The 144,179-nt window shown below is 38.2% G+C and overlaps 1 protein-coding gene across 5 annotated transcripts; it reads right to left on the bottom strand.

The window, feature by feature from the left end:
- Nucleotides 1-47,595: 47,595 nt before the first annotated feature.
- Nucleotides 47,596-116,147, bottom strand: LOC124277761 (paired box protein Pax-6-like). 5 transcript variants are annotated; one of them, XM_046713487.1, is made up of 12 exons: nt 116,088-116,147; nt 108,354-108,407; nt 91,582-91,746; nt 88,159-88,248; nt 75,304-75,650; nt 62,502-62,727; nt 57,088-57,231; nt 55,886-55,968; nt 55,324-55,490; nt 51,812-51,915; nt 50,733-50,852; nt 47,596-50,255 (listed from the first exon to the last, which is right to left on the bottom strand). In XM_046713487.1, the coding sequence occupies exons 3-12, from the start codon at nt 91,592-91,594 to the stop codon at nt 50,140-50,142; spliced, it is 1,410 nt and encodes a 469-aa protein (XP_046569443.1). In that variant the 5' UTR covers nt 91,595-91,746; nt 108,354-108,407; nt 116,088-116,147; the 3' UTR covers nt 47,596-50,139. The 5 variants fall into 5 exon arrangements, with proteins under 5 accessions (XP_046569443.1, XP_046569445.1, XP_046569440.1 ...); XM_046713489.1 differs by lacking the exons at nt 108,354-108,407; nt 116,088-116,147 and adding an exon at nt 101,544-101,620; XM_046713484.1 differs by lacking the exons at nt 108,354-108,407; nt 116,088-116,147 and adding an exon at nt 97,504-97,914.
- Between the last annotated feature and the right edge of the window lie 28,032 nt (nt 116,148-144,179).

The raw sequence follows: 144,179 nt of genomic DNA, 5'->3' as shown, positions 1-144,179 counted from the left end.
CATACTTAATGTCAGCTGGCTGTCTTTTTTAGGGCAGATAAAGTTTACCGAATAAAAAACAATTATCGTTATAAATGGAAGTGTATACGGCGCATGACATTTATGAACAATATTTCCATAGTGTGGAGCATATAACGTGACGTCATGTAGTGATCTGTAACAGGACACTGACATACTATCCCTGGTGAAAAAACACAGGGGTAAACGATCTAAAGCAATATCATTCTGGTGATCATTGCTTCCTCAAGTAGTGGAAGAGTCTTAATTGAAACTTTGAAGTACCTAGTGTTTCATGCGGGGAATTGAAGTCAGGGCGTGGTGTATTCCAGAAAACCAAGTTAACCATCGTTTGCTAGCACAAACACACACGAAGTTGAGGTAGATGATGTTGTTGTTTAACATTTTACCCCAGCCACAACGATCATTTTTTTGTGTTTAACAGACAGACAGACAGACAGACAGACAGACAGACAGACAGAAAAATAGTTTATTAAAGTGTCACAAGTTAAGAATACAATATAGAATCATGATTATAGCATAAGTAAAACATTCTCAACAACCAGCAATTTTTTGGCTTATGAGACACTATCATAAAATCAAAGAGATAATTGACGTCTAAAATACATGGTTCTAATTACAGTGCAAATACATTTAATATTTTTGGGGTTATTTTCAGTTAACAATTTGATAAAAAGATCCGACAATATAACATCCGACCCCAGCCACACGCCAATGGCCTTTACCACAGCTTTCATTGTAGTCGTTTTTTTTAGATATTTTACTTCTTGAGTTAATGAAAAGTCTGCTTGTCTACAGGTTAGAGACGATGAAGGGCACGTTTCGATAGCTTGCTACTTTCTCAATTGTTACTTTTGATAAGTTATCATAACTGACGAATAAATACAGATCCGACCGTAATGGTTGTGGTGGTGGAACCGACCAGAAATAAACCCACTCAGCTGTGCAGTGTCAGGAAGATGGACATTGTTTACCCTCTTTATGATGTTGTTCTCAGTGTCAACTTTCAAACAGATGAAAAATAAACGTTACATCATTGTCTCGATTAACCAATATACCCTAATTTAGAAGTTGTATTCTTGCACAGTGATCGTGAACTTTGGCTCGTGGGTTTAAACCTGAGATTATCCGTAAAGACTATGTCGGCACATCAAAGAGAGGTTATAGCCGAAATCCGCTACAATAACAAGACTAAGAGGATCTCACAAAGTGCCCGAGTAAAGGGTTGGTAACGCTAAAGACTGAAACATGCCAGTACATTAAGATTTTCCACATACACAGTTCCTGCAAGATTCTTTGAGTAATAATAAAACAAACATGTTATAATTCTCAATATTACATTTACCTACTAGTGGTGTATACTGAAATACTCGTATCACCCTGACCAATTTGCCGCGTCTATTGTTTGAAGATGCTGTTACAGAGACAGCGTGTGTGTTAGGTATTACCGTTTTAATTCAGTTCCCATCTGTCTTCTTTGGGTCTTGTTATATTTACACGGGCTTGCTTGTACATTAATTCTTGTATATTACATTTCATGAGGTGTTACATTCCCACCTGTACCTATTTATAGTGGACTATGTAATTCGATAAACATCTAATTCACTGATCAAAGTCTGCATTTACCTGTTATCATTATATGATCAGGTGTGGAAAATATGATATCAATATTTATGTACAAATTGATTCCTTCTCAAGATCAGAATAAAATTTAAATCGTGGAACTAAAATACTTAGTCATAGATGCTAAACATATCTATATACACATACATATTTGTATAGGAAGTGAATACTTAAATAAAGCTAAAGCGGTACAATAGACATTTGAATAAACAAACTGTCGGAAGTGTTTAAATCTCGCTAAGAAATTAATGAACTATTTAATCGAGAAGAGGTATACACTGTACGCTGAAATCCCGCTGTACTAATGGTTTAACCACACATAAAAACACTCTCGTGGACCGTAATGTGTTTGAATGGGGCATTACAGGAAGAAACAAGTGGAATTGTTAGCTTAAAGGTAAACTGTTGTGTCTTTGTGTCCCAGGTAAATATTGATCAACAGGTTAAATGGCTTTTATTTGCTCAATTAAATATTGAGTTAAGACTGCCATTGCTGAAGTTTACTGAATACTGTGACGGGGATGATTAGGCATCAGACTAACACAATGCCATCTGTCGTGTGTACATGTCCGGTCTTGTACTCTCTGACATCAACACATCGGCGAGTTCATGTCAAGTTTCAGGACTGAACTGCATTTACACACCCGAGTTGAATCTAACGGCATATGCACATTTGACATGTTGGAAGATATCATGACATTACTAGGGGTTGAGTGAGTGAGTGAGTGAATGAGAGTATTTCTTTTTGTACACATGTGGGGAATCGAACCCGGGCTTTCGGCGTAACTAGAGAACGCTTTAACCACTAGGCTACCCCATTGCCCCGAATGGTGTACAAGGCAAACTGTAAAGAATCTCGTTTTGTTCCTGGAAATTCCGGGTTTGCTGGTCAGGCTTCCCGACTTGGTTGTCAAGATGTCATCGTAACCCGACGGTGTAGATCGGTGCTCACAATGTTGACCACTGGACTGTTCCAAACTCAGTGCGGCATAAAATAAAACAAGTACATTCCGTTGCACATCTGATAATGAATTTGAATTTGAAAAACTGCGATAGAATTTGCTTGTAATGAATGGCACCCCATTATTCGGAAACCGGTCAATCCGGAAAGTATTTACACCGCGCCTACATATAGTCGAGGGTAGAGGATGGGGTGGCTACTGCACTTCATGCTCACTGTTTGAAAAGAGTTCTAAATCAGGATGGCCCGGCTGATGTTTCTAGGTTTGTAAGTATCCATGGACCTGTGAAGATCTGCCTTAGAATTCAGCAACCCTTGTAAGAGGCGACTAACGGGATCAGGTTGTCAGGCTCGCTGACTTGGTTGACATATGTCATCGTATCCCAATTGTGCAGATCGATGCTCATGCTGTTGATCACTGTATTATCTGGTCCAGACTCGATTATTTACAGAGAGCCGCCATATAGCTGGAATATTGCTGAGTGTTAAACAACAATCAAACCAAACCGTGTCATGGTTAATGCCCAAGACGTGCAGCTATTTTGGTTTTCTGGGGACACGCTGTCACATACTTGAAATACTGTTCACAACAGTTTAATCTAAAATAGGTTTGATTTGGAAACACAAACAAACTATTACTCAACATGTAGAGAAATGTCGATCAAAAGATATATTGATTTCAAAACCATAAAAATCACATAAATATGTTCACATGATATACAAGTACTGATGGGTATCTTAGACATCAGAATTTTTAAAATGAATAAATTTACTTTTCCCTACAAATTTACATTTCAAACGTGGCAGGGGTTATTATGCAATTCATTTCCTACCCAAATACTCATTAAACCAACGTAATTTATGAAAGAAATGTCCAGCTAGAGAATACATTTTACAAACCGTTGCTGGAATGAGTGATGGTTAAAGAGACATATTCAAATTTAGCAACAGTTTCAATTTTCAATTACATCATAAACTGGCTCGGTGTATACAACAGGTGTATTTTCTGTTTGCCGTCAGTTTAGCTTGTAGATGAATATGTTTGTTTACAAGTAAGAACCAAATGTAGGACAGCGGTTCATGTACTGTGACTATTCACAGTAAAGCATTTTGTAGGCAATATTTGGCATGTATATAGTTATGTATGCATTCTCAAGACAGCATTGTAGCACACAGCTTTGGGCAACACCGTTCCTTACATTCCATTCAGTCAAGTATTTGCCTTCAACACATCGCTATCCCCCCTGCATCGTCATATAATAATATGTCAGTAACTATTGGGTTTAGCATTCATGTAACCCTCCGCCAGGTTAATGCTATAACTGTCATGTAATGCGAAATAACGAGTAATGAATGAAATTATATAGCAATGATATACGATATGAGTGCGTTGTGCTGTTTTATTGTTCTGCTGTAGAGATCCATCACCGAGTAATTAAACATGAAATTATTTGACAATTATATGTTATTATGGATGCTACGTATTGCCATATTTTGTATATTCCATTAATAAGTAACGAAGAAATATGAAATAATGGGGGAATAACAGGTCTGATGCCTTTACGTCGAATTCTAAGATAAGAGATATTCTATAACGATGATGAAATATGATTATATAAGACGATGATAGGATTACAAAGTGTTGTTTTGTGAACTGTCTATATATATATACTACCGTGTCACGAAGTTCTGTGTTGGCATTCAAAGATTTTCGGTATTTTTCTACTGACTTGAATCGACGCAATCAATTAAATTTGAAACACTACTCACCATTCTATAAACATGAAAATACGGTCATTTGGCTCTCAACGTGTCATGAAATAAACGTTAAAGGAAAAACCTTTTGTTGTCATGATAATGTTACTAATATGTTTTTGAACATCGAAGAACCTATTATGTATAAATATCTATAATATAAATAATTTTAATAATAACAAATAGTTTGACAGAACTTTTTGTTTTGATTAATGTAGTAAATCACATGTGATATATAAACTGGAGTAGCTGTTTTCATTGTCACAAGTATTACCAAACAATACTTACAATAAATAAAGAAATGATATTTCTTCATGGTATCAAGGTTTACAGTTGAAATAGAATTGTTCATCCAGTTAACAAAGACTGAATAAAAGAACGGTAAACAAACTTGTTCTCAGATTTACTGTTATTTTACAGTCTGCAAGGTGACCGGACTGTCACTCTCAAATTGTACCAATAATACTAAACGCGTTCATAAACATAGTCATCACGGCCACGGAATAATTGTGCAAGTCTAATCCGGGACTTTTACAATCCCAAGAAGTAATAAATGTCGGCAGGGAAATAGTACATCTCTAAGCCAATGATGATGAGAATGACCTAAAGGTCCGTATTGTGCGCATGCTCAATCAAAACATCTTTTTATGGTTGTTGCTGCGATTCACGACCATTCTGTTCCTCTGCATAAGGGCCCGAGAGTAGAGGGACAGCAACATGGACGTTGAGATTTACAAAGATAACGCAACATTTGTTTAAAGTTGAACGGGGGTCAATATTCACCTGGTTTAACCTTGTATTAATTTTAATTCAAATAAACACTGAAATCATCCCTTTGTTGTAAGAAACGTGTAAATGAAATACGATCTGTGCTCGCATGCATATTTCATTCATAATTTACACATTTGAATTAGCCCGAATGATATGTACCTTCACAGTATATTTTCATTTTCCCCGTTATATTTCATGCATCACAGTTATCGTGTTAGTTTCTGAATTTGTTCAGATGTTCGGAAGGTTAATTCTAAAAGTGGCGTACAAAAGAAAGGTACACCTCGTGCTTTGGCATTACTTTCCCACAAACAACCAACATATATGTAACGTAAATATTTAAAAATATGGGATTTACATGTCACAAATAGTGTGTACGTATTGTACATATGATTGACAATGTTGTGTCCTGTAAGTCGCAATCAAAACACATTTCAAAATATTTACGTTGATTTGTTTTTAAAAATCATCCCAAAGTACTAGGTGTGTACTGTTGTACGTCAGTGTATAAATACCCGTGACGATCCAGGTTAAAACACACTTTCCTTTAGCAACACTTGCTTGACGAAAGAGTGATTCATGTCATCGTATCCTAACTGCATAGAGCGATGCTCATGACATCAGTCACTGGAAGACCTGGTCTATATTTGATCTATAGAATGATGTCATGTAGCGGACATGTTCCTGAATGCGGCGTAAAACTACAAACACAAAGGTCCACTGCAGAATAATGTATATTTCAGTACAATGACAGATTGGGTATTGTAGACAATGTCGATAAAGCAGCTGGTAAATAGCTGCCATTATTTATATAAGTCACATGGAAAACTTTACAATCGTTCGAAATCATATTTATTGTATTACTGTTAAGAATATTTGAAAAAGATTATATGTGCAGTTTCCTATTTTCAATATTGTTTCCACGCAATCCTCAGATGTAGAATGTGCAATGAAATTATTTTGTTTCCCAAAAATACTGTACACAATGACGAGCTTACCTATCATCATCTCATTTTTGCAGCGTCTTTCCTAAAATACGACGAACCCCGCAGCAGTAGATTAGAAGCAGTCATGTAGAAAATAGCTCAAATCAAAAGACAGGTCCCCGAGATCAACTTTTGATCAGATAATTATTGATCACTGACTGAAGGCACGGATCTGCTTTGCTGTTTTTCATCTTCTATAATCGAGCCAATTTTCATCGTTTTGTATGTGGTCGTCTCGAGTAAGATTGACCATCTTTTAACCTAGATATTCACCTTCTTACTGGAAAATATCCAAACTAAATGCATATAATTGGTGTAAGTCAAAGACTGGTCAGGGATGGCTCGGTGTATGTAGAATTACCCATGGCTGACAAACCTGTGTAATGGGTTAAGGCGATTCTACAATATTTCTTAATGACTGTTTGATTTCACACAAATGCATTTCTTTGTGAGGCCACTATCAGACAGTGAACTTCAGCGTGGATTTCATCACATGAAAATACCTTCCAAATGACAGAAATGACAGAATACGTTGCCCTTAGCTGCACGAATATCCTTTGAAGTAAATTATATGATTACACGCTCATCATTTATATAAATTTCATAGATTCAATCAGCTTCCATATAGACTAAATTGTTTTGTAAATAAGGCAAAGGAGGAATTTATTTTTTTCCCTGAGATTCAATCATTTTTTAAAACGTTGAGTAGCCCCCTCAGCGCGAGGACATGTCACCTGCTGACTGCACGAGGCTAAATAGGCTGAAAAAGACACAGATGTCTTCCTCAGCTTCAAATCAGCTGACCATACTTCTTGTCACGGGTTAGGAGGTTAATGTACCAAATAAAAGATAACGGTATATTTTCACTCGGTACGACGAGTGTTTTAAAATGGTATTGTGTATAGGAAATTATTGTATATCTATACAGACGTGGGTATGAGTTCGCGTTGCTTGGCCCATTTACTGAAAATACCCAAAGGCCAAGGTCGTATTAGTCACTGATTTAATCTGGGACTGAGGTAGGATATATACCCCGTATCGGAGTCCCGAGGCCTCGCCCACAACATAACAATCGCCATGAGGCCAGATTAGATTTGTCCGGCAGGAAGAGCTAACACGCTAAACCCTTTGCGATTAACATAACGCAGTTAAAAGAAGAAGCTTCATTCGTATCCTGCGTTAGCATTTAAATGGTTTCATCAAATGTTGGTATGAACTGATCTCATTTGGGACATTGGATGCAAATATTTCTGTTTCAATTGAATTTGAGCCTGAATATTCATCTCGAAAACGTTTTTATTTTATCTGACGGCGAATATTGGCACAAAGTAAAATGTTAAGCTGATCATCTGTCATGTGTAGGGATGTACAATGCGAAACGCTATGATATTTGGAAAACGATAGGGTTGTTTTTCATTTGAGGTGTGTTTTGGTGTGTTATGGTGTGGTTTACAGTGTGGTGTGGTGTGTGGTGTGTTGTTGTGTCGTGTGGTGTAGCAGGGGCGGATACAGCTTTTTGAGAAAAGCGGGATGCACACTACTGAGAAAAGGAGGGGTGCACATTTTATTTTCACCCAAGTTTCAATGGTCATCTAATAAACTCTGGATCAGCCTATGGATGTTGTGTTGTTTTTGGTGTGGTATGGTATGGTTTACAGTGTGGTGCACGACTCGTAGTGTGGTGTATCCTATTGTGGTGTGGTGTGGTGTAGTGTGGTGTTGTGGTGCACGACTCGTAGTGTAGTGTATCCTATTGTGGTGTGGTGTGGTGTTGTGGTGCACAACTCGTAGTGTGGTGTATCCTGTTGTGTTGTGTTGTGGTGTGGTGTTGTGGTGCACGACTCGTAGTGTGGTGTATCCTATTGTGGTGTGGTGTGATGTGGTGTATCCTATTGTGGTGTGGTGTGGTGTGATGTGGTGTGGTGTTGTGGTGCACGACTCGTAGTGTGGTGTATCCTATTGTGGTGTGGTGTGGTGTATCCTATTGTGGTGTGGTGTGGTGTGATGTGGTGTGGTGTTGTGGTGCACGACTCGTGGTGTGGTGTATCCAACTGTGGTGTGGTGTATCCTATTGTGGTGTGGTGTATCCTACTGTGGTGTGGTGTGGTGTATCCTATTGTGGTGTGGTGTGGTGTGGTGTATCCTATTGTGGTGTGGTGTGGTGTATCCTATTGTGGTGTGGTGTGGTGTATCCTATTGTGGGATGGTGTAGTGTGGTGTTGTGGTGCACGACCCGTAGTGTGGTGTGGTGTATCCTATTGTGGTGTGGTGTGGTGTGTGGTGTGGTGTATCCTATTGTGGTGTGGTGTGGTGTATCCTATTGTGGTGTGGTGTGGTGTATCCTATTGTAGTGTGGTGTGGTGTGGTGTGGTGTTGTGGTAAACGACTCGTAGTGTGGTGTGGTGTGGTGTGGTGTATCCTATTGTGGTGTGGTGTGGAGTGGTGTGGTGTGGTGTATCCTATTGTGTTGTGGCGTGGTGTTGCGTGGCGTGGTGTGGTGTGGTGTATCCTATTGTGGTGTGGTGTGGTGTTGCCTGGTGTATCCTATTGTGGTGTGGTGTGGTGTATCCTATTATGGTGTGGTGTGGTGTAGTGTGGTGTTGTGGTGCACGACTCGTAGTGTGGTGTTGTGTATCCTATTGTGGTGTGGTGTGGTGTCGTGTATCCTATTGTGGTGTTGTGTGGTGTGGTGTGTGGTGTGGTGTGTGGTGTGGTGTATCCTATTGTGGTGTGGTGTGGTGTGGTGTGTGCATCCCATTGTGGTGTGGTGTGGTGTATCCTGTTGTAGTGTGGTGTGGTGTGGTGTTGTGGTAAACGACTCGTAGTGTGGTGTGGTGTATCCCATTGTGATGTGGTGTGGTGTGGTGTGTGATGGTGTGTGTTGTGTGTGTGTTGTGATAGATGGTGTGTGTTGTGTTTGTGTGTATTGATGGTGTGTGATGGTGTGTGTGATGTTGTGATGTAGATGTGTGTTGTGTTTGTTGTGATGTAGATGGTGTGTGTTGTGTTTGTTGTGATGTTGATGATGTGGTGTGTTGTGATGTGTGTGTTGTGTTGTGATGTGATGTAGATGGTGTGTGTGTGTGTTTGTTGTGATGATGGATGGTGTGTGTGTTGTGATGTAGTGGTGTTGTGTTTGTTGTGATGTAGATGGTGTGTGTTGTGTGTGTGTTGTGTGTTGTGATGTAGATGGTGTGTGTGTGTAGATGGTGTGTGTTGATGTAGATGGTGTGTGTTGTGTGTTGGTTGTGATGTAGATGTGTGTGTTGTGATGATGGTGTGTGTGTGATGTAGATGGTGTGTGTTGTTGTGTAGATGGTGTGTGTTTGTGTGATGTGGTGTGTTGTGTGGTGTGTGTTGTGTTTGTTGTGATGTAGATGGTGTGTGTGTGTGTTGTGATGTAGATGGTGTGTGTGATGTGTGTGTGTGTGTGGTGTGTGTTGTGATGTAGATGGTGTGTGTTTGTGTTTGTTGTTGTGGTGTTGTTGTGTAGATGGTGTGTGTTGTGATGTAGATGATGGTGTGTGTTTGTGTTGTTGTGATGTAGATGATGGTGTGTGTGTTGTGTAGATGTGTGTGTGTTGATGTATGGTGTGTGTGTGATGTTGTGTGTTGTGTGTTGTGATGTAGATGGTGAGTGTGTTGTGTGATGTTGTGATGTAGATGGTGTGTGTTGTGATGTAGATGGTGTGTGTTGTGATGTAGATGGTGTGTGTTTGTGTTGTGATGTAGATGGTGTAGATGGTGTGTTAGATGATATTGTTGGTGATGTATGATGGTGTGTGTTGTGATGTAGATGATGGTGTGTGTTGTGATGTAGATGGTGTGTGTTGTTGTGTGATAGATGGTGTTTGTGTTGTGATTGTGTTTGTGATGTAGATGGTGTGTGTGTTGTGTTTGTTGTGATGTAGATGGTGTGTGTTGTGATGTAGATGGTGTGTGTTGTGTTTGTTGTGATGTAGATGGTGTGTGTTGTGTTTGTTGTGATGTAGATGGTGTGTGTTGTGTGTGATGTGTGATGGTGTTTGTTGTGATGTAGATGGTGTGTGTTGTGATGTAGATGATGTATGTTGTGTGTTGTAGATGTAGATGTGTGTGTTGTGTTTGTTGTGATATAGATGGTGTGTGTGTAGATTGTGTGTGTAGATGGTGTGTGTGTTGTGATGTAGATGGTGTGTGTTGTGTTTGTTGTGATGTAGATGGTGTGTGTTGTGATGTGATAGATGTAGATGTGTGTTGTGATGTAGATGGTGTGTGTGTTTGTTGTGATGTAGATGGTGTGTGTTGTGTGTGTAGATGGTGTGTGTTGTGATGTAGATGGTGTGTGTGTTGTGATTGTTGATGGATGTGTGTTTGGTGTTTGTTGTGATGTAGATGGTGTGTGTTGTGTGATGTAGATGGTGTGTGTTGTGTTTGTGATGTGTGTTGTGTTGTGTGATGTAGATGGTGTGTGTTGTGTGTTTGTTTTATGTAGTCTCCATTCACCCAGTTCCTGCATAGAATATTTGCAATCGACACAGGTTCACCCTTTGCATCTACCCGTCAAAAACTGACGCCATGAGTACTGAATGACGGGCCATCTTTCGTGTCACGTGACCTCTCTCAGTACTCACCCGCTTTATCGTCCACAATTAAGGTCTCCAGTCAGCTCAGTGAATCCTTCTGAACATTATAAATATCTCGCTGAACAGTATATGCATATACACATTTACGTATGTGCATATACATTTATGTGCATATACACATGTACAGTATGTGCATATACACATTACGTACAGCATGTGCATATGCATGTACATTATGCATATATGCACTCTCACAGTATGGATATATACATGTCACGCTGTACAGTATGTGCATATACACGTGTACAGTATGGATATATGTCACTGTACAGTATGTGCATATACACGTGTACATATGTGCATATACATGTACAGTATGTATACATGTCTTCGTACACGAGTATGTGCATATACATGTACAATGTACAGTATGCATGCATATACACATGTACAGTATGGACACATATCTCATAATACAGTATATGCATATACAGTACAGTATGTATATACACATGTACAGTATGTGCATATACATATACGTGTACAGTATGTGCATATACACGTGTACAGTATGTATACATACATGTATACACGTGTACAGTATGTGCATATACACGTGTACAGTATGTGCATACACGTATATGTGCATGTACAGTATGGATGCATATACACAGCGTACATATATGTATGTATAGTCATGTATGTAGTATGTGCATATACACATGTACAGTATGTGCATATACATGCGTACAGTATGTACAGTACATGTATGACATATACACCTGTACACATGTATGGATACATGTATACATGTACAGGTATGTGCATATACAGTATGTGCATATACACGTGTACAGTATGTGCATATACACGTGTACAGTATGGATACATGTCTTGCTGTACAGTATGTGCATATACACGTGTACAGTATGTGCATATACACGTGTACAGTATGTGCATATACACATGTACAGTATGATACATGTCGCGCTGTACAGCATATGCATATACACGTGTGCAGTATGGATACATGTCTTGCTGTACAGTATGTGCATATACACGTGTACAGTATGTGCATATACACATGTACAGTATGTGGATATACACGTGTACAGTATGTGCATATGTACATGTACAGTATGGATACATGTCTCGCTGTACAGTATGTGCATATACACATGTACAGTATGGATACATGTCTCGCTGTACAGCATGTGCATATACACATGTACAGTATGGATACATGTCTCGCTGTACAGTATTTCTACGCGTGTCAGTGCACGGTATTAATACTTGAAAGCCTTTCCCGAGACACCTACCGATAAAAGAAAAGATGGTGGTATCTCCCGCATTGAACGTGAGTCTCCGAGCGTTAAGCGAGGTTCCAGGTAACTGCGCCAAAACACCAGCTGTCATGGTGCGAGAAGGGTGCGAGCCCGCCAGTGTAGAAGGTGTGGGCAAACCAGTGCGTGTCACACTACAAGATACACCTGATGGCGGCAAGGGCACGACTGACGGAGGGCACAGGAGGGGGTGGTGAATATAATGAAGGGTAGGGGTGAGATGTAGTACTACAGTCTTCACCTAGGCGCGTATACGACCGTCTAGCGTTACACTGATGACACGCTTCCTGTATGCGCACGGCTGCTTAGGTGCGGAAAACCCACCCACCCGCCCATCTGTATATTGGGTTTCACTGCGTGTCATCCACACCTACAGGTGAACCATTGTAGGGCGGATCTGGGTTAATTATTCTCTTAAGGCCTCAAAGAGTTAACATTACTTAGTTATTTATTACGGTTGTTATTTGCATGGAACATTTCTTTCAACTGATATTTGTATACTGAGATGTTACAGACTTATCTGAACTGCTGTACAATGATCCTTCACAGCTCAGTTTGATATTAAAGTGAGTGAGTATGGTTTTACGCCACTTTTAGCAATATTCCAGCAATATCACGGCGGGGGACACCAGAAATGAGCTTCACACATTGTACCCATGTCGGGAATCGATCCCGGGTCTTCGACGTGACGAGCGAACGCTTTAACCACTAAGCTATCCCACCGCCCCTGATATTAAAGAGAGCAGTATATTTGGGGCTGTGTAGTGAGTGTGTTGGATAGAACGCTGATTTGAAGAGAATTTCAGTTGCATCACGTCATGTTGAGTTGATGTTGGAAAGATAGAAGTCAAGTCGGCCATAGCCGTCAGAAGGTCTGATACTAGATAATCAGCCCCTTCTTATCTGCAAGATCTTATCTTCGGTCGATCCTGGATTCAAAGCAACGTTCAACAGATCGAGGTATATACAAGGGACGCAACTCTGCTCAGAGAACTTTGCTGCCTTGTACAAACGGGTATCGTACCCGTCCAAAAATGAGTCAATGAGTACTGGGTGACGGGCCATCTTTCGTGTCACGTGACCTTTCTCGGTACCCACCAGCTTTATCGTCCGCAATAAAGGTCTCAGCCGGCTCAATGAATCCCTTTAAACACCATGCTCTTTTCAGCAACCATACCTACACATTAACGAACGCTCTGTTGAATGTTAAAGGGTTAATGACTATATCACTGCCGTTTCATCTGTATCCAGCTGTACCGACCCTGTTGAGAGCTCAGCTCGAGCATGTACTGAACGACTCTGAGTGAGTAGCGGGTGGCAGGGAAAAGCAAAGCACCACGTGAACTCCGCACAGTGGTAATCTCCCATCGTAAATAGTAGGGCTTCTCTCAGCCGGCGGTGAAATCTACCCCTCTCCATAGCATATATGTCCCTGTTCTCTCCTTGTATACCCGCTAATCATCTCCCAATCCTTTAATAACCTGTTCAGCTTTCAACCGCTCTTGGAATAGACTGGTAATGCGATGGCTGTTTCATCGAGGCGAAAAATTATCCCTTTCACATTAGACTGAGCAGGATGATATACCAGCTTCTCCGGTAGAATTCCGCGTGTCCCACGGGAGCTGGAGAAGGGGCCAGAGAGGCCCTTTGGGCGATTCTCTTTAACAAATTTGTCCTACCGACGGTGGGTGAATATTATACGCGCAAAATTTGATAATGAGCAATTTGGTGGCCTGGTGGAGACGAGGCAAAATATTGCTTGGAGGAACGTGTTAAGAATTGCAGGCGCCATTAACTTCATGATCCAGAGTTATCTGCCCTTTGTTGCCTATCGAATCTTGGTGTGATTAACTTGGTAAATGAAATTGAATCGGGCCAATCATTTAGGCTTTGTCATTGTAAGTATGATTTTATCATGTCACGAGAATGCGTTGCGATTTCTTGTTTTCTTTTGCGGTATTAGTGGCCGTGCCGGTAGTTGATGTATTTCCTGTAATTGATTAGGCTGCTGTTTTCTTGTCTTCTCCAGATTTGGTTTGATCCCCACGCATTTAGAACTCTTGTATCGCGCTGGTTATTGAATGTGTTTACAATGTTGTACTTTAATATGTTTATCTTTGTGTCAAATGTTCAGTGATAGGTTTATTCAGTGTTTGAAAAGACTCTAGTTTCATGATATACATGTATTACGTTTTATATGAACATGCTACAGATAAAACTAGTCACTAACTTGTATTGTTCCGTCAAATTACACCCTAAAAAGGGTGTATTTGCATTCTGCTCCCTGTTTGAAAGAATTCATTAAATAAATATTTATAGAAAACGTAATATTAGTAAAGTAATATTTTCTGTGTGGCATTTTACGGATCAAGTTACATTTTAATCAGATTTGGATGATTAGAGCCATGTTTTAGCAAAGCAGTGGTTAGTTCTTAGAGTGAAAGTAATGTCACTTTCTTATCTTTCGTTTTTACATTTTCTTATTTCATTTACTTTGAACACTGAACATTGCGCTTATAAAACAATTTATATTTTCTTTTGTTTCGAAACCGCATTTTACAAATATTCTGCAAGAAAAGACGTAAGTGATGTCTGAAACACTCACTGATGTCTGAGGTTTATAGGATTCTGTAAGAAGTTTGATGTTAATAATAATTTGCGCGACAATGGTTTAATTACTACTAGACTGCTGCGCCATTGGAAATATTGTCCATTATTGTCCATTATTCACGGGGTTCAACCTGCTTTTCCTGCACTAAATAAAGAAAGAAAAAACCAACAACATGAAATAGAAGAGGTGATAAAATTTCATAATGCTCAGATGTTTGAACCAACATGTGGGTTATGCGCCCAAGCCTATTAACTCCACTGCAGACATTTATCAACAATACGCACGAATTCCTATTATTTGCCTATGCAAGGCAAACAGAAAGTATCAAACAGTTGTCGGAAAGTGGGCGTATCTGAGTATTCTCGAGAAGAATTCGGGCGTTTTACGACATATTTAAACTCCGTCGTTGTCATGACAACCAAACATAAACATCTATAGTGAACCGGTGAATATGTCATTTTTGTCGCCTATCTATTGATCTTTATTATGCAATGATTGATAAATGGAAAATAAATGTAAATTTTGATCAATGTGATATATGTCCTCATATAGTCTCTAGCTCTCCGGCCTGGCCAATACTGGCGAGACAGGGACCTGGTGGAGGAAACGGTAGAAACGATGGCTTAAGTGAAAACAATGTAAAAAGTTGATATATTCGAAAAAACTTGTTTGTTCTTGAACTACAAGCTGAAGCTGGTGTCAGTGAGTGGCAAATGCTTAGATTGTTGGAAAGACAGAGGGATAAACGAACACCCATATCGCACTATAGTGACGCAGGCGCGACGGTAAATGTTTGAACACTGATGGTAATGGTCTTAAAACTACTATGTATTATTACAATGTTATAAAGGTGGAAATTTATTGATATCAACATCTGTAATGTGAAGAACGCGCCGTTTCGGGGTGTATTCTTACTCCTTTATCAGTTGATGCATATACTCCGAAACGTCGTACTCCTCATATTACACAAGTTGACATTCATAAATTTTCCCCTTTATGTGTATCACTAAATGCCATTCAGAGATTTGAACAGTGTAATAAAAATAACAATTAATATTAAACAATACAAAAAATACATTGACAATGTTAAGTATTTACCATTGTATATACCGACACAGACACCTACATGACAATGTTAAGTATTTACCATTGTATATACCGACACAGACACCTACATGACAATGTTAAGTATTTACCATTGTATATACCGACACAGACACCTACATGACAATGTTAAGTATTTACCATTGTATATACCAACACAGACACCTACATGACAATGTTAAGTATTTACCATTGTATATACCGACACAGACACCTACATGACAATGTTAAGTATTTACCATTGTATATACCGACACAGACACCTACATGACAATGTTAAGTATTTACCATTGTATATACCAACACAGACACCTACATGACAATGTTAAGTATTTACCATTGTATATACCGATCCAGACACCTACATGACAATGTATTGTGTATGTTTTATGATGTGTACCTATAGAGCAATATCATGACATACGAAAAAATAGAATATGCATATGAGCATATTCATGTAATATCTGAAAAGTTAAACACATATCCACGCAGAGTTTATGAACAGAATCGCTAGTGGGGACTTTCAACGTTCAGTTTGAAACACAGATATTTTCGGGATTGAGAAATCAAGGTAGTATTCCTTATACGATAACCTGTTTAACATGTTTTTGCTACTTTTACGCGATTGAGGGTATTTTGTGTCACATGTAAAAATAACGTTACAGATTTTGGATTATAGGTAATAATAGCCTCAAGATAACCATTGATTTAATTTTTGAAATATCTATGAAATAATTTAAATACAATGAATAAACAAGTAACTAAAATGATATAAACGAAAAGAATTTTATTACTTCCAGAATTCTTCTACAAAATGTTACAACAACTTTAGAGAAACAACAAGTCAATATCTAGTACAACCAATGATACAACAAGTCAATATCTAGTACAACCAATGATACAACAAGTCAATATCTAGTACAACCAATGATACAACAAGTCAATATCTAGTACAACCAATGATACAACAAGTCAATAGTACAACCAATGAAACAACAAGTCAATATCTAGTACAACCAATGATACAACAAGTCAATATCTAGTACAACCAATGATACAACAAGTCAATATCTAGTACAACCAATGATACAACAAGTCAATAGTACAACCAATGATACAACAAGTCAATATCTAGTACAACCAATGATACAACAAGTCAATATCTAGTACAACCAATGATACAACAAGTCAATATCTAGTACAACCAATGATACAACAAGTCAATATCTAGTACAACCAATGATACAACAAGTCAATATCTAGTACAACCAATGATACAACAAGTCAATATCTAGTCAATGATACACGGAGATCGTTGATTCATGCTACCACACCAAAATATGACAAGTTCAACCGCTGTACATCAGTCCAGGTCACATTCTGAAGTCGACTCGGAGGGTGTTTTCTTTTTTCTACAATAACCATAACCTTAAATTTATTGTTTGTGGCCAGGTGTCTGTAACAAGGGACCACACCTAACTGTTTACAACAACGTTCGGTGATTTGAAAAACAACACCCCTTGTTTTTGAACACGGCATTAGATTGCATCGCTTGTCCATGCGTGTGGATTTCAGGTAGCTTGTACACAGAGCCTTGCCTAGCGTGAGAAACCTCTCTTAAATCAGAGCCGATTCTCCACCAAAGTCGTAAATTTCTTGGATAGAAAAGGAGGCAGGGATTGTTGTGATTACAGCCACTGAGTTACGATAGATTTTGTAATAGTTACGAAATGTTGATATGCATTTAAACCCGTACTCTCTTGTTTAAGACATAAACGGATGACATTTATCTGCGTATCAAATTGCCTATCGATGTCTTCTCTTGGTCTGGCACGTGCAATTGACCCCTGACATCCAGCTTAGGATATCGCGTGTAACCGACCTTGTGTAGCTATATATGGAACACACAGGACGAACCGTCTTTTGGACTTTAAAACATATTTTAAAATGGTTTCTAAAATGTTTTTATGAAAATAAAATGTCAATTACTTTTCAACAAGACTTGTATTTACTGGTGATTTATAACGCATTTGTTTACAGATAAACAAGTAATGAAATACCGAAGACGTAATAACTGAGAGGCAGCCAAACTGAAGGATTTCCATAAGTGAAAGAATCAGCTTTTTTCTTCACGAATACAGCAAAATAATATCAGGTGTGTCTTATACTTTAAAATATTCGATCGTTTTCATGGTCTGAAAGTAGTTATGTTTCTGATACGACAAAGTTTGTCCGAACTGAAAAATCATATATGAATAATAGCGACAGACATCTGCGAACGTGACAGTTTCGCGTCTTACGAATACATCTATTTCAATACACACGTTTATTATAGAAAAAACTAACAGCAGCGAGTCGAGCATTTTCCTGTGTCCTGACAAAATTTGTAAAAACTTCAACTTTTCTCTCGTTCATATTCTGACAACAAGTAGCCTACAGCGGTTCGGTTGAAATCCGACATTACACATAGACAAATAAGATGACAAATAAAATACAGTATATTTCACACTCGCTTGTGTTTGTGCATTCTCCTCGTTTGATCTCAAATTGATAAGATAATTCTTATCATGACTCCAAGGTAAACACCTGCATCTTCAACGTTTCCAGAAGGGGCAAGGAATTTGGGTTATGCTTTTTTCGGAATACGTGTTTACTTTCCATTGTGTCAGGTAATATACACCTGTAAAATAACATGCAAACAAAATTGCGAAATGAAACAAATAAAAGATATACAGTAAGCATAAACATCACCAATTAGCCGATATTTTGTAAGTGTGTACAACTCTTTTTGTGTACAAGCAATAGAAACTGAACAACAATGTATATCCAGACGCGGTTTTAGACCAGTATACATAAAACACACACAGGCGCGCGCACACGCGCCACATACTGTATTATAGACCCAAAACATACATACACTTATCATCGTACCCACAAAATGCAATCATTCAAAGTCATACGATCAACAAGCAATTCACGCAAGCTTAAAAAGTAACATTCAAATGTTGAGTAAATAGAGAGGCGATAAGTCAAGGAGATTACATACAACCATTGATATAGATGTACCAAATGTATATGCACGTGTTCCTAGAGTCCTGCGAATAACATCAAACATGTACTCACAAACACAGAGACGTAATTTAATCGGAAGCAGCAGACACATGTAAAAATGTAGTCACAAAATTAATAAAACTTAAGAAAACCTTCTTCTGAAAAATCAAATACACATGATTATTCAACATTCCCTGTTCTGAACGCAGGAAACACATCCGCGAGGAACAAAGATGATAATGAAGAGTAGCAGTTGTTGAAAGTAATGTGTTCAGACATACGTTAATATGGGATGTACGTCTAAAACTGTACTCTTAATTTACCGGGTCTGTGAGGAATCTGCTTGGGTTATCCGTGTGCCGTGCCCCCGGGGTCAGAGATGCATCCGCCGCAGGGGTAGCGCGAACCCACTCCATGTGCATCTGCACACAGCTACAGATGGTGAGGCGCTTGTCAGCGGACGCGGACATAAAATCGTTTTAGCCAATACCGTGAAGTCATTGCTTGACGCAAAACATAAGCAGCATTGCATCCAGTGTTAACACAGCAAATGTACTCATCTTTTGGCCAATTACATATTGTCAATACTTACGACAAGGATCCATGTCATACGTATATACATTATTGTGCTGTAATGCAAGCAATTCTTGTCATATTTGGGGTTTGATTGGGATTATTATGTGGGAGCCATTTATTTGGGGTTTGTATATTTAGGGCTTGTTTGTTTGGGTTAAGTTTATTTGAGAATTGTTTACAACTGTTCCTCAACGTCCTAAAAGTCCATTTTCGCTTTATGTCGGGCAACATTCCAGCCGCTCCAGCCACTGGTGTCCACATTTCGCATCATTTGATGCACAGTCGGGTATGTTCTTTCAGTGAAGTCTTCAGAAAGCGTCATACTACTCTTCCTCAAAGTTGCTTCATCAAGGTTTCAACACTGAAATTTTTTAACAGCAAAGCTCTGAGAAGTTTTGTGATAAATGTGTGGAGGATAATTTCAAATTTGACGTATGACAGTAATGGTGGAATGCTGTCTGATATAATTCCTTGTTTCAAATTGTACCATATCTTTCCGTTTCTGTTTCAGGTGAACAACTGACTTGCCTTTGCGTGTGTTTTTGACGGGTGCCATCGGTTGTACAGGACAAGTTCACAATAGTCGGAATAGTACAGCTGACCTTACTACTTGTTTTGTACTGTTTTCGTTGCTTTTATAGCATGATTATGGAAAATGGACGCTCGTATGTGCGGTAAACTAAAGATGTTTGAGATATATATAATGGTAAATATGAACAGCGTGTGATCACTTTGACCGCTGTGTACGAGCGGTCAGATGAGGATCATACTTTCGCTTCACAGCCAAGGGCCATTGCATGCACTGTGATACGTATAAAATATAGATCAATAACTATACACGTGATCATTATTATTCAGGAAATCACGATAGTATCATAACATTGCTGTTGTCAGTACCCTAACTCAACTTGTTTGTTTTACGTTTTTCAACAATCAGGTAATTGACAGTTTTTGACATCACCTATTTCACGTTTAAGTATACAAGTACTTATATGGAATATGTGGAATTACGTTAAAAATGCATAGAAATATCTACTTCCATAATCGCAAAATAAAACAAATTATTTTAGAAGATAATAGAAGGAGAAATTCCGACTCTGGCTTTTCTTTAAATGCTGTTGTGACAGTGGCAAATTAGCATGTGGGAGATTGTATTACTTGTACATGTTTAGGTTAATGAAATGGCAAACAGTATTGCTGCTACAAGATCATTAACAGTTGGCACACATCTTAAAAGCCAAGCTGAAGAAAAGAAGAAAACCACGATTGAAAACATGGTTGAAAGAAAAACCTACAGTGGAAAATACAAGAGATTGTTGTGGCTATTTCATAGGGATCTTTGAAGCAGAATAATGACTTGGGATAATACCGCCTTCCTTTGTCATGGATGGGATTTTGCAAGACATTTTTGAAAAAAAGTGTACGGTCCGGTTGGTGCAGGATTAAAAGTCAAATGAGTTTTCCATTCTAATTCCTGACATCTGGGGCGCAAAGCAGAAAGCTTTTTGCTTGTCCCCCAACTATGACGCTAGTGGTTCCCCACCACATCTCTTGGTTCAGAAAATGGATTGCTAAAAAATCCGAACGGCTTTCCATTTCATATTTTGTTGTCATGGTTATGACAAGAGATTATCTTCTCCAACAAAGAGTTCCTTTACAAGGGAGACAACAAGCAGTCCTAAGGACCGAACGCCGTTACCCGGATTTTGCTGAGTCATTTATACATCAAAGAGTCTGGATAATTGGGTTTCGTATGTACTCCGTATTACCAAAGTGATATAGAAGAAAATGTAAAATTCAGGTCCTATTGCCCCAGAAATGATTGTTAGTTACACAGTGGTATGTTAGACGAAGAATGGTGTATGGTGAATAATAACCAGTTTTTATTATGCTGCAAGCAGATTAATTTATTACGGTGTTTAGTTTTCTTTATCACAAATCGTAATGTGAACAACATGACGCTCCGTATTTTGTGGCATTCGTCTATTGCCGATCTCTCTGTCAAAGATCAACATAATTTTGTCTGCTCTTACGTTGTGGGATCCACACAATGCAAGGTAACAACCTTCTCCTGCCTATAGAGACTCGCTGATCTTCGTGTTCTGAGGCATGGCAGACTGTTTCGGCAGAGGACAAAACAGACGGAAAGTAAGATTTCAAACTGAACGAACACGGGTTTCGTCCTGAGATCGGAATTTCTTTGATCTCCCATTCGCACGAGACATGCGCGAGCTCATTTGAATGAGATTGATTTCCGCTGGTACTACAAGCTCCGATGTCGAATATATCGGCCATGTTCCAATCTTGCGGATCAAACAGGCCGCCTCAGACGGACCTTTCAAAGCTGTGAAGAGTTGTGGGCCGGCGAGCGATTCACAGTTTCCGATTGATATACGACAGGCCGATGATCGAATGATTGACACGCCATGCTGGATGGAGTCACGTGGTTGATGGTCAATGTCAGACGCCATAGGGAGATGAGGTGAGACGTAGGATGCAAGATGAGGTGTACGGAGAAAAACAATGACAGGGATCTGAACGAGTCGAGCAGAGACGTCGTATTGATGAAATATACTTTCATTATTATGTCGGTATTATGCGACAAATAACAAACGCGCAGACCTTCGTATAACCATTTTAATAGTTTAAACGCATTTGTTTTAATGCCTCCACCACACCCCATACAAAAACAACTAATTGCTAAGGTTTGATATGCTGTCATTAAGATGTGAAATAACAAAAACTAAACTTACTTGATGGCGTTTCTATAGTAGGAATCGTGCAATGGCGCTTTCAGTATGTTTCTTATGAATATGAAAATTGATTTCGGTATAATATACTGGACAAATATATATGTACATTTTGAAATTATGAATAATGATCTATTTATTCATTGACACACTGATAAAATATCAATCATAAAAATACCAATATGCCTAACTTATTTTGTCCAGTATACGATGTGGGACCCTGAGAAAGGTCTTCAAAAATGTTCCCGTGTTGGGAATCGCACACCCGTTCTTCAGCCCGACAATCATCGGATCTTTGGACTACATTGTATTTACAAAAAGGAAGAGATTTGTGAACATGTTCCAAAACATTTGGAACAAAACTCTGTTGAAGTCATGGAGAAACTATTCCAAATTGTAGATTACGGTTGGGCAGTAGAAGCCGATGGTGTGTAGCTTTTACTGCCAAAACAACCACAGCAGTCATGCTGTATGGACCATTGATCGAATAGTTTTTGTGATTTACTTTTGAATATGCTCGGAAGAACCTGTTCAAAGGAAACAGCTGTCATCATCAGTAACAACTCTGCCTGCATCCCCATCCTCAGAGTGACAATACAACCACGTGACACCCCTATGTACATAGAATATCCCTTGTCTGAAGACCAGAGGGTCAACCATCATCATAATCATTAAATTACCCCCATCAAAATAGGAATATACGGAAGTACTGACTATAACAGTGTAAGGATTAACTTTCATCACACATTCTTATTTTAATATTTTATTGATGACCCCTGCATGATAAGAACGGTCAGTTCAAACAGAGGTACATGCTTGCAATAGACACAGTGGTTACCGTGTGGTCAACGTGGTCAAGACCAACACTGCACTGGACGAACTCGACCACACTCAATGGAGAAACGTGCCCTCATTCAGCAGTTCGGCATATTAACACCGTCCGTTTACGGAAATGAATAAACGGACCTCAGAATGTATAGAAAACTCACAGGGAACGGAATGTGTCAAAATATGACAATGTCTTTGCATTATGAATGAAACGAACGTGGCTGTAATACCCTCATGTATTGTTAAACAAAGTATCTCAGTGCGCGTGTATGGGCAGAGGGTCAATAAAACACGCGGTGAAACCATCTTAAGTGTCCTAATGCCATTTGTGGTATGTTCAATGTTTTAAGCATACACATGGGTATTCGGACAAATCTGTAGATCTACCAAAACAAATGTGAGCAGGTTTGTTTTGTATAATTATAAAACGATCAGATATTGCTACTCCGTTTGTCTCGAGCTACAACCAGATGAGCCTAAGGAATACGAGCTACTGAAGTATTAGTGTTACAAATTTCAGAAACACATTTAATCTAATTCATTGTTAAATAAATATTACGAACGTATCTCGGCCATTTTGGAAGCTGTTGAAGATGGAACCCTTACGTCAGTCCTGATATTTAGTGCTTCACTTAAACATTCAGCACTATTTTGCCTATAACGCCAAGTGGAATTTGTCGTACGATTATGGAGACTGGTTTGTTTCATACGGTGACGTTTTATCATTTGGAAGTACATGTATTGGAACATCGATGACAGAACATGTCTTTCCAGCTATTTGTAAGTTTAAAAATTGTAGCCATAACTTAGGAACAAACCGGGTATTGGATGGCCATTTTGGTTTCAGTACGTTGTACTTTCAGCTGAATAACTAAGCTGCCTTTGCATGTACTTGTGACGTGTGTTTGGGGCAGGATACGCTAATCTCCTCATGAATTGCAAAACACATGCCTGTGGCAGAGTCGGCACCGTATAGGTGATTCTTATGATTTTAGCATAGGTCTTATATATATTATATATTTGAATACCTTAACCTGGGTAGACCAACCAAATTCCTTGCCTGTTCGCACAAGCGTGTATTGGTATCGCATAGGTTATCAGTCAGCGCTGTTGGGGTACAGTTACAGATCAAGGTAATACAGATGAAGAAAATGTTATAATCAAGGCACACTTCAAACAACAAGTCTCTTCTCTGTCATAAACAGGTCAACGGTTTGTTGTTAAACGCCGTACTCACCCATATGCCAGATATATGAATCACCAAATGCCAGATATATGTCTGTAAATATTCGAGACAGGACCAGATGAGCTACAGATGGATATTAAGAGCAGCGACCCTCAAACACGTCACGGACCAAACGATCCATGACGTCGCACTTCACGTCAAGCCTTTGGCACCAATTCCAAACTTAGCATTCCGAGATTGCTTGTCATTGTACCCAATTAGTGAGGAACGTTTTCCATAATATCTTTCACTAGTTTTTCCGGTGCAGACTGGGCTATTTACATTCCGCAGTCAACCAACCAACCAACCACCTAAGCAAACAAACAAACACACAGACTCAACATACTAACCACTACACAAGTCTGTAGAAAACAGATGATATACGAAGAAAGAAGACTGACCTGACATCACCACGAACATTCGTCATACAACACGTTAATACAGCCTTGGTGTGAACCTCAAATGGTGTGCAATCTAACATCATTAGGAGTCAGTGAAAATACAAACAATAAAATACCTCTTGCAAATTAAATTTCTTTCTTTGTCTGGTACAGATCACAATGACATACGATGAAACACTCTATAAACCAAGCACATCATTTAATTGACTTGAGAGCAGAATGACAAGTTTCACATAATTATATTTTCAATGATATTATTGTTCCGGATTAGACCCATTCCTGTTATGGTATATAATGTTATCAACGATGAAGGCGCTGAAAAAGGCAGACATGACTTTGTATGATATCCACTAATGGCAACCATGGGTGATTAACAATGGCACCACGTGTTGCATATATTTTAACACAGTATTTTACTCACCTTGCATAATTAAACCTGGGCTATTGTGTATGCAATACGATACGGTAACATTCTGATATTTTGCTGTTTTGACGATTGTTGTGCGCGGATGGCCGTACAAAAGCCTTCGTCGACAAAATGCTTACAAAAGCCAGATATTACAATAGAAAATATTGCAACGCAGGGTCTACAAATAAACTCAACATGTGAAATACATATAGAATATTCAATGAGTCACTGGTATCGTCAATGATTTATTGTTCCGTTATTAAAATATAAAAATGTGAAAAATGTAACAATACAATATAGTTATACAACATCGGAGCTCGCGATATCAGGACATCTACGACGATCGAGGGATGTTGTAGTCGCTGTCTCTTATTAATCATAATTCAAAACAGGCGAAATTGTTTCCATCATTTTTTTATTTTTATGTATTGGCTGATTTATCTGTATGAACAAATTGGTTTCTCGCCAACACTGGTGAGAACCTGATCATCTTATCGAGTTACGTTTTGTATACAAATGGGGAAATATTTTACTCTTATCACTAATTCCACTGGAACATCAGACTTTTGGATTTTGAATCTAAAATTGCAATCGTTCATTTATCTTATAAACATGTAGTAACTTTCCTATTTCTTTTGTTTAAATATGAATTGGGAGACGCCGATGTTCTTCCCGCTTCTCCAATGTTGATATCAGCAAGTACATTAGCAGCAAATATTGTTCCCTGCTCAATAATTTAATCCTTTCACAACCGAAATCTTCTTTAAGATAATGTCAGTTGATCTGTTCGTTAGGACCTATAAGTCGTGGGTTCGGTTCTGATGATCTACCCAGCAGCTGGCTGGCGCATGTGGCCGTTAAACAAGCCTACAGGGAGGGCTTTTTTTAACGTTAGATCGCACAACACGTGATCTCTTTCCATGATATACATCCTATGTCGTTAATGACATACGTGCATCAATCAAGCGTAAAATCTGTTTTTATATTTCTGTACTGGACCGTCTCATAGACAGAATTAGGTTTTTTATAATTGTACAATTATTTCTAACTTGGACATCGATTTTACAGGGGACTAAAGAAGACGTACATTTTCCACGGTTCTCGAGAATCGGTGAGATTCAGTCAAATGTCTTTATAATGAGCCTCTCTCATAAAAATGCTGAAAATCAATATACTTTTAAGATCATCCCTAAATAGTAGACACCAGGAATAGGACCGCAACAGGACACGTGTCTGAAACAAGTCATGTGCGATAACAGCCGCACAGACATAGGGGTGAGGCAGGGTTGTGAACTCTCTCCCTGTCTATTTAAGAAAGTAATTCACAACGTGTGAATGTTGGTCAGATCTGTGTGAAATTGATAATTAGCATCTACCTGTGAGCGTATACTTAAGCAGATGATGCGAAAGGGAGTAAGGACAGGTGCATGCGTGGCACGTATTGTTCACAGGGAGAATCGCCTATCTACATTCTTATAGTCCTTGGTCAAAGTTCATAGAAGGCCAGGAAAACGCTGATGGAAACGGTTTTCAAATTGTGTGCGTTCCATGCAAACAAAAAACGGACAAACGAATTGAGAATGCGAAAACAAAATGAAAATTGCTACGGAGAATCTGGTCGGACATTGATTGGACCATATACCACATGGTCACATTTGTATTATATTGATAAACATTTCCAGTACATTGTTGTACATAGCCCTACACTTGCTAACAAGTTCTATGCATTTGCTGTACATTTCCGATACATTGCTTTGTATCTGCCATTCATTTACACGATTTTCTCCTATGATTTCTTGTATATTTGCTGCACCTTGCCAACACCTGGTGTCATAGTGATTTCATAGTGATTCATAAACACATGCTCTGTCATCGTATCTCGTGGTTTGTCTGGTCCAGAATCTATTTGTTTACAACATCGTTCAGCAGTAATACTGCTGACACAAACATAGACTCATGATATAGAACAACCAAAAATTGACTCTGCTTTTAGCAGAGATTTCTTAATATGGATGTGGAAAGAGTTTTGTCGTTTTGTCTAGTTGCATTTGCTATAAACTGCTGTACAATTGGTTTATATTTGATATAAGAATGTTGCAAAATATTTGTGGTGGATGTGCTGAAATATTCTTTACATTGCTGTATATCCGCATAACATGGCTGATACATAAGCTCTACATTTGCTACCCTTTACAACACACTCGCCATCCATGCTGTACATTCACTACACATTTGTATTACATTTGCTCAACACGTATCAGTTAGCTCGACACATCTGTAAGCATGTACGTTTTATGTACATCAATAAACTGGTGTCCTCCCATTACGCAGACAGCCAGTTCGCAGACACCTTAAAACAACAACATTTACAGTTCAGTGAACAGATTATCTACTACCTGTTACCTACATGTTGTAATGGAATAGTCCAAATAAAAGCACAGGAACAAACTGAAGCTATATTGCATATTTTGAAAGATGGATGAAAAGACAGTAATTTGAATTTTTATTGCTGCAATATAAAAACTGTTTATTTTCATAAACATTTCGGTTTAACCTTCTAGTCTAACGGGAGTCGGCTTCATCATATTGAATAAACTGGTTAGTGTCATAGGTCAACCAGTGATCACCCTCAACAAACACTGGAGAGTTGGATCTAAACATTTACTTCGTTCAGAAAATTCACAGGCAAGTGATGGTGAACCTCAAAACCCAAGGCAAAAAATGGAAATCACGCGTGTTGATGGTATGAAACCGTATTTAAGATGGAAGCGATATTGCAGTGTCGTCAGTTAGATCAACGCTGGTGAAAATTGACATAAAAGAGAGAAAGGCACCGATTTACATGAATATATGTATATTCATACCACGACACATATCAGGGCAAAAGCAACACGCAGTAAACCAATGATACACGCGGGAAGGAGATGTTTTTATTCAAATTATTTTATTACAGAAAATGATAACACAATCTACTATCTGATACTGCGATCATCAGAAAGTTCATTGAATGTTCTGCTCGATGTCGTCCTGATAAACTGCTGTCACTCTGTAAAATGAAAATGTCCCATTTGACTCGCAATATACTTTTCCATATGAATGGCAGGTCCCCTATTAGCATCAGTATCTGACTGTCGTGGTGGATAGTCTAATCGTAAAATCTAATATCCTGTAGAACAAAAGAAAATGAAAGTCAGGTGACACCAGATGGCGCTGGGTACCTTCAACTGGGCGCCAAAGCGTAACTAAAGCATTTAATGGAGCTCCTGCTGAAGCCTCGAATTCAATTCACTATATGAAAGCGAAATTAATGATACTTACTTACACGTACTTTGACAGATTACATACTCTCTACCTCTTGTCATTCTTAAGATGATGACATCATATTGACAACATGCTGCTATCAATCTTCAGGCTTTCCCGTTATGACACACTTAATAGTTCCCTAAAAACTTCAAAAAAACAGCTATCAATACTTTGTGCGTCAGCCCCTGGTTCTGGGCAGTGGAAGATACATAAGGTTCTAACACTGGTATGCATCTCGTGCATATGTGATATATCAGCAACAGAAATTATGTCTGATGAAATTCCGTATGTTGACTTTTCTCATGTATTTTCCCGTGATCTTCAGGGGAAATACTGACTTGCCTTTCCATGTGTTTGTAACGGGTGGTATGGGTCAAGCAGGATACGCTTACAAGTTTTCGAACAACTGGTATCATCATAAGTTAATAGATTCACGTTCATGATGTATCAAATGCTTGTGATTGTGGAACTGTATTTTTTGTATTATTATGTAATAAGCCTCTTCTGTGCCCCGTTTTGATGTCCCTGAAATATAAAGCAATGTGAGGTGGCGACAAATCTTTAGCCTCCACATTCTGATCAGTCTTGCTGTAGCTGTATTACTATGACCACCAAAATCTGCAGTCGAATCTAGTGTGTTAGTGCTGACATCTATAAAGGGAAATAACCCCCATCTCCTGTAGCTTCTATCAGTAGACACAACTAAATAGTTTCACCAACGGAACATACATAAAGGACGTAACATGACAGCCTGTAAATTTGAATGAGTCTGGCTGAGGCAAACCAGCTGATTACTGCAGGAGAAACGAGGAACAACATCTTGTGAGCAAAGCGTGAAATGGGGAACTGGATGTTTCCAATGGCTTTTGGTTGATTATCTTATAAAACAGCCATAACAACCAAACTCCCATTTTGACATTTTGTCAGGCGTGAGTTGGATGCTTTACCTTTCTGTCAATAGTTTTTTCGGGTTGTTTGCTGAAAATGCACTGTTAATCTTAACTGCTTTAACGTGTATATATGCTGCATGTGAGGTAAACGTTTTAAAAGCGGAACAAGCCCTAAAAATCGCTCATGTAAAATAGAAAAGCTCATGCATCTCTGCCACTTGTAAAGAATCGAGTGACAAGATAACTAAATGCCAGTACTTACGAATTACTGTTATGCCAGTACCACCAGGTGTTCATAGGGGGATTGAGTGTGACCTGTCTGGCCGGTAGGACCTGTCACGTGTGGACACCTGGGTCACCATCGGGATGTCAACAAGCGGTATTCTACGGCTTTCAGTGATATGACGTATTTCTTACATGCTGACAAGAGGAGGAAGAAATCCCTTATACCTGAAGCCCCTCTTGACAGCACCCTTGGGCTGTACATGGGCCTGTGTGGTCTTCTTGTTTACAGCCACATTGAGCAATACTGTGGACGAACTGTGGACCAGACAAACCAGTGACTGATATTATGAACAACGGCCCATTGTCGGGATACGATTACATGGTCACATCAATCACCCAGTCGGGGTACAAATCGCCTAGTAAGTTGAACAACTTTAACCATTTTGCTAACATGTATCGTCAGAAGAAATATAATTGATCTCCCAGCAGTCAAGATTCCGGGTTCGAACTGGCTCACAGCAACCAGCGCTACTGGCAACAGACAACTGATTGTATGTAATCGTCATAGTTCCAATCAGTGGAATGTCTGGTGCCAAATCCAGTTTGTTTTATTATACATTATTATTAGAATTATTATCAAGCTGGAATATTGTTAGATGCGGCGATACGTAAGAAACAAACAGAAACAGGGAAGTTACACATTCAACTTATTGGTAATATGGACAAAATAACGCTTGTTGATGTCATGTAAATGATGATCACGTAGCCATCAATCCATCAATGTGGCGACTGCATTGTTTGTGGTGCATGCTAACATTTAAGAAAACCCTTCAACTGAACGAGATAGGCAGGTTTAAAAATTATCTTAAACCACAATAGCCAAATCCTTGATAAATGTTCCACTGTTTTACATCTAGTTGCACAACACACCGGTCTGAATATTCTTTACCATATAATTGGCAGTTAAGGATTCAGTTGTTTAAACATTTAACAAAATTCACTAAACTCGTCTGGCATGTCAACGGTGGAATGATGGATCTCGCGAGGCAGAACGTGATCCACATACTCTCAAACTTAAACTTAGAAATAAAAATCAAAGTTAGACCAGAATCAATGTGCATCCTACACAGCGGAGGCGCTGTAACCAGACAAGGCTAGTTTCATGAACGTGACTAGCGTCACTGCTGCTTTAAGAGTTTCATGTTGGTGAAAAGGATGCTTCTTGATTAATGCCACAGTGTCCACTTTTGTGTGTCCTCGTAAGTGCTATGACCGCCTCCGTGGTGTAGTGGTTAGAGCGTCCGCCCGGAGAGCGGAAGGTCGCGGGTTCGATCCCCGGCCGCGTCATACCAAAAGACGTTAAAATATGGTACTTGTTGGTCCCTGCCTGGCGCTCAGCATTAATGGGTACAACAAGGACTGGTCGGCTCGGAGTCAGTATAATGTGTCTGAGTGGGGTATTCATGCTTAACTGCGGTATGGTATCTCAGTGAGCTAGCACTATAAAACCAGCCTCAGTCTGGGCTAGTACAAGCAGCCGCACATACACATACACGTGCATGCACGTCGTCATATGAGCGAAATATTCTCAAGTACGACGTTAAACCCAATTTCACCTCACCTCACCTCTTAAGTGCTATAATTGATCAGTGGTTATTAAATCGAATAACTGCATGTCGAGATCTTTATCGGTCACTTTGATTGGGTGAACAGCAGTTTGGTTGGAGCAGTATTTGTTTCTTGTATATTCCTTGAGTGGAAGAAAAAAACCCAGGAACTGCAGACCTATCATTCCCATGATGAAACTGCAAGAATTAGCTCTGAAACGTCGTGTAATGAATAAAAAGAAATTGTTACCCATAAAAAACGTGTCATGTATTCAGACCCAAGACGTTTACCACTTTATAGAAACCCAGGAGCAGAGGTATGGTACTCACAAACCTAGAGTTTCATTATGTTGGATCTGGGATTCGAACCTAGGTTGAACGATATCAAGCACTCATATCGGGAGCAAGTCTGCGCAGTACAGTTGTACCAGACACTACTGGTTTACTTATCCTCCTCGTCGATGACATGCAAAGACCCTTTGAAACATCGCCATCAGAAACACGAAGCTGCTTCATGCCACGTCGATGAAACTTTATCTAAGGCTAGGACAAATGCAGTCCGTTAAGGGATTACTGATACGAGGAGATGTGATACGAGAAGATGTAGTAGTAACTAATACCTAATCTAGACTACTTGAACGTATCGTAAAAATGACTTGGAGAATTAACGCTCCCGAGTTGAAAGGGGTGGGGACGTTTATTGAACCAGGATAGATAACCGTCAACTCTAATGTTAACTAGCCTACCTAAGTAAGTAAAAGTAGTGAGTATTGTTTTACGCCGCTTTTAGAATAAATTCAGCAATGTCGAGTCTGTGGACACCTGAAATGGGTTTAAGCTTCATATATTGTACCGTGGTAGGAAATCCAATCTGTAACTTCACCAGATGCTAGCCCACCGCCCCACAAATTATGGTAAAACTCGAACCATTAGTTTCTGCTTCCTGTTACCAGCACGTAAGCAGGTGATATATACTTGTACGTGTACAGTGCTTTAATGCGAGTTGAATAAACAAACATGTTTGGTAGCATCGACATTGTTTATAAATCTTCTGAGGGATGACGTTATCCCGTGTCGTGTGACTTAATTCCCTTTTCACATATGTGATGCACGCTTCTGGTGCAATTAGGCAAAACAAGTCAAACACTGTCACTTGTGTATATAGGCACTTTCACGGTAGCCGTGGTCTTGTTTTGGTGGACGGTGAAGATTTAATGGTTAAAGGGCCAAATAGATACCAGGTGAGCAGTGTGGCTTACATGTTTGTAATATCAGTACTCTCATTTTGTTTGTTTGGAATGCTGGGCTGTGATGACACGGGTCAGCGTGACTTGGGTCGCGTCGATTCTAGTTCATAATTGTCGGTCACTTCACTACAAAACTACTAATGGACAATCAGAGTTATGGTTTGAAATGTTTAAACATCTTTCACTGAGACCTAAACATGATGATATGTCGTACATACCCTGGGGCTTACATTTCATCAATTTACTTAAAAGTGACCAATGGTTTCTGCATAAAGTATTAATCTGGCTGCTTACATTTTGGTTTTGTGCTCGAAACATATATTAAATGAATAATAAAAACGTTTGTGTTGAAGCGAAACCATTACTGGTCTCTGTGAGAGACGCCAGAAGCAAACAGAATTGAACAACATTCCTTCAAATACAAATAGGAATTCCTCTCAAGTAACTATATTGGTATAGAATCTACACACGTTACGGTCAAAGAAACATTGTATGCATATGTTTAAAACTTTTATCTCAGATTTAACTCAATTATCTCTCAGCTGTTTCATATTTCGTCAGACTGAAACATAATAATTGCAAAAAGTAACCAACGTAAACATAATTGCTGACACGTAAAGGGATTGCATCAATTATTGATAGAACTGTTTATTACAATGAAAGGTTGTCGACTGTTGTATTTAATACAATGCTTTAATTAGGTATATATCAATTAGACTAGTATACAACTGGATGCGCAGGTTGGATGATATTTGATGAATTGACCAACTTGTTTTATGGGCCATAAGCAAACCTATGTATAGGAATCTGACCATACAGCGAGAACTTGTTTATTAAGTCTCAGTTTCCACTTAAACCTCATGGGGACTAGCTTCTGTATAGTATAGATTAACCAAAACTGCATGCAACTAACATATACAGAAAACCTCCATTAAAACCAAGGAGAACAGGCATACACTACCTGAACATTAAGACAATGCGAAGTAAACCTATAAGAATGTTAACATACTGTTGAACGTGTTTTCCGTCATATCAAGTCGGAATACTTATAGTTATAATATTTAAACAATACGATTTTTGATGTTTCTCTTCAATCCCATAGTGTCTTTGTCAAATATGCAATAATGTAAAAGCTTTCGTGTATACACTTACTATTTAAGTTGCACGTGTTATCCTCTCGAAGAAGAATCTGACGAACGATCATGTTAATATAACGTTTGCGCCTTCCCTCTCTACGAAATATGGTCATAATTAGACATCTATATTAACAAATGTCATCGTATGTTGTAAAATCTTATCATCCAGGGAAACGAGAAAAACTAGTTCACATATAATTATGGATTGTTCAGTTTATGGTTTTGTATTTACTTGTTTCTGAATATAGGATGTTATAGTTCAAAGCCTGCATTTTCAATATAATATTTCACTTTGATGATGCTTAAGATGATGCTGAACTGTTAAAGTTTCTAAGTTAGATTAATAATTTAATGATTTAATGCATGCCTTTCCCACACATGTTCAATAGCTAATTGTATGCACGATCAGGTAAGGTGTGCATTTTGACTGATCCATCATGACAATCCAGTAATATAATTGTAATTAATGCGCGTTTGCCTTATAATGGTAAATCGGTCAATGTTTCAATATGCTTACAAAATAATCAAACAATTTACATCAAACATATGTTTCCATCCCCAGTATTGATAATGTATAGACGTGTGGTTCTCCCTTTGCCGCTAAACGTTTGAAAAAACATTTAAATTTCTACCTCGCATGTTTCCATCGACAGGTTTTGTCTCTTTATTTTATTCAGCAATCGATAATTAATCGAATAGTTAAAGTATGTCTTCATAACAGCATTTGCTATGATTTATGTCCTCTGAAGATATATTTTAAAGGATGAAACTGTGTTTACAAAAGCAGATTCCTATCGTCTATTCGAGATATAACTTAAGAACTGAACGTATTCTGTACAAAAGTACTTTTGCATTTTATTGCATTTTTGTTTTATCAACAAAAAATAATCTGATTATTTTTTAAATCTGTAACATATGTTTGTATTTCCCGATTAAACAGTATCTATAAAAACTATCTTTCCTTGTCAAAATGTATGTTTCTCTCATCTAAATACTTAATCTATTGGCTAAAATAACGTATCTATAACATATGTTTTCTGTCTCGTTTTCCAGACTCAAAAACGTTAATATGAATCAGTTGAACTTATTGAACACAACGTTTGCTCGTTTCCTCCCAGCGGGACTGCATGTATTCTTCTATTTCTGTATTGCTTTGATCACATATTTATCCTGATCCTCCAGGTGTAAGTTTGTAGTGCTTTTACTATGTTTCAACTGATGAAGAAAGATATATACAACCACGTTGTAGACATACCTACACACACACACACTCAATTTGCATCTGTGTGGATAGTGGATTCGGTCTTACATGGATGCTTAATTTTATTTTCATTAATCATTAATAGAGTTTCATGTTCACAAGGGTTGAATCTGCTCTTTTATTGATGTGAGTTCCAACGAGATGTATTATCCCCATGCACTCAAAAACAGTTCTATTTAATGCCCTCTTGATGAGTACACTTTTAATCAATGAAGGATTCAGCCCCCCTTTTCAGATCGGAACAAAACTGCTAAAGAAAACAACAACAATGTTGAACAAAATTGAACCAAAAAACCCCAACAATGTCAACAGTTTGTATTCAAAGTTCACAGTGGATTTCAATTGTAATTCAATTTCATTACTATTTGTCAATGCGAACAAAACCCATTAGCTAGTGCAATTGTGAAGACGATTATTGGGATGATTTGACATCAATTAAAACATCTGCGAAATATTGTATAATTGTGATAAAATACACGAATATGGAACTGAAAATACACATTGCTGGTAAGTATTTATGCTTTCTATTTGGTAAACGCTTATGAGATTTATTGTTTTCGGATTACATTAATGTTAGCACTGAGAAATCCTGATCGTTTCTTATACTTGCAAACCTCCTCTTGTTGTCAATATGCAACATGTATTGTCTCTCATGTAGCAGTGAAACAACTGATACAGATACGTCAAAAAACTAAATTAATTGTTTCGAATTGTTATGTGTATGACATTCTACTCATGATGATAATATCACATTTTCAGGTTTCAGAAATGTTAGTTTCATGCCTTGTCACAATAGTTATTAAATATCAACAAACACCTAAACGTCATTCCGGCACTTATACGTAAACTTAAAAGGTAAAGATTTCAGCGTATGAAAGTACCCTTACTAAATGGATTAACACATGCTCACGTATAATGAAAGATCATATTTCTATTGAAATATATAATTAAACCAATATTCCCCGTTTCACAGTGAAAGTAGCCCGGATAATGGCTTTTTATTAATTTTTGGTAATACAAAAAGTTGCTAAAAAATGAAACGGAACATGTAGATTGCTTCAAAGAGAAAACGATTTACTAATGAATGTTCTTCTATATTTTATTGTAAAATCGAACAATTTAAAAACTTATTTTAAAAATCTTGGGTCGAGTAATGTGTGACTAAAATACTGTAGGCGAACACGAATAAGAAATTTGAATTGCTCCGCGTTTATGGTTTTAGTTTTGTATTATTCAAGGAAGAAATACATTCCCTAAAGGAAAAAAATATACGACAATTCAATTGCATTCACAACAAAAGAGTTGAACACTGATACTAACTAAATGCTTTCCTACGTCTCCTGTACTACACAGGAAGGATATGAATAGACGTTATTATCGCCACTTCAGTGTACGTATTTTGACTGTTGCATTTAGTGTCGTATCAATAGTTTTCATTCAATCAAATTTACATAAATTAGATTTATTTTAGAAATCTCTCAAAAGTGCACAGTTTATTATTCTGCAAGTACTGACTGCGCACTGTGCACAAGACAATTTAAAGCAAACCTCAAACCACGTGCAATAAACAGGAAGTATTTAAAAGTGTATATGAATCGTTGTGGGGATGTGTGTATGAGTGAGTGTGTGTGTGTGTGTGTGTGTGTGTGTGTGTGTGTGTGTGTGTGTGAGAGTGAGTATGTGAGTATGTATGTGTGTGTGTGTGTGAGAGAGAGAGTGTGTGTGTGAGTGTGTGTGAGTGTGAAAGCAGGTAACACATAGACACATTCGTCTGGTTTGAAACAAATGTTTTTAGTAATACGAAATATAATTTATGTTGGATTAAATCATATTGCTGTCATTGGTTTACACCTGCTTGTTCATGGAATGTGTTCAGAATATATAATGCCCTTACTGTACCGTCAACACATACTTATAAAACTGATACATTTTACACATCGTCGCTATAATGTACTTATCATATGTGAATAATGAACAGCATGAAGGATATACATGTATACAGATTACAAACCTTTGTCGCATACTCTCGTTAAAGTATACTTACCCGATTAAACTAATCAGTACTTTTTGAAATTATTCTGTTGGAATAAGATAGATGCATAAAATAGTTTTAAGGGGAGCGCAAGATGTTATGACATTATGTTTTGACATATTCGATTACGTCCAACATATTTCAGTAATTGTTAACAAAACACATCGAGTTCTCTGATTACTAAAAATAACCAATGATTAGTTTTGCAATGAACAAACCTGCGCATTCTGAATATACATCAGACTGTAATTTCCATCCAATTAATTCTTCGTAGAGTGGCAGTTTTATGACAATATTAAAGTATTCAACCACCTTTGGTCATGATATCGCTGACCCCCCGTGTCGCTGCTGCCCAAACAAGGTCTTCAATACTTGAAATGTTAACCAACGTTTTGAAGTCGCAAGAAAAACATTTGCGCATGCGCTTACATCACTTTGAATACTTCATGTATGACAAATTATGATATTCTTTCGTATTTTAATGGGAACTTTTGATGTTTTGGAAAGTTGAAATAGGAAAATTGAACGGTGACCTCACATCCATTCTTTGATTGATTACAACGAGCATGAGCGTAGGGACGGACCGAAGTACACAATACCCGAGAAGAAATGAGTTTATTCAAGCTGAAAGTATAGAAAGATTTATGACAGAATATGCTAGGTTGTGTAATTTGATTGGCTTGTATGTGCCGCCCAGCTCCCCCATTCTGGCACATCCCTCCAGCGGGGCACACGGTGCGCTGTTCCTAAGACCTGCCTTTTACATACACACATACCACTTTAGTTCCGCAAGGGGAAATTTATTATACGTACATACGCCCCCAGCTACCTGATCTCTCTTCAACTATTGACAAACCGAAGGCTAGATCTCTTAATCACACAGCTACGCTGATCGCATGTTGAGAGAAGTGCCCACCATTGTAGTCTGTTCGCCAATAGAGGATTTAAAACTAAGCTAAGAATACCTCACTTGTGTGTAACAGACTTGATGGCCGTACCTATTATTTCACAAGGTGGATTAAGGAAAGGGGTGGTGTCGATTGCGCATGCCTACTTGTATGTTGCCGAATTAATGCCCGTGACCATTATTTATCAGGGATGAAGTACAAGAAGATTGGTGTCAATCACACATGTCTACTTGTTAGTTGTTGCATTGGCATTCACCCTTATTCAATAAGATCCAAATATGTTGTTTGATGTGAAAGACTAAGGGTAAATGTTGATGAGGGCTACCGCTGTGTTAACGAATGTGAAGGAGGTCTTCAGTGCGCATGTACATGTGAGTTATGAATGCCACATCCGGTCCAAGACAGAGTATCAGTAAGATATGATCACGTGTCATGCGTTTAACTGTATAGGAACATTCTTTCAACCCGAGAAATAATTGTACCGCGATATACACGATGTATGAAAATAAAATCGACATTAATATTTCCATAATAATGAAACATACCTACTAAAAACAGATACCCATGTATGATTCGAACAAATTATAGACATGTACATACACCAATTACGTGCTATTTTGTAGTCCTCTTAAATATGGTTGTAAGACTTGGTAAAAAAACACACACATAAAAAACAACAACAACACATGTCTTCGCCGATTACTCGTGGCAATCAATAAATATAATGTTTTAACATCATGTTTGGAGGCAACAGATTGTAATGTTTACCAGTCGTAATCGGCCCATTTCACGTGTTTGCAAGTTTAACCCTTCCCACTTTCTTTGCACCTTACAACGTAAACACGTTTCCCAGTTATTACCTGGAGAAAATTAATATTCATTCCATAGCTGATAAATGACATAATAATAGCGGAACTCGGGAGAAGTAGGTATCTTGTCGATTGCCTCAAAAGAATTGTGAACCATTCTTTTATTAATGTGATGTTTTCGATATGATAAATATCCATTGGAGGGGAAGATGCACCGGACAAAATGCCATGTCATATTACACAAGTGAACTCTGCAGCACTGTTATTCAGATTGTCAATGTCACACGTGGATGGTTTTGCTGAATAGTTATGCAACAGCTTTTACGAATGAAGACTTCTTATTGTTTCCTTGTGGAATATTCAACACGTGTGGGCATATGTTAAATATGAAACAAATTACCACCTATTTAGGATATATATGATCCATAGTATCCTGGTGAACGAATTTCATAATTACATTTGACCGGTTTTTTGTAGTGTACATGTGTGGATTATTTAACATTTTGCCACCCTGGCAACGGGTTTGGTGGCAGTCGAGTGTTTCTGTAATGTAATACGCTAAGCATATCTCTTCTGTAATCATGTATAGATTTATTCCATGAAACTTTCAGTTCCAGTTCTTTACTGATTATAGATCACAAGCGTGAATAAACATGACAAAATGTTACAACCTGTTTCACCGAAACTTATTTCATGGAAACTTTCAAGAAATACACAGTCACACGAATGGCTTGAATGACCATGGCACGTTACAGTTCAATATGTAAAGATGTCCTCTCCTCTCAGGACATTTCACCATCCAGAAAGTATTTCAGTGTAATATATCATCAGTACTCGGAATTATATCCTCAGATATATCTGAAAAAGGCATGATGGTGACCTTGGCTTCTCAGAGACCTATGTGGGTTCCGTTAGTTAACCCTGGTTACGCCAGTCAACCCACGCCAGTCAACCCACGGACCTTTCAGTCCATTTCCATCCACCGCGTGTACGTGAATGAAAACCTTCATCCTGTATTCCTGTTGCTCACAGCTATACATTGTGCCAAGGGATATAGAAGCAGTTGTTAAAACAGACAAATCCAAGGCTTCTTGCTGGACGATGAACTGATTTCTGTGTAAAAATAAGGATTGAGAGAGAAAACAGGATTGTGAAACTGAAGACACGTGATCACTCAGTAGTAACGTGCTCTGTTGTTGCTCGATAAGCCGCCCTCTTGAAAACAGTTTCAAAATATCACATTATAACTTTTGGTTTTGGTCTTGTGTGCCATTTGGAACATAAAATCAGTATCGGATAAAAAGCGACCCGGGAATTTCATATTTTACGACAATAACTATGACTTATCAGCAAGGTATCTTTGAAGCTTCAAATTGCTTTATGATAACGTAGTCTAGGTCTCTATCCAGGTGAACACAAGCCAACAATGTCTCTCTATACATTATACGCCGAATATCAAAGGCAGGTAGCTCGGCAAAAACGGGCCCCCTGGTGATCTGGGCATAGAAGAGGTTGAATCAGAAGATAGCTTAGTTCACACATTGTCGCCTGAGCAAGGTATGGAATCCACACTAGTGTTTTATGTGGCTTTTAGCAGATAGATATTCCTTACTGATGGTCCATAAAAGCATTTCAGGATTGTAATGGAAAAACATTCAAATTTATTACAACTTTTGGCAGCCCTTTGCTCGGTACACATTTGAGAGTTCGGTCCGCTTCAGTTTTCTCGTTTTATCAAAACGCAGGTCAAATGTCAAAGCTTATTTTCGATACATTGAAACTCTGAAATTGTACGGCACTACTGCTGTAAATAATAGGGTAACTTTAAAGGATTAAATGGAGATAGGGTCCATTGCTTCCCATACGTGACGAGATTATGAATTCAATTTGCAAGTCAACAAAAGTTCAAAGAAAACCGGATCCCTGATTGTATTTGATTTAATGTTATGCCGTCGTGGTGAGGAGGTGTTATATGGACAGCTAACTGGATGCATTCTGGATTAACTGGTTGTGTAGAAAGTAGTATTTAGTCAACCTTAACAGTAACGGCTGCAGGACGCAGGCGCTCAACCCTTTTAAAGTCTAAAATGAATGGTCACAGATTGAGAATTTGTTTCGCATGTATATTTTCTTAGATGAAAATGTCACTAAGGACAACATTCAAATTGAACCTTTTGTTTCATTTTTTAAAATTAGCTTTCAGTTCCATACATATTTGGATATTACCATAGAATAATATTAATGTTAATAGCCTAATTCAGTTTAGTTGCCGTTTCAGTACAACATATGTCACCGAGCACCATTTCCCATCACCTAATTGATTCTTCCTCTAAGGTATGAAAACAGAAGAAATGGGTGATTCAGTACCTGTTTTCTAACATTTTCAACTGATATATGCAAAAATGCCTTATCACTATTAGAATTATTAACATAACATCGCGATAACCTGGGATGAAGCAAAGTGCTCTCGTTTCTATGATATGTTTTAACTGGGGACTTAAAGTTAATACGAACTGCACCTTTCTTCTGTAGTCAAAATATACGTTAATAAAAACTATCTCCGTATGCTTCACTGTGTTTGAGACCTTGGGTGTCACATCGTACACACAGCCTCATTATATACGGCAATGATCTCTCTACCTAAGCTGTGAACTTTACAGTAACTTTAAAACGTTATATGTGTAGAACACAGCAGGAAAAGAGTGGAATTATCATTTGCCGTACTTAATATCTTCAGCCCTATTTTGCTTTTCAGTGTCGTTAACGATTACTGGTCTCTTTGAAGATGACTCTGCTCCATTTCATATGTACAACGCCATAGAGAAATATGAATCCATAACGATACTCTAATGCGGCATTAGTCTGATATGTACCATCCATCTATTCAGTATATACAGATATCAAATGAAAAGTTTAAAAGACTTCAGAACAGTCAACATAAATACATGAGTTGTGGTTAGCATTCTGGAAGTCCAGCCCACTACTTAATGATCCTTGTAGTCTTGTGATGTTTGTCGCTGTTGCCAACATAATCCCTCCGAAAGCTATTGCAGCATATGTGCGCCTTTCGATCCTGACAAAAGTTTGTATTGACAGAAGCTTTAATATAATTTTATCACTAATCAGTAGAGAGAAAGACACGATGGACTAAAAATCCCTTTTGCAATCTTTGGCTAATTGTTATAAATGTATTATCAACACCTCTTAATTTTCGCTTTTCATCACTGGACACATTTCTAAAGATGAAAGGCTCCCGTTTGGTCACACCTCTTTCTCGGGAACAGAACGAGAAGTGTAAAAATACTACTCTTAGCTTTTTTGTAGATTGAATTTAATGCATCACAGGACATGGATCTTTCCAGCACAATAGGACGCAAACGGACACAATTTCATTTTGTAATTAAGAAAGGAAGTCATTTTGCAATGGTCTTTCAATTATGACGTGTTTAATGAGGCTGATCGCCCATATTGGTCCAGTGCAATCTATCCGACGGAAGCAAGCTGTGTTGCTGGGAAGGTCTGCTTGTCTATGTCACCCACGTGTTACTGATGTGTTTACTTAAAGCACAGATATATTTGGATTGTAGAAAAAGCAGCAAATAGTTTAAAAGATTTTCCCGGCGAAAAGGCAATATTAGATGCACACGGGTTCGAAGCAATGTAGAAAGGCGTTGAACCGTCTCGGACAATATTGTAGAAAAAGATCCAAATGATTTATTTAAGTCCTTAGCGTGACAGATTATTTGAGTCTTCTGTGCCAATAATTATATAAGACCAGAGTGCAGTTTCAAATAATGTTTAACATGAATTGGGTCCTGATGTTGTGATTCCCTTAAAAAACTCCTCGTTTTTCAATAACCTCTGGACTTTAAACTTGCAACTGCCGTTTCAGGCTACTGAAGTTTGCCTTAATATGGCAGTCTTTGTTATACGAAATCAAATTTACATTCCATGAACATAGTGCCGGTAGTTTCACATGATCACAACACACCGGTCAGGATAAGTAGGCGTTTGTAACAGAAAAACAAACCCTGTAGACGTTTCTTTTAGATTTAAGGGGATATCTTTTCGCGAACCTCTGATATCATCACAGATTTTGAGTGATTCATTCACGCCATGTTCACCACTATTTCGCCTTGTACACCCAGTGGCATCTCTATCGGCAGCAAATCAAAATGGTTTATCATCGCTTTGACATTCCTAGCAGAATGATCTTATCTACCGATGCTTACATGTGTTTATAAAACGAATCTGTTTTTATGACTATGTGATTTTTGTTTTGTTTTGACCGCTCCCTTTCATCTTTTGTTTAGGACGTGCTACTGCAAAGATGCCAGGAACTAGAAGACACGCAATAGATCATGACAAGTTGTATTTGCGCCTGCCTCCAAACATCGATCCACTCGTCACACATACATATATATCTGTACATATGTACATACGGTACATGTAGGAAGCAAGACGATTCCCTGAATGTTACACGAGCGAATGAACGAGAATCTCCTGCAAGGTATTATGTCGTCAGAATTCTGTACAACATCTGCTGCGGTCAACCCACATCAGTCTTGGTGCCATACGTCTTTCTGCCTGATGACCACTATCTTCCTACCACTTTCCCGATCTCTCCAGAACAGGAGTTTCAAAGTCCTACTGCAGAAATAGAATGTCTCTTCCACAGGATTATTGATTTCCTACACAGGAATAATGACTACAGGCCACAGGTTCAGATATGCTGAAATATTCTTGAGGAGGGCTATTGGCGTCCTACCACAGGACAATTATGTCTCTTCCACCCTATATTTGAGCCCTAAACAGGAATCAAATGTCTCTACCACAGGACTATTGACGTCCTATTGCAGGAATATCATGTCTCTACCAAAGGACAGGGCTATTGCCTTCCTCTACAGGAGTATCACGGTTCTACCACAGGACTATTAACGTCCTATTGCAGGAATAACATGCCTCAACCATAGGACAGGACTATTACCTTCCTCCACGGGAATATCACGGTTCTACCACAGGACTATTGACGTCCTATTGCAGGAATAGTATGTCTCTACCATAGGACAGGGCTATTGCCTTCCTCTACAGGAATATCACGGTTCTACCACAGGATTATTGACGTCCTATTGCAGGAATGACATGTCTCTACAATAGGACAAGGCTATTGCCTTCCTCCACCACCACAGGAATATCATGGTTCTACCACAGGACTATTGACGTCCTATTGCAGGAATAACATGCCTCAACCATAGGACAGGACTATTACCTTCCTCCACAGGAATATCACGGTTCTACCACAGGACTATTAACGTCCTATTGCAGGAATAACATGCCTCAACCATAGGACAGGACTATTACCTTCCTCCACGGGAATATCACGGTTCTACCACAAGTCTATTGACGTCCTATTGCAGGAATATCATGTCTCTACCATAGGACAGGGCTATTGCCTTCGTCCACCACCACAGGAGTATCACGGTTCTACCACAGGACTATTGACGTCCTGTACAGGAAAAACGACTACTGGCCCCAGGATCACATATCTTGAGACTCTTTTGGGGAGGTTATTGGCTACCTACCACAGGAAACGTTTGTCTCTTTCACCTTTATATTCAACTACAGGAATATAATATCTCTTCCACTGGACTATTGATTTCTGACTGATTTCTGATTTCAGGAATAATGACTACAGACCACTGGATCACATATGTGACATCCCTCGAGGCTCCGGTCTAGGGCCTCTACTCTTTACCCTTTACACTAAGCTTTTGGAAAACCTACTCACTGATCACAAAATTGACTACCACTCCTATGCAGACGATTCCCAGCTGATGAAAGGATTTGCTTTGGGCATAGCAAGTCAAGAAGAGGCACGTCTTATGGAATCATGTATTGCTTGTATCAAGTCTTGGATGACGGATAAAATGCTCAAATGTAATGCAGATAAAGCTGAAGCAACAGTAATTTCTACGCCTCCAAAGACTACAAAAATGTTGCATCAGCAGTCTCACGTTTGATCAGGAATCCGTTTCAATCTCATAGTCCTTTAAAGATCTTGCTGTCAACCTTGACTCGTCTTTAACCATGGAAGACCACATTAGTTGTCCCTGCAGAACGTGTCACTTCCACTTCAGGAACATTGGTCATATTCGGCATCTTCTCACTAGAAATGCCACTGCAACACTCATGCGCTCACTTATTCTTTCCCGCCTGGACTACTGCAACAGCCTCTTCTACATGGCATTTCTAAGGATCGGTGTCACAGACTGCAAAGAGTGCAGAATACAGCCGCAAAGCCGGTTACTAAGATTAAGCCTAGAGAACACACAAAACCTGCACTCAAATCACTCCATTGGCTACAAGTCCAGGAAGGAATACAATTTAAAGTCTGATGTCTTGCCCACCAATCAGTCTACAAGACCTCCCCTCCATATCTTCAAACTCTTACTGCAGTGTATCAACCTTCCAGAAACCTTCGTTCGGATGATAAATTCCAGCTTTCTGTGCCTCCCTACACGTTGAATACACTTGGTACCAGATCCTTCAAACACTCTGGTGCTGTGCTATGGAACTATCTTCCCCATCACCCCATTACGTTCACCTTATGATCGCTTTGTGGGAAGAGACCCTGAAGACCGTTAGCGCCTGTACATTTTTTCATTGGGACAGCCTGGGACTTTCTTTTTTCTATATCCCTTGTATATGACTTCCACAGTTTGTCATATCCACCCTCCACGTATCATGGTAACCCTCTACGTAGCAACTTTCTCCACTGACTGCCAGAACCACAGACTTTAACTAGCCCTAGAAGACAATTGCTGCATTCATTCACTAGCTGTAGCACATTTCTCCTAAGGACTAAACGCGGATCCGGAAACCTGTTGTGTTCCTGCTGCAGCACGTGTCTACTTTAAGGATCCCACGACTGCTAGATTTCTGCCACAAAAACACCGTCCCTTTCATAGAATAACTTCGATTTATATTTTTCCTTAGTTCAAACCTGGCGGTTACAGTTATAACGAAAGCATAATTCATTTGTTGTATAAAGATAGAATATCATTTCCGAGAGACGCCATATGTCTCACCACTGTGTGAGCGTCACAGAAAAGTACTAATACTTATAAAAGCCGATAAACATACTGAGTATTTAGGACACGAAAGTTTCATATTTCAGAATGAAATTAAAAAATTCCAAAGTTATTGTTTGCTAAACTAACTAAACTATGTTCTAAATATTAATTGCGAAGTTTGAGAGGTACCCAGACAAACAAGGCCTGAACAATCGAGCAGCTGCTGTGTATCGATGTCTTGTCAGTGGATATACATAGTTATGCTCATGAGGTTTTGAACACGTGCTGTTGTTTTGCTTGTGTCGCTCATAAATACGTTATCTAACAAACTTGAACTGGCATTTTCCGGGAATACATCGCTTGATTTAGATCCATCCTTGATGCATAGGGTAATGGTAACGTTTATTAAACTCAGTAACAAACGTGAACACATTGGTGTATAGACACCGGATGTCAACATGTAATTATATTTTCATCATGCATTTGACATACCCAGCACATTCATATTCACATGTTCCACAATGATTTCCACATACTTTACCAAAGCAAGATAAATAACACAGTCTGTTCAGTCCGAGAGTAGGTCCGGTATACCTGTGGTCAGAATTGGAAATAGGCTTTTGCCAGGACAATGTCACAAAACAAAAAAGAGACACTTTGCTGGGGATGACAATAAGAGAGACCATGGTACTGTGTCCTTAAGTCGAAACAACAGATCTTGTGGAATGGTGTATCAAGCTTATGTATGTCATTATGGTGCAGGGTTATATCAATGACATGAGAGGTGTTTACTCATGTTCAGAATTCCATATAAAGGTAGTTTTTACTATTTCCCCATCTATTTGAAGAGTTTAACTAAACTCATTTACCGGATTCTCCACCTGTACATATTCTGTATGTTGTGACATATAGTTTCTTTAAAACTGTTTAAAGACATTTTAACGGATTTCTTTAAAAGTATGAAATATCTGACGTTGCTTCTTAAACTTTTAGCACTAAAAGTGGATTGATAGTATTATCGAACAAAACAGATATAAAAGTCAAAATTGAGGTGAACATTTGATAACATAATGCATCCTTAAAATGTTAACAATGGATAATTTGTGCCCAGAATCCAAATGTGCACATATCGTTGACAGAAGCGTTAGGTACCGAAATATACCTTTACTGACATCTTCACGTTAACCATTCCTACGTTCATCACAATGAACACTGTGACAATAACAGTTTTTGTGAATTTAAACGTCCCTCTTTCGAATTATTTCAGGTACTCCAACAATGAACAAAAATATGCCGATATCAAGGACGTTAAAATCTATATATTAATGTACATCTGTTTCCATCATTCACTGACCATTAAATGAGAAACCTTGGTTACAGAATATTTGCATCCCAAAGGTAGTTGAAAAAATAATGTGTGGATGTTCCCGCAGATTCATATGAATGTGATGTACACTGTACAATGTCTCTGTTGTATATAATGTACACATACGTGTAATTTGGGCAATGATCAAATGTGCTGTAGTAATCTTTTTATATGCAAGACGTTCATTACGACAAGCATCGCAAGAGAAAACTGCTGTTACACTTGAATGTATTGATTCAGTTGATGCTTTCAATGACATCAGCCTACAACCAAGTGTCGTTGAAAGCCAGAAAATACCTACGCTATGTTTCAAGGGCCATTTTCAGACAGCAGTAAAGCAATGAAACGTCTCCACATTGAATGTCGAATATTCACTTTTATGTACATAGATCAAACCGCTTTACAACTGATCTTTCACGACACACAAAATGCACGTATGCTGATAGGATCAATTCATCGTATACAAGGACAATGAAGCTTTCTATAGGTAGTGCAGTAAACCTTTCAATACAAAATCAAACTGCTGTTACATTATGTACATCCTACGAGGACAATATATATATATGTACCCACGCGAAATGTCATTGTTTGCCAAAATGTATAGTCCGAGTTTTATGGTTCCGACAGTTCTACAGATCATGTATCGTTCCACCTGATTACATTCACAGATACTTTGATGTACGCAGGTGATGTTTAATCTTGTCCTTGGCTGTATAAGAAAGTAGCTACAATGTGTATTCATATACAAAATAAACTCATTGTTACACATTAAATCATTTTATTCAAGAAAAAAATGATGGCAGCAGCTGTTGGACAGCCACACGTAAGTCGTGGTATTATTACTGGTAGGGTACATGCTTCGTACAGGCAATGTTAAAAATATAGAAAAGACAGGGGAGACAATTACACCGAGTTTCTTTGCTACACAAGGGGTCGAGTGAGACTATACTAGTCGATAAAACATCAGACCTAGCGCATACATCGGCCTAAAATCGATACCTAATATGTTTGTTTTGCTTCGATATCTTAAATTGATTTGGGTTCTTCAGCGAGATTCTAAATGACTGAGTCCCATATAAATAACAGAACAACGATGCATTCCACACAACGTTCGTTATCTTTCGATGCTATATCCACTTATATATAATGTAGAGAGGAAGGATGGGGCAAACTGATTTATATAGGAATACGAGAATCAGTTTCATGTTTCTAATCATTGGCCGATGTATGTAAAGTTTCTTTTCATTGAAATTTACAATAACTTAGTGCATATGGTGAGAAATATTCATGAAATTAAAGGATGTGTTGATTATATGAAATATCTTATCCGGCCAGGTAAACTATCGTGACTAACGATAATACTACGTGGTATATCAAACAAATATTTGTTACATAACAATAATTAAAAGTCTACTTCATTGCACGTATAGACGGTCCGGTGCACATACACATCGTACATTAACATTAGTTACATTTAGTCATTGTTTCATCATTTTGATTGTAGCTGTGTAATTGTCGTACAAAATCCAACTACATATTTGAGAAATAAATAAATCTATCTTAGAACTTTTGTCAATGCAACGAAAATATGTTTTAAGTGACCGTCGATTGGATGAATGAGTATTTTGAAAAGAATCTTCGAAAATGGTCACATAACTAAATGACTAATTTGATGAACATCCTCAGTATTGCACATATTGGGTGCTACTAAAGATGTCAATCACATTTTTGGATCCCAAATACTGTAGCACTTGATACTGATAATTGTCTTTGCAAATAACGACTTATGAATTGTCTGAGTTGTTATGTAAACTTAAAGTTAACCTTATCTAAACTGGGACTACTGTAAGGATTGAGGGACGTTCTGGTTAATACTTGCCTTCACTGTTAGTTCTGAGTACATATCCATTGTTGATAATAATTAACATGGATTAAATTTCCTTTCGTTGCTAAAATCAGTCGGTATATTAATTTAGATATAACACAATTCATAACAAAATTCGTTTTCATTTGTAGTAACGGTATCAAAATACTGTTTGTCTCACTGAGTGAGCTGAAGGCGCAACATATAGTCCAACTTTGACGTGCCACGAGTTGTTTAGCTAGGCCGATAGTTTACATATTTTGACTTCTTTTTTACCATATTATAACAGATGAAAACTTGAAACAATAAAAATTCACATTATGACATAACGGCGTTATATAAATATGGATACATTTGAACTAATTTGGAATTGACATCGTGAGAGAGTGGGTAATACATAACCATGCGCTGAGCGCCACTGAGATATCTGCCCATGGTGGGCCATGCTGGGTGAGGTATAAACAGGGGGATTGGATCAATCTATATGCTACGGGGCCACTGTTTTGAGAACACGCTCGTAAGTCCACACAAATCTCACACAAACTCTCTCCGTGTGTGTACACACTCAGTCTGCAACACAATACAACACTAGTTGGAAGTATGACGTCATCAGTTCAATGACGTAATTACGATGTCACATGACTTCTGTTCTGAGCAATGTCCTGCCCATCTGGATGAGTCTATACACTGTCTCTATGGATAGGTAATGCAGTGAACACACGGATACACGATAAACTACGTTAATCTCATTCGTAAACGTGAGATTCTACAGTCATTTTGATCAATGTCAAAAGCCCTGAGACCTTTTTTTCTTACACATAAGAAATATTTTGCTTTAGCGACCACTCACGATATAAGCGTTAGCACTTTCACAACGAAACTGGCCGTGTCATATGTGGCAATGTCTGTGTGTTGTAAAACACCATCACACACTCACAGTCAATACGGAAGTTATAAATAGAACTACCGACACCTCAATGGTTCCTCTCTTGGCCGTCCTTCATAACGCACTGGTAGCCGGCATTGTAACATACATTATGCAAATACATGTAATATATTGTCATATGCATGACTTTCGTCATGACAGTCTTTGAGCATCGTGCGCATGTGCAGTACTGGCAGTAGCCGAGGCTGTATTATGCTATTGAATCCATTTCTTGCAGAATGGTAATGCTATGGCGGAAAGTGATGGGGGAAATGCTTCACGAGTTCGATACCTTCCGTTCACGTTTGGTTTAGCTGCTCCACGTGGATCATCCGGAAGTGATACCTGTCCTTGACCTTGGGTCAAAGCATTTTAATCCAATATTATGCTTCCGTATTCAGTCTGCTAGCCACATAACAGCAGAACTCATATGATTCTTGCAATAGTGGAAGAGCACGTGACCGCCTCACGTGCCATCACATCAAGTTATTTTGAAACAGTTTGAGGTCAAGCTGGTCATTGGATCCTTGGCCAGTATTGTGACGTCATTGAGGACATGTGATGCGCGCCCATGTCTTGATGATTCCCTCCCGGAACCTGGATAGGAACTGACACTCCAGGCGAGATGAGACCTGCAAATCAATAGAACAGCCATTAGTGGTTAGATGGGGAATCTTTTAAAATAACTTGCCATATCTTTATAAGCTCACCTTCGAAATTTCTATTTTGTAGGTTGAATTTGCATTGTTTAACACATTTAGCCCAATTTGGCGAAACCATGTAACCATATAATGTGAGTTTGTAATTTGAAAACAATAAAAACGTATAGACATTAAATAGAAAAACAGATAGCAGCGGGGTTATATGGAAAAAGAACGCTGACAAAGTAATATAATCACAGACGTATTGCCATAACACAAAAAGAAAATGAGATTGAAATACACCAGTGATGCTTGATTTTCCTTCAACTTGTATAGTCGTAAGAAAATCCCCGGAAAATATAACTGAAATGCATTAATTATGGTTGAATATACATGTGCTTCAGTGTAAAGTGCTTGAATTGGCTGAATAAGAAGAAGGTTATTTTAAGAAAGAAGACCATTCCGTACCTGTTGAGGCGCCATTGTGGGCGCTGTGGTTCATATGGGACTGCATGGAGGAACCTGGGTTACATGTCTGGCGGGAGTAGTTGGTTAACGCCAGGGGGTCGTAACTTCGGGGGGTGTAATCTAAACATGAAAAACGAAACACGTTAAAACCATACACCTTCAGACAAACATGGCAGTTACCGTCAAGTCATTATTACTGAAGTGGATACGTTGTCGTCAGTGGCTTGTGTTGTATTCTGTGTGGACGTTACATGAGTGTGTATAATATTACGTTTATATGCTCAGAAATATATCATTTAGCTAGCAAACAGCACGAAACACTAACTTATATGTACTTGTATATCACATATTTATAGATTCAGTCTCCTTTGATTACATATACATTAATTTTGTATATATGTGTGGAATGAGTAAGACTTCTTTTAAAGGCCAACGAATGATTTAAGTTATAGACAGATAACAGTGCAACCCTTTCTGTACATCAAAGTGCTTTATATAAGTTGGTATTTCATGATAATGTAAAAAATGGGTTAAACGCTACATATTGAATTAAAGAGAAAATAGTGTCATAAAACCATCTCTGAATATATATTTACTATTTCTGACAATGTTAACGTACAATCGATGTTTTTGACATTCTCCTCGTGGAGTTTAAATCAATTGTCACAGGTTTATGAAAAAACTAATGTATTGATCTTCACGCGTATGACCCTTACGATAGTACGATGGGCCATTGAGTGCATTTGCAAGCAGTTACCACACGGCACATGAAATGCATAGCCATAGTTGGGGTACAAGTAAAACATATCCTCAAGATAAATTCATAGCTGTGAGAAAATAGTCCAAATGCGCTCAGTTTAAAGATGTTGTACACATGAAACTTGAAAATATGACTTGACTGAAAATCATGCAAATAAATATAATGGTTGTTGTTTGGGGTATTCGTTTTTCTATGACAAGGACAGTAATAGAGGCCTAATAATAACCACAAATCAATATATGGTATATTATGTGTAATAGTTTGTATAACAATACAACACTACAACACAGCACAGCAGCTGGGATGAGATTTAACTCACCTGGTATCATACATGAATAGGAGGAGGAGCTGGATGACTGGAGACAGGCTGGGTTCGTCGGGAGGTTGTTCGACAGAGAATAACTCGGCACAGAGGGGATAGAACTGCAATCATAATAAACAACATTGTCAAATATAATACATCACCAAAACAACTATGATAATGATATTGACTGAATAATAATTTTGTAAAATATAGTACACCACCAAAACAACTATAATAATGAAAATAATACATATTGACTGAATAATAATCGGCTATTTACTTAATATTATTGATTTGATTGGTTATGTTCATTTAAAATGTCAATAACATCTCAAAGAGTATAATTGCTTTTAACTTCATGACGACAAACAATCATTAGAGTATTCTTGATTGCTCAGTAATCAAAAACTGTACCATGAAAAACATTAATGATTAAGAGTGTTTACTTCTCAACCTGTTTCTATTGTTTTGACATAAAATAACTAACCCAAGCGATAACGGGAATTACAAAGTGTTGCTCACAGGGATGTTTCAAGTGTTGATTTAAGTCACAATATCTGTGCAGTATCATGTGTTGCTTTAACACATGTATGAGCCGAAGTAAAACGCAAAGAAATCTAACTAATCATTTCGAAATTAGAGGCTGTCTCACGAGTTTATTTTCAAGTTATGTTGCTTTTACGTGCATATTAATGGCGCACTATATGCATATGAAAGAGATCCACGGAATTTATTTTTCAATTATCCCTTGTATAAACAGATTTTCCAATGGAGACCAGACATTTCCCATTTGCATTAATGAATTTCCCCCTTAAGAGCCAAAGACTAAAGTCTGCATGAAACAACCGTGACATCCTTCTCTATGGTCAATCAACACAGCGTGTGTCCATCACACAAACGTCCAAGCGATATCAATCACTAAGGACATTAACAAAAACACTCCACTCATACAATCACTCCGGTGATGATGCCATTAACATGTGATCGGCCCTTTCGCTAAAAAGCTCAGCTTTTTTTCTGTTTATGTCCCTATTGATTCGGAGGTGGCGCGGCCAGGGAGCAAACGAGTCGAAGCCTGCAGAGTTATGGAAGTCCAGCTGAGACAAAATGCGACATTGTCTGTGAAGGATACCATTACTTAAAGACAAAGCACGACCTAGCGGACAACCTTGCAGTACTCCAGTGTTAGTCTAGGTCTCAAGGGTACACTTCAGAGGCTCTTATTGGTGCTACAACCAACGGGATGTCCTCACCAACTATAGTACAACTCATGATCTTTAGCTAAACAAGCTACTTCAAGGCCCACAGATAATGTGGATATCATTTCAGGATGAAACATTTACTTAACTAATGAATACATTACCCGTGCCTGTTGCAACACCGATTTCCATTACGAACATGTGTATCTGGTTTGGACATTACAATGAACATACGTCCGTTGCATATTTTTAGTTTAGCTGCGATGAATTGCGTTCTAAACCTGCTACAGTAGTTTATATACATAAATTATGTACCTTTTGAGAAGGTAGCCTATTCGTGGGCATGGTCAGAATTTATCAATGGAATAGTTCCAAAGCGTGCTCCTATAGTAAATATGTCAAACATTTACAATTTATCACACGCATGCGTGCAGAAATGCTCTGGCTATCTGACCTGTGACTGACTCCCTGAGACAATAATCCACTGTAGAAATAGATTCCCGTTTTGTTTTCATGTATACGTTTCTATACCAATAGCGTGTCAATTACAAACTACTATTGACAACCGTGTTATATACACCCGTGTTGGAGACAATATGTACTGGGTAATATAGGCGTTTGTGAATTACGTCACGTGATATGACAACGGGATGACACTTCCCACACCTAGTAAAATCACCGTAGCTCACTCCTAACCCCTATTATAGTTCCTCTTTCAACCTGCTTCACATCTTGTTAGATTGATTAATGACAGTACATATCATTTTGTCATCGATACTTGTCGATAAGATCAGTCATATCTGTGATTGGCAGAAACAGATACGGATCCATGCATCGTTAATAGTGGGTAACGTTAGAGACGTACGAAGGTACGTAGCGTATGTTCCATGACGTAACTTGGGAGATGATGTTTCTTAAATGGATCTGAACAGGCTTTCCGTCATCTGATTTGTATGGATGTGTTATGTGGGTAATGTCAATGATATAATTATCCGTTCAAATATTACCACATGAGTGATTTCAGTGATGACACGAAATAGAAACTACAAACAGGCCTGGACTTGTTCAACACCTACACCTAATAGACAACAGCGAAACCTTACTGAGGCTTGAAACCTCTTCGGTACAAGAACAGATCGATATCCACGTGTATATATGCGAGTGAGACTGTATGGATTTCGGCCGCTTTTAGCTAAATTCCAGCTTTATCAAGACAGGGACACCAGAAATTGGCTTCGCAAAATGTGCCAATGTAGGGAATCGAACCCGGAACATCGACGTACGGGTAAATGCTTTAACCCATGGGCTACCCAACTGCTCTGAAGTATATGTAAACAAGTAGTCTGCTACTTATAAATAACACTATGACAAATTATTTTGGGTGGGGTTTTAAACCATCACAGTCAACTTCATCAATCAATCATCAATCAGAGTCAACCTTTTCCTAAACACCTGCTAAGTGGCACTCTGAATACACGAAGAAATCAAACCCGCATATTTAAATACAATTCACACCGTATCGAGATAAATTACAGTCAATTGGAATGCACTCCGTATGTTTACAGATTCAAAATATCGACCAAAACATGCGCATATCCATTGAGAATGCTATAAATCATTTGTAACATGCATTCATTGTGCCAACAAAGATCAATACAGTCACAATAGATTATTTAACGCTGCACCATTGACACTGTATTGGTAGCGATTACAGTCCTGTGTCGCATATATCACCGATGTATTGAAATACACAAAAGTACATCACCAAAGGAGATCAGTTGAGGTAATGTACAACCTTTAAATTGCACTTGGTGAACCTGGCGCTAATTATGAGCCAACGTTGTTCGACTTTAATTTCGGAGTGGGTCGAGTTTTTAAGGGAATGGCCACCAGTCAAAGGAAATGTATTACCGACGACAAAAAGTCAGGCGGGATGAAAGACAACATTAGTCTGACGTTGAAATTGAAGACTGTTTGATGTTTATAAGGCGATGTAAATAGATGTGGTGTTTTATGACACTTGGAGGTATTGCAATCATAAAAACAAATGCACTGATTGCAAAGAAAGGGTTAAGCAGAATTAAACGCGCTCCCAATTTCCACACAGAGAACCGCATACCAGACATTGTTATTTGATAAAAAAGGAAGCGTCATAAAAAACATGTTTTTTTAAAGATTTTCAGACTATCTAACAGCTGTGAGACAGCGGTAGTTGCAGTGATAGCTGTCGGGGACGCCGGAGACAGGCTCGATCTGACGGAAACCATGTCCATGAAGGGATCAATCAATCGGAGTGTGTCTTTAAACCATTAGCAGAGAAAGCCTTACCTATAATTATCTGTCATGGAGGCGATGGGTTGGTGTATAGAGGGATACATGCTGTTGGTGAAACTACTGTTGATGGGGAGACGTGTGGCGCCGTTGGCGACCTCGCGACGTTGGTTACGGAGTTTCTCCTCGCGACGCCATTTTGCCCGACGATTTGAGAACCACACCTAATAAAAAAACACATTTGCATTTCAGAGAAGGTTTAACGCTACAAACGCATGTTTGAAAATACCTACGAACAACCACGTTGTACAATGGAATCTGAATGTTGAATGCTCAAGGGTATGATGACTGATTTCAATATTTGTCAATAAATAATTGCATTTGATTTTCAGGAGAGATATATAAACTGGAATAATATACAAATATAATATAATAAGTATTATCGAGACAGAACCATAGAAACAGAATTCATGAACTCTCCATTTATTTGTTTATTTGTAGAATTAAGAATGTATGAGGGATCTTAACTCAAGTATGCACACACACACACACACACACACACGCGCGCGCGCGCACACACAAACGTATCTGAAGATAGAAAGACGCATGAGGCACAAACCTGTATACGTGCTTCGGGAAGATCGATTTTCTGTGCTAAACGCTCTCGTGCAAACACATCAGGATAATGCGTTCTTTCAAATTCTGAAACAATAAGATTTCATAAAATATAAATATTGTAAGAACGATTTGTCAAATGGGTTTACTTCCTTTAATATTGTATATGCAACTTGTAAGTCCGATGAGAAGCTGGTACGGTATTCGTAATTAGAACCTACGGAGGCGGTAGTGATGAACGTTTGTGGGAATGATACGAAATATCCCATTTATATCAAACACCACAATGCCTGAGAGAGAAATATGACAATTTGTGAAAATAAAATCAAAGACAGAAAAATCGAAAACTGTCAAGTTGAATTTTAGCATTTACGTTGTTACTCCAGTATCAATCGAATCTAAATAATTGTGCTCCGGTAAATTCGATTTGGCCGATATAAGATGGATTTTTAGCGAATATCCGAAACACGGGATGACCCCAAGATTTGACATACAGACGTGTTCAAGCGATTAGTGAGATCAAAGCGAATTACAAGTTGGAAATCGATGAGATTTGTACTCAGATTAATTACCGTCAGGCAAAAATGAGCAATTACGTAAGCAGGAATGTACTGCAGTTGCGAGGATCATTGATTGTACATTGGCCGTATTGGTGAAATATTGGCTTCCATGGACTCTCAAACTGCTCAGATCTAACGAAGTAAAACGTGCTTAGTGATACTGAAATTATTGAACTGGCCATAGGAGTGGATAAAAATTACACGTTAAAGCTTATGGTTGGCGGGAAGTTTTGTACAATTATGGAAGTCCTATGACGCGAGACTTTACATATCTATTGTGTGACCCCTGAAAAGAGTAATGCATGAGTGTGTTATCATTTTGACGCCAACTGAGATTTGAAAGAATCGGAATAACATGAAGAGAACATAACCATACATATTTGTATGATATATGAAATGCAAAAGTACTAAGTATAAATTCCCGCTCCCTCGACATAAAAGGATGCCAGTGGATTCCAATAGCATTTTTATTTAACAAACAAGGTTGAATTCATTTAGGTGATTTGTAAAAAGTATATATTGTGCAGTGGTATCCTTGAACTCAACATCAGCTCTGTTCACTTCAAATGGTTCTAGCATTGTACATTCAGCCTCTGTAGTATCAATATTGTCACGTGTTTAATCTTTATGATCATTATGGGATTACCTTTCTCAAGTGATTCAATCTGAGCAGCAGTAAATGAAGTTCTATTTCGCTGTAGCTTTCTCTTCAATCTCATCCGCATCTGTTCATCATTCTCGCCGGTCTGACCATCACTGGGACTACCCGTGGAACCAGCGCTGCTGTCGTCTGAAAAAATACAGGTTTCACGTGACAACGGTATCTTCAACTGATCCTTGCTGAGAAAAATGATAGGGGGAGTCTTTCACTCAACGCGTCACAATACACTGTAATTCTTACTTTTCTCTCTAACTCCCCATTGCAAGTGTGACACAATACACCCTAAGCTTTAGCACTGGTTTGCTCTCCTGGACCCAAATGGTAGGAGTTCTGGCGGAAACCGTTCAACATATCACATTACAACGTTAGGGACGCGGTTCGATTTTTCCAAAGAAAAGGGGTGCATTTTGACCTTCTGTGTCGTAAATCTGCCTCGCGATCATGGCTACGGCTTTACGGAGCGCTATATTTCATAGCAAGGGAATCACGGGAGCTCAGCTACTTCACAGAGACGGGTATTAATCTTCAGTTTTGCAATGGCATGCACAAAATAATTGATGCCACTGGATGGCTTTCAAGGTCACACTGCATCAAAGGTCAAGACGTGTAATCATTGACGTAACGTCTACAAACGGCGTAATTTCCACAGCTAATGATTAGTTACTTCTGCGCATGAGCGCTCCTTCCTGTTTCACGTGGCTCGTCCTGACCTGTCTACAGGTCAAGGAAGTGCATTTGTAAGTGAGATGACGACGAATGAGCGACACCGCTAAGACAATATCACGCCGGACGCAAGCGACAGTCGTAGCGCGTTCTGCCAACATAATTTTCTCTAATGCATGCCAGCACGTGCAAGAAATACGTCATCAAAGACCTTTACCACGTGACCTCCTTGCAGGTCGCTGCAAAGAGTGCCGTCTTTATATTTGTATATGATCAGCGAAGTGTTCTTTTCTGACACACTATGGTCATGTCAAAGAATTATTAAAATAATAACTGCTTTCATTATGTTGCATTAGTCTTTCAAACTAACAGGCCTTAGCCTCGTCCCCTCAAGGCTTTGATCATGCGCAGTCGGCAGTAATCTTGTAGCTGTACACAGTGCACGAGCTACACGACCAAACACAATCACGCGCTAAAAGGGACTGTCGAATCAATTAGCTTTGTCAAAGTTTTCTGACATTGTTGCCGTAAAGGACAGGCTGTGAGAAGGGAAGTGCTATTACCATGATCTAAAGTCAACTTTTCTCAGAGATATTACTGCAGTCTTTGTCATAATCAAATCTACTTTCAGACTCCATAGACTTGTCATAATCTGTGAGCGCCTCGTATTCGTCATACTTCCAGTACCAAGTCACAAGCAATACATCTCTTTCTGTTTGTATAATACTCGCCGGCACAAGCTGTAGGCTTCGTTGTGTTTACAATGAAATGATTGACTTGGATCAATGCGCATTTCAATGAGTTTTCTGAGGAAAGTTGACTCTAATTTGTATTAAGTGGACGGGACATTGCTAGTTCTCGTGGCCAATTTCAATCATGACAGAAAACGACGAAAAATCTAAATAAAGAGGATTAAGCCAAATGATTGGCAGCATTCGTGTCCATATCATTTGTGAAATCTACAAATCATTTTGCTCGGCATCGCGCAATTATCAATCATTGTTTTAGTAAATAACAGTTTTGCGGTTTCCTACCAGCGCCCCGCAGAGAAATACACAAGAATTATCACTAGATCTGTCTCTTTACAGAACATCAAGGGCCCCACAGGACGCGTGGGGGAAGCATCACAAAATCAAATGAATGTATTGCATATGAATAGTTCATGTATTTTGGAAAGTATCCTATTTTGATCTTTAATGTAGCAGTGGATGACTTGCATTAGTACAAAATATACATGCAGTCATTTCAAGAAAGAAATAAATGAAATAAAATCTATTCAACTGTTCATGAATATATTTTTCACTATTCGCGTCCACATTACAAATAATTAGAGAAATGGTCTTTCTATAAATCCTGAAAAGCGGTGGTCTTCAACGGGGCAAGTATTGATTCCGAGACAGAAGTTATTTGGCAAGAGGATAAAACAAATTAACGTATTTCATTTCTCGCTTTTATATCTTTACCCTTCCGTATATAAACATACTTAATCTTACAATGAATTATCAATCAAGCAAACAGCGTCCTTGCTAAAGGATTTGTGGCTATCGATAGCTGGCCTGATCGAAAATGGAACAAATCATGTATTTTTGATACTGATTGATGCACTTGAAGTATATTTCCCTCCACCAGTTTGGCTGAGGGTGTTGCGAGCTGGACACAGGGGACTTAGGTGTAGAACCCGGACTAGCCTCACCTATAACCACCACTAACAGTATTTACAGCCTTGTAGCGTCGGACGTGATGGAACACTAAAACTACTTAAGGTCATTTTCCGAGACTCCTTAATTGAAAAGAAAGAAATTGAAACTGCTAGCTTTCTGTCGGGGTCCGAAAGGCTGTTTTCACGTTTTCATGGCTCATTTGGTCAGCTCTGCAGATCTTGCTAGACCATTAGTCTAGGTGACACAACATATCTCATGTAGCGCGTTGGCCAAGTTGTGATATAAACGGCTCTTCGCCCGTCTCCCCGATTTAAGCAAGCCTGCGTCTGGTCTTTAGAAGGCATCTCCGAGGCTCGCATACTCTCAACCCCGACTCAAAGATTCCGGATACTAACTGGCGTTGAGTCGCAACACTGTAGCGTATTAGACGTGCAACCAGCGCATGTATTTCTTGATAAATAGCTGGTATTGTGGCCTTCGGCGACTTGCTGCATTCACACAGAACGATTAAGTGCTCAAAAGTACTAAACATATTTATACGCGGCAACAAAAGAAGTCCCCCTATCGAGGGAAAGCAAAGAGATGAATTGAATGGCGGAGGCCTTCTCAGTCCAAGGGATTTAATCGTTTCTATTCTCCTCTTATTTACCTGCGCAGGGATTAAGAGGAACGTGTGAATAGCGAGCCAGACATGTCGACGACATTGAACAATGGCCAGAGGGTTTCATCCCTGGTAAAAGTCATTGGTTTCAATAACAAAAATACGCGATTGTTGCGTCGATGAATGCATCGATGTCGGACCCTTAGCCGTAATCGTTATGGACTCGCTATCGGAGACTGGTCATTTATCAATACGTGTTGTTACATGCTTTTGATTAATTTCTACAATTTTTAACAGCAAATTCCTCCAAGCTACGCCTTCTGCAAACACGTGGTGAGGGGTGCTGTCTGACATGCGCAGATGGTTACTTCCGGTCCCATGGCTGGCCCCCGGCTAAGCGGATATAGGCCATGATTGGACTGAGATGCGTCCCAAAAGGTCGATTAACTCTTAATATAACTCAATTAAAGTTACATAAGTACATAAATGAGGAGAATAAAGTGATAGAAAGGGGAGACAATAACTCCCGACTCAGCCTGTGGCTATTATTGGAATGCTGTAATCTGTGATAGCGCGTAGTGGCTATTACGCAAAGAAGTACGGGGGTAGGTGTAACAGTTCTTTCAACTATGCTGGGGACAAGGATTTGAGAGAAGACCCCACGGGAGGCTGTGAGGGGATTACTACCAATTGGGGAGGCTTTTTTGTAGCCAGGCGTAAATGTTGCGTGAAACTGACCAGACTGTCACGAACGGTCATCGCCTGCTATTGGACATTGATTCGCGTATTGATGGGTTAATCTGGATGTAATACACCCCTTACCCCCTGCGTCTATTCCCTACCCATGTTATGTATGCCCTGTCCCTCGTGACATTGCTCCCCGCCCCTCGCTATCCCCATCTCACACATAATAATGCCACACACGTTAAGACAAGTTTAGATAAGTCTAAAGTTCCCATCAGTAGTAAAAGTGGCACTTTGATTGTCATTGATGTCTGAATAAAAAAGCCATTGTTTGGCACCTCATTGTTCTGGCATATGTACATTACGACATTAACGCAGTGCTGTACCAGAAGCGGGACCGACATAATAAAATTTACACTTGTGGGGAGTTGTATTTATCGCCCCCAATAGAGCGATACATGCCTTCCATTAATTTCAAACAATTTTTTCAGACGGACATAAAATAAATGACATGTTATACAAAGAGTTGTCCTCTATGATCAACACCAACAGTGTTGTAGGGGTGATAGATGGGTGTTCTGTGCCCAATACACTGCATTATGTTGGATACAACTAAGATGAAGAATGCATTGTAAGCATTTAAGAAGCAATATCCATCAAAACCTACTGATTGGCTAACTTACCCTGTTGAGCGGGCCTACATTATGGGGGTTACAAGTACCATTTAGCGTTCTATGAGAAGATGGTATTAACCATGCTTGAATAGAAGTTATGACGACCTTTCATGTCTGTGAAAAGGTTACATAGAATTGACATACAGATTAAAAGATGTCACGTCATTCATATGTTCCTTTCAAGTATTAATGCACGCATCCCTGTTAATCTCAACAGTGAATTCCACCGTTAATGTCCAACTAAGGCTGTTCAGTTTTATAAAACGTTTGTTTACATGCATTGGTACACTAAAAGTAAATTCTTTCTTCTTATTACCAAAACACCAGATAAACAGTTTAAGTGCAGAAACAACAACAAAAAATGTTTGAAATAGGATAATTGTCTGTGAACGCTGCTAATTAACATAAAATATTGAGCAGTACAGCTCAAGTAACAGTTTCAACAGTTTTGTCTTTCATTTCAGTAACAGTCTACAAGTTATACTGAGATACAAGTTATACTGAGATACAAGTTATTCTGAGATACGTTGCATAAGAAATGCAACATATGTGCTCTATAAAGAGGTGTACCAATGATACATTTTTATGTTGAAAAATAACAAAGAAAATACAGATATGTGTTATATCTGCTGCATTCGTTTCCTATCTTGTCCATTGATAGGTAAGTAATAATGCTTCCAATCAACATCACCTTTAGGATGCACAAAGACATGACTTGTGGTGTTTACACGGAATGCCGCTCTACACGGAGCTTAATAATCACTCGTAACGCCTACTTGACTGTTAGAAAATGCAATATTTGTATATTTAATCACTACACAGTATTTACACCCATGTTGTATCTCCTGGGCACAATATCTTTGCCTATTACACGAGCTGTTTTACCTGTCTTTAAAATACCTTTCATATAAGCCATGCGGCTTTGTGCCATGACCTGTGGAACGCATAATATTCATTTTCAACCTCATACAGTAAAACATTACCACATCCTTCGCAAACCCACAATCAACCAACAGCGTTCATTTCATGCAATATTGCTGGAACCATAATGTCTTTGTTACAAAAAACTCAATTCCTTCAATCAAGAAATTCATAAAGACAAAAGTTCATACTTACACTTATTTTTCTTCTCAGATGCCATTGGGGAAGTTGTTTGAGGAGGGGGGTAGGCAGAAGGAGCTCCGAGGCCCCCGTGCATGGAAACTGTGGGTGTATACCAAGGGTTTGGCCGAGGCCAGCCCTGCCCGTTCAGTAGACCAAGTTTATCATACATGGAACTCTGGCCCATAACTTTCTGGTTTTCACTGGCCAGTGTCCGAAGGACACGATTGATTGAAGATACCTGAAATCAGAACATAAATCAAAATTATTTGGAACTAAACTTTGTTGTGTTCTGTAATTTACTTACGAATTCTACAGACCTATGTTAATTTCTAGACTGTTAAGCGTCATAGTGCGTGGCACCAATACTTACATCTCGTGAAAGACAAGAAGGAAAGGTTTACAATTCTGCATCCCCACTCAAGTATTTCTGTTTCTGTCTATGAATAGTAATTGTTGAAATAAAGCCTGTTTATGTGATATAAAATCCTGGTTCTTTTGCATGGAGGCGTTTGAACATGCCGTGGATTATTTTTATTATTACATTTAACATGAACAACATAAAGACATTGGAATACACTGATGTTAATATTGAACTAAAATTAAACTTATGTTTTAAAAGTATTACACATGAAGAACAGTACAAAGCCTATTTGCATTTATTCCGTTCATTACCTGTCTCTGTTTCGATCGCTCAAAACTTCGATCGCTCTAAAATCATGTAGTTATTAAATTAAAATATTGAAAGGCATGTTACCATTTTTGTTTGAAAATAATGAAATAGCACATTCTTAACATCAAGAAAAAGAACGCCATGATTGACACGATTCATATTTGTGTTGCTTTACTTTCGTATTAAAGTTCACGTAAATAAAATACCCGTAGAGACGAATGTATGTTTAGACCAACATGAACATTATAATCTATGATAATCCCTTTTATGGCTTATTTCAAAGAAATATTTCATGCTTAAATAATTACAATATGAAAAACAAGTATTGAAATTTAATACATTTAATTAAATCACTTTACACAGTTGAAATGAAAAAATGAAGTCATAAATGGAAACTGCTATGTGTTTTTTATTTCAAATGATATTAACATTTTTGTTCAGGTGAAACCGCTGTTTCATATAGACTTGTAGATCATATATTGAATTGATATCTGTACATGAAAAAACCCACAGAATTGATACGCGTAGAATGCACTGTTCTACCGATGATTCAGATGGCACTATTTAGCGTGCATCTGTTCACTTCCACGTGTCAGTTAATGGATCAAATACAGTAAATTTAATTTAATACTTTATTAAAATCATATAGTCTTCCAAGGTTGCCAAGCAGGTGTAATGTTGTACACGTGCATGGTTCCAAACAAAGGTATCATATGAAGAACGTCATGTTATTATCAGTAATCAGATTCAACTAAAATAGCAATCGGTTTTTTTGTGACAAAACTGAAATGTACAATATAGCATTATCGTGTAGCAGAATTTGCTAATCTTAACTGGGTTAAGGTTAAAAATACATCTTGATACAACCCACAATCTCTAATATTAGCATGAGAAAAACTGAATTCACATTCGTCACCATCAATTACATGCATCTGAGTCACTCTGGTATTAGATGATTGCTGACACATATTTATTGAAAATTGAAAATTTTAGATGACAGAAATCTTATCGATGTGTTTCACATTTGCAGAAAAATTAAAGAACACATGTTAAATACTGATTCAGTATTTGATGGCAAAGGTCTACGTAAATATACACCGACTATATACAGCATGATCCGTTTATAAAACATTAAGTTAAGTTTATACGGAGGGATTGGTAATGCATATTGTAGGATAAGAAGTTCTTATTTCTTTATTACATTAAATACTAAGATGATAAATGCAACAACAATATTAACAATGGCACCATTCGGGAGTATCTATAAAAAACGACAGTGAGAATACATAATCTTGAGTGCATAACAATTGTCAATCAAGATGATTCACAAAATGACAAAACCGCGTGAAAGTTCGTTATCCATTTGAGACAAGCCTTGTGACAAGATACACATCCAGCCCGTCAGTTGTCAGGCCATACAGATATCATTAGTCCCTGTTTATGTCTACCGTTATGACGGCTGTGATGGATTTATTAGTACGAAACGTATGTCCTAATGCAAACAGTCTTCTCTGACATACCCTGCCAGGTAAATACTGAAATGGCATGGGGAAATTCCTGACCGCTGTTTCTCGCCCGACACTCATTCATTCAGACTATTTTGTCAGGGGATGGTGTAAGTGTTTTCTCTTCGTGTGTCGCAAGCCCACATCTTGGCGTATAATTTATTATGTATCAAGAAAAATATGTGTGGCGAGGTAAGCATTTTTTTGTGAGGAATGACACGAAATTTGGGAATTGACATATTTCATACAAACAGTATAATAGATGGTACATATTTTTTTTAAATGTAGAGCTTGTTTATGTGCATGCTGTTTCCAGTGATAGCATATGTCAGATAATATTTGTTTGTAATAACGAAGATGGGAACAATTCAACTTTTTTCCTCAAGGCATCAGGAGACACAGATCGTCCCAAACAGCCTTAAAGTATGATGCATGACAGAATAGGTATACTTTTAAATTAAACAAAATACATGATAAAATGAAATATTCCAGAAAACATCAAGGAATTTAACAAAAATATACCGCATACGTATTGTAGATATGCGACTGTACGTAGTGAACATAAAAATAGGTATTTTGCTTTGCTTATGTATGGGTATATTTAAGACATTTGGAGTAATTATATTATCGCACACGACTACACATTGATAATCTAATATCCTGACGTTATTTGATATATTTATAGTTTTGTGATTACATAAACTGCTTTCGTGATTCTTAACTGTCAGTTTAATACACAATCTTTCACACAAACTGAAATATACATGGAATAAAGGCTTTAGTAAAACTGATCAAAACTCCAATAAAAATGATGAAACACGCCCTTTATATGAATTGAAATTGGAGACAGGCACATTTGTTATCTAATGCAAACAATCAACCCTGAACCAATCGTCTTGAAAAGAAATATTTCAAATTCTGAGACTTTTGATGGAAAATACTATTGAAAATGAATTAACGTCAAAACAGGCGAATATTTTAAAGTGAGATTTATTGGTAAGATTGCGGGGCCATCTCTCAGTCTCAAATCACATAAGAGGGTCCGTCTTGTCGCAGTTTCCGTCCGTGACTAGACCACGTTAGTGCGAGTTCTACTGCTTCAAACTCCCCCCTTCTTTTTTAATGTTTTCTACAAATTTTGCGGTTGACTAGGTTTTCCCGGTGTGGCCATGACAACAAGGAACTCTCTTGAAAAGGAGACTCGATTTTTCAGAGGAGCCAATCACGGCCTTTGTAGCAGCCTCACAGGACTCCCCAAATTAAAAGTGTCATAAAATTTTACTAATTCAACCCCCTTGGTGATTACAGGACTTTGCAGAACTGGAATTTTTAATCAGAGATAATAACACCGATTTTGTTATGTGTTTTAGTAATCAGCGACTTTTGTTTAACGACTTTGTGTCAGATATTATTCGTAATAAAACGCTTCCAGAGGTATTTAATATCTGCAAGAAATCTAGGAAAGGGCACATTTGATAGTTTCTTTGTGTGTGTGGAAATACTACATGATCTAACGTAAAGAGTCTTAATATAGTCATTACTCGGGTAATTATCATTCTAATAATGTTTATGTTTTGGAATAGAGCAGTAGATAAAAACACGAGAGTGCATTCCATGTTTGTACAAGACACAGCGGCAGTGTACATGCAATCACAAATACCAACTACAAACTATATGTAACAAGTCCAGACAGCGTTGGCTACCAACAATCTAGTTCCCATATGTCATGTCTACATAAACAATAATGTTTCGCCAAGGTACATGTATTCAGAAACATTCATCCTAACCTATTTCCTTTGTTCGGATTCAATTAATCTCTATATTACTTATTCATGTATGTTCAAAGACGTGCCAATACGTATTTAGCAGTGCGTATGCAATAAAACAATCGCAACCACAGCGATAATATAACCATCCTGGTTGTCAAATAGACCAAGGGAGGAGCATGTTCTATATATATAACCCTTTGGAAGGAAGAAAAGGTTCTGTTAACACTCTGAATATATGTTTAAAACATTTAAAAGATAGACAGACAAATCTCTACAACGTTTTCAACTGAGTTCGCAATTGTAATTTTATTTTAGATGGCACGCTATGAATTACACATGAAATGTCAACAAATATGGCAAGTGTACATAGTTATATTACTTAGATAAAATGCAAAATATATTGAAAGACCTGTCGTCTGTGCCATTTATGAATGTGTTTACAGAAAGACATTAACATATATTTATCTTTACATTTGAGTATGCAAATTGCAAATCAGACATAAAGATAGAACGAATAAAGGTAATTGCAGCTTCAGTGTAAATGGTCAGACACTAGATCCAGGGGTTTGTGTTGGCTGGAGTAACACAAAATAGAAATACCTTTCATCATTGTAAAACTCAGAAAGTACGACGCAAATGACATGTTTATCCAAAGACAGGTGACCACTGACAGACACTGTGTCTGGAGGCAGACTAACAGAAAGATCCTTCACTGGACTCAAACTCAGAAAGTACGAGGCAATGGACATGGTTAATCAAAGACAGGTGACCACTGACAGACACTGTGTCTGGAGGCAGACTAACAGGAAAGACCCTTCAAGACACTAAACCCCAGAAGGTACGAAGACATGGTTACTCAAAGAAAAGTGAGCACTGACAGATATTGTGGCTGGATAAAGCTACAATGGAAAGATCCTTCACCAGACTCAAACTCAGAAAGTACGAGGCAAAGGACATGGTTACTCAAACAAAGATGAGCTCTGAGAGGGACCGTAGCAGCGGTGAAATGGGAGCATTTTCCTCCATGAATGATAAAGTATCTCGGGCTGAGAGCACCTTGCGGGAAGACGATGATAATTAAGATTTCTATTCGTATCATTGAGATGCCGCCACAAATTGATACGCAGGCTAGAGTCTCCCAGCTATTTGGTCTGTTTCCTTCAAGACGGGCTCAATCTTCTGTCTCTTCTATTGCTCCCATAGGGAGCTCGCCAATGAATTTCACTTAAGATATCTTGTCGCCAATTATGCCCCTTCTGTCATCAATTGTGTAGATTTAGTAGGGGGCAGAGTACATAGGCAATCTTGCTGTAGAGTTTTATGGTGCAAGAGGGGCCCTCTTCGCGTCAACGTAATGGGGCAAATATAAAAACACTATAAAAATAAGATACGTATGGGACTGAGAAACAAACGTATTGATTTGTTAGAATATGATATTATGGCGTGTGTTTAACAAGTAGGTCTCTATTCTGGTCACCTTTGGGTTGAGAGCTCCATGAACTGCAAACATTAATTACAAGAAAAGTTGTGTACAATATGACATAGGCTGTGACAATGAGCCAGGAGAGACTTTGCAGTGCATTGTCAGTTATCAAATTAGCCTGGTTACAAAGATAAACTGAAAACGCTGTCTATGTGAGTTGAAACGAACAGTGCAAGCAATGGGATGAACAAAGTATATCTTCCTCTTTTATTTGGGGACATAAATGTCATAAATTTAGAATACAAACAGTTATATACATGATAATTAAAATTACGGTAGTCACGTATATTTGCTCTAGTTATTCATTGTTTGGCCCAAACTGCATTTAATTGGGCGTGGTACGTAAACACTAGTGACAATTTGCATGAGAATAAAGAGGAAATTGAATGGAAGATGGAGAGAAAATTAACAGTATCAATGACGTCGCCAATTGCAGCATCGTATTTCATTGCAGAGTCACGGCAGGGGGTGCATGAGGCGAGCATGACAGCAAACTGTTTGTAAAGACGATGTACCTCTGACTGCCATGCCGTGGACTTGAGAAGAAAGCCCCAATGGAGAATAGAGGCACTTTCAGCCCAAACTTGGCATGATGGATCGTGCTTTGCGGCACTGTGACATTGCTATAGCGGCGCTAACACAGAGAGTTAGGGTTCGCCTCGTGATGCACGGGCAGCGGCCGCTTTGAATGTGCACGAGCGGGGGAGACACGTGAATCTCGTGCAGTAATTTGTTTTCATCTTGCATCGAGGGGAGAAATTCCCATCGCCTTGTCATCAGCCAAGATATAAATTACTTTCATTTCTGGTTCTCAGAAACACCGTTGCCTTGATGAATTGCCGTGTCGATCTAACAGAGCTTTAAGAAGCTAGCCATCTACTTTTAGGCCTTTTATTACTCTAACGAGGTATGTGTCACCTCCGCTAGTTCGCACTGTGACCCTTGCTTGCGACTGTATGGGCGTCCATCCGTGAGGAAGGGACACCCTAAGTAGCTACATCGGGGACTGATAAATTTCTTCAGTTCTAAGAAAGGTAATTAAATCGAAAATCAACATTCGTGGGTGCAAATTAGAAGGACTGACAGAAACCTTCGCAAGTGCGTCGCTTGGCGATAGGGACCGTAGAGGGCTTTTAAGCAGTCTGCAAAAGTTCCAATTTGCGTTGAAGACTTGGCACCGGACTTTATACTTCTTAACGGTGTCTTAGATAGTTATGTGTTCAACCTAGCGGAAATTTTCTTCGCAGATAACTGCGCTACTCTCGCAAGAAAATGGCTGCTTTCACGATTTAATAAATTGGTGACGTTTATTATCATCGCGATGAGCCGAAGGGCCTAGAAATAAATGAGAATTAGGGCCTAGATTTCGGCGTGGCACAAAGAGAGCCACATGCAAATGAGGGACTACCCAGCTCACCATGGCCGCTCAGGCGGGAAATTGTTCAGTCAAGCGAACGCGATTTGATTTTTTGAGAAAAATCATCCCAGATGTGTCAAGTTTTAATTAATATTTCAAAAGGTGTGTGAGGGAAGGCAAGTTTACGAACCGGTTTACTATCTGAATCATAGCACAGACGCCCTCTGAAAATGTCCCGCTTTCCATTGGTGTCAAAATGGCGGGATGGACAGTAATATCACATCTCTAACTTCAGACAAATCTTAACCTAGGTGAGAAAGCATTGGTCCAACATTAGGCCAGCATGTGCGCGCCGATCACATCCTAGAAGAAGCTGACGAAAAAGCCCCAGGCTACTCCGTCACCCGCTCAACTTGGAGTAATTGTCAACTACAGGATAATTAAAGAAGCGAGACCCCTTGTCGGAGTTTGAGTCTTGGCTCAAGCCAGTGCTCGGGCTAGGAGAACATGGGCGATGATAGGGAGACATCTGGATGTGTGGACATCCGATGGCCTTTGGTCTCGAATTGGAGTTGACCATGACTTTGACCCAGACCATCAGTAGGAGATTCAGCTGATTACGCCTTGCTTGTTCTTTCAAAGACAATGGCTAATGTCTTCAACATCGCTCTTACCATTGAGAATATGATCCAGCCATCCTTGACGAAACTCTATGTAATGTACTGTTACAGTATTCTTATTGCCTATCTATCTTATGAAATGAGAAATGACACCTTCATGAGCTGACATCAATGTTCCATGGGTGATGGTATACCCGATACAGGTATCAAATGACATGATACGACATACAACACGTTCAATATCACGTGTCACAGCAAGAAGAAACACAGATATTAACAATGATATGACCACCTAAACATCAAGATATATGTATTATTTGCAAAACATAATATCGTTATTAAATACAAATTTCATAAATCATATTTTCAAAATTGTTTTCAATGATAATACAAAGTCGAGGATTCGCAATTGGAGAGACCGGATTGCATTTTACAAAGGCCATTTCGAAATTGATGAATCTGCCTGATTCAGTTACAGCTATGGGGTTCTTTTTCACCTTTTTGAATGTTCAAAGATTTAAAGAGATATGAATAGCTTTAAACCGGCGAAAAATTATGAGAGGGAAAGTACTTCTAAATATTTTATCATTGTTACATCATATTTCTCAAAGGAGCAAAATTGTGTCGAGGCTTTGACAGTTTGACGTGTGAAATATCATTTATTATGGAGGACTTTGGATTAGACATAAACCCGGGTGTGAAAATAGCACCAATCTAATCGATGCTGAAGCTAAAGTGATGAAAATCTTGAAAAACATATAATAAATTATACAATGTATATTTTGGCAAAATCAGTTTGCTTAATACTCAGCGCTACTTACATGCTAACTAATTTGGACAAGAAAGGAGTCTTCACACTTCCCTCATTCTCAAAGGTATAAATCACATCTTTACTAAATGACTTGTTAATAAACAATGAAGTTAGGTTCGATATATATTGTCTTGGAACATCATCAAAAAGGATTCTGTTAGGTGTGAAAGGATTATGATTTGACACACTGAAGGCGCTTTCAAGATGTTCTCCATTCAAGGGAGAATGTTTATGCTTGCTTATACTTATATGAATACGTGTGTGTCACTTACGAAACAGCTTAATGTCCTTATCAATGTAATCTTTGAAGAAGAGAAGGATTCATGTAATTCTGAGTGTATTTTACCATTTAAAATGCATGTCCTCTGTATTTGATTCCATTACTCGTGTATTTGTTTAAATAGCTGATGCAAAAAGACCGAGAGTCCACAGAAATATTGGATTAGTTCTGGCAAAGGGGATTACCTAGCCATTCTTACAAACAAATGGCAATACTTTGGGATTTTCTTGTTAATTTACTCCTACTGCAAGATGTAGAGGAATAGCCAGGAGCTTTCTTATGAATCATCAGAGAATTAATCAGCTCACTCTCAATTTGATCTTCATTGCAGAGTAATGATCGAACACTACTTCGCACCTGCACGGTAAGGACGCCCAATTCAGAAAAGAAATTAAGTGCAAATTTTAAGATAATTAAATTTATCAGGTATTCCTGGGAAAATCTGAACAGATCTTCTTATGTCGTCCTCCCAGCCTTTGTTGTCCCTCGAGCACATCCTCATCAGTCTCTTAGAGAAAATCCGGTTTGGGGGAATGCGGAGGGGATTTGTAATAATTTTGCAATTTCATTAACTTTCACGGCTAAGCGAACAAGTGAAGATGGCCACTTCAGTTAGTTACTTATAAATCTACTGCCACTTCGCATGAAGAAACATTTCTTTTTCGAGAGTCATCACATGACATATTAATATGGAAAACGTTTCGCTGATTAAGAATTCATTTTGAAGGACTAGGTTACAAGTTGTGACATTTTACTTCAAACTTGTTCTTGTTAGCCACCGCGTCCGACCGAACCCATTTCCCAAAATAGCCGGGATTGTCGGAACTAACAGGAAGACATATCAAAGTATGACGCACTTTCCCGTATAATACCAGTGTAAGGTGTAGTACTTGTCATCTTTAGTCTCGTTATACAATGTGACCCAAATGTGATACAATAGACATTTGCCCTTCAATGAAACATCAACTGTCACCTTTGATATTTGATCAGTTGCACTCAAGCATGAACTCACCGCCGTCAACTCCCTATATCGTCACTTGCATATAAACGACTTAATTTTTTTATTTGGCGTCAAAAGAATGTCACAAAAGCTCATATAAAGCCTTGATTTCATGTCTTCAAACGACAAAGGTTTAGACTGTCCGACATCGTTTATGATTTGTGCTGAATATATATCTTTTGATCATCGACCTTGTAATAATAGGAGAAAACCCATTAGCCATCCCCTGCCACCTTAACTCCAGACCAAATACACAGCCTACATTCCATGTAATTTTTATAGGTGTCGATAGAAAAGGTCCAAACAGGGTCGGAAATCCCAATCACTCTTACACTGACCCTATGTCTGCAGGAAACCCTGCTAAGAGGACCCCTCGATGGATGGGATATAAGTATGCCCTTGCCATCATAAACAGGGCTCTTTATTGAATCGTTAAATATCAGTAGAGGGTAGTGACACTTTATTGACGCCATACAGAACCTTTATCTTCTTAGCATTTATCTGAACCCAACAGTGAGATTTACGGGGCGTGGAGGGCCGGAGTATAGGCATGTTTCCTGCTAGCCCAAATTTCGCCTCACGTATAGGCTTCGCTCACTGCAAGGGGTCTTTCAATCCGGGCAGCAATTTCCTCACAAAACATGTTAAATATAATATCCTTTACCCAGCAAACACCACACATTTGAGGACAATTGTGGCGCATCTTTGAAGCTGAGCCACAATGGGCACTGATGAGAACAGATGGGGCCGTCATCTCGCTTCCAGCAGAATGCCTGCTCTATAGGTGGCGCTCTGCTCTTTTACTCCCCATAAGATGTCGTGCTGTGTGTTTTCAAAGGCCAAACAGAGACTCTAGCCTCAGTTTCTGTTTGCCAGTTCAGGAAACCTCTCCTTACGTTTCTGAGGGTCTCTATTAAATATAGGATTGCCACCACCGACGATGTTAAACTATCATAAGCTGTTTGTGTTTATTTTGGCATTATCATGTATCCTATTTTATGTTTTCTGCAGGTGTTAAGGGATGTATGCAGAAGTCATGACAGACAAGGGACATTGTCGTGTAATATGATTGAAGGTATGTGAGAATTCATCCCCCATCACTACGAACAGTAACCTTTTGATAATCCCAAAGCAGTATTACTGGCAGTGAGACATTGAAGTTTCGTCAGTAAGACTTGACAATCATACATTTCAGAGTGGGGATGTAACCATAGTTTTCAGCGTGGTCAAGGATCAATATGAGAGTGAGGTAAGGCCATGGTGTATCTCTGCATACAAATGTACTAAATATACACAATGTATCAAACATAAATGCGTTTGATTCTAAAGTAAACTTGGTAAAATATCCTCCATACTTAGTTTTTACATACTATAAATGCACTTTATCCTAACTGTTTCCGAGTCGCTACACGTGAACAAAAGGTTTAATCCATTGCCCATACTTAAACCCTACTTTACATGAAATACACATTATGCCTTCACCATTGCCACAACACAGCGCTTCCCTACGTAGCGCTGTACGAGTATTCGTTCGTGAGCTAAACGGTATCCAGTGGACAAAACGATAAAACAAGGTAATAAAAAAGTGTTTTGTAGTAGCACTGCAACGATACACAGCAATAAAACACAGATCAAAAGAATACACCAGCCAATATAAAACCCTGTATTTGAAGTTCTGAATGATGTAGATGTGTTGGCTTGCTACTAATAAAAAGCTACGCGAGAATTCTGGAGTTCCTAAAGGATACAAAGCAAGACCACAACACTGTTTTTTAACAGGTTCGATAAAGTATATCTGAATTTGTGTGACGTTATTTCTGAATTATCACGTGACCTAACGTTTACTTTGATTGGAGGATTGTCATTCTGACCCAGCATGCCCATCTTCCCTGTCTGAATCAGTGACGTTCTGGCTGGGAGGATATTACAGTTTAACCTTAAAATTCCAAAATTGCTTGCGACATGACAGTCGTATTGCACCTTAAAATGAAAATATTGATTTCACGTGTAGGCCGTGGTGTTAATCAAGGAAAAGCGGTTGCATGCACTATCTCAAAGCTATTTTCATTAAGTTAATATCTTGTGAAATAGTTTTTCATAATAGAGATTTTAAGCCACAGTATTGTTTGTGAACATTCTGCGAGGCTACGGTGAAATATGTCCCATACGGTGACTATGTGATATGGAGGTATTGATGAAACATTCTCTATACACCGTGATGGAATATAATTTTCCTTAATGGTTGATACAATAGCCTCCCATAACAGTAGACCCGGCAAGGAATACAGTTACAAATATTGGGAACGCTACCATCTGGTCCAAGACTGCTGGATCATGCCATTGTTAGAACAGGTTCCTTTTGATTTAATGATTTACACAATGTTTAGGCTCACATATCCAACATCTTTAAATAACTCCACAAGAGTAGCAGCATATTCCTTTGCATAATGCTCAATGGAACATCCTACCATTTCCATACTAACATAAATCTGTTTCTTCATCCTTTATATAAAGCTCCTATCATTTCCCTACTCACATATCTGTTTCTTCATCTTTTATATAAAGCTCCTACCATTTCCCTACTAACATATGTTTCTTCATCCTTTATATAAAGCTACCATTTTCCTACTAACATATGTTTCTTCATCCTTTACATAAAGCTATCGTCAAGATATGGCTGAAATATTGCCAATGTGACGTTAAATATTAACTCACTCACTCACTCACTTATATAAAGCTCCTACCATTGCCCTACTCACATATCTGTTTCTTCATCCTTTATATAAAGCTCCTACCATTTCCCTACTCACATATCTGTTTCTTCATCCTTTATATAAAGCTCCTACCATTTCCCTACTCATATCTGTTTCTTCATCCTTTATATAAAGCTCCTACCATTTCCCTACTCACATATCTGTTTCTTCATCCTTTATATAAAGCTCCTACCATTTCCCTACTCACATATCTGTTTCTTCTTCCTTTATATAAAGCTCCTACCATTTCCCTACTAACATATCTGTTTCTTCTTCCTTTATATAAAGCTCCTACCATTTCCCTACAAACATATGTTTCTTCATCCTTTATATAAAGCTCCTACCATTTCCCTACTAACATATCTGTTTCTTCTTCCTTTCTATAAAGCTCCTACCATTTCCCTACTAACATATGTTTCTTTATCCTTTATATAAAGCTCCTACCATTTCCCTACTAACATATCTGTTTCTTCATCCTTTATATAAAGCTCCTACCATTTCTGTTTCGTCATCTCCGAAGTGTACGATGTTATACATTATAGAGGCATATACAAATGTATACTCACACTTGGAATATTATCTTGATTGCATACAGCTTCAGACAGCAGCCGATCTCTGATTTCCCAAGCAAATATAGACGGGCACTCGCGTTTAAACTGCGCAATTTTTGAAACAACGTCATTTGTAGCCACTCTTGGTTTGCTGCCACCAATGGCCCTTGGCCGGATGGAGCCGGTCTCGTAGTATCGGCCCAAAATTTTGCTCACACAACCGTTCGATACTTGCAAAATTCTAGATATGTCACATGGCCTGGCGCCACTATGGGCAAGTTCGACGATTCTCTGTCTTGTTGAGTCTGGCAATGGTCTACCGTTTACAAACACTCCGCCCAACTGGTTCACTCCACTGTGGCCTACAAGAATAACATAGTTGTATGAATGAACAATGTCAGCAAGTGGAAAGGTAACAATGTTATAACATATACTAACCTTTGATATAAACGAGAAGATAATATTCGGGAATGATTAGCAGTTTGCAATTAGTCATAGGTAGTGTGCATGCTATATAGTTATGTCATATACATGTGATCTGTTACATATGAACGATAAGTATGAAACCTACAGATATAAACACGTCATAAAGAATAACTTATATATCACTAACATCCCTTTAACTGAATCATCTTTTGCATCAAGTAATTACCAAACATGCTGGAACAAGCCACTTACATATATTAAACACAAGGTCTAAACATTTGAGTGAAAAAAAGCGAGATTACAATACATACTTCTCGCAACATCAACACTTTTATCACTTGATCTAACACGAGGTCAATATGAAATTAAACCCCATATGTTGGCCGGTATGATATTAGCTTCGACATTTATTAACATATTGATGTATAACCAAATGAAAACCGACTATGACAACCAACAGTCAAAGAATAAGTACTATTGCAACGCACAATTTTCTGAACAGGAACATGTCATGCTTGAACGGATTCATTTCTACGGAAGATTAACCCTCAGTCTCCCGTATCTTGTTGTACACGGTTAGCAAAAACCAATTGTGAAGCACAAATAAATTAATTTATCAATTGCATTGCATTATGTATTGCAAATTGTTAACATACGTCCATTGAATTAAGCAGGTATAGAACACCTATGGTTAAACGAACGTTGCAAACTCATGCAGTCACGGAGAGCAGCTTTTCAAATATGAAATATGATATTCTGGGGGAAAAGTACAATTACTGTACGCACAAACGAAAGTACGGAACTGTTCCTCTTTGATCAAAGATGCTGATTATCTATTTTTATGTAAAGCGGTGGTGTTTCCTTTATACTGGCATTTATTTTTATGCAAATATTAATTACCCCCATAGCACAGCATTGTGTATGGCCATCAAACTGTTTCGTTCAAATATTCCACTGATGTGCTATCGCATACAATCTACATCAGAGCGTGAGGTTATCATTAGTATTCGCCTTGTTTTGTACGTTCTGTTAGCAATATGAAATGATACAATATATTGCCCGTATCACGTTACACGTTTTGGTTTTAGACATACATAAAGTCTGTGATTTTTCGGTATTAAACCATTTAATGAAAACAAAAGTACAATGATACATCAGACATGAAACTACGTTCTTAATTCATTGTTGTATTATTGTATAAGAGCACAAAACACTTCTTCGTGAAGTAAGACAAGAAAAACATACGCGTTTGATAGCTGTGACGTCCTACTGTCAACATTAGTGATAATTAGCTTCAAGGGAAATTTATTGCCTTCTGCAATGTCTCAGCTGATAGACGAATGTATTGTTCTGGTGTCTTCACCCGCTACATGATATCTTCATGATCCGCACAACTTCGCCGTATCATCAATAGAATATCGTGTAGCATCATACGATTATATTGCAAATCTGATATTCTGCTTTGAAATGCGAGGAAGTAAGCTTTGGCTATGAAAATAATACCGTATTTTGACGGTGAAATAAAACTCAGTATTATGAATATAAAATTAAACAAAATGCCATGTTGATAGCACAAAGGAGAATCCAGTACATGAAGAAAGATATGTCAGTATCTTTGGAGACGTACATATTCCCCGTTATGATTTATTGATAATTTGTCATTTCAAATAAAAAAAGTTAATGTTGTCTTAAAATGTATCAAAAGTTCATATTTAATCTTAGTAATTCTATCCTGGAAACAATGACCATAAGGATATTCTTGGTTTCGTGAACAGATGACCGGAGGCGGATTGATAACGTATTCTGTTTAAACACTTAAGACAATAGCTAATGCCTACTCAAGCGTTAATGCTACATTAAAGCGCCCTGTCGGTTAGATGTCATTGGCTGTCAATGTCGACAACACACTTGTCTATTTGCTTTAGTTACCCACACCTTACATCTCATGTTTGCTTTAATTGTCTACGTTTCTTGTGTAGTCAAGTAACATTACTACATTGCTGCGTACTTCGTTGTGTAAACTAAACAATTAGTTACAATATCCGAGAAGCTATATGTGTTATTTCCTCGTAAACTGTGACATCTTTAATTAAATTTTAAACAGCAACATCTCCCTATGAGTTCAAGTCTCATAGTAGGAATTTAATTTCACGATCTATAAGGTAACTATGCTACTGAATAAGCGTGCGTTCTCTGTGTATAAGACGCCAAAACACCAACTAACCCTCGCGGTATCTGTGAAGCGTTAACTGCAAAGGAGGGTACGTTGGTAGTGCCATACCTCAGGTAATAATTTCCACTTTCGTGGTAACGAAACTAGTGTCGTCTCTTAGACAGCATATAATCTCACTTTCAAGTAATCACACTCACAATACAATAAAGAGTTTCTCGTCAAGGATTAATTGCAACCTTTTGTGGACAGCGAACAAATGTCAGTTATCAAGACAATAGGGAGATCACTTCGAGAACACAAAAGACTGACCGTACAATGCGGTATTTTCTTTAATTTCATTTGGACAAAATAACTAAATTAAGAGCATCCGTTCGTAGAACATCTTCACAATCCAGGAGCTCGCGGAGAAATCTGGCTTCGGCTAGAGCAGATAGCAGAAACAGTCGACTTCCGCCTCGGGCTCGTACGACTAGCAGACGGCTTCCGGTTTATGTCAGTGCAAGACGTCAGTTTTGAGAAACTGGCCCTGTTAACGGCCTTCCTTGGGCTCCTACCCTATTCCTGACGATTTCACATTAGACATAATTTCCTTTTATTCACTCGTATTGAGGACCGTGTTTTCAACAGAGGAAACAACGCCACAGGAGTAATACGCGTGCGCCGCACGTGGATTGCTGACCACAGCTACCCGAGGAATACTGTCAGCCTCTCTTAATGGCACTAAATATAACTTAAATTAACAGTTCCCATAACTCAAAAGATAATCTAAGATGATCCGCATAAAGAGAGATAAGAAATACAGTTTCAACTCATTTGGGCATTATTCACATTCAAGTAAGCGTTGAATATGGCACAATAATGATTCAAACACGAAACAAATTCACCGACCGTTTTAGGCACTGATAAAAAAACACCGATAAACAGGAACTACAGTCAACACTATGCGGTCGCTCGAGTATTCAAACGAACCTTGTGAAGAAACCAACATATTTCACTCATTGCACAATAATTTTGACACTTCCTGAAATGGTAAGTACTGATGCAATTCATAGCAGATAGAATTACATTAGATTTAATAAAAAACCACACGTTTGAATACTTCGAGTAACTTTTAAGACAGTCGTGATATATTATTTAGACACTGACACAAATGAAAGAAACAACTGGATTTTATGATTGACATGTACGTGTATTGGGGAATGTTCGTACCAGATGGCGATTGTCAAGGCTGAAATTGTTTCAATCCCTGATCTTCTAAACTTTGATATTAAAGGACTCTACTGACATCAAGAGGTTCATCTAGTAGCGCCCTAAAACAAAGAATGCAACAGTTTTATGTCGATATAATATTTACTCTCATTCCATATCACTAGTAATCTAAGACACCTTTACTGCTCTATGCTACCTTGATAGGAACCCGTAGGAGGGAAATGCAAGACAAGGTTGCCAAACTATCTGAGGCTAAGTGATGATTTACTTTATAATATTGTGTTACCTTACTCTTTTGCCAGTACATGTCCGTCAGCTAATGTTATGTATATCATATATAATACCCGTAATCTCCTTCATATAAATGTTTTTCCCAGTGGACAAATATGGTCGCACAATGATAGAAGCAATGTCCATGTTGTGTTTGAAAGTATATATATATATGTTTCCATTATTGTAATGAATAGTTATATCTGCACTTATTTTGTTGTGTTGGCATATAAATATGAATAGAAGTTATGTATACGTGATATACGATTTTCTACACATCGAAGGTAACAGCGAGACCGTCGCATTCCTGTCGTAGATTCTAGGTGTGACACGCTGACTCGCATGTTTTGCAGTGCACTGTCAAGCGAGGAGCCCCAAATCCTCGACATTACAAGAGGTCCAACATAAATTAGCGCCTTACCACCACGTTCTGTCACATACGTGGACACACACCGCCTGAGAATCGTAAATATAATCCTAAGAGGATAGTGGGACAAGAACATCGCCTTAGGTACAACTGACATTTACTATATGACCATCATAATTGGAGATGTTACATGTAGTTTCAAGAATTCCTCCAGAGAGCGATTGAATGCATTTGAATAAACAAAAGCATGTATGCAACCAACGACAGGTACAGCGACTTATATTTTGCTTAATTCTCATTGACTATGTATTTGTTTATATATGCTACACAACATCAGTTATATCTGTATTTCACATATTTGTCTATAGCTATTGTGAGGCGCCTCAAGAATACATCAATATACATTTACAAATTGATCATTTATCAAAACCTGTTGCACTTCACAAATTTACAATTCATCCGTGTGACAAAGCGTTATTACCCGAAAAACGATATCCACCTGTGATTCAGATATCATCACATGAACGATGTGATCCGGACTACGTACATATCAAAGCCACACCATGAGCTGTAACCAATTTACGTTTTCCAACATAATAGCGGCACGTGTGTCCAACTTATACCAAAGGTTATGTTCCCCTTTTTTTTAAATTGGTGTGAATTTGCGAACACTGGGTATTATCAGTAGTTCATAGTGATTCATAAGCTTATGATATGTTCGGAATCGGACAATGGACAGGTTTTTTTTAGATATTTCCTATGGTTATAGAAAGTTTGACCGTTGTTCATTGAATAGTCTACTTAATTTTGCCAACCATATGCTACCATTCAATTACCAATGCTTACGATGCGGGGCGAAGAACTGACAGCTGCATTCATCAACTCTTTAGAATGGCATGTTTCAAATATAAAACATCTTTTCATCAAGAATATATTTTACCTTAATAAACTTCTGACATATTACACCGATTCGGAACCATGCGCTTCATCACGGTGTTGTTAAATAAGTAAAATGGAATAGATATCATTAAATTCATTACATGTTTCATTAATCCTGCTCGATGCACCAAGACCACTTGCAATGCTTACCGTCAACACGGCATGATTTATGATATCAATATTATTTGAACTGTTGTCGGTTCAAGCCTCTACCATTTTGCTAGATGACACAGGAGGACTACAGCAAGTGTTTTAAGTGTAAATAACTAAATGTTATTCGTTCCAATAAAGTTTATGAGGGGATTTAAAGCCCTGTACGATCGGACAACACAGCAATTAAGATATTAGGCAATTTTATGATGCATTTTGAATGACAACTGCCAAATGTTGGCAGAGCGGGTTTCTCTTGACAAGGGCAAATGAATCAATGGCACTGCTCAAAACACAGTTATGTCTCGCGGGAATCTCGTAGTCTTCCGAGAATTGAGGGAAGCGTGGTAGAGAACTGGGATTATGAATCTAATGGCATTGCTATCCTACAGACTTCTGCTTAAGCATCCCTTGGACCAAATATGGGCTGCACAATTAGATCTGATTCAACCGAAGGATATTGTAATAGTTAAATACAAGTACAAGCTATCCGACCCTATACACAGAAAATATTTGTTGTTAACAACTATTTATGTTATTTGTGCGTGAGTTTTGATACTCTTTAAAAAACCTTTCGGAAGCATATAACTCTTTGAAACTAATAGAATGAAATATATTTTTAATCGGAAAATAACAACTGTAAAACATAGGACATATCAAATGAAATAAAGCAAATCAGAAATAAACATATGAATTAAACTTGATTCCCCATCTTTCCGTCATATTTGTTACTTGTATAACTTGAAACGCAAATGGTTCTTTAACTATGTCGGCAAACGCGAAATCCGTGTGAGGAAGATATTTCGCAACTTGCAAAACGTAGTAACAAAATCAGAGGACCATATCAGGGAGAAAATTTCAGAGAAAATTCAATTTCGCTTCCATTTCAGAGTGATTTAAACAACTTCGAAGAGGCTTGGTAAGCCTCGAATGGGAAAAGCGTCTCTGCGGTGACGCTGCTTCGCTGTCTATTTCCGAGCCGATTCCACCTCTTCCAACTAGTGTAATTGACTTGGGCTTGGCTGTTCCGACTGATTAAGGAAGATTATCCCAGTGGTTCTTCTGTGCCAAGCGCCAGTTTCGATTGGCGAAATTGGCACTCATAATAACAACAAGGAGCGGTCATGAAACAGATAGTTTACAATGTTCAACATGATTGTATGGTGGCCCACACCACTCCACAATGATACATCATCTTAAACTAGCGGTCGTGTTGACCAGTCGCCACAATTCATCATTCTAAACTGATGGTCTGTTGGCGAAGTCCACCCATTTCAAGCACCAAGTCAACTGTGTGCTGAGTCGTGAGAAACAGCTCCTGAAATACCTTAAACGCAGCACATAGACCACAAAATTTCAAATACAGCTATAACACGTTCAGCAAGACATAGAACAACAAAACCGTCATTTTTCACACATCATCAGTTCTTTTGATCAGTCAACGTCACCCACCTGCTGGTTTCTGACACATTCCATAATATTTAACACTAGGACCGAAAATATTCGTAATAGGATCCCTGAGAGCCTCAATGGGACATCTTATATACTTAAAGTTGCTACTTACCTGTGTGGAAGACACTCATCAGAGTATAAACGTGGGCTTAACCTCTAAGAAAACCCTCGTTTGTTTCAGATGCAGCGAAAGAAAACTATATGTGAAAACCATACGTGCCTCATTGTATGTTTTAGTTCTGTACATGCAAAAGTTGATAAAATATCTCAAGAAAAACATCTTGACCGTGTGAGTACATTTATACCTAGACAGTAGACCAGTGTTACCGTAGACTGTAATGTTACATGTATGATATAAACACACCTCTAGTTTGTAGATACTTCATCCGAGAACATATGCTAAGTGGACTCCCAACGTTAAATGCACTCACTACTCAACCACAAGTGTGAATTAGTGACCGCTACACACGACTCAATCGCCACACTAATCGCCATTAATACTAATGGTTACAAATGCGGCCCACAATGGATGACCACTGTTGGACATTACAACAGCTACACCATCCAGTGGGTCCATCGCAGCTGATAAACCCATCATTAATTACCATAGCTCCGCAGCGGTCACTAAATTGGCCTTGCTAGTGACCTCAACTGTCCAATGGTCTGCAGACAGGCAGGCAACCTAATGGGCAAGTCAACACATTCTTTTCCCAAAACGCCAATTTTCAGCTAATACCATGCCTTGTTAGATCTACCCTAAAAGGGAAGGTCACCCTATGTTGTTAATTAACAGATCTGCAAGCCGGTCGTGTTGTTTTCTACCATCATATGATTAAAGAGTACTAATTACTATAATGAACTCGGATAGAGTCGTAAAAATTACACCATGTGCGTTATGGTTGTAGTATCAAACTGATGTTGTACAGAGAGCTGCACAGTCTGTGTGTACAAATACACACTGTTAATTATAAAACGTGGAATGTTTCACTGTACCTTTATCTCTGTCAATGTGTAAACGTGCATATACAACAGAAACATAATGGCACATACATCTGTGGCGTCGCTGCTCTTGGAATATGTTTGGGTAATTCCGACCAGTACATCTACGGCCCATTAAATAAAGATATCGAAATTAAATGACGCATTTACTAGAAATCATCATCAACTCAAGCACGACAAATACTAATGTAAAATAGCTTTGTCTGTATCTGTGATCATTTATGATGGGAGAATATACACTTAAGAAGTACCACAAACGGCTTAAGGCAGAATAATATCATATGTCAACATTGTGATAAGTGAAAACTGTTTGAAGAATAAACACATGAGCGCCGCTATCTTATGCCTGATTAAATTATTCTCATGAAAATGTGAAAACACGGCATTACAAGTACGGCAAAGGTGTGCCGGGGATAATACACTGAAAGCAGTCACCTTTTGATACGTAAGTCGGCATTTCTTCCATTATAAATATTTCCAAAGCTTTGACTGTCACAGTTTGTAGGATACTTTGTATTATTTCAATTACAAAATGACTTTATATTTGTCAAAACGGAATTACACTGCCTTGAAATGCGAAATAAAAAAATGCTTGGAATTTGCTTAGGGACTTGACACTTTGGTTAAGTTACAAAAAATAACTTTTTCTGTCGCCCTCGTTGAATTATCTGCTTTTTCCGAAACCATGTCTCCGCGAGTGTCCATATGTCTTGAAAATCATCTAAACAAAGCCTCAATTTTTCAAAGGGTAGCTAGTTCATCCTACTGGAATCCCATAAACCAGAAGTTGAAACCGAACGAACATCGTGTACATTGAATGCAATTTGTTGTAGATAAACAAACTACAGTTTATCTGCGGTGCCCAAATTGTTAAATAAAAACAAACGAACCGTCAGCAAGTTGTTACAACGACTCCGTTCCTTGTGTTTTTGATACACTAAAGGACATCTTAGATGAATCTGTTCATTAATTTTCTCAAATATTGTGATTTTAGATGTTATTTTTTCGGAATGTTATGCCAATGTTGCTGATGCCCATGGTTGTGCTAACACATGCTCAGATAGGCGCTGCCTTTGAAGTGGGAAACACATGCATCTGGCAACGGTTTGGGTCCTCAGCGTCTTTTAAGCATGTTTTGCTACACAGCTAAGTGTAGTCTCGGGTTTTGTTTGAATAGTGTTTAACAACTCGGCAGTCAAGACATACAAAACCCAAACATTGGAAATCAAGCTGAAACAGACGGGAATGATAACGAAGGGAAGAAAAACTTTATCCGGAGGCCTCATTTTCCAAAATTGTCAAATACAAACTTCTAGTTCTGTTATATGAACCAAATTGGTTGCGGTTTAAGCGATTTCGTATTCCAACCATTTAGATATCAGTTACATAGAAATTATAAGGAAATAAATGCATTACGATAATACTACCGCACTGAATTTGGATGTAAAAAATTAAAATTAAAAATATCTTCACATGATATCGTTAAACCATTGATTTGAAACTTTTTAGGAATACATTTAATATAAACTTTTTAAAATCAGTTAAAAGCGTTTAAACAAAGCGTATGATTACTGGTTGAAATCTAAGTAGCTGATTTAACACTCAGTTGAACAATTGGAAACAATATCCTACCACCCAGGAATATTCAGTGTATTTTCTTGTATTCATTGTATGTGTAATTATTACTTCATTTGAAAACAATATCAACACAGGTTGAAGTGCTTTAAGGTAGGCCGTTTGATAAGTGTATTAATCGTTTCTAGCCAGCTTTCTGTAATATTTTCAAAACGTATACAAAATGCTACTGATTCCCACTGTCAGTTAATGAGTCGTTTTTGTATACACAACTCACAACGTGTTTTATAACACAACTCACTTTCATTTTACAATTTAGGTCCCTCGTCTTATCATCTATGTATTTATGAATTGTATTTATTGCGTAATTATTGATATAAGCATAAAAACCCAGGGTAACGTGACAGCTTAAGTCATGAAGGCTTATATCAATATATTCAAGTACACATGAGAAACTAGAAAGGCTGTGTAGTGTCATATTGGCTCAGTATTCACACAACGTTGAAGCATTATCAAAGAAATACGTGCCAGTCCTTCTGTAGTCGGTAATTACACTTTTCTTTCGGAAATGCATCTAGTGACAGATGAATATATTGCAAACGTTCACGGCGATATTACCGATTAAAAGTCCAGTTGTCCTTACAACCAAAACAACCCGAAATCAAACAAGAACATTGAATATTTATTTGTCTCGTTGTCAGGGTTAAATTACGGCTCCTAACGCCGATAATTAAAGACCTGATTGAGGCGGAGAGATACGGCGTAGGATCAATGTGAAGAGAAGGCTGCTTCCCACACTTTACATTTTGGGGGGCAGTGGAAATACATAACATGGCGATGGTCAAAGGGGGAGGACCTCAAAGCTCAGACACCTTCACAGAAATTTCATAGCACTTTCAAATTGTGACTTGTGAAGTGAAGAATATTATTTCAATACTTCTAATGTTGATAATTACTCTTATTGTAAAGTAAAGACTACAATCGAACAAGATTAGGTTATACCAAGAGCACAAAAGGAAGTCTGTATTATAATTGTAGATTTGGGGAGGTTTGTCTGAATTATGTTCGCATTACTCTGATGGATATATACAACAGCTTCGAAATGTAGCATGAATAAAACTGTAGACAGTTGTTTTAGAGCTTTAACACGTGTAAGCTTAAATTTTGAATTTGCAATAACTAAAACATATTCGCGCCCGAAACTAAGGATATGACGTCGAAAGGAACGTGACCTTTTCGCATACGTACCAAGTAGAGAACAACATCATCGACTGGGTACACATTAAACCACGTCAAGCTATCCTTCGATTAAAAGTCTGACATGACCAATTAGTAAAAATACGGACTTCATCGGAAAAGTATTAAAGTGTGATTAAAGAACTTCTTCCCCTAACCAGCACGGAAGATCAAAAGTGCTTATGGAATGTAATGAAAAGAGAAAACCGGCCTTAGAAGATTGTCAAGCAGTAGAAGGCTTGATTCCTAAATTACTGAAATAAGCAAGCCAGGTAAATGCGATGGGATCTAATTATTTATATGCTAATTTCCGCATAATTTCTGGCGGTTTTAGCTCAGATTGTAAGACATGAGCTTTTGATGTCGACAGTATCATGAGTTCTGCTGAGCAAGCGAGGCAATAGACGGTGGCGAAAAGCGAAAATATTCAATCTTTTTAAGGTGACATATCGATTTTTCTTCACGGAGCTTGGCAAAAAATTCTCTGGAATTCTATATGCCAGGTATGAGACTTAAAATGAAGGAAATATGACAACACCACACTGCTTTAATATAATACCACTCGCATTCTGAACTTTTCTAATTAAAACTGGCATTAATTGCTATTCATAAATCAAAGCCGTTTTTAGGAGGTATCTTATCTCATATCTTACGTTTCGTTTAGTAGACAGACAGCTATGAAATATGAAATGAATGTCGATATCTTTCACATTATCGTTGAGGTTAAAGATTAAATACTGTTGCTAATCATTGATTGTGGCGAGTGCCTGACAAATAACGTGGAAATATTTGTCACAAAATATTGTTCTCTGTAATGTTGATGTGGCACATGGACATTGATATACTGCATTTTCCAAAATGATAACTTAACAAAACTCCATGAAAAAACCTACAACTTAATCTTACGCTATAGATATATAACTTGATATAATGCTTTTTCCAAAACGATAGTTAACAAACTCCATGACAAAACCTACAACTTAATCTTACACTATAGATATATAACATTTAAAAATTTATCAAATATAGGTAAACTGTGTTTTCACTGTATAACTGCAACGCACATGTAGTGAATATGTATTCAGAAATGTGTATACATTTACTTAAAGTTACATCACTTAACTTTGTTTACTCCAATGAATATATCCATTATTTGCACGGGGTCGATCCCCATATCTCTCTTGGTAAACCCACAGTAGGACGACCAGATGTTCTAGCTTCGTTAACAATATATATTTACATTTCCTATGGAAAACAGTAGCATCGTGAACAAAGACCAACCCCAGTACAGCCATATATCAGTTCACCCAACACAAGTTTCGCCATAGATGTATGATCATTAATTATCAAAAACATTGATCGTCTAAGCTCTAGAAGTATCAGATATTACTGTTGGTGTTAGTTCCTGATGCATGACTTATAATTAATTATTAAATGCCTTAAACACGGGAGAGTAACCAAATATAATGTTGAAGCTAACAGTTCAGACACGTGTGCGTGTATGCTTACATAATGCATGCCTATAACGTCAGTTTGCTTCCAACACAACTCTAAAGTCTCTAACATTATCCAAACCGCAAGATTCTCATTCTGGTTCGTTTCTCTTCGAATTACGTATTGCACAATATGTTGCAAGAAAACTGTTGTTCAGAAAACACAACATGGATGAATATTATCCTCTGTATCTACTCACATAAACAACACAGGTGCCAAATTACCCACCAAAATCAGTTTCAATATAACATTTGCCTGTATCAACTTTTTACACATTAAATGAGAACCATCTCAAACATAACTACAAGAGTTTCTTCTCTGTTTTTATAGACTGATAATCCGTATTTGATGAAAGTAACAATTAGGTAGTTAAATACCTTTGTGCAAAGATCAACAGAATGAAGGATTTTTCTATATTCCCAATGATTCGAAATATCTGTTGGAAAATTACAGGTGACACAAGATTCAGTGCACAAGTGTATAGTGAATTTAGAAAAGAAGAAACTTGTCAGATATTCTCATGCATTATGGAAAGAAATCTATTATTCTACTTGATACTGTATTATAAGGAATGTCTTACCTCGTTTACGTGTATGTTTCTTAGCATTGCTTCCACTGCCGGTGCTTCCAGCATCACTGTGGTTGGTGCTATTTGGGCTCGTGTCTTCCTCTGGAGAACACAACAAGATATAAATGAGAATCAGAGAAGCTAGGCCACTTCATATCTGCCATATTAGCACGTTGTTCTTCGAATACATAGCAACAATGATAGATAGGACCGTCGCCAGTCTCTGCCAAACGCCAGGACAGAGGCCCAAGACAAGGAGATACACTGTTGCCCCAGGCTTTTCATACTGTACACACAGAACGCTCGGCTCTTTGCCACCACGGGAGTGAGATCGCTCTTTAGTCTTACCTGTAAGTAATTAATCGGGACAGGTAAACGTGAATGCATGTCTCATCTCCATCTATGTATCTGAAGTTAGTCGAGACATGTGATAGATCGCTTAAATCTTTCAGACATGTCACATCTTTCTCCCTAAATTAATGTGCATTTGTGTCTGCGCCACGCTCGAGTCTTATCATGGGAATCGTTTAATACCATGAAATTATTGAGAAAGCAACAATTAAATAATCGTGTGCCTAAATAGCTTCATCAAGCTCCATGATACACTCATACCTTCATAAATTATGTTAGATAATGTGACCAACACGTTTCGTATCAAAATACATGCAACGTCCTGGTTTGATGTCTGTTATGAAATTTGCTTTCAAACAACACAGCTTCATTGCTGTATTAGCGATACTGGTTTGTTTTATGCTGGATGGAGACCTAGGTTAAATTGTTTCCGATAAAATGGAATTGTTTGTGACGTTATGTTAATTGAGAAAATTATAGTCAAGATCGATTAGAATGATTGATTGTCGCCTGAGTACTTTGTTTACATTTTCACTAGATGATCACGTGATCAAAGAGATGTTTTCAAATCTGATATGGCATTGGTGACAGTTCTATGAATTTGGTTATAAAATAATCGATCAAAGCTACCAGTCTCTGAGACTTGAAAACATGTAGTTTGTGTATGTGATGGATTCACAATGTGACACGTCCCTTCTAAAAAAGGATAGCAATTAAATTAGCGTGTCGCCTTAACACGTGTGTACATCTACACGACCATTATATAATTTAATTGCCTCATACATCGCATTTAACATGCTAGTACTCTGACGTTACAAGGAAAGAAAAAATACAATGGGAAAGAGAGGGTAACTTTTGTGAACCTCACCGCTTAAAACCACAGTCCTTCCGATGAATTCATAGGCATTTGTTTCTAATGTAAACATAATGTACTGTCTTGGCATCAAAGTTTCAGAATTACCATAACATACCTATATGTATAACGTTGTTTAAAACAAGACCTAATACTGGTAGCGTCAATTCCCATGCTGTATAGTGTAAACACTTCACTTTCATACAGTCGACAGCATATGAAATGATTTTTATTGAAATCACAAATTAATCTTAGAGGATAAGAAGGAAATGACGCTGAAAAATTAATAGTCACCTAATGAGAGCGTCTGCATTTTGTTAAGGCTACCATATAAAACGTTCATCCCCAATCAGAATCCCTTTCGAGATAGTAGCATCCTTTTGGACAGCGCAAGGCCTCTGGTCGTAGCAAACGATAAAATATTGCGCGCATCATTATTCAAAGGATTTAGTTATAATTACAGTCGACTTAGCAAGCGAAATGTTGAAAATGCATGAGCAGGGAGCTGGGATATGGGAAAGCCCCTTTGTCAATTAGCACTGAAGTCTCACATGAGTCGAGGGAGAACCATGGCTAGGTTCTCCTAACCACCACTATCGCTAGTCACTCTGGACTCTTGATTCCTATCGTCTTAATTTATTGATGTCGAGAGATCTTTAAGACGGTGTTCCTTCTATTGGCAAGTATTTGGTATTCATTACAATTTCGACACTTCTACAAGGGAGGACTTAACGGAATTCGGACACGGCACTTGCAAATCTTGACACAGATCGGTATCATAAGGACAGGGCTAACTACAGAAATCGTTCAAGTCATAGAAAACCCCTAACTTGTCTCTTTTAGCCATTTGCTACGACAATCCTGTGTTTCACGTCAGGTCAACTTAATGTTTCCATGTCTGAAAACGTGATCGTACAGAGTCCGATTTTATCGGAAATGGACAATTTCTTCTAACGATTGAATACTCCGTAAGGCGGTGTTGTTTCGTCGCCATTTTCCTGACATCCCATTGAGTTGGGCGTATGCTATTACCTCAGATTCTACCAGTTTCTCTTCACGCTGGGAAAATCTTTTCATTACTCCTATATGAATTTTATCATCGTTTTCTTCCTACAAGCTGCGCTATATAGAAAAAATAGCCCCCTGAATAGCACGGCTACATAGCTACACAGACAATACATATAATAGGAAATAACTCAAGTCTATACCTTAATCACAGATTTTTGTATTGTGGAACCCTACATAAAAATGCCCATTAAGAAGATTTTAACCCGTTTAGGAAAATACATCGGCCGTGGACGTTCCCAAATTCAAAGCAGGAGTAACTTGTACACTGTAACAGTAGCGTGTAGAACACAAGCAGATCGAACTGGAATCCCAACAAAAATACACACATGTTTACACTTTAAAATGTAAGCTCTTTCATCAATGTATGTTACAAACTAAGTGTTTGTCATGTAACCATTTTACACTAAAATACAATTACTTCGGTGCAGTAAAAGTAATTGTAAATGTACTAGAGGACACGTATAGTAAAATACACTGTTCTGTCAAACAATTTTGAGCCGGCAAATATAAATATGACAATAGTTTATTCTAGCTCTAAAACTGATTTCCTTCGCATCCACATTTTAATCTTCCATTACAATAATATATCCCAAAGCTGGTTTCTCGAGTTTACTCAATTCTGAGGTTTCAGAAATTTAGGTGTGTAAGAATATATGAATTAAACAAATGCAAAAAATGAATATCGAATATTATTGTAAATCATAATATATTGAAATCACTGCGTGGATCAAACGTTGATTGTGTAAATGGGTAATTCTTTACACGACATTTGATTGCATGGTAATATGAGATGGTAGTAACGTGTAACCTAATTGCAAAAATATTCTTACAGTATTGAATTTCTTTTAATTGCATGTGAGAAGTGTCAATTACAGAATACATGAAAAACAGAAATTAATTCAGACCTATAAATTCCTCTAGTTTGCTGTCATGATGAAATGACCATAGAACTAAAATTAATGAAATAAAATGAAATATGAAATTGTGAGAAAAACATCATATTCGATTACAGTTTCACGGTTGAAAATGGCCGATGTTTACATTTGTCTGTGAAAGTTCGGTTTACATTGCGTAAGGGTATTTCTGTAAATAACACGCACAATGGCTCGAAGCATGTAATACTAATTCTCTGATTTGTGTATATGTAATAAATGGTGACAAACCTTTCGCAGGCATGGCGTCCTCAAACTGTGAGCTATCCAGTTTGCTTGTCAGTTTTGTCGTCTGCTTCAACAAACACTTGTTCGCGAGAAGATAAATCCAAAGTGGTGCAGTAGCGGTTACCGGGCTTCCATGCAGTCTCCGGAGGTTGGCCACACTAGAAGGGTCTGGAGGGAGTAAAAGAACCAGTGATTTACTCGCAAAATACCTAAATTATATTGTATGAGGTCACACCTGAATTGTCGTGCTCGCTGTCTGAAATACAACATCCCGTCGTTCTAATCGCTTGTAATAAACATGGCCGACGGGAGGAGATCGTCAACGCTCACGGACCAAATCAGATGCCGTTTTCAGCCTAGAGGGAGTTGAGAAAGATTGGGCTTCAAACTGCCTGTATCGTATGTCCTCTGTTCTACACTGTGGCTATGCAACGACTCATGCCCAGGAGACGATAATTCCTCTCTCACGCTAAACCCACCCTCGGGTTAGTGGCTGAATGTTAATAATTACCGGATTATATCAACAATTTGTCCGCTGATAAGCCCGCAAAGGCATAAGCGCTTGTTGTGCAATTTAGGACGAAAGGTACGTTCAGCGTTTGGATATTATTAAGTATATTGGGAACACATGTGTTAATGTCCATACCTGTACATACACACAACAGTCTAATATCAGTTTGTCATTCATTCATCCGGGAGCCACACGAAATGCTACAACAAGCTTCACAGCATTATGTGAACAGGTCACAGAAAAAAGTACATCGCCGAATATTGTCCAAAGGTGTTGAGTCTGGCTGTCCAGTGGCCGTGTCACGCTGTGACGAAAACAGAGCTAAGTGTGACTTGTCACATACTTCAACAGCTAGATAGACCGAGGCTGACTTACATTCAGACGAGACAGTGTATCAGTTTGACATCAACTTCCTAGGTAAAGAGGGCCACGCTAGCGGGGGTGTCCATCCTACAGTACATCCCTAGGGGTAGGAGGAATCCCGGTCAATACTGGACACCCGTGTATGTAGTAGTAGTATCACCTCCATGCTATAGTGCTATAGTGCCTCAGATCGTGGGTTGCCCCTCGTCAGCTAAGGTCCTGATTGGCCAGGGAACAATATCACTAGACTTCTCATGAAAGCGGCAGTCCATGCAGGCCAATCGTTCACGCTCGGCGTTCTAAGCTCAATGGAACTAGTTCGAGCTCTCCCAAATGCGTTCAAACTTATCGTGAAATGCAGACGACAATATCTACATATCCTTGGTCACGAAAGAAGAAGAAAAACTGCGATAAAACGAGGAAGAATGACTACTTCACCGCATAATGAAATCGATGAAATGGATTCCCGAACCCTAATGCATTTCCACGTGAAATTGGATTCTCAGGGGTTTTTTCTCCCGCAGTGTAAGCATAGGGTTGTAAGCAACATTGAACATCACCAATTTATGCGTAATGTCCATTTCACAACTGGCTCAGTGTTTGTTCTCTGTATAGTCTCTAACACGGTATTGTTCTGACACAAATAATGCTATTGATTGAAATGAACATCACCTTGGTCCTTTTCAGAAACATGGTTCTTTTATGCATTTGACACTGAAAGAAAGTTTTATTTTCTTGTTTCATACGAGGCTATTCTTGACAGTTATCAAATTTGCATACAAGTGCATGCCATTATATCATAACTATTCCAAAAAGGCATCTGCTCCCCTACAAACGAATATGTTCCCAGTCAGCTGAGGTCGACCATTTATCTGTGTCATCTATTGAATATCGTTTCAAACACACCGAAAATCAACAAATATGAATTCAGGGGCACTTTTTGTGAGGATAGTATCGTGCAATGTTCATAACAAATGCACAGAACGTTCTGAGAAATGGAGTCCACGCAATGCAGGGCTCCCAGGGCCTGACTTCACTACCAAATCTTTAACACGGTCACGGTTGAGAAGGGTACAATCAGTCCAGCATTGGTTGCCCTATAATCTATACACGTAAATACCAATAAAATGAGAAGACATAGACTGTGAATACAAAGTTTGGATGTGGAGAACGTAAATGGGATTTGTAGTGCTTGACGATGTGTCTGTGTATCAATGAGAAGGTACATTGATCTCGCTGTCAATCAATGACTAGCACGGATCTGCATAGTAATGACCCCGAGTGCAGTTCAGTGTATCTACTGCAGTATCCCGGCATGCACATTGTTTCCTCAGTGATATCTAGCAATGTTGCTTTGGTGGGACAGCTCAACACATAAAGACCACGAATGCTTCATACGTCGCTTTGCATGAATACAGATTTGGTTGATCACAATGTGACATTTAGCTTCAAATAGATGACCTCTGTTTCTTATTTTTATTTTGGGGGTAATACAATATTAATATATGGGACAAAAGTAGAGACTATGAATGAAGCGAAATAAGCATGTGAACTATTTTTGTTTGTGTTTAGGAAAAACTATAATGGATGGTGCTTAAGAAAACATAGCTCAAGTTAACTCAGTGCTTTAGCTTTGACCAGTGCTTTGCAACACTTAGATCAACATCATACAACCGTTATTGTATTGGAACACACAAATGAAAGACTTAACGACTTCGCTCACAATTGCCATAACAAATTCTTTCGATGTCTATGTATAGTAATCAATCATCTTACTAGAAAAAAATGTGCCACAATGTGGAGTGGAAATCATAACAGCATGATAATGCTAAGATAACGATTCATCTTTTTGACACCATATGGTAATTGTTAAGTCACAAGATATGTTCACATTTACAGTTCGATTTTGCCATATCCATTGGGATTAATAGTAAATACGAGGATGGATTAGGATTAGGGATCCAATCAAACAGGGCCATTTACTGACCTCATAGCTGAAGTCGAGGTTTAAACCAATAAAGACTTTAACAAAGATACAAATATACATATCTAATTCCTTCAAGTGAATATACACCATTAGCGATTGTGACAAATTGGTTTTGACGCTTGAGTTAATGCTTGATTGGTACATGATATATTAAGAGACTATTATTATCCGACATTATTGTAGAGTTGGGCTATCTCTTAATACCGTGCAGGTGTTATTTCAGATGAGTATTCGTGTTAGCAGAAAATGAATGCAACATATTAAAAAGCGGCTATAGTGTCAAACTGCGGTTTAAAATATGACACTTAACATTTATCTTTTATCATTGATTTGCATGATGTATTCAGCATATTTGAAACATAATGTACCGGTATAATTTTCAACGGAATATAAACACTGGCTTTGAAATGGACTTGATCTGTTTTCTTCATTATTTTGCATTCTTGCAAAATTCTTTTATGTGCTCTTGAAAAATTATTCATTTAAATCCTTAACCAAATTTGAATCTTCATGTTTTGATTATGCGGATGGTTTGGAAAATAAAACACGAAAATTTACACTAATCACGGTTTTAGATTACATGTTGAAAACAGTCCTTGATTACTTGATAGCCATAAAATGCCGCTCGTCCCTCTATGTTAAATTGCAAAATCTCTGAAATTATTGGTTTGAAAGTCGTCCGTATTATTTTTGTAACTAAGACGCCTAACGCGAGTTGTGACGTTGACAGGAACACCAGATGGGACAGAACTGTCGTAAGGCAACAGAGGGGGAAAAGAGCCTAAGGCACATACTCCTCACTAATTTAGGGAAAAGTGTCAGAGATTTACTCAGCTCCTTGGGGTCTGAATCATTTCGTCCCAACACGTTAAACTAGTACTCTCTTTGTTTTCTTGTTTCAAGATTAATCCATGATGATATGTATCTTAGTCACTGTCTCTATCATCCTCGCTTTCTATCAGTAACACCTTGATAAGTGTTGACATCGTTGTAAGCAATTATTAACTGGATTAGTGTATTAGGATTAGGATTAAGGACGTTTGTATTAGCTGTGACGGCGAGGGTATCGTTATAGCAGTGTGTTGTAGAACTGCAAATTTATTGTGGGGTATTTTTTATAAATAGTTTCCACTGTGCGTGTTGACTTATACAACGGTAATGGTGTGTATATAAGTGGTTTATTATATAATACATTTTAATTTCTTTATCAAGGTTGGTTTTAAGTAACTTTGAAAAAAGATTTGACAAGACACTTCCCTAACGTTAAAACAGAAATATTGATATTTACACGGGATGCGTTTTCACATAATATTTTGTCAAATGTTGCATGGGAAATATATATGGAAATATGAATGTATCTTTATCGTCGAGAAGCATTCCTTTATGTGGTAATAGTACTGAGAGTATAAGCAGATTTCCTGGGATTTTCCTAAATCCACATATTGAGGATTTGCAGAGCTGAGCTTTTCATAAACAGATGTAAATACTGACAATACTTCATTACACTTTCATATTATGCGTATGCGTTATGTTTCTTTGGGGCTTTTATAACGGCTCGTGTGAACACCAGCTAAACTTCTAAATGTAAATAACAGTATTATACATGTGTTTTATGTGTGTTTAGTATGAGATATAACACGGATTTGTGTTGATAAAAGCGACAAAACAGTTTCCAAAATCATCAGAAATTTCTGCTAAAAGTACAATCCGTGTACGATTCCGACCATATCATAAGCAGGTTCTCATCATGAATCTCAACCAAATAATGGCGATGCCAGGTGTTCGGTTATGAAGTCTGAAAAGTGCAAGTAAGACCTTTCTCCTGCGGCAAAAAGGTGAGGAGGGCTAGATGTGACGATTACAGCATTTATCACCGCTTGTAGCCATATACTAACGACCAAGAGAGGTCTTAAAAGGCTATGCCTTATCGTTTCTGATAAATATTACGGTAAAATTTGATATGCATCTTGATGACTGATTTGTGTCAATTTCACGGATAAAAAGATCATATTGCTGACGGGGAAACGTCGTGCAAGCCGTCTTCTCGGTTCTGTATTTCCCGTCTCCGCTTTTGGAAGAAACCGCTCCAAGCGAGGGACTTGCTTTTGATATTGAGTGTTTGTCGGGTTAGTTGTGAGCGTCTTGATTAAGTCATCTTAATTGTTGCGGTTTAAACACTTAACGGACACTTAATAGGGTCTTTAGGGTCGAAAACCTTAATCGGTAGGCGCGATTAAGCAACATCGTTGTGGAGTTTGTTTACATGACAAATGGAATTACAAACTCTGAAATGTTTATGTGTTGGTACATAACACAAACCAAACAAACATCATATCAGTAAAGTCCTTGATATATCTTAAAATAATTGTCATCAAATGTCAGTATTGGTTAATGTTTAGTACAGATTAATTGTATTTGATATAAAAGTTGAATATAGATAAAGGAATTTTAGTAAAATTCTTTCAAATTGAAGAAATGGTTATTAAAATGAATTGTACATTCAGAAAAATGTTTGAAGTGTTGGCGGTGGGCTATTTTTAGTGTTGATTAGGTTAAGTTATAGCAGTTCCTAAGATACAGTTCTATTCCGGTGTCATCGTATTCTCCGACTGAATAAGCAACATGCCTCTAGGCGTGTATTCATGCAGATGTACTACAAAGAAACATCGAGTATAGCAATCCATTCGAATAATCTCAAACATTATTCACGATGAAGCAGTCATAATGACAACATAATATTTATATGCAACTTTTGACAACAGTCGGTATTCCGCTCCGATTCCCGATCTTTCGCAAGGATGATATGTCTTTAAACCCTTCATTAACTAAAGTGACAAGGCAACGGCTGAAAGAATAGTTTGGAGATAGTGGAATTAATATACACATATTTTATACAGTACGAATGATTAGGCGGGTGTTGAAGTGAGTGAATCCTACCCTGTCTCAAGGATTGCACCGTGTGTCTATGTGGAAGGAACGACAGGTCACATATGCGACAGAGTAGCGTACATTGCCATGCTAGTGCATTATGGAGGGGAAATTATGCAGCAAATGTTGTACATACCTCAAGAAGGACACCGACGTCTTCCTTCAAGGGTCACTGCACACTTGTCCACGAATCTTAAGATGGTCCTTGCAAGTGTGAAATCGCTGACTTATTTGCCAGAAAACACAATTTTGACAGAATGTTGCCAAACGTTCGTGTGAGCTTTACGTAGGAAATAGATCCGCGTCGTGTTGGCTGACTTAGTAACCAATAGGCTGTGTATATGCCTTGTCCGATGTGCACTAATACACTGTCAAATAGTTGTCCACTGATTTGACAACTGAGGAAAAAACTCGAATGAGGTGATGCAGAAACGTATTCAAGTGTTAAGCCTTAATGCCATCCGAATGCCATCTCCATCGGTTATAGAAGCTCCACTAAACCCGGGGATAGCCTTTCGTTTCATCGACTAAATTCTAAAACACATGTTTAATAAAATCATGCAAGGGGCGGAGTTTTGAGATCTTCGCGTGCAGTGACTGCCACAGTAGCTGGAGGTGTGGCCTAACATTGACTACTGATCTAATGACTATGCTGAGGCGAAGGCTTCTGTGACACTAGACCTCCGTATACGAGTCAGCTGAAGCACGCTGCGATCCCGGAGCTCATTAGCATATGTAGGCGGATCGCGATAAGCCAATTCGAAAAGGCTCCGCCCACTCGTGAGTAAGCTCGGCGAACAGATCTCGTTTCGAGCAATCAGATCACTCTGTCAATCACTTGTCAACGTGACAGCTGGAGATAATGGGAGGATCTAAATGCTGGCGATGATCTGATCATTCGATGCTATTGTCGTAAACATTACAATAAACATTAATTGAGGAGTAACGCTAATAGCAAGGACCTGTTTTAAACCAAGGTTCAGTTTACCCTGAATCTGTGCCGTGTTCAATAGGTACCAAAACAGGCGTAACTGAAGAGAAGCAAGCGGTAAGAATAGCCTGCGTTTATCTTTAAAAACTGCAGCTAAAGAAACCCCCCTCGCTTCTTGTCCGTGTACAATGGCTGTCTTACACCGAGCTGTAGAGGCCCTGAAGGGAGAGATAGAGAATCGTGGATGAGAAAATAGATGCTTTGTAAGGAGACGGGAGCTCAAGTGAGCCGGAACCCATGGTTTGTGGATAGAGGCTTGACTGCTTCATGGCGGTGTCACGTAATCCCATGGCCACAATATTGCCATCGTATGGAAATATCCGGGCTTAGGACACTCCACCGTGCTATTAAAATGTCCGCACCATGGTTGAGATGTTTGGAGGCTTGCTGTGTAATGATGGTTGGATTTCCAACTGGACTTTGGTCAAGGCAGTAATTACTAGTGTGGAGCACCAACCCAATCATTAAATGCCGTCCTAACCACGGGAACAAACCCACTGATTTGAGGTTCCTATGTTCACGTGAAATTTTAACATACCTAGTAGAATTTAAATGATTTCCTTAATCGTGGGTATCGTTTGCTTCAGAAAAGATCACCAAGACGCGATTCGGAACATTTACACGGCTGTCATTATGTTTGCATTAAAATATTTTTCTCAAAAGTTCTGGTCTTAATTTATCCGATGTTCAAACTATGATGTAAATATATGTAAGTAAATGCTAAGAACAGTACCCCCACATGTTATGTTCATAATGTAGTTGGTGCCTATTTTAAATTTAATATTGACCAAAGTTGCAGCAATAGCCATCTGTTATATGTTGGTACAATATTCACACAAAACTAATATATGTATGAATACATCATACACAAACCTAATACCACTCAAATGGAAAGGATTCTTCAAGAAAATACAAACCGTTTTACTATAAATAACACACACACAGAGTTTACACAGATTATACAGAGCATACTGATCGTACTGGTGACACTGATCGTACTGGTGACACTGATCGTACTGGTGACACTCGTACTGATCGTACTGTCCACACTGATCGTACTGGTCATACTGATCGTACTGTCCCACTGATCGTACTGTCACACTGATCGTACTGGTCACACTGATCGTACTGGTCACACTGATCGTACTGGTCACACTGATCGTACTGGTCACACTGATCGTACTGGTCATACTGATCCTAGGTTACATCCGTGATAAGCACATGATAGTCACAACAACAATACTCTAGGCACATTTGTAACCAACTGAAAGGACAGGACTATCACTATATTAATTAGGTGTAATTGTATTCTATAGCTGATGAAGTATAACTTCGAACTATGACCATATTGTAAATAAAAACAAGGATTTCACTGATGATACCAAGCTGTAGTGGTGGAGAGTCATGACAGAATGTAAAGACACATTCACACTTCCTCAATGTGAGATTATCACGGGGTGGTTCTTTCAATACGTATAATTCTACTTATGTGTAATCATGATATATGTTTGTCCATGTTAAATTGGACGTGGTAAAGGTAGGTACATTGTAACGTTAATTTGAAGGAACGTTAATGCTACCTTAATAGCGTCAGTCACACACATCCTCATGTTCAATATGTACAGTCGATGTAAGCGGAAATGTGATAAGAAAAATGAACCGTACACAACTCGCAACTCACATTTACATTATTAATAATATGATTTAACATGTAATTAAAACATACGTCAGTAATTTTATATCATCATATGATAAATACTGAGATGTTCAAATCATAATATGAAGCAGTGACAGAGATATTTTGTGAACGTTTAGACATCGCGCAATCTTGATAAGGTAATGTCATAAAATGCCATCGGGAATAGTAATAGTTGGATGAAAGCAAGGTGCATGATCATTGTTGACATCAGATGTTTACAACAAACTTAAATACATAATTATATACAGGATATAGAATAATTACACTACTTGTTAAAACACAAATAAACTACAAACTGTAGAGACGTTGAAACTGCTAGAAAGAGACAAAATATACTGACATCTTTCGCAAATTGATATGAATAAACATATTTGGTGACACAAGTAAGATAACAGGTCCCGTAGGGATGATTCACTGCCACTTATGAAGCAAGGAAACATATTGTTGATACAATCGCCGGTTTGAAACAGCTACATCGAGCATTCATGTTTAATTTGCATTTTATGACAGAATAATACTGAAAATGTGGCACATCTGTCTGTGAAGTCCATTCCCAACTTTATCTCCGTCAATATACAATAGCGACCATATGTCGGACCAGTTACACCAACAAGCCGATGTGGATGTTCTGGTGGCACGCTACTGTGAATTCCATAATGGTCTGGTCAATGGTTCGATGTTTACTATGTTCCGAAGGCCACAAAACATGGATCATAATTGAATTTATTTTACCATGGATTGTACACATAGAATGCCATATTCTGTTTTTTAATTATGCATATAAAAAGAATATTGGTGTAGAAATTGCCTGTTGTATACAGTTATTAAACCCTACACATTTAGGTATCATATATCAAACCAGGAAATATAACCTATTAATAATAATTCATCCGTGATTGAATTTTCAAACCTGACGTCTGTGGGAAAACCTTTAACTGTTAATCCACCTTTGCCGAAATTCCCCGCAAAAGTGAAAAACAATATTTATATTTCTTTTGTCTATTTAAAGGTCACGTTTCAACTTAAAACATATATTTAATCAATATTCTGTAACAGACCTCCCCTCAAATATATGAGAAAAACGAGTAAATTACATATAACTGTAAACAGATATCTGTATAATAAATATATACGGTGCGATGTTCTATTTAACATAACACAATCATTGATCAAAATGTTAAGTCACACATTGTTTACAATATCACGAAATAATTCAACACATCATTGTTCTATATGAATTAGTATTAATTATCTAAAATAACAACATGTTATTCAAATAGAAAAATATGACAGACAACAAAGTATATGCAATAACAAGTGTTTTACAGTTGACTTTTTCTAACATAAAGATTTTCTTTAAGTAATATGTGTACAATGACTGACTTATCTAAATAAATCTCTCCTATATGATCTTAAAACATTTTTACTTGAAGTTTAAATTGAAAATTGACTGGTATATGTTATCGTAGATACACACGTAACTTACGGCCTGCAGATAGTATATCTCCAAATACACCCCCGTCAGTCAACGCACGAAAGGAAACGTATATCAAGTGCAATATGCGAAGCCACTTACATCTAACGTAATCTTTTACCACTGGCTATAAACTGTGTTTATGTTTTGCAAAAGCTTAAATAATACATTAAAATGCAATTTCAGATTATCATATGTGTTATATTGCTAGCCCTCTATCAGCGCTTTCTTCGGCTGGCATTGCTCAACCACGAATCGATATGCTGCCTGCAGTCCTCAATCAATAGAAATGACATGTGTCAATCACGATCGTAATAATTAATGAAGATGATGTAATTATAATAACTCCACCTCCTGTTGAATCCTCCCTCCATCTACGCCCACTACGTCGCCATATACGGTAATGTGTAATCACTGCCTCGACCATGCGGCCACCATCGCTATTGTGCACAAACGCGGCTACAAAATGAGTTGGAAATATCGCGTTTTACGCAGTATAGGCCCTGCACAATAACATCAGCCAGCCTCGCTGAATTTATATGCATATTTTCCTGATGGCCGTATGATGCTTGATGTCAGTCATCAAAGAAATCTGACTTAACCGTGTAGGTTAGCAAAAAAGTTGTTCTAAAGTTCACTACAAAGGTAGCTTAGTACATGACAGCTTAATCAGTACGAAATGCGGACATACAGCTATGGTTAGTCTGGTGGAGGGTATAGATGCATATAGATATTTTTTCACGACATTCATTATTTTTTAAGTAGATACACAATTGTAACTTACCTAAATATGTAATAATGTTTTTTTTATAAAGGCAAAAGAATGTATAAGGAAATCAACAATTTATACTGAAAGTCGATTAAAAGTGGAGAAATATAATTTCGTTTTCAGTTTTACTTATTAGATAGCTATGTATAAATGTGTTTTTTTACAGAAAGGAAAATATATTATTTTGTTTTTCTATATATTTTACATTATTAAATAATATTTCGTTTCAGTAATAATAAATGCGTTTGAATATCATAAACATCGCTCGCTAATCAATTGTTTAGTTACAGAAATGGTTGATAACTTGAATCCAACTGGTACCAAAAGGTCTCGGAATTGTATATATTCTATTACCTCATTAAAAACTATTTGTACCCTACATTACATGACGGTGCAATATTGGTGACTTACCTTGATGTATCCTCTGTTCAAACTTAGCTGCATGTATTTGTAGAGCAATGTGATTGCGACTTGCTCATTGAGCGACATGTTCATCGAAAGTTTCACACTGTGTGCGCTTAAGAATAGGCCTTCATATGTACACTACTTATGAAAAACGTACGGAAAGTTTTTTTTTACTTGATTACATTTTCCACGTGAAGATGGACATGTAAAATATAATAGATGGGGCGGTAACTTCTCTCTGAAGCGATTTGTCTTTACCATGTGAAGTTAACAATAGTTGACGAAAGACCGTTTTGCATTACGGAAATTTTTATATTAATTTTTTTTACTAAACTGTTTGAAAGGCGTTTCCCTGAGGAAGAGAGGAGCCACATGTAAGGAGAACGACGTCTTATAATGCCAGTAAACACGTTGTTATTGTGCCTACTTTACATTGTTCTACACGTCGCAAAGTATTAATCTTCCACACTTAATGCTTGATTGTTCCATTTATTGTTTTTCGTGGTTAAACATAATATCGTATAGTGTATTGATATGCTTATTGTATGCTTAAAATTGCCAGCAAGAATATTAAGAAAAATTGTGAGTGCACTGTCAATAAGTCATCAAGTCGGATGTATCTTCATTCGAGTTTCGAGATACAGTTATTCACCTAGAGGAAACAACCAAACAAGCTGGAGTTCGTTATGTCTGTTATACCGTATTGCGAGGAAGGGCCGTGCAGCCTGCTACACACATTTTACAGAATGGACATTATTCAAATACAATATTTTGTAATACTCATGACAAGAAATTATCGATAATTGCTTAACTGTGTCCACGAACGTAGTTATTTACCTTTAATTAGCAAAATATTTTAACACAACACGCTTGTTTGTTAAACAAACAAGACCACTTTGAACAACGGGGTCAGTAATCTACATAACGAACAACAACAACACAAATTGTGATTAATATTATCTAAGTTTTTGTGTGCTGAAGAACATTATTTTTTCCGGCAAATATGTAAATTCTGTGTATTTCAAATTGCCTCCTACATTCATGTATAAGCAAAGATAATATAACAACCCACAATGTAATATTCCAAAAACAGACGCTGTAGTTTATGAATAGACAAAATATTTACACGTGGAGCGCTGATTGCATTTTATTCACCTACCAGTGAAAATCTACAAAATACTTCTCATGTTCCTACACTGTTAGTTACAATGAATTTCGATTGTTTACTTGTTTAAATAAATCAAATATATTAACTTTTGTCTGTTTGACTGACTAATTCCGTGTTGAAAATTACTCATTAACTGGCTTCTTTGAAGTAATTTTAAATATTTTGTATGGATCCATACATTCCTTTGAACGAATTTTCCATTTAAAGTTTTACATTTCGTTTTCAAATAATGAATAATTCGCCATTGTTGTTTGCTGTGGTTGTAACTATGTTTTGTAGCTGTGCGCCGTCGCGATTGATTTCCTGTCATAATTAAATTATGAGGTCCTGTTCCTATCGACCAGCCTGAGAACCGTTATTTTCTATAAGAGTCCATGTACAGATATTCTGTATATATTTTATGCCACAGTGATTTATCAGAAAGTTTTCGCTATTGATTTCTACTTATATGCAGTCAGAAGCATAAACGATGTAACCAGTGCTTTTGTAAAAGGGTTCCTTTTAAACCAAATGTTAACATATGATCACGGGTTTAATTCCATTAATCGTTATTCACCATAAGCACAACTGTTAATTGATAAAAACAATGCACTCGCTGACTTAAAAAAAGTTTAAACGCCGTCAAAATAATTAAGAAAGGATCTAGAACGAAATTAGTGCTGCCAACGTATCTCTGCAGGCCCAATCCTAGACGGTATTCTGACGGAAGTACACGTTACATGGAACCAGAAATATCGCAAAAAATCTACATTTTCATCAAAGATAAGATGGCTGCCATATTACCAGTGGATTACGCACGGCTTAAGTACGCTTAGTACCGCCTTAAAATGGTTATGGAGTGGCTAGGGAGGCTGGACACCCGACTGCGAGCTCCTTTGGTCTTACAGGCTCAAAAATCTGCTTACTTTAAGATCAAGTGTCTCCGTTGTTGCCTGGTTTATTTTATTTCTATCTAACGTATCCGCTGATCTGTAATTAGTTTGCTAAACTTCTAAGCCAATCACCTAATAATGAAACCCATAGGTTGGCAAACATTCCCGCTATTGAAGACTGCTAAAGTTCTGCAGCTTCCCCGCCCTTGCAGTTCCTTTACGCCTTACACCACGTGTGCAAACATTGTACACTGTCTTGTTTAGCTCGCCAGTCTCTTGGCAAACACAAAATGTCCTCTTTATACCCTTTTCCACATTCACGCGGCCGGTCGCTCATTGTGAAGCCCAGTAGTTGGTAGTAGGAAAGCTACAAAGTCGAGTACAGCTCTTGTATAGCAATATACTTGGCTAGATTGTACAAACTCTGCGTTGCTCGATAGCCCTTTAAGTAGAATGTAAGTGTCAAGCTATTGTCGCTGCGTGGAGGTTAAGGGTTCTTCACATTCCAGTGTGACACTCAAAGTCGCTCGGATAACAAAACTGTATATGAAATAAGTGTAAGAGGAACGGCTTACAATCCCCCTTCATGAGGTCTGGTGTATTTGTGAGCTGGCGTTAATACCACTATTACCAAACACGATGTCATTCAAGTAGAAGTGACATGCTGATTTGTCCATAGATTAACTCGTCCACATCATATTAATATACTATTGCTCTGGACAAAAAACATTCCGACTTCAAATTTTCGGCGGGCAAAATCTTCCAAATGCTTCAAAATTAATTTCTTTTGTATTGCGTAGGTCCTTCTTCGTAAACACCGACACCTTTCTGTATGCATAGAGAATCTTTTATGTAGACCTTCGGACGCCATGTAAACAATGTTATTGTTCGGAACCAAAGGAGATAGATTATATGCATTTAGGCGCGTATATTGCTCCTATAGCATTCCATGGATCTTTAATACATACGTATCCAAGTAGTTCGACACTTGATTGTCTATAATTAATATCCCATCCTAAAAAGCCAACGAACATTCTTGCTTACAATGAGTATTTACACCAACACATGTACACATATCATTACGCGACTGTTTACAACCATTATTTAATTTGTCAATTAATAAACGATTTGATTTATTCCGTCACGTTGTCTCGGGGCTTGTTTTCAAATGCAATGAGTCCTTAGGCCATTATTTACTGAGTAAATATTCCACTTTATCAAATTCAAAATTATCCCCGAGAATTCTTGGTTAATACTTATTATTTGTCGTGTACGTGAGGAATGTGTTCGAACAGAAGGGTGAGTGTTGAGAAAGGTCCGAGAGAACAATGAACCGTTAATATCTACTGTCATTTGCTTTGAAGAGGATTATCCGGAAGCCGCCATCTCGCAACATATCTGTTACACAAGTATACAGATACGAGAAGGAACTAGAATTGTCTGCCCGTGGTTCGGCATGTTAACCATAGGCTGCGGGGGCATAAATAAAAACATTAACCGATAACATTATACACCTAGCTCCTAACAAAAGCTGTTGAAATTGACAATATAAAGGCAGAAAACAACGCTTATAATATCCAGCTACAATCAGTGATTTTGGTCAAAGCTCTCTTGAAGATATCCGATTTGATAATGAGTTAGTCCTATTGCCAATTGCGACTAGGAAATTTGGAGTTTAACCCTTGACCTTTGTAGAGAACGATATCGTACATTTGCCGAACTCGATCATACTTCTAACAATGTATCCGATTTCCTGAACCGTTTTTTCACAAGCAAGTAATAGAAGTGTGACTACCATACTCTCCGGTAGTCGCCCGCCCAGCGATGCACCATTAGTGAATACTGACACCCCTCCATGTCTAATCATTGCCTCATCCCCTGCAGGGAGGGGAGAGGGAGGAGACGATTGAGAGGGGGGCGCATTAATGGGCAACTAGCCTGCCGAGGAATGCAAAGGACAAATAACTGGAGGTTCATGGGAAAGGAGAAGAAGACTCTAACCTAGAATCACAGCTTTGGAGGCAAAGGCAACGTTATAGGCTCATGTTTCGTATCCTAATCTAAACTTCTAATTAGTGGTCTTAATACGCAAATAATGAATTCAGGATGGTTCCTTTAATGTCGCCGCTCACCCCAGCAGGACCTCCAGAGTGTTCGCCCGAAGGTAGAGGAAACCATCTTCCCCTGTTCTCAGCTTCTGTCCCTTCCTACCCCTTACTGAGCCCTATCTCTCACTCTCGTTAGGAGCATCCTACCTCACAGAAAGAGAGACCTGGCGTCGCTATCTCTTCCCCCAGCTTTTGATAAGCAACAAATCCGCTTAATTGTTATTTTATGAGTCGGTTTGGATTTTTTCACAGCTGAGCTTTGAAATGTGGCACTTTTCCTAACATTTGTCCTGAGAGGGTTTGCATTAGTCAACCCCTCTTCACACAGGGGTCCGTTGTGGCTTTGTGCATGAGAAAGAAAGTTTTTCTTTCCGCGAGAAGGAGAGGTGTTGAGGTCCCTTAGGGATGTGGACGATCTGATTGTGGTGCTCCCGAGCAACCTCTGGCTGGTTCACGACCGCAGAAGAAAGGCAGAGATTTGCCCTAACTTGACTCGTAGTGTGAAGGGAGCACTCTCGGTTCTATACGCTAACATTGAGATTTCTATACTTCGTCTGCGCTATGAGTACCTTCCTTTTAAAACGGGACTTGAAAACATCTAGACTGGCGTCAGGCGACCGTTTCATCTTCAATACCAATGGTGTTGGTAGTGGGAAGGCTCCATGGCAGCACAATAGAACGTCTGACTCGAGTCTGGACCCTGTCGTCTGCTCATTGAACGTCAGCGACAGACGACAGATGCTTTCAAACTTTGAAAAAGAGTCGTGGGCAATTTTGTTGTTTGGAGCTGAAAAACAAGATCCGGAATTTGGCCTCTTCGGGGATCAAAGTATAGCAATACAGAATTCTGAGACCAAACCCATATGATACGAATTCGAATCAGGCACGGGTTTAGGTAATAAATCTTTATGTCCCATTGTGGATATTTCTGAACAAGTTCTGATATTAACACTATGTCAAGTACACACATAGTAAAGGGGAGTTTTATTGGTGGCATTTGACACGGGTAGAATTATGGGCTGGAACACCGTCTACGATGATGGCACAATGATGGCACCAAGAAACCAAATGTCAATACCACCAGTCTCCCATACACAGTACAGTCATGGCCAAGGAATTTCCCGTCTAACACCTACATATAAACGTGTGATTACTTTGGTATGTGTACAATGCCATATCTACACCCAAGGGGCATTGGCTATTGGTAGGTTCTGGTGCCACTGCAAGATGAAAATATACAGGTAATACAAAGAATACATATTGAAGCATTATATACGAATGCATTCAGCTAACGGACAGACAGGGAATGAATGTCACGAATGTATATATTAAACGACAACGCAAACCAGTCTCGATTAAACTCCCCAATAGATTCCATAGGGCTTGAAAAGTGAACGTTATATGAACGGATCATTTAGAAATGACACCGGGTGTTCACGAAAAGGAAAAGCATGTAATGCCACTCACATACTTTGAAACAAGGTTTACAATTACGCCTACCCTCAGCAGTCCGTCCGATGCCTTCTCATAGATATCTGACTGATGGCTTCAGATCTGGAATCAAATAGTTTCAATGTAAATTATCAAACCAAAAGTAAATATTCAAATCACCCTTTCTTTAATAGTATTTTCGTCACGTGAGTTTGTGATAGACACAACTTTTCATTCATATCATTTTTAAGTCCATGTTTTGTGCTGTGATAAATATTCACACATTACAAAATTCGCGAACACCTGGTGCCATCACTACTTATACTGATTCATAAGCACAACACACGCTCATGATATTGCCGAAATCCTACAAAGGATTGCTTACGATTATGACAGGGTTTTGTCGCTTTTATTAACAAATTGGTACTAAAATATAAACATTCAGTTCTATATATGAAAACAGCTGATTGCAGCGATAAAGTTGGATCATATCATATTCTTTTGGTAGATTCTCTCATAGGATGAAAGAGGGGGCATTGTCGTGGTTTGACCACAAAACATAACCATCTGCAATAACGTTGTGCTAACCTAATTCAGCGGCGTTAAGTAGGATGGACGCTTAAATCAGGACTAATGTCCAGGTGTGTGAGCCGCGTGTTAATCTCTTCAAGATCAATAACTATCTCAAGTTAAGGTAGTTCAACCTTCCATTTGTAGGTATTGTCTGTATCAAGTGCACCCCGATAGTCTTAAACAATAACCGCTGAGTTATCTCCCCTTTCATTGTCACCGTCGAGTGGCGATGGTGGTGGGAAGCCACTAGTGACTGGAAAGGCACCTTAATTGTCTGTTACATTTCAGACAAGTACTACAGCATTACTGAAGGTCAATTTAGTGTTTAATCGTTAAGTGTGTTGTAAATCTCCTCGTAGGAGAGATAAGCGGCTTATCTTCAAATGGAACCGACGGCAGGTACTTAACAGAAACCATAGCCGCTTATCCTTGGATAGACTCGTACACAGATTAATGAAGTAACGAGCCACACTTCAACAGTGTTACATACACATTACTGTGAGGTAAGTAAGTAGGCTGGCACATGCAGAAGGGAAGTCTATATTTGTTATTTGTAACGGAAGTCAAAGCTGTGTCGGAAGGAGAAACTGGGGAAAAAATTAGTTATTTCTAAGGTACTTTTGGAAATGAAGCATTATATTCTTTGATTCTATCATACACTGCCGAATAATAATGATAGACTTTGACAGACGTGCCAGTATATGACTACGAACATCCTAGTCAGTGAATGAATGGGTTTGTGCTGCTTTATGCAACATTTCAGCATTATCAAAGCGAAGGACACCAGAAACGTTTTTCACACAAATTAACCATGTGGGGAATCGAACCCATTTTCACCACCAGGCCACCTTACGTCACTTCGAACGACGTAATTAAATACTTCAAGCAAAAGTTTTATTTACGATTACGGATAAATTGGTGCAATGAGTTATATATAGTGATTATGACGTCATTTACATTGTTCTTTCATTTCAAAACGATGCACCCTAATTTGCATGCTTAGATTGATGTGAGCCTGATGCATATTTGTTTGAACATCAAAGCATGCGGTATTCGTCAGACTTGAGGCCAACATGCAAGTGATCATGAATCATTGTTAACTTGGTGTCTTCTGAAACGTTTTCTGGCTTTCAGTAACAGCAGGTTGTTAGTGGAGATACAACAAACCACACCGCCGTTTGTTGAGAGTGATTGAGTATTGTTTTACGCCTTTTTTAGCAAGCACTACTCTTACAGTATCACCAAAAGATGAGTTCCCAGATGTGACGCCTCTAGACGCCTTATCCACTCACGAAAATACAAACTATCTTTTGAACAGATTTCGTGAGTTTGAGTGTGAAATCTGTTAGGTTCAGCATTTTGAATTTACCGTAGATGTGCGTGACTTTTCTGGCAACAATTGACTAGCCTGTGCGTGTGTTTGTGACGGGTAGCAACAATGGGACAGGATACGCCCATTTAACAAGTGTGAGTGAATGCCTCAGTTTAGTTTTACGCCGCTTTTAGCAATATTCCAGCAATATTATTATAGGATATTTATATAGCGCACATATCCACGCAACTAGTACATGCTCAATTCGCTGCTTTCCCCCTTGATCATTGGATGTTAATCTCCCTGTGGATCATACAACTCTTGCAGCCACTAGGCACACCAACTTTCCCATCCTTACGAGGTACCCATTCACAGCTGGGTGGACTGGGACACATAGTCACAGTGCTTTGGTCAAATTTACTGCATGTTGCTGTATCCGCAACTAGGGGTTTGCACGTATTCATTTGGCCACCATCTGTTTATTTACCAAAGGATTCGTGCTCAGGGTTGTGTACTGTACACTAGGGGTTGTGGCAACACTGAAAGAGTCTGCACACAAAGTTGACTCCAAGGTTTTTACACCAGGTCACAGGTGGGCTCGATCCTGGCACCTCAAGCTCGCTGGATCACTAGCTTGGCGCCTTAAACACGGCTGGGGACACCAGAAATGGTCTTCTATCATTGTGCCCATGTGGGGACTCGAATCGGGTCTTCGGCGTGACAAGCGAACGCCTTAACCACTAGGCTACCCCACCGCCCCTCATTTTCAAGAACACCTGATATAATCACTTTTGAATATGATTCACATATACGTGCCTGATATGATCAGAATCCTACAATTTCTCGTGGATATGAATTTTTTTCCCAAATACCGTCATAAAGTCCAGTGTTGTGAACATTTGCAAGTCCCAAAGCAACAAAAGCTCCCAAGTGCCATAGATAACTATGTGATGTATTATAGCGAAATCCTTCAGTATGTATGAGTATCATTCTGACGACTCACTTATTCCACGTGAAGACTCCAGCTGCCGAATATTGACAGAGAATATACACTCTCGCCCAACTGTACACGATATACTACGCGAAAATGAATGCTGTATAACACCGCGACAAGCGATGTAAGAATACGAATTTTGGACCTGGTAAACCAGTTGCAGACAGCATGAGCGACGATTTGTATTTCCTGACCGATTCACCATTCATATGGAGACCCGACAGACATAATGTGTGAACTGACTACATGTCTCACGTCATTACGTCAGTCGCCGTTCATACACCAAATTACTGGCCAATAGTTTTTACTTGTGATATAACTGTAATATTACCACGCAAAGTCTCACATTAACGAGTGTCGATAATATCTTAATATAATGTCGAATTTCAAAAACGTACAAATAATGACTTTAAACAAAAGGTAAGAACATTTTCCTCATAAATGTATTTGTTTATCAAAGACTGGACATACTTCGGTGAAAGATAGAAATAATATCAAAATCACATAATACATTACTCGAAACGTAATACATGATAACTGTTATCGTACCATACATAGTCAAAATATAGAAGGTATTTTATCTCCATTCCATTTTCATACATATCCAGGACATTCGCAATTACCTTTCGAGGCCACCTCGGCACTTCGCCATAAATAGCTACCCAATCAAAATATTCTCACGAGCGAGAAGAAATGCTGAACTGGTGAGAGGATTGGTAGAGGTGGTTACTGTCGAAACGGGGTGTTAGTAGCGATTGGTTAAAGAAATCTTAGCATCATAGCATGGCCATATGTAGATAGTCGCTGGGTGGCACTCGTCGTGCTGGGGTCACTCAAAATACTTACGACCTTAGCAATAAATTCGAGAGAAGTAGACACGAGTGATTTCTAAAGTAAGGCAAATAAATAAAATAAACACAATGTGTATTGAAACATATATCAGTATAACCACAGCATAACGAAGACAACGATTCACAAAGCTAGCTATAATACAAAGTCATATCAACTATTTAATTTCGACTTCTGTGTGTAGTTCAGAGTATCATTGACTGTAAGATATCAGATCAATTCCCGTAATTAAATATTTACATACAAACGGCGTGTATCAATGTGGGAGTTCTTGTCATATTTATTGACATCAGATCAAAGAAACACCATTGTGCTAACCCAAGTTCTGCAAGCAACATACGTTGGTATCGACATTCTGAGAACAAAGATTTATAGATTTTTAAAATATACGTTCCTTGGTTGTTTAACGCCACACTCAACAATACGGTATGGCTAAAACTGAATCTGAATCAGAGAATCCAGTAATTGTGGACAACGGTCCACGCCGTCGCTGTACGACATAGCCATCAGCCAAGTCACCGAGTTGAGCAACCCACTGGTCGCCTCGAACAACCATTACATGTTCATAATGAACCATATCTATACGGGTTAAAATTCGTATCTAATTACAGTACATAAAATATGACATATCATTAAAAATCGGAAAAAATCAAATGTCATCAGTTCCTCGCTGAGAAAACTAACACCGTATCAAAATTAATTGAAACTAATAGTTCTTACACGTCACGTGCATCGCCGTTCTATTCACTGTGTTCATTCTGTTTTCATGAATCATCGTCCACTAAACACAGGTATTACAGTCTATTATGAGACTCACCGGGGGTAGAATGACACATCCACTGATCAATACATACGCCTAACCACTGCACTTGGAATGCAGCCTATTCGTCAGTGGTGTATATCTGTGACAAAAGATGCTGATTCGGGTATACAATTGTTGATACTTGGTGTCATCATTATTTATTACAATACTTCATAACATAGGGGTGGGGTAGGAAACACCCACCTTTTCACGAACACCTGGTATCATTGCTATTTAATAGTTATTCATCAGCATATTCTTATGATACAGTTGGAATCATACAGTGGTCTTCTGTCCTTTTGATTCATAGTTTTCACTTCCAATTTGCCCGTCCGGTAACCAAACCAAGACTATAAATGCCTCTTATATTTGACGTGTACCTGTGTTTGCAATGACGCAAACAAAATGCTGTGTTCTGTGTTTATAAACATCATTAAATATAGTTGTAGATATGTAAGTAGGCATATGAAACATACAAGCGGAATAAAAGTACGTTCTCGGTGTTTTAATAGGATGGTAGAAGGCTTCATTGCTGCATCACAAGAGATTCATCCTGCCCCACTGCCTCAGTACCCGAACCACCACGTCAACAATGGGCTCTGATTCACGTGTGTAGTTTGTATTTGACGAGGTTTACACTACTTAGATCACGACTAAAGATGACGTGAACAATTTGAAAATCCTGCTGTGCGAAAAATACCGCCTTTAATGTTTCTCTTCATTTGCTAGCTTATCGGACGTAAACTAGGCATGCTTTAACACCTTTCAAAGGTATTACAAAATAACACAAAACTTCCAAAAGCACTTGAAACATCTAATTTCATCTGAGGTACTCTTGGGAAATATTTATGATCTTATATCTCCATAGTAACCTTAATGGGTTGATCTCATAAGAGGCGGCGTAGTAAGATACAGTGGAATAGATCATACAGGAGCATTGTTATGAACACCCCCTTCCTTCCGGCCCATTACATATACACCAAGAGAGGGATGAACTCAAGCCTCAATCGCGAACTCTGCGATCCGACATGATTAAAAGGAAAAAGGATGTGACAAGTATTACTCCGTTTATGATGCGGTTTATAGGAAACTCGAGCTGTGTTAAGTATCCCATGACAATGCCAAGATGTTTGATGTTCTCGTCGGGTGATAGTACAGATGTGATCTTTTGTCTACCATGAACTCTCACATTTGAGGCATCTAGGAAGAACTATGTATGTGTAGGTTGTTCTCAAGTCCTTGCATACTCATTTTCAAAACACAAATACCTTTGCTCATTATTTTTCAGTTAAATATCTACATTTATGATTAATGGTACTAAAAGTAACATATCTTTCGATCGTTACATACATTTTGGGCTAAGATTCACCGAGATAAATACTTTCGGTATCATAAAGATTTCTTTGGCGATTGTGAAAGTTTTATTGAGATGAAACGCGTTTTAATGACGTTTGTAGGTTAGCTGACGTACCAGCGTGCATCATACCAATGAGTATATAATTCTAAATTGAAATGGAAGATATGCCATTTTGCTACGGTGAACGAGATCAGATAATCTCTATTTCAGTGTATCCAAACGGTAGATTTATATCCTTTTGATGGAGATTTTCATCTTAGTTTGTGTGAAAAATCAGATTTTATAGCGTGCAGAAAAATAAACTTAAAAACTGAAGAATTGTAAACGTGAAAGAAGCGTGACTAATACCTACATCGTTTAATATTGGCCTTAGAAAACAACTTGAATAACGAGTGGGAACACATTTAATACACTTTTATGGCAGAATGGAAACAAAATGAAGTAAAGCATTGACTCCGCTTCCACTCATTATCTCAAAGCTATATTTTCTACAGAAAAAAAATCCTCTTTAGTCGTTTCATATCAAAGATTGGGTGAGCTAATTTATATTAGATTTGAATTTGTAATCAAAACAGCGCAGGATCATTAGGCCTTCATTTAATGAGATTATAACAAAATATTTATTCAATACTTTTATCTATTTGATTTGATTTTTCTCTCATTAATCATATTTGGGCCGCTGAAAATCGAATTTTCCCTAGTGATTGCATATCCTCCGATTCTGCCCCGTTAACTTTCCTACTTTTTTCTCAAAGGCCCTAGGCCCTTCTTAGACTTCTTTCTATTAACTTTGCTCATTTCAAGCTTTTTTTATGGGCTGAGAATTGATTTACGAAGCGGGTTATTAAAAATTGAGACAAAGTTAAGCACTGATTGAATCAGCGATATCACGTCGGAATTACCACTTTCAAAGTCATGTGATCGAAATACAATTTGTCGGAAGCTATACACAGCAAATTGCAAAGCTATATACTGTGGAAGTATCATTAATGGTATAACGGTAACATTTACACTCTGCTCGGCTTCTTCTTCACTACCTATAATGAGGATGTGTCGGTAACGTCGTTTGCACGCTATACATTTGTAACCACCATGCATTTTCTCAAGATCAGATTGTTTTTTATATTTATATGCCACGAGCAAACCCTTCTGGCGATCACAGCCCATTTGTAAGGAAGTCAGTTAGTCATACTCCCATTTCAAGTCTCAGTATTCAAAATGTTTAAGGTACATAAATGAGGGATCTAAATTTGACAAAATAGATGTCCGATGTAAATTCCTTTGTACCAAAATGGTTCCATATTTATTCAGATTAACAGTTTACCTGCTTTTACATATGTGTGTGACGGGGGCACCGCTGGGGGTCAAGAACATCTGGTATCATCACTGTTTGGTTAATAAACACCTTCACGATATAGATGCATGACACGTTTTACGGACAACTTCTTCTATTCTTTATACGACGTTTCAGAGCTACTTCTTGTTCCTTCACCCGATGACGTGCCATGTATTCATGTTCGTCCAACCTTTAAATGCCTTTCAAGTACCTTTTCACGATATGGTCGGAATCGTAAAATAGAGTCTACTTTTAGCAATTATTTCTTATAAATATGGAATGGGTTTTGTTACTTTCATTTATTCAGAAGGAATAAGATTAATTGTAACAAAAGCATGAGTGTACCATCGAAAACTGAAAGGATTCGTGTCCGCTGTGTAGAAAACAGGTAGGGCAGGGACGATACAGATCGGACACCGTGTAAATATAATCGAAAATACATTGATGTTACAAGTAAGCTATAATAGTGTTTTGTAGTATGTTTCATAGGTTCTAATACACCAGAGGACATGAATCAATGGACATTTTACACCTAAATGCCCACATTAAAGAACAAAACCTTGTGATAGCAACACATTACCTTTGTTTCAAGGCGGGCAGATTGGTCCTCCTTGGTTGGAATACGACCACAGACAATGATATTTAACAAATGTTAAACAACGACATATTATCATAATCAATACAATACCTCGCACTGTACTTCATCCCGGTAAATAACGGAACATTCAGCATGTTATGCTTTCATATAGCATCCAATATGGGTTCATTACGTTGTACAGCTGTGCGTGACATTAATTAAGCAAGGTCCAAATGATACATTGTTTGGCACTCAAACACAGAAATACTACCAAATGTCAGGCTCTTGATGTTAGTCCAGCATATTTAATGCATGATATTGTTGCGGCTAGTTTTATTGCCCTGATTTATTGCATTATTCAATATTTATTAGAGCCAAAGAACCGTTGTTGTTGCTCTTTCATAATTTTAAACAACCATTTTTAATATGACTAGTATGATTTCTGAAGTGGCTAAACTGGAGAAATATTCAACAATAAGTCTAATGTGTTATAGCGGAATATCAATGGGTGTATGAGGATATTGGATACTAAATTATCAAAGCTATACGTTTCAAATAAAGTGGAAATTTAGGGCTTGAGGTCATATGTCCATTCGTGAAACCGGAGAAAAAATAAAGGTTATCTCTGAAACTGACCGTTTAATACAGCATATAACGCCAGTTTAATGTTATACACGTGAAATAAGTATCATCCCGGCACTTTACATACATCCAGGACTCTGATTTGTCATCTGATGAACGCAACCTTTAAATCGCAGAGATTAATATAGTTTTCTCAGACATTAGTTTTAACTTTTGTTAAGAATATACCCAAAATTTGAATAGCAATTTATTTTATTTAACGTTGTCAGATTCTCGAATTGAAAACGGTTATGTATAATACTGGCATCAGCCGTCACGGTAATAACAGCTTTGATGAAAGCATCACCTACCGCGTCCAGGAAATAAGAATGTTTTGAACTTACACCGAAATAAGCGAGTATTTTACAAAGGAAAAGCGACTGATACTCAAGTCAAAGGGCATGTTTCTGTATCATCAGTTCATTTATGTCACCACTCTTTTTATAGCAATGTTAGACGAGAAATCAGTCTTCTTAGTTTCCTAACGTTTCCTTTGTAATATATGTTTTCACAGACCCAAACAATGAACAAGGGTCATGGAGAGAAAAATGGCCCGATTGGTCAAAGGTTTGGACTCTGCAGACTAAACAAAGGCACAACTGAATACATCAGATCCACGAACAGATTGATTAATTGGAGGTATTTAATGAATATTTTTGAAGGAAAACAGTTTTCAATTATTGAATACATATTCTGGGCGTATATTCATCATTATGTCCCGATGCCCTTCGCGGGTTTCCATCAAGGGAAGCCTAACGCGGGGGAATCTCTTAAAGATGATCTGGAAGCTGCGCGTATTGGCCAATAATTTATTTCTTTCGGTGATCAGAAGGGGCAATCATTCACAGAAACGACGCAGGGGTTGGCGATGTTGGAGCTGGGGCTAGCAACTGCTCATCTCTGGTGAGGAACGAGCACATAAACCCGCTATCAATTACACTTCCTCCATACTACTGGCCCGATGAAAAATTTCGCCGAAAAGAAATGAGAGCTATGCGCCCGAGGTGATTATTTTATTATCGCTTGTGTCACATTAAAAAAGCTCAAAACGAAGATAGATTGCCAGTGCCGAAAAAAAGACGCAGAATAGGAATGGCTTACTCCGGGCATATAACGTGCAAGAGTGTTCCGAGAATAATTACTGAAGACGGCCAAAGCTTGGGCAACTTCGCCAAACTCACCCATGCGTACACTGTACGTGCAGACCATGGGGCAGCGGATATCAATCTCTTTCATTACGAGCAGAATTTTCCGTCTTATTAGAGACGGGCTTGGAATTAAATTGTCTCTACCGTGCGGAAAATTTTGGCCCTACGCTCCCCCCGACCGGACCAGTTTCCGCAATTTGACAAAATTCAATTTTCAGTTTAATCACTCTCTTCGACATGAAAACGCATTCTAAGTGTGTTTGATCTCCTATCTGAGGGGGGAGAAACGACGGCCGAAAATTTAATTTTGGACATTGGAGTACGGCAAGGAGACCAATTTAGACCCCGACCCTTAACGTATTTGGCCTTCGTAGAGCACTCAGTTAGGTATTTTATTACAGGAAAACTACCATCCCAGGAATGTTTTTACGACCATACTTCGTTCAATGCATGGGATTCACGCTATCAGAAACATATAACAGAAAAATCGTCAATGACATTTCACGACCCGAAAAGATATTAAGTCATGCTCGGTCACCTCTAAGAACAAATAATTTAGAGTCCGTTGTCTCAAGCCATCATCATCCGGCTTGCTTTTATTTGACGGCTAAGGTCATAATATCATTTGGCGCAATTTGTGGGTATGATTCGATGTTTTGACTGAACGGCCGATTTCCATGGGCAGTTTATGAACTCTATTCACGTGCAAAGACCCGTTATCCATCAGGTAATGACCCCAGAACATCTCATCGTGCTTGGTGGCTCTCCAAAATAGATAGCCCTGTACCTATATGGGAAGACAATGCCTTCACAAGTGGTTGTTCACACACCGTAAATATATGTTAATACACTCCCATTTCAACAGCAGTTGCCACTTTAAAGCTTATTTGCATAATGGTAGTGAGAGATAAAACATCCCCGGAATCAAATATTGAGTGAAAAACACCTGCGCGTGGTCAAATATATCTGAGGAGATTTAATTGGACGTTTTCAAATTAAGTTTGGAAAGAAAGCCAAGGACTAAAATAGGGATAGGGATGAATTATGTCTGGTGTTCTAACAATAGAACTATAAGAGCGATAATCTTTTTTCAGCTTTAAAGGATAATTATCAACCAAATAAATACCAACAGGTAAATTTGATTAGGTGTTTGGAGTATCTGTAGAAATGTGTCATCTTAGCTAGTTACATGTCATCTACTTTCTACTTTTACCGCAGCCAGTAAATGAAACCTGACAAGGTTTCAAACAGTTGTGTGACAAATGAATTCGTACTTCGGCAAATTCAGACGAACTGTAAATGAGGTATTGTTTGTATAATCACCCCTAGGTGAAAGCATAGATTTTCATTTAACCGTTTCTTCCAAGATTGATATTATATGGGTGGAAACAAATTTAAGACAAGAATCGTAATATTACTTCTGGCTGTTATTACTTCAGTTTTACATGTTACTGAATTGGACTACATTTACAATTACCAAATATCATGCAGGGAAGAAACAAAAGTAATCTCAACATTCAGATCTTAACGCGGTGCCGCATTATCAATCCAGAAAGCGTTTCCTTACAACGAAGCTAAACGTTATAAAAAGGCTCACTTTCATATTATGCTACTTTCTAATGAAAATTCCAATCTACGTGCATGAGAATGAAAAACGGCAAAATTTGTTTTTTAAAATCCGTAACGCTTGTTATTTTCTTTGCAGTAATCGACCTTATATAGAAACTCTAGATGAAACGACCATAAATAAAGTCACGATTGAAGGTCGGTCCTCACAGACGGTTCGGGGCAGCAATTTGCTCTGTGTTCGCACACGTGGCTACATGAATGCACCCAACAGGAATATCTCCATGTTTCCTAGGATTCCGTCAGAAGCTAGAGGCTGATCACTGATGCTCGTGTGGGGAATCAAAAAGCTGCATGTATTAGCGACCAGGGATCCATACACATTTGTGTGACAATTGAGATTTCTGCCGATAAAGGAGGAACAACATAATAACTGTTCCTACCCATCGATTCCAACTTGATTTATCGCCCTGAGAAATCCATCTAGTGTTTTAAAGATATCCAAAAGGCACCATAAAGGCTATTTGGAGTTTTCATAAAGACTAAGTTTACTCGAATGATTACACGTGCTCTGAATCAGAATAATCTTATACCTTGGATTCGGACACATTTTGTATTACAAACCGACTGTGTTAGTATATATCATTGAACATGTTAAGCGTTTGACGAACAATGGACATGCCAAGACCTTTAAGCACCATAAGAGTACAGTAAGTTTCGTATTTGTGAGAAACGGGAGAGATAACCAACACTCAGCTATCGACTTGTTAAAAAAGCATTTGGTAAAAATTGATTCGTAGTGTACATTTTGTCCACAAAACACAATTACAATTGAGAGAAAACAATACAGGTGATCTTTTACTGGCATTTAACATGTAGTTGGTTTGGAAAATTATAATTTTTTGCTTCTAAATTTAGAATTTGTTTCGTGCAAATATTACATTATCATTAGGGCATAGGATATAATAATGATGATAAGAGGTACAAAACCATAACATTTTGACATATTTACTGTTATCACACAAATACACTTTGATGTTTACAACTAAAGCATCTATATTTTACGAATCACTGAAAATAATGTAGTATGGTCATTATGCCGGAACATTGTAAAGCTGCATGACAAATAATATATTTCTCCAAACATGTTGATTTACTAATTCCCTTCAAAGATTTACAAATTAAGTGCTGTGTTATGGCTTATATTTGTGATAAAACGGAAACCAGCCAAAAGGAAGTTTTTAATTTAAGATGACATTTTCACCAAATAGTTGCACCGTTGTTGAGTATTTCTCACTCTCGACGTATGCCGCTGTACCTGATGATGTTTTTTAGAATAAGTGCCCGACTTGAAAGTATTGAAGGGTACAAGATCAAATCATTCAGTGATTTCCAGAACATTGTTGTTGTTGTTGTTGTTTCAGAAAAGCGTGTCCTCAACACTGATGTTGGGCAGTGAAGGTTCTGTACATTTTACCCTCAATGCTGAATCACATTGGGAGTAGTTTTGAATTACTGACCAGGCATGCTTTTAAAAAGCATATCTACCATCACAACGGTAGTAGCCCTTAGGTAATCAAGCTCTGAAATCAAAGAGTAGTATAACTAAATAAAGTTTTGAACTTTGTTCGACTTACAGGAATATGTTAGGGAAAAACCGTTAGCTTGGTCTTTTCTCTTAACATTATGAAACATTGTTTTTCTTTCAACATTACAACATGCTGTCAAAATGCTCAGTATTTAGTATAAGTATGCAATAAACGTCAAAAAGATACTGGAAGTTAGAACTATTATTTAACGAAAACTATAAATATTGTAAACACAGAATAATAAGTTTTTAAACATAAGAAACTTATATTCGTTTACGTTCACAGATGGCTTCGTTTGAATATTGACAGTAATTTTGAGGAGAAACTCCTAATGTGACTTTGCAATTTGTAGATGGTTATAAAATGGTTCATATACATGTAAGGAAAGTTCAATAATATTCTACAATAACTGTATAATGTGTAATTTGATAAGATAATATAAATAAATATATGGAACATAAAACAGGTTTCGATGAAGGATTGGCATTATGCATGAATTTAACGTGATAAAAGAGTCGGGGATGTGTATATCAGTTAACATTTAATATTATTTTGAAGTTTTAAGTTCCAATTATCTATTTCCGTATGATATTGAAAACACGAGTAAACTGCAACATCTCACAATGTAAGGAAGGCATACAGCTTGGAGTCTTTACAAATCGCACAATAAACTTGTATAACTCGCTCAAGTACACCGTGTATTCTTTCATCAAAATACTTTGATATCAGGATTAACAGAGCCTGAGCCAAGGAGATACTTCTTAGTACAGGCAAGTAGACAAGAACTTGCTACACAGGGATAGGAAATCTTCACCGGCAGTGTTATACTGGCACGTGCCGGGAGAAAACCAGTTGACCCGGGTTGTTGGGACACTTCAAACAAGTTCTTAATGAGCAGTTAATTGGGGTTAATCACTTTAGTATCAGTCCATAAGTGAAACATGGATGGATTCATTAAGATTCGGTCATTCTGAGAGTCGGTGGAAATTCTAGCTTAATCCGAGCTTGGTGAGAGCCGAATCTTGCTGAGTCTCTACACGACGTGTCCTCCCCGCTGCTCTCTTTGCAAGTTTTCTTAATCTGTCTTGAAAGGTTGGCAAGCCTTGAAGAAGCGGCAAGGAAGCACCTAAAATACTACCTTCTGGCTCTAATAAGAAACAACTGAAGGAGAAAATACGAAATCGCTCAAGTGACTACACATCGTAAATGTTGTGTAATACTGAATTTGTAACCTGAGCTAAGAAAATAGGATCTTGGTGGTGCTAGAGACAAGCATTACAGGATAGCAAAATAACATTTCTGTTTAGAAAAGGGAAAAACATCAAACCGGATCGGGATAATTGCTTGCGGATTTTCTTTATCAGCAAATGTAGCATGTTTATTCAGTAACTTAAAGTGTTTTTGAACTATACGATATCCTTTCTGTTAAATGTACGCATGGTATTTGGGAGTACGTTTGTGCTTAAGACAATAAGGGAATGTAAACTATTTTCATTTATCATTCAGAAGAAAATAATAGTTTTGTAAAACAGTTTGTACGTTATGATAAATATTGTCGTTGTGATCATTATAAAATATATGATTATATATTCGGAGGAAGGTTTCAAAACATTGATAACTTGTTGAGATGAAGCTCCATGGGCTGTCTGTTTCAACAACACAAATGTGGATCTTTGCAAACTTATTTAATTATTTATGTTTCACCTACTTGCAGTAAAATTACAATCAAACGGTTCCTGTACAATCTGACATTCAATTCACGATTAACAATTAAGAGAAATCGTAAAGCATTTAAATACCACATCAAATTGTACCACTTTACAATTTGAACTAAACATTAATGCATAAGCTCATATTTCATTATTAATTGACCATTGTGTTACAAATGTCGAACTGCTATTTCCTAAAACAAGAAAATCTAAATGAATAAACAAATCAAATAACTAGATTTTAAGTGTGTTTGGGAAGATTAAATACTAATTCATTCAAGAGTTATTCCACTTACCGAGAAAACACAGAAATCTTTCTAATTTTGCCGCTGGGTTGTTAAGCGACTGTCGACGAGTTGCTATGCAGCGATGTACAGGACTCCTTCAATATTCACGGGGATCCGCGTATCGTGGGCCTTCGATCTAATCTAATCTATAAATTACACGTTAGGATATCCAAATTCGGAATTAATTTGCCTATCTCCATTTACACCTTATTAATAGCCCCAATTTCTCCATCCTAGCTTTCTTTCTGTTCCTGTGAAGTTTCTTAATGATAGTTTGTCCCTCATGGATTATCTACAGAACATAGTGTTCGCGGCAACTTCTCACAACTTGCACTGCTCTGTTAGACAATTTCTATTGTCCAAAGCAGATTTCCATTGGCAATTTTTGCCGAAAATCTTCGGGCGCAGGGTTGGAAAATTGAAGTGTTTTTCATAAAACGTATTCATTAGAAAGGTTGGGATTGTACCGGGTCACCGTGTCGTAAAATTCGCTTTGAAGCATCTCAGTAAGGAGTACGGGTCCAGAGCGGCACCCCGTGGGGACGGACAGAGACCCTCCCAGCCGTCATCTCTTGATCCCACCGTGTGCCTTTGTTACAGGCGAGAGATCGCTGACACTACTTTCTCAAAATACCAAATCATTTGTTTGGGACCATTAATTTGTACCGAGCCTTTTACCCATATCGTAGTTTTATCGCACAATTCCCTCAAATTCAGCTATACCCAACTGGGAAGAGAGAACGGGGGGAATTATTCAAGCGGTTTTTTATCCCTCATATGACACCCTGTTCTAACAAACGTAGGTTATGCTCTACACACCTGGAAAGAAGAAATCTCATTAATTCACCTGTTTCATGTTCTCCTTGACAATATCGGTGTCAGCATTTGTCAGAACATCACAGAGTCTTCCTATGGCAGTTTACATACATTCACACTCCTCTCACCGCCATGTGAATGCCATTGTAGGGCTGAGTGCTTTATGATGAGTTGAGATTAACATTCAATCTTTAGTAGAAGGCATCGATTTGAATATTTTAATGGCATAAAACGATTTGTGGTCGAATAAACAATTTTGTCACTGCTATGCTTTTCAATATTTTCTTAAAAACGCTAGATAACAATGAACATGACAAGAAAACTCTAAATGATTGATGATGATCGGACACGTCGTGTCAGGGGGACTGAAAGGGACACAGTTTCACTTTTGTAAGAAGTGAAGATAATTACACGACCTTTCTACAATGTCAGATAGGTAGACTATTGATCTTGTCAATATGTGATCCCTAAATGCATGCAATTGGCTTGAGTCACAAGGATGACAGAAACTCATTAGTCAATAAGGCGCAATACAGACTACACTACTATTATCGGGTACAGTCAGTTTCTAATTACATTTAATTCATATGTACGTCATGAGGGTAATAACTGCTCATTTGGATAGAACCAAAGAAGTTTTAAGATAGTGGAAACGATAATGTTCGTTCTGTTCTTTGAACTGAATGAAAATATTTTCATCTGATCATTCTATTGTCACGTCACTTAAGATTCACAATATACAGATTATTTTCGCAAACAGTGTTGGATAAAATCCTGAAACAAAACACAAAGAAGAAGGCACAGTTGTAATATAAAGAAATAGAGGGTTAGAATTTGAATCAAATAATGTTAATTATTTGAGAATATAAGAGAAGTGGCAAATATAATATTTAGAATATACGTTCCCTATATATTTTTATAAAAAAAATTGTCTGGTGTAAATATTACATTATGATTTGGACATAGGATAAAATGATAATAAAAGTCACAAAAACCGTTCCATAATCATAGCAATTTCCATTGTTGAGAACGCTTCATGATAAATAACTTGGCAAAACAAAATAAAATAGATTTTGAATTTACGTTTTAACTTAGAAATGTATTTAAACCCATGGAAGTATTGATTCAGTGTTTAATAATAATACTTTTTGCCAAAACTTTTTATGTTATCAACCACCAAGATGCAATTTGAAACATATTTTTAAATGCCTGAAAGCTTCGCATTTTTATTTCTTTCAAAAATATACAAATGCATAATTCATTGGTGGTACTTATTTGATAAAAAGGCTTTTATATGAGAGTTCAAATAAATATAACCCGTCATCGTCAAAGGATAACCAGTCTCGATTATCCGAGACTATTAAAGTATTAAACTTAGGTTTCTGGTTCATTTATCTACTCTAAAACGTATTTGGACACATCATAAACTGAATATAAAAATCGCCAGGAATGTCTAGTCTTTTATCGTTAACGCAATGGTGGAATAATGTCACATTTTATATGACAAATAAAAATCTGAAGGTGTTTCAGTGCTCTGAAATTTGAGTGATTGCTGGACTACCGTTTGATCAGTATCCGTCACTAAAGAAATAAACACGTTAAAAGGTATGATCTATTCCCTATTCTATCTCATTACCCGACTCTACATTTCCAATATTACAGCCTTTTATCGCGGTGGCTTTGTTTACGTCCTGCAAATAAGGCGTAGGAAAAATGACAGATATTTGACAATGTCCATCTACGCATCATTGCGTTGTATTATGATGCATAAAAAATTGCCAAGCAAGATCCTATCGGATCAACAGAAGGCGAAAGTTGTCTCATTAAGAAGTACCACATCACGATGTTTGAGATAGACTGATGTGATCTGACAATAGTGATGTACGGCCGTTTGCTAACACCGACTGGTTAGTTCATTAGCCCATCGCTAAATAAAGACTCAAGACAATTGCTCAATCAATTGATGATCATTACGAGTAATTACACACAGCAGTGGTTTGTACGTTCTGGTCACTCGTACTGATCGCCTCACACGATTCGTGTGAAAGTTTTTACCCGGGCCTGGATTGCGTGGCGAGCCAGAGGGGGCCAAGTAGCGTCTTAATCGAACGTAAATCCAAATCCATTCTTCGTAGATCCCTCCATTGTCTTGGGCGCAAAACCGCTATAGGCTTAATTTTGAGTATAGTTTAGTTGTCCCAATGTTACTCTACGATGTATCTTAGAAGGACTACGCATAGAAAGGGCCTATTGTGTGATTAGTACTGCTATTCAGTGTTTTTGATCGAAATAAAAGTGATCTATTTATCCTCTTTTCCCTGTATGGGCTCGACAGCTCAGGAAAAGCCCTCTACCCGCCAGACTGGCGCCGACGTCAATGTCCAGAAGGAACACTGCCAAAAGTCGACGATACCTGATTGTTCAGAGCATTCCGTCACCATTGTGTTGGCTTCTTACAATGGAGAAAGACCTAAAACAACTGGACAAATACAACCCCCTTGAGGTACCCCAACTGCATAACCCTACTACGTAGTAATTGATGTTTTGGTTTTGAGTGCCGCTGGCGGTGTACCTGTCCCTCCCTATAGTTAACAATCTATGACGACAATGGGACTGGCCATTGGCTAGTTGATGGTCCAGTGGTTCTTCAACGGCACTGCAGAAAGGAGGGTCAAGTACCATTTAGAACACAAAAACTTTATTTAAACCATTTTGATTAAACACTTCCTCACACTTAAAACTGTTATCGACTCTCAAGGATTTAGAGGAAGTAACAATAAAGAAGTACGCTGACAGATGTTGGAAGCCATGTTTGAGTCCTCATAAAATACTTGATGCTCATAACAAATAGTTGATACAATTGGCGAAACAATAATGTTTGAAAACAAGTAAATGTGAACACAGTGATTCTATTTACTGATCGACATTTGACGACATAACGAGCTCTTTAAGGTGTTGTAGACGTTAGTACACGGGATGAAAATATGTCTTTGTACTTTTAAACAAAATGCAAACCTAAATGAAAGATGTAATACACTCCGATCTTCCTTTAAAATGGATGGATATTATCAAAATACTGTACCTTTCTTTTACATAACAAAGATGGACGTATGTCTGGCAATGCACTGTTATTTAACATACAATTTAAAAAACCCAGTGTTATACAACGAGCTTTTTCATCTCATAAAAGTGGATGTACATATATCATATGATACACGCATGTTTTATATAAACATGGATGTAAATGCTACACAATAAACATTGCCTTTACTTACGGAAGAATGGAAATGACTCACAGTGAACAATTGCTTTGCACCAAAAAAATCTAAATGACACAGAATGAATATCTCCATGAATGCTTTACATATAATGAACAGATAACTGACAATTAGAGCACTTTGAATGTGTGTATTAAAGCCATGGTTACTTTCATATAACATCCAACGGAATAACATTCGAGTAAGAGAGATAGAGAGAGAGGGGAAGCGTAAGCGTATTTTAAAAATTGACGGACACAGAATGCAGCTATGCGAATAACAATTTAACCTGACATTAGTGAGTTGGATTTACCGCCGCTTTCAACAGTATTTAAGTTACCGGATGACCTGCAATAAAGAAGGAGTAATCAGGGGCAAGGGGTGGGGGGTGCGGTGCTGGTGCTAAATCATGAAGTCCAATGGTGTGTGTGTGTGTGTGTGTGTGTGTGTGTGTGTGTGTGTGTGTGTGTGTGTGTGTGTGTGTGTGTGTGTGTGAGTGAGTGAGTGAGTGAGAGATGCTGTACGTTCATGTCTTTGTAGGTGTGACGCGAACAACGCTATATCATCACTGCCAATCTGCGATTCGAAAAAACGACCATAAAATACCTAGGTCCCAAAACTCTGTATAGATAGAGATGTGAAAATTGTAATACTTGTAACAACCAGGATTATGATACTGACCTGAAAAAAAGAATAGCGTTACCTGATAATATATTTACGACGTTTTAGATAGACCAGAACAAACATATTAACCAAAAGTCTGCCACTACACAGTTAAATACAAGTAACCCTACCTTTACATTTGAAGCCAGCAGAAGATATAATCTTCTTGTAGCAAACATGCTGATATGAATATAATTACCAGCAAGGATTTGTACGACAAGCTTAAACACAATAAAGACGAGAATGAAGCCATATATGAATGTCAAATTTCTATTTGGCAAATGCAAATTCAGAACCAGGTATGTCACCTTTCGCACCCCTCCATGTCAAATTATGATATAATTTCAAACATAAATTTTAAGGAACACTTGCACGTGTAATTCACTTCCGGCACGCATGTCATTGCACTTCATTTGCAGGTGTTGAAACATGACGTACTTCCGGTTCGAGTAGTAGTGCCTTGGGACACAGATAAATGACAACACGTCTTAGCAAGGGAGACACAACGTACATACATATATTTGTATGTACATAATAAGTCTATGTATAACGGATCACGACAGATGTCACAGACATCGATTATCACGCTGGGCTGGATCTTGATATGAAGCAGATGACGGATCAATAGCATTCGTACACGATGCAAGAGAGGTGTTATAAGCCCCGATTAGAACGGCCGCCCAATGATGACGATGTTTTGATGAAGCAATCTCCGTGTCAATTCTCTACATACAGACATTCTGTCACGCCACTGAGGTGTTATATCAGCCGGATGCCATCTTTGTGACGAACCCAGAAAGAAACCGATATCGACGGCCATTGTTACGTGAAGGACAAATCAGTGGTTCTTGACATACCAGACGCTTTGACACTTTTAAGAGAGTTCAGTTGTGGAAAGTATGAAGGATTATTACGATTGTCAATATCTCTAACGTACACCGACAGAAATGTGGTCTGACTGACTCTGTTCCGATGCGCGACTCCGTTACCAAGAGGGCAATGCGACTAATCCCAACCATATATGTTTTCACTTGGTACAGCATATAGGGTAAATTGGAGGTAAACTGTCAACACATGGGAACACTTACTTACACGTGTGTGCTTCATTCAAACCATGTGAACTACACTGATATTACATAAGGATTTCTACCTCCGTCGTTAGTAAACACTGACAAGTATCGAAATATTAACCTTTCGCTTTATCACCCCAAAACTATTAATGCTATCATGAATGCTCATAAAAGAATTGAGACCTACTTTGCATAAATATATGTAGATTAATTTGTGAAGATTGAGGTGCAATTGAATAGTTTTAAGATCTTCAGTGCCTTGTAAGTCCACAATAACATAATATTTGGGATAAGGATTTATGGCAAGCTCGAAACGGTCATGTCTGCAATTCCAAGTATTTTACACAGGAAATAACGTAACATTGTCTACAAGGGAAATCGGTTTAATGTTCATTGGAAACAGTTTTAGATAAACCAACAATAGAATAGGCTGCGACAAGAGAGACATGGAAAGATTTAGATGACACGTGGGGGGTGGGGGTGGGGGGTTAAAGATTACCAGTCTTCCTCAGACGGAGGCTTGGGACAATCAGTGAGTCACTCGCTTTAAAAACTTCCTCGAATCCTAATAGGGGAAAGCGAATAAAACTTCGTATTATTACGCGCCGTTGCTTTTAGTCTTTTAATGGTTTTCACAATTGGAATTCATCAAGAATATCTAGTTATAAATCAGTCTCAATGATTTATTGAGAAGAAAACTGCGTAGGGGAATAGGAAATTGAGAAAATATGCTTGGATGTTGAGTGACAATGTCTGAAGACTTGCTCGAACGGGACTTCTAATTGATACATAATTAATGTATGTTTTCCTCTTGTTATAATGGCGATATGATATGTCCGCGCTAGTTTTAATAGATGACTGACGAAGTGGGCCTTTTATTTTCATTTCTGTGGTCAAGAATCCTCTGTGTCCATTCATTGACCGCACGAAAGGTTCCACTCGACATCACAGAAACACTGTCACCCCATCAATGGAGTTCCTAAAAAGAACAGCCTGACTATCAACCTCCTGTCGTGTTGATGCAGTAGGGAGAGATCGCTAATAGTATCGGCTTGAACTGTCTGTAGCCAACTCATGATAGCCAAACACAAACCACATATAGACAGGCCAAATCGCTCTATCTTCAAGACTAATGAAGATTTAATAGTAACTATTATAGAAGAGCAACGGAGAGCGGAAGTGAAAAGACTCGATTGGGATTCTATAGCTGAAAACCAAAGCCCGAGCAATTGTACGACGAGGACAATACCACAGAGTGCTGGGTTACCGCCCTCGCCCAAATGTTCAATACAAGTTGAGGCCATCAAATTTTGACAATTGCATTGCGAGTCGCTCTTGTATTGTGGCCAGTGTGAACAGCGATTTATTAATAAGTCTATAATTTATCAAGGCGTCTTGCTGGCTGCCTCGTAAAAAGTGTCTTTGAAACCTACAAGAAGTTTTACTGCACGAATCAAGTGCACGGTACAGAAGGATGAAGGGTGTATTAAAATGACACGCGCGCCCGTGGCCGCATGGGGTTCGGCTTTTCAATGTAACAAGAAAAATGATTCTAAAATGACGATTTAGGAAAAGGTATGACAACAATTTCAGGCTTTTATTGAGGTTTATCGAACTTTTATTCAATATTTGAAAACCCCGTACAGCAGTTATTGCAGGTCATTTAGTTCGCATTGAATTGCGTCATACGACACTAACCAGATAAGCATGGCTGATGTTGAGATTAGGCTGTTCGTCACGCCTTTGACACAGACTGACATACATAAAACTGTAGCTTGTGCGTTGTATATTAGAGGAATTCCAGATACCTTGTTTTTATTCATCGGGCTGGAACGTAAAGGTTCCCTCATCAATACAATCAATACTTAAGTCATAAACTTGGCGTTGTCAACACAACAGTGCCTTTAGTGCCCGAGCGTCTAGACACTGTGCTTACAATAATGAATATAAGAATTGAATAAATATACGAGAAGTATTGGCGCCTTGGGAGGAAGTGATATTGCAAAATCATTTGAACATTACAGAAGAAACGGAGGAAATATTGTAAACAATTTTTAATTCCTTTCATTCAACAGGAAACACCAATTCGATTGCTTTGAACTTCACCTACATGAAACTAGTGGGCGCAGATCCTACACTAAAAACAGCAATTAATTACTTTGGAAGTACCTCGTTGAATGTTGCCGTGTATTGTGTCAGCATATAGTGGAGCATGAGGGAATATAGACGTAAACATGTTAGTGAATTACTTTGTTTACTCTCAGTACTTCAGCGGTGATATATGATGCGAGACGCGAATTTTAATAATTATCACCAAGTTCTAAATTGAATGAAATATTTTCTGTTAAAAAATTCTGCAAATTGTTTTAAAATCATTATTAAAGAATAAAGTAAGTTCAACTGACTACAGACTTGATGATATAGACAAAACATATTCTAAAACGCATTCCAAAAACATATTCAAGGTTATATTTTTTGTGACGTTTACAAAAGTGTAATGTATTATTATGCAAAGTAAAAACATAACCAAACGTATTTTAATGGCTTGTTTTTTTCATTCAAACAGGTCATAATGGATATGCAGATGCCACTCTAGATATTAGCGTAGTAAAACAAAGTCAGTCAACGTGAAAACATTATATCAAAAACATGATTTCTATGAAAGATTGTCAGTGCTGCCACAATGACAACACTAATGACATTCCAGGTGTTAACGGCTGTGTCCATATGTATAATGAAACAAATTTAATGTCATTGTCAGTGTGCGAATTTGCTCATGATGCATACCAGTCCAATGCATGACTGTTAACATGTATCCACTTGTACTTATATAATTAAAAATGTATTAAGAAACTAAAATATATATTTGTCTGGAGAAATAAGCAAACACATATTTATGATGACTTTTCAAAATGTTTATGAAACACGACCTCTTACGTATATGTATGTCTTGTTCGCAATTTACAGTCGCTTCTATTTCTTTTGTGAAACATCTAACTGGGTATGTATTGAAAAGTATTAAATTAACGAACTTAAATTTCTCATTAAATTTTTAAGCATGTATAACTAAAAAATACAAACTTTATATTTTTAATTTCTTTTTCATTTCATTGTTTCAAGTGCAACTAAAGATTCACTAATCAGAGATAATTGACAAACTTGATAAAATTCGAACTAAATAATGAATTCATGTATACAACGTTTCAATGACAGCGGGCGCCTTAGTCATATGACATGAAAGGTGATTATCTTAATCCCTTGAAATGCATAAAGAAATCAAACGGGTTTAACCCTATTTGTTTCGTCTTCGCAGTGTTTGAAATTCATAAATAATTATCAACCTTACAATGTAATTTAATCGTTCGACCTTGTATAGATATTAAACTGCAATGAAATATCTTTATAAATTGATTTTAATTATTTGGATAATTAAAACCACATTCATTCAGCACGTAGAAGGCCTACGACAGCTTCGGGAGTAAATGGCAAATAATTGGGCAACACCGACGAGGTCGTTTATCATAAATTTTGCCGGACAATTTGCTCTTATTATGTGACCTTGTGCTGCCCTATTTGTCACCCGGCTGTCAAGACATTTTGCACGGAAAGTTGTTCTCTAAAGGACCTGTACAAGAATGCCAGAGCGAATCAATTGTGTATGCTACGTAACGTTTACAACAGTAAATGTGAAATTGTGACGCCCGAGGAATGGTTACAATATTAATCAAAATATATTGCATCACTTGTACAATTTCCCGTATTAAAATTCAATTTGAAAATGTTACAAAAAAACTAAAAAAAAGTCCCAGAGAGCTAAATCAGAATCCATGTTCAGGCTATGGTCGTTCAAAAAACTTGGTTCCCATGTTACAATGGGTTCAAAGAACAATACTGGCACACGTAAAACCATTTCCAATCAACGAGTAAATTCTGTTCCATTCTTAAAAATACGTTTGGATATTTTTATATCCCTGGATAAATTTTAAATGAGTTTTGTGTATGAATAACAGGAAGATATCGTTGACATGGTACATACACTGTTTTCAGAGAATATGAATGTGCGCTTAATGGAGTAGCACACGCGTAAATTAGTTACATCTGGATACGAAGTTATCGTGAAATGATAATCAAACTTAATAAAGAATGCTGCAAACAGATATGTTTGCAACACTGGCGTTGGTATATTTCAAAGTATGCTCATGATGACCAAAAGACACGTTTAACAAAAGTATTATTATTTGCTATACTTCATCTGTATGAAAGTGAATTATTCTATATATATGTTATGTTATATGTTATCATATTAAAACGATGGAGCGATAGATTACAATATACCATATGTTCCTTCTCCGACACTGGACTTATTTATCCGAGTTATATTATTGTTATTATATATTTCAAACAAACAATGGTGGATCGAGCTGCCCCATTGACAAACCTAGCATCATTTACGGTTTATTATTCGTATCTCAATGCGCATTTCGCAATAAGAAATGAAATGAAATGAAACAAGAATTGCGAATTGAAAAATCTCCTCAAATAATAGTCTGGATAGAGTGGGTAATTTACAGCAAAATTATAATTATTTTGTTTAAAATGTCTAGCATATTCGTAAAGTTTGCATTGCACAGGCTCATTTTCGTAATTATTGACTCCGCCAAATTCGATGGCGTTGATGAAATTTGTCTCGAGGCAACACAACTGGTGCTGTGTACGGTCAACGGGTCAAGGGAAATAACTCTAATTAAAGTGTTCAGCGCATTAAGTTTAGTATTGTGAGGTATCCGAAGGTCCAATGCTACAACGAAGGCAAGGCACTAAAACACACTATTTTGCTTTCCAATCAAGATTTGTCGTCACCCAAACATTGTAATTTAATTCAATTTGAATGAAATATGATAGAATTTTAAATGATGGTTATTATGAAAATGCATACATTTTTATGGAAATGGAATCCATAATAATCAATATGGAACCAAGAAGTGTTTGACTGGATGTGTTTGATGGTGAGTTCAAAGTATTGGAAACTGGAACGAATCTCTCAAATTGATGGGCCTTAACGAAATCGACAACCTCACAAAACGACTATTCCTGGTATGTACACGTAAGAGAGTTCGGTGCATTGCACACAATAATACTGCTTTCTCTAATCAAAGTAACAGAGCTGACATGATAATAGTCATCAGCGTTACATCTCCCTAAGATCAAGCTATGATCTCTTCATCAATGGCGGACAGTTCTTCAAACAAAACTCAGACCATTCTAATAAGACATCAGAAATTAATCCCTGTTTCTAATACGGTTGGTCACTTACCAGGATTTAGGGGCCGATCCCTGATACGCATCAATGGGACCCCGAATAGAGCATTAATGTATTATTTATGCCTTCCTAGTTATGCTCAATGGGTTTGATTGTGAATTTAATTGGTAAGTGCTCCCCCATTCTTTCCTTAGGTTCCCATCCAAATTACGAGCATGATTAAACCTAGAACCGAATGACTGAACCGGGACAAGTCTAAAATACGAGGCTGCCATTTTGGGGATGGTAATTACTGTCAAAACAATGCGACCCCTTCTGTGTTTTAAACGACATATTGTTCAAATAATGAAACAAAAAATTAGGTTTTTACCTGGTTGAATTTCCTTCTGCGGTAAGCGTTGTGCCTTGGTGCCCTTCAGCCACTAAAGATCTTCCACACCGGCAGATTTGCAATGAAGGTCCCTATCACAAGACTATGAAGTTTATACGTCAGTGTTAGTCAAGCGAAAGCTTTCCTGATTGGTTGAATAACTAGCTTGTGAGCCCGTGAACGATAAAAACTACCTTTTAGTGAAGATTCTGGTAGCAGCAAGTGCGGTCTCTTGTCTAGTTAGCCAAATAATTGGATCAAAATTGGCAGATTTATGTTTTGAAGATGTAGTCATTGCTTTCCTGGGGATTTGCCCTTAATACGACAAGACAACCGAACTTCTATGCTCCTAAATCGAAATTACGAAGGCGCGTGAACTCGGAAGTTACGATGGCATGGCACCGTTGGCGATGACACTGTTCACGAAAGAAAAAACACGAACCACGAGATCTTAAAAGTGTTATTCCAAAATTAATACCGTTCCGTGTTATAAGTCAGTTGTATATCAATGGTGAATTGCGGACTTGCTGAATAATTGTGTTATTACACTCAGAACCGTCTCGTTCCCATCGGCAAGAATGTATAGACGACCAATTCCAGAATGGATGTTTTTATACTTCATGCTGAATAATACGTATGAATAGATAGAACGTATGGTAACCCTGCAAAATGTGGCATCAATAAATTGTTTCCTAAAATGGTGATTACTAGTTTCGTGGGCATGTGCATTGTTCAGCGTGCCACAAGCAGCCAGATAATGGTCACCACCATTTCATGGACAAAAACCGTCTAGAACTAGCTTCTCAGAAAGAAGTCAAGCTTTGTTTGGATTGATGCGCTGTACCAATATAGAAGCAATGATGTTAGACCGAATCATCAGTTGGAGGTAATGAGTGTACAATCAATAATCACAGATTATGGATTTACGATTATTGAATAATAACTCGTTCCAAGTGGCGCGATTATCCACAGACGATTAGCGCTCCAGCCATCGCTATGAGCCGAGGAGAGGAGGAGGAGGAGGTTACGCCTTCAGGAGGTTTGACAGACTTTGGGGGCATAATCATGATGCCCCGAAACTGAAGGGCAAAGAATTCATGCCTCATTTAGAAATAAAGTCTTGTAACTCTTATGGCGGAAAATTCCCATCCTTTGATCCCAAAGAATTTCTGCACAACATTCGACAATCGCACAAGAGAACAAAGGACTTCGGCCACCACGGCCCCTGTTAGAATTTCACGGCCAATGCTCCTGAGAAAGGCTCTTTACCGGCAAGTACAGAACAGAGCTGACGAAACCTTTACTTAAATATTCCCCCACTGCGCCGTAAGATGTTCTCTTGGCTTACACCCAGGACAATTAGCGTTATCCAAAACGTGGCAATTAAGAATTTTTCTGAATTTAATCAGGTTTCTTGCTCGTACAGTGAAGCAGAAAACACGATTGTGCAAAACGCTTGTTTAGAGGTTCTTGGGCTCGTGGTAGGGTCTCCCAATGCACGGGCCGCGTGTCCTCCAGGCCCTCTCGTGCACGCACCACGCATGTTGACTCCGTTTATTGGTGGCAAAAGTCTACCATGTTACATCACCGACACGCTCATGTACTTGCGCGTCTCCCCCGGCAGGGTCTTCATCTGCGACGGCAATGTCAAGCAGTTCTGGGCCGAACATTGGCGGGTTACAGAAGCTGATGTCGTTGTGTTAAACTGTGTGTGATTTATTCTATGACTAAGAATATGATGAATAATATCCGAGTATGATGTCTGCCTGATGTTTGTCACGCCATGCTCAGTTGGCATTGTACGTTTGGGAAACACAATGGACATAGTCGTTCTCAGCATCATGCATATGGTCCTTACATTCAGATGAATACACGTATGACATCGATCAGTCACACACGGCATGCTTAATTCTTTCAAAGGTTTCTTTATCTGACGAGTTGAACACAAACACAATAAATGCTGACCCTTTATGTTGTTGATACTTAGACGACATACGACGGACAAATGGTAATTCTGTTATTCCTGAATGTTCTTTAGACTATGTATATAATTTACAGTCGCTCACATTTTGACAAAGGCCGCAGCTGAACTTAAAAGCTGTTCCAGTGTTTGTGACACTATTGATTGAGCATGTTAGGCGTGAACTAAGTTATTTTGACCTCAAAATCCCCGTACCTAATGAAGTTTAAGTAGTTCAGATAGTGACCAATTGTCCATTATGAAGTGTGAGATTATATGAAAAGTTAAATTGTATTTTACGGTAATGTAGAGAAAGCTACAAGTATGCAAGTGTTCATATTTGTTCCCCCAGATTGACCGACAGTATATGTATCATAGTATGTATCATAGTATATGTATCATCAACAATTCCTCAATATATATATCTGTTTTCATGGTGGCCTACGTATGTTCAAACGTGTATTAAAATTTGTCAATCAATATTACTGTATATACTGTGGTTCTGGTATACCAAATGTTAAATAAATTACATTTAATATTTGAAACACAAATCTGCGTTAAGCGTTTATTTTCAATGTTATTAAACATGTGCTCACATTTCCAGAAAGCATGCGATAAAATATCCTGGTGAAAAACTCAAGCAAATTATGCATTTTTTGGGGTGTATTCCAAAACTTACTCCCGATGTTTACGACACAAGTGAAATACAGAAGACGAAGAAGTCCGATTTGGTTTAACGCTGCTGTAAACACTACTCCAGCAGCAGCATCACGGAGTGTCAGCTTCATGTTGGAGCACGACCCGAGGTGATGCAGCTGTAACACGTGTACTCCTCTGATGACACCTACAAACATGTGTAGGGTCGTACACAACAACACATACTCTGATGAAACCTACAAACACGTGTAGAGTCGTACACAACAACATATACTCTGATGAAACCTACAAACACGTGTAGGGTCGAACACAACAACACATACTCTGATGAAACCTACAAACACGTTTAGGGTCGTAAACAACAACACATACTCTGATGAAACCTGCAAACACGTGTAGGGTTGTACACAATAACACATACTCTGATGAAACCTACAAACACGTGTAGGGTTGTACACAACAACACATACTCTGATGAAACCTACAAACACGTGTAGGGTCGTACACAACAACACATACTCTGATGAAACCTACAAACACGTGTAGGGTCGTACACAACAACACATACTCTGATGAAACCTACAAACACGTGTAGGGTCGAACACAACAACACATTCTCTGATGAAACCTACAAACACGTGTAGGGTCGAACACAACAACACATACTCTGATGAAACCCAGAAACACGTGTAGGGTCGTACACAACAACACATACTCTGATGAAACCTACAAACACGTGTAGGGTCGTACACAACAACACATACTCTGATGAAAACCTACAAACACGTGTAGGGTCGAACACAACAACACATACTCTGATGAAACCTACAAACACGTGTAGGGTCGAACACAACAACACATACTCTGATGAAACCCAGAAACACGTGTAGGGTCGTACACAACAACACATACTCTGATGAAACCTACAAACACGTGTAGGGTCGTACACAGCAACACATACTCTGATGAAACCTACAAACACGTGTAGGGTCGTACACAACAACACATACTCTGATGAAACCTACAAACACGTGTAGGGTCGTACACAACAACACATACTCTGATGAAACCTACAAACACGTGTAGGGTCGAACACAACAACACATACTCTGATGAAACCTACAAACACGTGTAGGGTCGAACACAACAACACATACTCTGATGAAACCCAGAAACACGTGTAGGGTCGTACACAACAACACATACTCTGATGAAACCTACAAACACGTGTAGGGTCGTACACAACAACACATACTCTGATGAAACCTACAAACACGTGTAGGGTCGAACACAACAACACATACTCTGATGAAACCTACAAACACGTGTAGGGTCGTACACAACAACACATACTCTGATGAAACCTACAAACACGTGTAGGGTCGTACACAACAACACATACTCTGATGAAACCTACACAAACACGTGTAGGGTCGTACACAACAACACATACTCTGATGAAACCTACAAACACGTGGTCGTACACAACAACACATACTCTGATGAAACCTACAAACACGTGTAGGGTCGTACACAACAACACATACTCTGATGAAACCTACAAACACGTGTAGGGTCGAACACAACAACACATTCTCTGATGAAACCTACAAACACGTGTAGGGTCGAACACAACAACACATACTCTGATGAAACCCAGAAACACGTGTAGGGTCGTACACAACAACACATACTCTGATGAAACCTACAAACACGTGTAGGGTCGTACACAACAACACATACTCTGATGAAACCTACAAACACGTGTAAGGTCGTACACAACAACACATATTCAGTGCGAACTGGGAATCGATTCCAAGTACGAAAATACGTCGCCATAGACGACCCGACCGGGCCATCCATGCTCCAAACACTGGGGATAACTATCACAGAGAACTAAAACGTCATATCCGAGTTTTTTCACAAATGTCTTTTTACTTTCTTCTTTTTTACTCTCAAGGTTTTGCCCGTGGGTAGCCGACATGTAGAACGCTTGCTTTTCACACAGAAGGCCGGTGTTCAATTCCACACATGGGTACCTTAGGATTTGTTGAGGACAATAACATGAAGCGTAGTAAAACCAAACTCACTTATACAACAAGGTTGTTTGGAATTATACATCATATGCATTATATTGATAGTGTTACATGAACGAAATACGTGCTTGCTTCACAAAGGACCTTTTCGTAGTGATTTCTCAACGTCACTATGTAAACTTTACACCTTACCTATACTTAACTCACCAACTATCTCTTGAAATATAGTATTTTTACCAAGTATCTTAACAAAATATCTTACTAATAATTGTACCGCCGGTTGCCTGCCAGAAGAGCCATTCCTCAAAATATGCAAATACATTGAGCTAGTTTTGACACTGATGTATCAGATTTTAAATGTCCTCCACGTGTCCACCATAAAACATTTTTGAATGTTGTAATCATGATCAAACAACGTTTGAGCAATAGTCGTATGAAACAGGAACATGTTCACCAGATCCTCACATGTATGGAGACCTACTGATGTAAGAACAACAAAGAAGTTGGAAACGTTCACGTTTGCAATGACGTTGGATTAAGAATGACGTAAATTACGTCACTTTATGTATGTATCTGGTTGAACACTATTGAGAGTCAGTTTTTACGTTGGAAGCCAGCATATCAACCCATTGTCCGAAATTAGATGACTCCTTCTGTTCTGGTTGTATTTTGGCTTCGTTTTTTATGCTGATTTTCCTTAAATGAAATCAGCATGAAAACGTGTAATATTGCAGATGCAATGTCGTGCATTATGCAATTTTGCACTTTTTTTTCGACAATAGTTTTGAAAAAAATATCCGGGATTTTGAATGGGTTTGTAATAGGTCTGTATTACATGCAGATGAATACGGATATCTGGTCTTCTTCATTTCTAATTACAGTATTCCTACTTAATTATCTTTCTAATTAAATATAACAATTGCTTCGTAGACTCATTAACTGCACTGTAACTTTTAATACAACATTCTTGCAACAGTTTAATATGACATCGAGCTCAAACACTCGCCACACTTTCCTACAGGCACAGTGGAACTACCCAATTCATGAATATCAATGAAACGAATGTCTTAAACGAGGCATTTCATTGAAGAACTTGTGTTAGCAAATCAAAACAAATTAGAACATTGGTTATCAAACACGGACTTTAATTTTGAGAGTGTCCCAAGACGGTTTGGAATGACATGCTCATCCAGCTCTGGTTTGACGGTTATGATGAGAACAGATACGATATGAACTGATTGGGAGAGGAGAATAACCCCCTTATTATTTGTATCCATTTAAGATCTCTGCGGTCACGTTAATTAACGTTAAAGTCCCGCTGCGATGACGTAGCGGCGAGATTTGCACACAGTAGACTTGAAGGCCACGTGCCAACTGGAGTGAAGGTGACAACGCGTGCACACGAGCACGTGCAACTTGAAATGAATATGATTGGTTAAATTGAGGTAATTACAAAAGTTTGACCTGGGGCACTAAGGAAACATGTCTGATTTAAGTTGCCTGTTCTGTGTGCCGCCTCACCCCCTGATGGGGTGTTTGAATGTCTTCAAATACGACAATGTCTAACCCGGGAAGCTGCAAACTTGTGGACCTTGTTTACGACGGGGCTTAACTGGGATCCCTTAGGTGTCATTAGATCTTCATCTCAATTCACAATGAAATGGCGTCTGTCCCCGAGAAGGATTACAGCAATGAAACAGGCTGTAAATCCAAAGGACAAGTTAATCTTAAAGCTAGAAAACGTCGGGAAAGTAAAATGTGAATATTTGCATCACTACCTTAACTCATTCGTGTTGTCAGTCATGAATATACAACCATTTAGGAGAATTACAAAGAAGGATTATTTCAGGATATAACGTAATTTAAACCCACATATATCATTAGTGATACCGCCCTTTGCACTGTGAAGTAAATACAAGCAATCAGCCTGGCCATACATATGACCAAAGGTTACGTGGAGGTTAAAATGACTAATGAACAAGGAGGTACCCAGTTACGTGGACAAATCACAACATTGTAAAGGGAGATTGAATGATTGAATACTTACAAATCTACAAATCTTGCTACTGAACATCCGCGTGAAAGACAAAGAGTTACGTTAAGTAATTGCAACTGTAGTATGTGCATAGATTCATGTGAATAAATGAATCATGGTAGATTCATATTGCAGTAGCAACTTTTCTCAGAGGACACCGTTGCACTTAAACCCTAACGATGATTTGTAGGTCCACGGATAATGAAACAATTGGTGGTAATAACACCTATACGAGACTGCCTTTCCTCACTTGTGTGAGATTGTCGTTATGGAACTCGGACCTTCGGGTGTGACTCGCGAACGCTTCAACTATAAGGGTACCCCGTCACCTTATTCTTCAGAGTAAATATGAGAGGAGTAAGTGAATTTGGTTTCGTGACACCTCTGATAACTTTCCCGCCATATCTCGTCTGGATAGCGCCAGAAATGAGCTTCACAAATTGCAGCCATGACTGGAATCGAACCATGGTCTTCAGCATGACAAACCATTACTATGACATTAAGGCCACATTGCTTGTTGACTTTATACCGGCTTTGAGAGGAGGATTAGGTAGTAACATTGTTTGACCATCGCTGTTAGATGTTTGATGGTGCTTAATCGTTGACCATGCAGCCTGCATTGATGTGATATATTGCTAGCTGTCTTGCAAGGCACTATTTACCTTTACATGAACATTATGTGTTATACCCTAACAAAAACAACTAAAACATTGGTCAAACTTAGTTCAAATAATATTTGTTATTTAAGTTCTATTTTGAAAACGTTAATCCGGGTGTTTTGTGAACAGCAACTAGATGGATTGGCTGTAAAGAATGGAATACGAGCATTTCAAAATTATGTAAGTATATTAATCTGAATTATTTATCTACACCATTGATTCGGGAGACTGACTTGTATATTTAAGACGTATGTATATCATGTGACAAACAGAGACCCAATCTCGCTAACATTAACTACATCTGAACCTCAAACACATTCACATTTTTCGGGCGTACAAGTTCGGTTTTATAGCTTTCACTGCATATAATAACACTATACATTAGCATCATTGGTTCACAACTCCCAGAGTGTTGTTCAGCAAGATATCTTTCTCTTCGAGAACACGTAAAGTACAATGACCCATAAAACACACCAGGAGCTTCATCTCATTCCCCAGTACTAACTAGCAATGTCAAAGGAACCTCACAGCATGCAAGGCAGCTACAGTTCCCGTTAAAGACCACTCCCAGTGGACACTTCCTGAAAATGTACCGTAATCTTCGCGTTTTGGTAATAGTTGTATTATCTTTGTTATCGTAAAAACAATTGAACGCCAAATGCTGCGTCGAGCTGAGCCAAATGTTCACGAAATTCCTACCACTAAGAAAGGGTGGGATCAGCATCTCAAGATGGTATCTGATGACATGTTAATTGCACTGAGGGTCGGGGAGGATACGGGGTCATCTTATAATGAGACCTGCCCTGGACAACAATTAGTGAGGCATCTCCACGGTGGGCTACTGATGGGGAGTGGTGGTGTGGAAAGTAGTATTCATAACACAATTGGTGATGGACTGGCATTTTCTTGTGCTGTCGCTGGTAGTCAAAATTGATTTTGTTGTATATTATGACGAGGAAATGGGGTATCTTGGAACTACTGTGCAGGAAATGTGATATTATGACAGTGTGGCGATGTGTATCATGTTAGTAATGTCTGTATATATGGCCAATCGCAAAACAGATCAACACAAATGTTGATCGTCGGTACAGTGGCATTCTGCCTTTTCTGAACATAGATGGTCAAGTGGACAGCTTTGTATCGGTACATCGTTGTATCCCTGTTTGTTTCTATTTTGGTCAACGCTGCCATATAAATACCAGAACTTCCTCAAGACAATCCAGTGATTGGCATCATAAGCAGCGACCTAGGCATTTGGGGTTGTGACTTTCATCACCCAAGTCAGTGAACCTGACCCCCAGTCGTCTCTTACGACATGCATAGGTTGCTGAAGACCAATTATGTATCTTCACAATATGTCTTCACTGACATCAACTGACAATATAGTGTTACCAGTCGTAGGTTCAAATCCCAGCTTCACCCTATTTCTGAACGTCACTGTATCGAACCCATACTGGTGGCTGTTGGTTTCGTTAGTGCTTCCGGCTGCAACCTGCATCCCCTACCCTCCCACTGTAATCTGGCACGTCATGGTGTGGCATTCGGGAAACTGGAATTCTATTCCAACCCCTCTCTCTCACTTACTCTCTCTCTCTCTCTGACTCTCTCTCTCTCTCTCTCTTTCTCTCTCTCACACACACGCACACTCATATACATTCGCGTACATATTAAGTTTCTCCCTCTATTTTTTCACACACGATAAAACCCAGACAAACAAAACACAACAAAACAAAACAATACATGTAATATTGCTCCAGACAAACACATGCTTTCTATTTCGATTACAATCAATGCCTTGAGCACTCATACAAATACACAATATGCCTACATTCTGAAACCCTCACGCTTGAGCTGATTAGGAATAAAATCTCTGGGGACATTTTGTAATTTATTCTGATTACTGACGAAAAACAGTTCAATTCATATATTGTTGTAGATTACAAAGACACACCAAATGTTTAGAGATAAACGCATATCTAATTAGTATATAAGAGACTTTAAAAATTTAATTTTAATTAGTTGTGATCGATTTTACTTCTCTTCTCTGGTGATCACAATCGCTCTCCACCTGGGCACAGCATGAGGGAAAATTATCTTGTCAACCTCTCGTTATCTTCTCGTGATCGCGAGACGAGATCTCGCGAGCTATGCCATCTGTTTCCTTAGGATAACCCTCTGAGGAAGACGAGTAGGAGATGTTATCCCGACATTTTCATCATGTAATAGCTTCCTCACAACATCCTTAGTTTCCTGCTGGGTTTCCAACTGAAATGAGATACGGAAGAGCCAATTTAAAGAAATTTATACCGTTTTTATCAATGTTAAACGACGAGGCAATGTTAAGTGTCATTGGAAGCTGTAGTTGAAGTTGCTGGTGCAGCCCATGGTTCAG

The sequence above is a fragment of the Haliotis rubra genome, unplaced genomic scaffold, assembly GCF_003918875.1.
Source record: "Haliotis rubra isolate DU_JTF1 unplaced genomic scaffold, ASM391887v1 Scf227, whole genome shotgun sequence".
Taxonomy (NCBI): domain Eukaryota; kingdom Metazoa; phylum Mollusca; class Gastropoda; order Lepetellida; family Haliotidae; genus Haliotis; species Haliotis rubra.
This window is presented reverse-complemented; position numbering and strand designations above follow the sequence as displayed.

What these genes read in the sequence shown, in the direction of transcription:
- LOC124277761 (XM_046713487.1), bottom strand. An exon ending in GAAACATACACGTAAACGAG is followed by an intron (nt 75,651 to 88,158) that starts GTAAGACATTCC and finishes TTATTCTTGTAG; the next exon opens with GCCACAGTGGAGTGAACCAG. An exon ending in TTCCCGAAGCACGTATACAG is followed by an intron (nt 55,491 to 55,885) that starts GTTTGTGCCTCA and finishes TTTTTTTATTAG; the next exon opens with GTGTGGTTCTCAAATCGTCG.